Consider the following 122,646-nt stretch of genomic DNA (forward strand, 5'->3'; position numbering starts at 1 on the left):
CTGCAAGGCCCCTCGTGCATCCAAAAGCACTCTGCACTGAGCGTGGGGATGGAACATGGTGGTCTGCCTCCTATCTGGCCTGGATGAAGCAGCTACCTAGCCACTGAGTCTTGAGAGACGCGGCGAAATATGTCACACTGCATAATGTCACTTGTGATAGAAGGTGTTGCTTCTCAGCATATGGCTGGCAAGCACAACACAAGGAGCTTTGGAGGACACAGCAAGCTGCCCGTAGACGCTGTCTGGGTCTGTGCACAGCAGCTACGTTAGAAGGATGCAAGGAGGACATGATGAAAATACAATGACTGTGGGCACAGCCTGGCAACCTATTTATCCCTTGTGGTGGCAATTCAGAAGAGCAGATGGGAAATTTCCATATAACTAGTAAACTCTGTCCATGTTAGGGAACCTCATTTGGACTTGGAACCCAGGGTGTTTCTGGGCAACCAGTAGGAGATGAAGCAAAAGGTTGGGCCGAGTCCAGAGCATGAAAGCCTTTGTGCACATGGTGGCTCACTTGGTCACTCCTCAGTCTTCTCTTCTGTTTGTGCATGAATGTTTCCTGTGATCTGACCATCACATCTGTCATGGGTGTGGTCTCCGGCTCCTCCTTCTCTCAGGCCTGAATATCTTAGGTCAAGTAGAGAACCCACTGATCATCTGGTATGTGAACAGGAGCCCGTAAGACCAGATTTGGTTCCAGTTTTTCAAAACCCCCTCTATTAATCCCAGCAAGCCAGATGCCCCACTTCCGTGGGAGTTCGGGTGGGAAGCTCGTGACTGTGCTTCAGAGAAGGAGAACTTACAGGAAGCTTCACTCTGCCAACCTCCCCACCCTTTGACTTCCTGGGCTAGAGCCCTCCTCATCCCTCCCTGACCCACATAGACTTTGGGGTATGAATATGCATCATTATCATGTGATCAACCACTAAATTTTTCTCTTGTTCTAAGATTTTATTTATTTATTCGAGAGAGTGTGTGGGAGAAGGAAGAGAGGGAAAGGTAGAAGCAGACTCCATGTCAAGCACAGATCCCAGCACGGGGCCCGATCCCATGACCCCGAGATCTTGACCAGAGCCAAAACCGAGAGTCGGAGCTTCAGCCAACGGGGTTACCCAGGTGCACCGACTACTACCTTGCCCTCGATTCCAGTCCTGTTGTGGGAAATAAGATCACTGTTGTGATGGGAACCCTAATGTCTGCTTTTCCCTCCACTCGCCTCCGCCACTTTCCCTTCTGCGAATCTGAAGGTCCTACCACGATCGCGCTCATCTCAGCCCCCCCCAACTTACTACTGTTCATTCCACCAATGGTGCACACGCACGTCTAATTCAATAGGCTGGCTGTTGAACTTAGCGTTTCGCATTTTACTCTTCTCCAAATAGTCCTATTTTCTACTCCTCTCCAGTTTCACAGTGGAAAGAATTTCCTTAAAAATTCTCTTTCATTTTTTTACCAGTTGATTTTGGGATTTTTCTTTTAAAGTCTCTTCTGTCTGCATTTTGTTTCCATTTGCACCACCATATTCATTACTCATGCGTGGCCTTTCGCAATTATGTTCTGTCTGTGTCCTCTTTCTCCTCCAGTTCACTTCTTACACTACTGCAAAACTATTCATTATAAAACCCTGTTTCGAGCAAGTCACCCTCTGCCAAACAACCATGAACGACTGTTCTTTGCCTGTCAGATAATGTGTAATTCCTTACCATGAAGTCACAAGATATCACTTAGGACTCTCCCGTTTTATTACCTTCTCTTCATTATTCCTTCGTTTATTTCTTTAGTGCCTACTGTGTCTCAGGCACAGGACCATGTACCGGTCATTTATTATTTCACTGGATTATCACAACAAGCTCCCAATTTGGGTGCTAATGTTACATTTTGTAGATGAGGGTATGCGACCGGCAAAGCCAGGGGGCTGCTGCAGTCACATGCCTCGGAGCCTGTGGGAGTGGTCTCAGCCACAACACACGTCATCACCCACGCCATCAGTAGCTTCGTCCTGACAGGTAGCACGTGGCTCTCTGTACGTGGCTAAACAAGACTTTTAATAGATTTGGTATATTCGGATGAGCAGCGAACATCCACCCCAGTTCACATTGTCTTCTCAAAGATGCTCAGAGCTACAGCTTCACTACGCTCATTAAATCAAATGTCAAAATTTCCTTCTTTAAAATGCTAATTAAGCCTCTGCAAGTCCCCCGCTTCTATAATTAAAGGGACTATCTGGTAACAGACCATAATGAAAACTGTAGCCACAAAGTCCCCAAAGAGGCCTAGATGGGAAATAAACCTGAGAAGGTCCAGTAAAAGATGGGGAGGAAAATCCCCAGAGTCCACGCTCTGAAAACCAAGAACGAGATGATTGAATCAAGAAGGGGACACTGATTTCTCCAGCGCTACCGGGAGGCTGAAGCCAGTGAGAGTGGAGAGGAGGCCCACAGCTGCCATTTCTCCGAAGTCTGACCCAGCCCACACAGAACTTGAAACATTGTTTCTATAAAGAGAATATGTGTGAACAATATATAGGAGAACAATAAACAAATATAAAAATTTGGACTGAGAGTATTCTTCTCTAACCGTGAGAGACTAGAAAAATAAAAGCATGATGCATTGACTATCTCTGTGTCAAGAAATGCCTTTGGCCAGAGCAGGGCCTCTTACCCAGCCAAGGGGACCTGTTGAGTGAAAACAAACAAACAAACAGAAACAGGTGAGTGCTTTGGGATTCTATGCCTATTAGTTCTTTCCCCTCAGACTGAAAGCCGCTGGAGGATCCCGAAGGTGATGGGGTTTTTGCAGAGAACGTTTTATAAAATGCTTCTTACAAACTCATCGATTCTCTTGCCTTTGCCAACAGGTTGTTTCTTGTTCATGGGACCACAAATTAAGCATGTGATTATTTAGTCTAAGTGGAAAGGAGGGAAAATCTATTTTTACTTCACCATCTTCATTTAAGAGCTCTACCTGATGAGGTTTGAACCAACAGGGAGACTGATTTTGCTCGATTTCTGTCTGCGGCCCTGTTTCCTGCTCTCCTGCTTGCTGCCATGCCCACCCGCCCTATGAAGGCTGTCCTCTGTGGTCAGCTTACAGAACAACCATGAGTATCTCCAAACTTCAAGTGCCATTCAAATGTTGTTTTGGTTTTGTTTTTAATTAAAGAAATAGCCTTGAGCACCTTGAACACTGTGGACTGAATTCCATTTTAAGAAAAAAAAATGGTTACATCATCAGTAATTTATGTATCAGTGCTTTATGAATAATTTTAAAGGTGGTGTTAAGTATCTTTCCATTATTTGTCTTTCTGTATTGTTTGATGTCAACCATGAAGGAGCCACTGTCACTCGGCTAAGAATATCCACTACGTGGACCAGGCAGGATCCCGCTGCCTCCCTCCCAGACTGCCCGCCTTTGCCCCCTAGAAGCACCACGCCGCTGTCTGGAACTGCAGGGCTGATGGAAGGGCCCAGACCACTGAGTCTTGTGAACCCGTGGCCCCCATGACAGGACATAAACACGCGTGCTTAAAACGACCAGCAAGCGAGGAACTTAGGAACCAACCCATCTCCCAGCTCCCTGGTTGCGGCTGCCGACATGCCCAATCTGCTCCTTCTCCCGTCTTCAGGCTGGTGACGACACCGGACACAAATACCCGTCACACTTGGGCTATTTGTATATAAATATGTGAACAGTATTCTTTCACAATAAAGTTACGATCCTAAACCGCTGACTTTGGAATCTGATGTCAAGTTAATTTTAGTATTATATTTTAAACAATTCTTTCTAATGGAAAAATCAATATATATTTTCAGCATAGAAAAGTGGGAAACTATAGCAAGCAGAAAGATGACATTTGAAGTCACTTTTATTTCTTATATCTAAAGAGAACCAACCCCTGCTAACAGTGTCTTGGTGTATCTTCTAGCCCATAGATGGCATATGGTAGGTACACATTATACACATGTACATGTAGATGCATGTAGATACACACATGTAATACACAGTATGTAACAGTGCATACTGTACATGCGTGCATGTGTATACCTAAGTATGGGCACATAATACATAACATATACAATGTTACATATACGCACTACAAATGTACATACAGAGCTCATACAACAATAAATGTTACTGCTACTCTTTGTGTATGTATATAATACATATATTCATAGTATTTGTCTACAGATAAATGCTTATGAGGACATTTTATCGATGCCTTTGTGCACACCTGTAACTCTGTCTGAAAGTGGAATCATGTGTTACTTATGAAATTAAGGTGACCTCTTTCCACATAGACTGCGAGCAGGCTGTCATTCCACAAAGCCCTGCGTCACTTTGATGACTTCATCCCGCTTTGCTGGGCCACCTCCTCACAGCAATCCCGTCACAGTGGTAACAATATCTGGCTGCGGGAGGTCTCCTGAGGGCAGTCCTTGTTCCCAGCAATTCACAGGCAACAGTTCATTTAAAGCTCAAAGCAGCACCACAAAGCTGTAAGTGGGGAAACCAAGGCACCAGGTACACAGATAAAATGTGTCAGGCCGTTAAGAGGCTGTGCTCTAATCTGACATAAGTGCTGGTCTTCATCTCCAGTTCCTAAGAACCTGGTCATTTTCCGGATGTTAGGAGCATCTTTTGTTCTAATGCAGTGACTCTTGGAGGTCCCCAGGTAGTTTCTGCGTAGAGACGGGTCATCAGAGAGACCAAACTGTGATTGGAAGTTGGGAACTTTTAGCTCCGTCCACCCAGTTCAGGGAAGAAGCAGGGCTACATATTGGGTTAATAATAATTCATGCCTACAAGATGAAATCTCCTTTCCAAACATCCCTGAATGCCAGGCCTCTGAGAGCTTCTGGGTTGGGAGCAGGTCCCCACGCCTGGAGGGTACAGTGCTGCAGCCCCACGGAGACAGACCCTTCTGGACATGCATAGCTCCTCATCTGGCTGTTCATTTGTATCCTCAGTGACATCCTTTATAATGAACCCATAAAAATAAAGTGTTTCCCAGAGCTCTGGGGACCTTCATGGCAAATCGTCCAGCCTGAGACAAGGGGTGTGGGATGCTCTGCCTTATAGCCCGTTGGTCTGAGCCCAGGCAGTAAAATGAGACCGGCAGTTAGGGTCTGAAGTGGGCAGTCTCATGGGACCAAGCCCTTACCTGTGGGCTCTGGACTGATTCTGAGCAGATCGTGCCAGAACTGAATGAAATCGTAGGTTGCCATCCACAGAGAATTATGAAATTTCATGGTGTGGAAAACCTGCACAGTCAGTAGGTTTTGTATCAAAAATCATAAAATCATAGCTGTCTCCAATTTTATTACTAAAAATGCTTATAATGAATATCTTATGGCCAAATATTCATGTGTATCTGTGATTCTTTCTCTAGGGTAACAGTTTTACAAGCAAGACTGCTGAGCTTAAGTATTTGTTTATATTAAAGACTTGCCTCGTGCCTCTTCCTAAATTGGGCTCCATCCTGTTTCTTAATTTGTGGGCTGGTGAAGGAGATACAGTTATTTCTGCTTTTACCAATCTCATTGTGTGCAACAGCGAACTCTTCTCCAAGCAGGAGATCTGTCCCAGAGATGTGAGGCTCTTTCTCTTCCTGGGATTCTCTGGGCGGGCCGAGCTGATTCAGCATCGCTGCCGACGAACGGCACAGGGTGTGTTTGTGGAGCGGAGGCATTGCGCCCTGTGCAGTCTGGTACTGGACCTTTACCAGCATCGTGTGGAAACGCACAGGTTCATTGGAGGGACCTGCCATCCAGGTCTACCAAGAGAGCCCCTTGCCCCGAGTGGCTGCAGAGGGAAGCTATGGCTACAGATCGCTATGTGAACGGACATTGAGTCTCTTTTCAGTCAAGCTCCGGCATGGAGTCGGCTTTTCAATTTATGGTCCTGCTCAGCAACCCCTTTCTTTCATTCCTCGTTTACTAGAAGCTTCCAAGTATAATGTGCTCAGCACTGAATTCAATCAATATCCACATTAACATCCTTTCAGAGGCAGCAGCCCGTCAGACGAAGTCCTCCCTTCCTGTGACCTTGCTCTGCGTGCAGGCTGGGCTTGGGCTCGGCGCCTTCCTTACGACTCCCCCTGGCAGCGTGCGTGGGGCCTCGTCTCCCAGATAACACCAGTTAATTAACCTTTAGGTGAAAATGCGAGGATCCCTGTGATACTCCCTTCCTGCTCACTCATCACATGCAGCCCGAAAAGCAGCAAGGAGCTGCAATAAATGCATTAATTAGGAAAATGATTAAATGCAGTTGCCTTTATTACCTTGGCAGTTAATCTTCTCTGCAAGGGGCCTGAAAAGTCACCCTCATCGGGGGTGGGGGGGAGTCCATGCCGGGGAGAGGCAGCTGTGAGAAGCCGTGGAGCCGTGGAGCCTTCACTCTCTCACTAGAAGATGAACTCAAGACCTGCCAATTCCACAAAAGCCCAGCCCAACACCCAGAGAGAGCGTGGTCACCTGCTTGGCTCCCGAGCCCCCCTGCTGAGAATGTCTTGGAAGAAGGCGAGGACTTCCATCACCTTTGTCACCATCAGAAAGCACGAACCACACCCCCCGCAGGTGGGCACACTCACGGCGGGGCGGGCGGGGGGTGTCCGAGCGTCTCAGGATGCTTGATACAGACGTCCACGTGTGGCTTGAGTGGAAATTCATGTTAACAATGGGCAGGACAGGGCAGCATTTCCAAAGAGACAGTGATCACTTGGCAGATCTCCTTATCAAGGAGATGCGGTCAAAGCTACACAGCACTTCGGGATGATCGGGAAGATCGTGGCCTCCGACCCCAGAGGGGGTGCTGGAACCTGACCCCACCTTGTTCATCCAGGAACGCGCACTGGGGTGGAGTCAAGTTGCATCCAGGGGACGGGGTCCGGAGCACCACTTTCTCTCTCTGCCATGGATGCTGTTACTGCCTCCGGTGGGATGCTCTGTCTCTCCTTGTTCCCCTGCGAAACCCAAGCTTGGCGCTGCCGCCCTTCCCGACACCCCCCCCGCCCCGCCATGCAGACCTGGCTTCCCTTCCCGTCTACCGCCTGCTGAGCTTCCTATAAGTCAGACTCTGCCACACTTCCCAGTCCACTGGAGTCCACCCGCTCGGCTCACTCCCGTGCTGGCATCGTCCGTCCTCAGGAAGGCGCGTGCCATGTAGCAGGTGCTCAGGAAACGTTCACGGAACATGAATTAAAAGCGTAATCTATTATATCTTCTGTAAAGATTTAAGGAAAGAACATCCACCGTGCTGTGGACTCCGTGGGAAGGTAAAAACTAATGCGAGTGAAGCGGAGTCTAGGAGCTGAGGCGGAACGGGAGGCCGCAGCTGCCCCCCTGCCAAGGCAGGACACTCCTCGGGGGGAGCGCTGCGAGCGTCCGCTCAACGCTGGCAGACCTCCTCACAAAACCACCCTCTGTCCCTCTCTCCGCAGGGGCCCCTGGTGTCCTGCTGCTCCGTCCTGTCTCTGCCTTACTGAAAAAGAGGACTAAATCTCATTAAAGGTAAAGTCTGAGACTCAAGAGTTTTGACATTTACCACTTTCTATGGGGGAAAAATACCAAATTATTAAACATCAAAATTATTACAGCAATGACTGAAAACCTCTTCTCTGCTGTGAGTTCTAAGCATCTGCTGTTGACAGAAGCACCACAGCCGCGGTCCGTCCTGCTCACGCCCACCCCTCTTCCTGCACCTGAAGCCACCGCCAGGTTGGTCTGGGCTGTGTCCAGCGAACTGAAACTCCCCCATTCCTGTGGAGACCTATGCGGGAACTCCAGCTTCGTAACCTTCCCTCTAATCTGAATCAAGAAGCTATGGACTCACTTGACCATCTCCAGGGTGGTTGGCTACAGTATTTGGAGACAATAGCAAGGAACCCAAATCCTTGGAATGGCTCCTTAAAAATTACACTTACTTCACTGCCAGAAACCTTGTCCGCTTTGGGCCTCAATGTCATGGAAACTAAGAGTGAAGCCAGTTCTCTCCAGCAGGGCTAGGGTTCCCCGGTGCCTTGAGTGTTGGGAACGTGAGGCCCTCCGGGCCAGGCTTACCCCGTCTGCGTCAAACTAGCACTGGTGCGTTGCACAGCCTGGTCTGCAAAATTCACTGAGGTCCCAACCGCCAGGCCCCAAATGTGACCTTATTTGGAAACAGGGTCTTTTCAGGCGCAGGAAAACTGAGATGAGCCTGGAGTGCAGGACGGGGGACCCCTCATCCAGTGTGGCTTGTGTCGCTATGTAAAGGGGACTTTTGGACACACAGGCATGGACACGGAGAGAACACCTTGTGAACACGAAGGCAGAGATCAGGGAGATGCGTCTATAGGCCAAAGGACACAGGGGCTGGCCAGCAGAGCCTGGAATCCAGGGGCAAGGCCTGGCAGACTCCGACTCCTGCCTTTCAAGGAGCCCACCTGACCACGCGCCAAAGCGGGGTGCCCAGCCTCCAGCAGCAGGCGATCAGGAGCTGCTGTTCCAGCCCGCCCGTCCATAAGTGTCGTTCCAGTGGCCACAGCAAAGGACCTCGGGGCCCATGGGCTGCCCCTATACCCAGCTTCTCCTGCAGTGCCTAGCTTCCCAGAGCAGGTGGGAGCTGTTTCTGCAGCCACCTTGCCCATTGCTGGAGCAAGGCTGCGCTGTGAACAGGTCCTGGAGGGTTCCCGGGGTCACCCTGCCACCCTGGGGGCTTGAACACAGAGGGCCATGGGGGCCCCTAGGAGGGAGACTGCATGACCCTGGGAGGGATGAGAAGTCAGGCCTTCCCTGCTGCCTGTCCACAGACTGAGGATGGAAACCCAGGTCGGGGGGACCACCTTGTTCCGGGATGTGGAGCCGGCGAGGACTGAAGGTCCCTTTGTCTCCGGCACCGTCTGTACTAACGCTCGGTCATCCCAGGTCAGCCCGGTCCGGCCCATCTGCGCCCCCAGGGCTCGGGCCTGGTTGCAGTGAGGGTTCGAGGAACAGGCCGGGCAGCAGCTCAGCTCCGGACACCACCCACCCCCAGGCACCTCCAGGGCACTGTGTCTGAAAGACAGGAGGTGAGCAAGGCCCCTGGCCCGGCGTTGTCAGCACACGGCCACAGGGAGGGGGTTCAGAGGAGGGGGAGGACGGGGAGCCGAGGAGGGGACGGGGAGCCGAGGGGAGGACGGGGAGCCGAGGAGGGGACGGGGAGCCGATGGGAGGTCTCCCGCCCTGTCAGAGCAGCGGGGGGCTGCTGCTGGACCCCAGGCTGGGCTGGTGGGCCCCTCTTCCCTCTCAACAGTGGCCCCCTGCCCCCCTTTGAGGGGCTCTTCTCTTTCCCCCGGAGGCAGCCTCGGGACTGGGGCCTCTGAATTCCACTTGGAGGACGAGTGTGGACCGAAGCAGCAGGAGCCACGACACGGTGAGCGTGGGAGGAGAAGGGGGGAAGCCGGCAGGGCTCCGCCAGCTGGCAGATGTCCCCAGGCGGCCCTGTGCAGGGGCTCCAGCTCCCGCTCCGGTCCCCCAGCCCAGCCACGGCTGCCGCTGGTGACCTTCACGTTCCAGGGCCCCCGCTTAGAGCTCCTCGCAGGAAGTATTTCCCCTCTGGGGTGCACCACGGCAGGAACGTCCCAGGCACACCTCCCTTGGCCCTAGGCCAATGGAACGATTTGCAGAGTGTTCTTTTTTTAAAGCATCAACACATTCGCTGGGCACAGCTGCAGACGCTGAGCGCTGGGGCGACCAGCACCCGGCGCTGACGCAGAGCCCCACTGGACCACCGGGCAGTGATGCACTCAGCCCAGGGAGCGGCACGCAGACTTCTTGCCCCCACTCCAGAGCACTGGAGTCCCCCCTCCCCGTCTCTCCGGCCCCAGGGTGTCTCCCCAGCCTCGGCTGAGAGAGCAGCATAGGCTGTGGGGCACAGAAAGGAGCTCTTCATCACTCATCGGAACCCATGTCGGGGCACCGCAGCTCTGAGGTTCCCACACTGAGCTGACCTTGACATTGTGCCCTCTGTGCTCCAGTCACTTCCTGGCGTCCCTGTGCCTTCTGCATCAGGGAGTCTGTTTGCTGCAGACTCTGCCTGAAGCGAGCATTGCTTCTTCCCGGTATTCACACCTATGTGTTGTTGACATTCTAATGACACTTAAATATGCATATTCATTTTCAAGAAAGGCATTCCACGCTTTATAATCATTTGCATAAAACCAACCGATTTTGAGAGCTCGCCCCTGGAAAGGGGGCACAAGTGAGCTGTAAATTTAATTTGCTCTCACATCTGCTGTCGTTACGTGGGAGCCTCCTGGGCTCACGACTGTCCAGAACTCATATGTTCTGACGCCTGGTTTTTGTTGTGACTGTTTTTAATTAGAAGCGCTTCCACCAGAATGAATCACCGTTCAAAATTCCAGTGGGGCAAGTAATTTTTCTACTGAGCTAAACTGAACCAAAGCACATTCTGGCAAGAAATGCAGAAGCTCAAAGAATCCGGGACGGAGTGGCCCCTGCTTGCTGCTGTCGGACGGAGTGGCCCCTGCTTGCTGCTGTCGGACGGAGTGGCCCCTGCTTGCTGCTGTCAGCCTCTGCTCCCGCACGGGGAGCTGACCCAGCTCTGGGATTTCGACCAAGACTGTGCTGCCGAAATTCTCAGGGTGTCTGTCAAAGCTGGAGGAGCTCAAGGATCATGGCCATTTGGGGATCCAAACGCCCCCAACCTTACACGGGCCGCCTCGGCTCAGGGTCCATGCTTTTCCCTGTTTTTGTTCTGCAGCAACTTCATATCGACGAGCAGGGGTTCTTAAGATGGCGTGCCCGCTGGGAGCCATGCCCACCCCTTCCAGGACACAGAGACGAGATTCAGGGACACAGAATCCCCCAGCCACACAGCCACGAGCCCCGTCCAGCAGGCTCCCTGGCTTGGGGCACCGAGCTAGACTTCACCCACAGAGTGGGAGCCCTAGTGGGAGGATGCGGTGCGGGCAGAGGGAGCACAGCCCTTCCTGCGGGGTAGCTGACCACAGGTCCTGGGACTGTGGGGTGAGCCCGGAGCACCCCCTCTCTCTCCTGGGGGAGTCTGAGGATCTGTATTCAATCTGACCTTCCCCTAGGTCCTGAGAAAGACACAGTGGCCAAGACCGAATGAGAGAATGTGCTTTGTTCAGCAGCTATAACTGTAAATGCTCTGGCTTCTAACACATCCTGACTGTGAACCCCAGCAGTGGGCCTGTCTTGGCACTTTGCCAGGTGCCCAGAACCCCGCGGCAGCCTGGTCTAGCTTCCTCCAGCAAGGCCCTCTCACAGTGGTTGTGTGAAGCCTGCAAAGAAGCAAGAGCCCCAGATAGTAAATCCACAGTACTAAAAATAAATTCTTGTTTAAGGAAAAAAAAAAAAAAAAAGCACCAGAGTGACCCCAGTGTGTTTTATACAACTGAGGGGTGTCATCTTTTTCTTTTAGAACCCAACTTTGAGGGTTAGTAAGGAGAAAAGGTGCCGCTTGGCTTTTGAGGCCTAGTTTGAGGCTCCCACAGAGACGGCGTCCTGACAGGAAGTGGCAGTCCTGCTCTGCCTCCCCGCCTTTGAAAGTTATATTGTCATTCTTCTTTCCTGCACACTGCCTGGCAGCCCTCCCGGGCTCAGCCGGGGAGTGGGGGCAGGCAGAGAGCAATGGGTCCCTGGGGGCTTATGGGGAGGAGACGTGATGTGGCCGCAGGAGCAGCAGCAGTTGCTGTCAGCTAGATGGGCCATGAGGCATCTAGCAGAGGACAGAGTTGAAAGGCAGTTGGGGTGTATGGTTCCGTCGTGTGGATGGGTGGAAGGCTAGAAGCTTCCAGAGGCAGCTCCAGGTAATGAGGACTGAGAAGGAGGAACAGGCCATAAGTGACCACAGACAAGCATCTGATCCAGGACGTTGAGGATAAAAGACCTATGTCTGTAAGTGAGGATGGAGACAAATTGCGATGGATTTGGAGAGCCCACTGCGGAATTTGGACTCCATGAGGCTGGGGGTGAGGGCACAGCATGAGGGAGTGGGTACTTTCCATGGGAGGTGCCCTTGCTGTGATCACCTCTACGGAGCGCAGCTGACGAGGGACCAGAGCAAGGAGCTAAGGCTCAGAGCAGGGAAGGGAACGAGGCCTGTCGCCAAGGGAGGACCCAGTGTGGGCCAAGGCGGCCGCCTGACAGCCCAGCAAGCCTTGAGGCGGGGTGTCCCCTGTGGTCTCACAGCTCGGAAAGGATGTGATGCCCATTGGGAGACCCCACAGAGACTTAGAGAGGCCCAGTAATTCACCACACAAAACACAGGTGACACACCAGCATAACCCCGAAGACCATTACCACCCATTGTTTCACAGAGAGGTACCAGAAATCAAAAGCGCACGTCTAGACAGTCCTGTAAGACTTGGCGACGCAGAAGTCTGGGTGGTGGGAACAAAGAAGGAAAGTACACAGAACGGAGACTCGGTGAGTGAGCTGAGGCCCTAGGGCTCAGCGCCGCGGGGCCCCTTGCAGGGAACGCACCCTCCCCCCTCCTCGCCCCCCCCTGCGCACACCTCTTCCAGGTGTCTCCATTTCACTGAACGCAAGCGCAGGGGCTCCAGTGAAAGCGGATAATCGGAAAGTGAGGCCCGCTGCTGGAGGCGTCCTGACCCGAGGAGGGAGTGAAACCAAATAGCACTTGGCCAGACCCCCTGCTGCTGAGGAATCCCTGAGGATCCCCGGACACTCCCCCATCCCTGTCCCCTGCAGGGGTGCCCGAGAGCAATGGGAAGGGCCCAGCACCTCCCTCGCCTTCCTGTCTCTGGCTGTTTACGGAGACTGCGTTCAACTCTACCCAGTCCAGCCTCCCTTTCAAAAACAGCTCCAAACTGCCCAGCCACGGCTGAGCCCCATCCTGTTCCTCTGCCGGCTCCCTGTCACCCGAGTGCCCCGAAACTTGTTTTTCTCAGACCATTTCTCAGACCATTTCTTTTCTCAGAAAAGCCTGCTTTTCTCAGACCATTTGTCCTTGCCCAGGAGAGGGTCCTCACAGTGGCCTCCCCCGGGGTCAGTAAGCTGGAGGGAAGTCGGGCGGGCCCGTCAGGCGGAAGGCTGCGGGTGCGCGTGTGCTGGGTCTGCGCCCGAGAATGTCATCCTTGAACATGCCCCTCTCCAACGACACTTCCTCCCCATGGTGGGTTTAAATGTGTCATTTCATGTAAAACTTACAGCTTTGAGGCAGAAGGGAATAACCTTCCTGATCACAAAGCCAGGGAGTGACCAGACCACTCCAGACCCTTCGAGATCTGGCCCCAGCCCTGGGCTGCCGGTTTGCTCTCCACCTGTAGCCCCACCTCCCCGAGGAAGCCCCTGTTGGAGCTTTTATGAACAACACATCAAGCAGACGTTTCCCCCATATGTGTGTGTACATGCACACGCTTCTATCTTATTTTTTTTTAATTATGTTCAGTTAGCCACTGTGTAGTGGATCATTAGTTTTTGCTGTCGTGTTCCATGATTCATAGTTTGCATGTAAGACCCAGTGCTTATGGCCACACGTGCCCTCCTTAATACCCATCACCCCTTTGGAACCCCACCCTTGTTCCCCCATCCCCCAGCCTTTTGAAACCCTCAGTTTATTTCCTGGGGCCCACAGTCTCTCACGGTTCGTCTCGCTCTCTGATTTCTCGCCTTCGGATTTCCCTCCCTTCCCCTGCGGTCCTCCGCGCTATTCCTCATGTGCCACAGACGAGTGGAACCAGATGATAATTGTCTTTCTCTGCTTTGTTTACTTCACTTAGAATAATCCTCTCCAGCCCCATCCATGCCGATCTAAAAGGTGGGTGTTCATCCTTTCTGATGGCAGAGTAATAGCCCATTGTAGATATGGACCACATCTTCCTTACCCATTCACCTGCTGAAGGACATCTCAATAGCAGTTTGGTGACTGTGGACATTGCTGCTATGAACATTGGGGTGCATGTGCCCTTTCTTTTCAGTACATCTGCATCTTTGAGATAAATCCCCAGTAGTGCAATTTCTGGGTCATAGGGTAGCTCTAGTTTTAACTGTTTGAAGAACCTCCACACTGTTTTCCAGAGTGGCTGCACCAGCTTGCATTCCTTCCAACCGTGTAAAAGGGTTCCCCTTTCTCCACATCCTTGCCAACCTCTGACAAAAATACAATATTGCATAGATTGCATTTTAGAAAAATAATTTATCAAGGTGAAATTCACATAATACACAATTAGCCATTTTCCTGCGAAGAAATTGGTGGCGTTGAATACTTCCCTTGTTGTACGGCCACCACCTCCACCCAGTTCCAGAACGTCTTCATCCGCCAAAGGGACACCCAGTCCTCATTAAGCCTTCTTGCCATCCCGAACCTTCTGACAACTCATCTGCCTTCTGTCTCCGTGGATCTGTATATTCTGGACACTTCTTATGCATGGAATCATCCAAGATGTGACCTTTTACATCTGTCTGCCTGCAGCTGACACACGCTTTCGAACGTTCATCCACTTCAGAGCGTGGAACAGTCCCACACTCCATTTTATGGAGGAATCGGATCCCGTTGTGCGGTGTACTACCCTTTCTCCAGTCACTGGTGATGGACATTTGGGCTGTCCCCACCTTCTGGCTCTTACCGGAAGCTATAGACATGCACATGTTGAGTAGCTGTTTTCAAATTGTTGAGTCTATACCTATGCATGGAAGGAGGAGGTCATGGGATAATTCTGTGTGTAACTGTTTGAGGAACTGCTAAACTGTTTTGACAGAGGCCCAACCATTTTCTCCCCACTGACAATGTACATAGGCTCCAGTTTCTCCACACCCCTCCAGTGCATGTTATTGGCCTTTTTTTCTTTTTTTATAACTACTACACCACAGGGGAGGGCAGGACATGGTATCTCGTGATTTTCATTTTCATTTCACTGATAACTAATGATGAGTTTCTTCGTATGCTTGTTGGCCATTTGTATATCTTCTTTGGAGAAATATGTATCTGTCTTGTTTGCTCACTTTCTTCATTACACTGTTTGGCTTTATGTTGTTGAATTCTAAGTGCTTTTTACATATTTTGAAGTATATATATCAATGATCAATGTGTAATTTATAACCATTTTTTCCAGACTGTATGTTGCCTTTCTACTTCCCCGTAATGTCCTTTGATGCACAGAGATTTTTATTTTGATGAAGTCCAGTTGTTGTTGTTGTTGTTGTTGTGGTTCATGCTTTTGGTGTTGTAACCAAGAATCAATCCATTGCTAAACCTGAAGTCATGAAGATGTATCCCTAGGTTTTCTTCTATAAGTTTTATGATTTTAGCTCCTATATTTAGATCATTGATCCATTTTGTGTTAATACCTACGTATGGCATAGTGAGGAGTCCAAATTCACTGTTTTGCATGTGGAAATTGAGTCATCCCAACACCACCTCTCCAAGAGAAGATCCTTTCTCCCAGAAGGAGATGACTATAGAATAGCCTTGACACCTTTGTTGAAAATCAACTGACCATAAATGTATGGGTTCATTCTGCATTCTCATTTCTCTTCCATTGACCTATATGTCTACCTTGATGTCATTTTTATTACTGTAGCTGTGTATGCTGCTTTTTAAGCTTTTTGCCTTTACTTAATAAATAAAATAAGTTCTACAGTAAGAGAACTATAAATATTCTCCTATTATGTCAGCAGTCAACCTTTTCTGTGTAAGTTGTCCACATTCCTTTCTTATCAAGAGCAACATAATAAACATGCTTGTGGTTTCATAAAAGAGATAACCTGCAAAGATTCCTCGGAATAACTTCCTCGAAGTAGGATCACTGGGCCCAAGATTTTGCAAAATTCCCAGAGTTTGAATAGGTGTTGCTGAATTCCCTTCCCGAGAAGCTCTGCTAGCTTGTCCTCTCTCTCTGGACTGAAGCTGCCAGCACTGTCCTGCTTTCTCTTCTCCCCAGCTGGACCCCAAGGATAATTGACTCCTCTTTCCTTCTACTTCCAGCTGTGTTCTGTATCAGCTCTTCTTCTTTTCAGTTTTAGAAGCAACTGGCTATTGGAAAATGTAGCACTCCCTTCGGATTTCCTTATTCCAGAGACTAAAAGAGTCAGTTCCCTTGCAAAAGCCTGAAAGCCCCATTCTTAATGCGATAAACCCAGCAAGGACACTTGGCCGTTGTCAATCCACTGGTCACAATGACACGATGGGTCCTGGCATTCCTATCGAGCACTATCAGCTCCCAGTCATTGCCTTTTGAACAGAGCTGATGGACGAGTCACTGATCGTGGAAATGAGTCAGCGTAAGTTGTTAATTAGTCTGAGAGTGACGCTGGGAAACAGAGCCCTCCAGAGCCCACAGGCCGGGATGACACGACAGAGAGAAAGAGTGCTCCTTCACCCCCGGAGGTGGTCCCTGCTCTCTGCGCCCCTGAGAAAACAGGATTCCAGAAATCCTTGCTCCATGGCTGACACCTCATCAAAGCCACACAGACTGTGAAGGTTCACGGAGACGGACCTGTCCTTTGCCAGTGAACTCACAGCAGGGGATGCTGAAGGGCACCTGGGGACAGATGCATAGGTGAGACGCTCAAGTCCCTGTGCTCTGAACATGCAGGTGTCAGGTTCTCGCCGCAGCTCGGGGGCAGCCTGCAAAGCTGCCTCCCCAGTGACCCTTCGCCCGCTCCAAGCACTGAATACCCCCTCTCGTGAGCACCAAGGCACTGAAGGGAAACGTGCCGGCAAGCTAGCACATCGCTGAGTCATGGACAACCCCAAAGAAGAGAGGGACCACGGCCGGGCTGAGCAGGAAACCAGCCTCCCTGCCCGTGTGCCGCCTCTGCCCTCTGCACCTGCACAGACCTCCCCGCAGACAGGCCAGCACCTTCCTGCTGACCCTGTCTTCTCCACCGCACTCCAGGCAGCCACTGTGGCCACGGCCACGCCAATCCCACAGATGAAGGAGTCCCGGTAGTGCGTCCCGGCTAGACGCTGCCCTCCCCAGTTTGTACAGGGTCAAACCTCTCCTTTCTCCTTCTCCCTGTCTCTCTCTCCTTGCATCCGTCTGGATCCGTCTGGGGATGGCGGGGGAGGAGCTCCCGATCGTGGTGCGTGATCTGGGCCGGATGGTCGTGCTGGGGACAGAGGTGAGGACGAGCTAGCAGGCGTCTCTGAAGGGAAGCTTTCCATCCAGAAGAGGACAATCTGCTTGAGGCAAGTGGGCACTTCTGCCGGGAAGACATGGTTTCTAGGGGGGCCGTCAGGACCAGTGACCTTTCAGAGGGCAGCTGTTCTGGGGTTTGCATGTATTTCCAGGCTCTTTACAGACGAGTGCACAGAACAACTGAGAAACTGGAAATCAGGAGAGATGGAAAAGCGGCAGGAGTAAGTAGGGTGAGGGGAATGTGCTAGACAGCAGGAGAGAGGCGGCTGCGCTGGAAACAAGGTATATATAGACGCGGCTTTCCATTTATAGGTTCACTTCACAAAGCACGTTAAAAACTAGCATCTCATCAGCTCCTAACTACACCTCTGGGGCAGAACACATCAGCCTTCTTTCCAGAAGAGGCAGTGAGGGGAGACCCCCGCGGCCTGAGCAAGGTCACAGCGCTCGTTAGCGCCAGACGTTAGCTGCCCCCGGTCTCCCGACTCCTGTTAGTGTTATCAGCTAACGCCAAAAAGACAAAAGCACAAAGAAGAACACATTTAAGAGCCCTGATTTAAAACAGAGCAGAAGGGATTTCGCAGAATGACTCAGAGTGGGGGCAATGTTGAAACAAACCGGGAGAAGAGAAGCCGAGGGCGGGCGGGGAGAGGACTTGAGGACGCAGCCGTCCATGCGCACGGCTCCTGCGGTGGAGAGCGCAGAAGCCAAGTTGAAAGGAGAGCAGCCCACAGCAGGTGAAAAGAAACTTCCAGATGGCGCTAAGGAAGGACAGAGATCCACAGATGACCTTGCCAGGGTCCTGGACAGCTTCAACGTGGGAAACACCACAGGGCGGGGTGCAGGATGCGGGGTTCCCGAGGCAGAGGGAACTCCCATCTGAGGCTCTGATCACAGCTCCATGACACTTTGGGTCAAAGGAGTCTGCTGGTACACCTTATTGACCTATCTGACACTTTTCTTCCAAAGGTGCTTGAGAAAAGGACAGGAAAGTCCACCAAAGGATTTCCACTGGAACTCTCCGGCGGGGGCCCACCCGTCACGGCGAGTGTTTTCCTTTTAGGGCTTTGCTTTCAGAAAACAAGGTGATTTGTTTTCCTTGGAGAAAGATCAGAACAGAGTGGCTTTTAGTAGCCACTAATCCCTGAGACCTCATTCACTATTCTGTTCAAAGAGAGCAAAAACCAGAAACAGACTTCAAAGGAAGGCTCTTCTAATGAGCAGAGACAGACGGTAATCTGGGAGTAATGAGCCCGAGCCCGTAACCAGCCACCGTGTTAAAAAGTGTCCCCAGATCAGAAAACCCTCTAAATCTAAACAAACACAAGCACACTCTTACCTGGCATGGCTTCCTCTCTCCAGAGAATGCCTTCCACCTGTAATTTCTGACTGCTTTTTCTACCCATCCGTCCCTCTAAGACTCAGGCAAGAAGTTTTGGGAATAAGAAGTCTGTTTATGGGGCGCCTGGGTGGCTCAGTGGGTTACAGCTTCTGCCTTCGGCTCAGGTCATGATCTCAGGGTCCTGGGATCGAGTCCCGCGTCGGGCTCTCTGCTCAGCAGGGAGCCTGCTTCCTCCCTCTATCTCTCTGCCCACCTCTCTGCCTACTTGTGATCTCTGTCTGTCAAATGAATGAATAAATAAAATATTTAATAAAAAGAAAAAAAAATAGCTTAAAAAGGAAAAAAAAACAAAGAAGTCCGTTTATTTTATCTCTCCCAGCGGCTCTCAAGCATGGAGGACCTCCCACACATACGGCTCAGGGCATTTGTGGAGTGTCCAGAGATGTTTCTGATGGTCACGCCTGGGCGGAGGTGGAGTGGTTCTCTGAGATCTGCTGGCAGGAGGCATGGACGGGCTCCCCACTCTCCGACGCGCAGGACCGCCCCAGGACCATAATCTAGGCCAACATGTCCACAGAGCAGACGTGGAGAAACAAGGCTAACGGAGAGCCATGACCAATTCAGAGCTCTCCACTGCCACCTCCGGGGTCAGAACCGTTCATGCTCAGATCCTGGGGTCGGTCTTCTTCCTCCCAAGTACAGGATTACAACAGTCACACGTCGGAACAGGGGCACGTGTAGGGGCGTGTGATTGCGCTTCTTCCAGCCGAAGCATTGTCGTCCTGCTCACGGTGCCGCTGGCCGAGAAGGCAGCCCTTCACCACGCAGTGATCTGGGTGGGGAGAGTTCCAGAATGTGTAAATGCCCGGGGGAGGGATATGCCTGAGAGAACTAACTTCGGCAGGACCTGCGCATCAGTCTTGGGCGAGGGTTCTGGAGGCCGACATTCCTCCTTGCCTCCTTTGCTGCACTGCCTTGTGGGGGTCAGCGACCTTCCAGATGCCTTATCCTGTCCTGATTGGCAGCGGGATCCTAAGAGAACAAAGGCCCCTCTTTAACCCCAGACACAGGCTGCAGGGACTGTGGAGTCTAGCGTGCGTCTGCAAGGAGAAGGGGTTCTGTAGGTTTTTAAATTGTGGTGAAAACAACAAAGAAAAGTCCACTAAAAAAAACACATGTAAAAAAAGCCAAAATGTGGAACCACCCAAATATTCATCAGCGACGGCTGGTGAGCAAGAAAAGTCTGTCCCTGTCACTTAGGATAGAGAGGAAGAAAGATCTGACACACCGTGCAGTGTGAATGAACCTTGAAAATGGGACACTACGTGAAAGAAACCAGACGCCGAGGCCGTGTGTTTTACGATTCAACTAATCTGAAATGTCCAGAGTATGCAAAGCAGATGAGACGGAAAGTGATCAGCGATCCCCAGGGACGGGTGAGCAGGCAATGGGCAGTGAGCGCTAACGGGTTACGGCTTCCCTTTGGGGCAATGAAAATATTCCTCAACGAGGTAGAGGTGACAGTTGTATGCACCGTCCCTGTACTAAAAGCCACTAAAGTGTCGACTTTGAAGTTGTTGAATGGTAGATTTTATATTATACGAATTTATCCCAGTTTCAAAAAATAAAACATGTTTTGGGACCCTTCACTTGGGAAAATCCGGTGAAATGAGTTCTCTCGAACGGGAAGGACATTAAGCAGGAAACACCATCCAGAATCTATTGACTTGTGAAGAACAAAGCCAAGGAAACGGGAAAAAATGACCCCCATGCCAGGTGTTTGTGGATGGCAAATGACATCGTCCAGTCTCAGTGCTAGTTTTCCCAGTTCTGGGACAAGATCAAGGAACACATGTCAACAAACATGAGTCGGCCCCGATCAGCGGCCTGGCTCAGCGGCCCGGCTCAGCGGCCCGGCTCAGCGGCCCTGCCTGCTGTTCTGTCTCTTTCATTTGTCATTGCTCCCTGCAGCTTTTCTCACTGGGACTCTGAGGCCTGAGTGTAATCATGGTCATCCCACCTCTCCAAAGGTGACTGCCTGTCCACTGGGACCCTGAGGCCTCCCTCCCCAGCCCTGAATCCTCCACTGGTATCCATCAGTGCCCCACTCTGGAGCCGAAACCTTGTCTGCAGATGGTCCTGGAAGGAGACAGAGTGCCATGAGATGTCACCTGTGAAGTCGACACGACCTTCAGCAAAAAAAAAAAAAAAAAAAAGTGTATGGGACAGATGGCCAGCAACTGAGTTGCCTAAACCACATTGTGCTTCCTACCAAAGCCTGGGTCAGGCTGGAGACCCAAGAGCTGGCACAGGCAGAAGACAAGACGGAGGCAGCTTTCAACAGAAGAAAGTAGGGACTGACGGGGAGGAATTCCCAAAGGCAGGTGGTGGAGGCCTGAAGGTCAGCTTCATTTTCTCCACCTGTCTGCAGGCCCCACCTTGAGCTCAGTCTCCCGTCATCCTGGGGTTGGACCCGACTTTGTCTACACACGCTAGCACCTTCTTTCTTTTCTGATATTGCCAGGAAAGGTAGACTTCGGGGTTCCAGGGTGTTCCAGCAACTTAACAATACCACAATCAAATTCACAAGGTTAGTCACCGGAGAAATGTGGAACCCACTTCAAGCAGGACATTCTTTGCAAAGGAGGACAGTCAGGCTTCAGACATAGTTCCTCTTGCTCCTTGGTATCCCTCGATGGCACATGAATGTGTTTTTGGCATTTGGCAGTGTTAGAAAGTTAACTGAGGCCTATTAAAAATTTTAAGAATTTATTTGAGCCAAAATCCATTTAAATCGGCAACACCCTATCTAGCCAGCTAAACAGGAGATCCAAGGTCCTGTAAAAAATAAATAAATAAATAAATAAATAAATAAATAAATAAATAAATGTTTTTATAGGCAGAGTAAAGCATAAACAAAGAAGTTATACAACAAAAAATCCAAACAAACAAACAAACAAACAAAACCCAGGTTGGTTATTGCCAGGTCAATTTCCTTTAGGGGCTGGAAGGAGCCGTAGAAAAGGGAAAGAAATCTCTCTGCCCTCCGGAACTCTTCCAGCTGGTCTAGGAATTAGATTGACATGGCAAAGATTATCAGGAGAAAGAAAAAGACACATAGTTTATTTTTTTCTAATATTTTTTATTTATTTATTTGAGAGACAGAGATCACAAGTAGAGAGGCAGGCAGAGGGAGAGGGAGAAGCAGGCTCCCCGCTGAGCAGAGAGCCCGATGCGGGACTCGATCCCAGGACCCTGAGATCATGACCTGAGCCGAAGGCAGCGGCTTAACCTACTGAGCCACCCAGGGGCTCCAAGACATATAGTTTTGTTATATGCACTCAGAGACCCACTAATGAAACTGAGACCCAAAGAAATGACCAAGGCAGATGGTTTTTATACTTTTTAGACAGACAATAAATCTGTGAGGAACTGTTATGGCAAAAATAACTTAACTTTGGGAGCTTCAATTAGTAAGGAATTCTAAAGAGAATTTGGGTTTTTACTCTTAGTAAAAGGTAACAAGGTGCTTTTGTTTTCTTCTTTTTTTTATTTAAATTCGATTAGCCACTATATAGTACATCATTGGTTTTTGACACGATGTTCAATGACTCCTCAGTTGACACGATGTTCAATGACTCCTCAGTTGACACAATGTTCAATGACTCCTCAGTTGACACGATGTTCAATGACTCCTCAGTTGCGTGTGCGCCGGGGCTCATCACCACACGCACCCTCCTTCAGACCCATCCCCCGGTAACCCCATCCCCCAGCCCCTCAGTTTGGTTCCCGGAGTCCAGAGTCTCTCATGGTTTGTCTCCCTCTCTGATTTCTTCCCATTCCGTTTCCCCTCCCTGCCCTATGGTCCTCCGTGCTGTTCCTTATGTTCCACTGTGAGTGGCGCCATGTGACACTCGTCTTGCTCTGCTGGGCTGACTCAGCGTCGTCCCTCCAGTGCCATCTACATTGACGCAAATGGTGGGCGTCCATCCTTCCTGATGGCCGAGTCATGTTCCACTGGATCGATGGACCACATCGGCTTTGTCCACTTGTCTGCTGAAGGGCATCCTGGCTCCTTCCACAAGGGGTGTTTGTACGGCCTCCTGGACTCCAAGTTCCGTATCTCTGAAGGAAAGGGCATCTCTTTATGTTCCGGTATCTTTCACACGGGACATTTTTTCCTGCTTTCTGGAGAAAGATTGAGGGTTAGAGTATTCTTTTTGTATTGGCTGCTTTTTTTTTTTTTAAGATTTTATTTATTTATTTGGCAGACAGAGATCACAAGTAGGCAGAGAGGCAGGCAGAGAGAGGGGGAAGCAGGCTCCCTGCCGAGCAGAGAGCCCGATGCAGGACTCGATCCCAGGACCCTGAGATCATGACCTGAGCCAAAGGCAGAGGCTTTAACCCACTGAGCCACCCAGGCACCCTTCACTGGCTGTTATTAAGTATCTTTTAATTAAAAATAAATAATCACTATGTCAAAGTGGCAGTTTGGGGCAGGGCATTGGCCCCTATAGGGTGTGTCATGTCAGGCAGATCACCTGCCTCCTTCAGAAAAGAGGGCATCTGACTGACTCAGTTAAGCTTCCATTTCTGGAAGAGCCCGAACTCGGAGTCAGGTGGTCCTTGGTTCAGGAACGTAGGGCTGAGCGCAAGCAGCTCCACTGCGGGGTTGCTGTCTTGTGTTTAACCAGAGTCTGTTCTTTTTTCTGGCTTGGGGGAGGGCTTAGAAATTACCACAGCCCACTGGAAGCCATCCAGCCATTCGGAAAAGGTAGTTTCCATCTTAAGATGGTTTAAAATGTTAACATGGGTTTTGTTTTAAATATTCAAACAACAGCAGAAGGCCTTAATAAAACTGAAAAGAACAACAAACTGACTAAAATATAAAGTTTCAAAAATCATAAATCTCAGGTGTGTGCCCCATGCTTGTCTAAAAACACGCGGGGAGGGGCCACGGAGAGCCGCGTGTGCACCCGGCTGCCGCGGTGACAGGACGGTCACACACACACAGGCGGACAGCTTGCTCTGTGAAAGGCGCAGTCCCGTGTGCCCAGAGAACACAGCCGGGGGCACCCGCCCTGCACACCCGCGGCCTGCGTTCACGCGGACCTGGACCCTCCGTCTCCCTCACCTTCTCCTCGGCCGCCTGGTCTGTCGTTAAGCCCGGGACCGAGCACGCAGCTGCGTACTGGAACCGGGGTCAGAGCCGCCCCTCCAGGTCAGAGGACTGGACAGTGTCAGTGCCCGCGCCGGGCCCTGGCTGAGGGGGCGTCACCCCGCAGGGTCCCCCGCTGTGATGGGAGGACGCCTGCGGTGCCGGGACCCGAAGGGAAGGGCATTGGCTCCGCGTAGGCTGCGGTGGACTCGGCTCCCAGCTGCTCCTCCCTCTGAGCAAGCGGAAAGGAAGGGCAGCAGGGACTTTGGGCACAGGTGGGAGCATTTAAGGATTCCTTTATCCATTTGGAAGATGCGTTCAGTGTGTGTGTGTGTGTGTGTGTGTGTGTGTGTGTTACACACATTCCCGTGCATATACAAGCACACACAAAGACGGACATCTACGATAGAGTCGGCTACAGCTGCCACGCTAAGCACCACAGACCAGGCGGAATAACCAACAGAAATGTGTTTTGTCCCAGTTCTGGAGGCCGCACGTGCAAGATCAAAGTGCCAGCAGGGTTGGTACCTTCTGAGGTCTCAGGAAGAATCTGTTTCCCACCTGTCCCCTGACCTCTGGCTCATGGGTCATCTTTGGCTTTTGTTGGCTTGTGAGCGCGTCACCAGGCTCTGCCTTCATCTTCCCTGCGTGCTGCCTGTGTTCAAATTGCTCCCCCCGTTTTTTATAAAGACGCTAGTCCTGTTGGGTCAGGAGCCCACCTACTCCAAGATGTCTCATCTCAACTAAATACACCCTCAAGGACTCTAGTTTTCAATAAGGAAAATACACAATACACATTCTGAGGTAGTAGAGGTTACAATGTCAACATATGAATTTGGGGGAGGGGCACAATTCAACCCCTAACACCTCCCAACACAGTCACATTCGGGCGCACACACATACTCAGGCTTACACACTCCGGCCCTGTCTGCCGTTATTCTAAGAAGCATGTGCTCCCACCCTGGGCATATATCCCTTCTTGACCCTCTCCGGGTCCCTGCGCTGTGGGACTACAAGGAGCAAATGTCACAGAGAAAGACGAACATGGATTAATCCAGAATACGCAACTCCCTTCTCGCTTTCTTTCCCACTGCCGTACCTCAGTGTGTAACGGTGTGACGCCATCCGAGCACCAGCCCCGCGGAACCCAACGAGCCTGGATCCCATGGAGATGAGGATAAGGAGAGCCAAGTTCCGGTGTCAGGGCTCCTGAACTCATGCCCTTGCTCTGCTGTGAATTAATGTAAAGAGAGTCATGTTCTAACTTTGTGCTGTGGCTTCTTCTGAATCTCTATGCCTTGAATGGAATTCATTCATTCCTGCGTACATTTGAAAAGCTCTAACATGCTCCCTATCTTCCAGTCACCACGCGAAGAACTGGGCAAAGGGACCAAAGAGAAGCAGCCCTGGGGTCTTGGTCCTCCATCGGCCTTCTTTCTCTCAGACTCAGTAATTCTAAACTGGCTGACAACACGGGCTCACCATGTTTCTGGCCACGCTCCGTACAGTGGACCTGACCAGAGGCATCCATGCTTTAAAGCCTGCAGAGATTTCTTTCTGTGCAAAGGCTGACCCAACAAACCAGCCCACACCCACATACCGTGCCAAGTTTGGACTCACTGGGTTGCAGAGAGGCAGGACAAAAAGCCAAGCGTGCCACAGTCCAGCCTCCTGGGCTCACGCTGCCGGCTGTCCACCAGCTTCCCCACCAGGCCCGCTGGGCTGTTGCAGCAGAGCTCCCTGGTCAGCAGGCTTCCCTTCAGTCTCAGCCTGAGGAGGCACCAGCAGGCGACAAGAGGCAAGGAATCAGAGGCTGTGTCTCCTCCATTTCCTGTTCCAGACCATGTCTCTGGCAGTGACTGGGGTCCCTTCTTCACCGCTCCCACTCCTGCTGAGTTCTCATAAAATCCTTTCCTCCTTTTTAGTAAAGGGAAAAATTATTCATGACACTTGGTAAGATGGCAAGACAGACTTTATTCAGAGGGACTCTTCCAAGAGCTCCAGGAACCACCAGCCACAGCAGAGTTTGCAGTAGGAGAGGGAGGTTGGGCTCAACTCTGAATCCGAGAAGGAAACGTGGGAGTTTACAAGCGAGGAGGGATTCGGGCTCAGCCGGCCTCTCAGGACTCTCGGTGAAGCCAGGCCCGGGTCCAGCGTCACCAGGACAGCGCGGGCGAGGTACCAGACCAGATATTGAGGGTGACCCTACTGTGCAGGGTGGGCGATTCTGGCTAAACCAACTTAGTGGGACTTTTGCTAAAATTGTGTGATGCCGAGATGGACAGAGAAGTCCAGAAGTCAGGGTCCAGTTGGGAAGAGGGCTCAGAGAGTCCTGACTGGAGTGCGGTGGAGGCGGGATGCTTCGCCACCCGACCCTCCAGGGCTGGGAGTAAAGGTAATTTTGCCTCATTCTTCCCTTCAGAGAAGCCCACGTGTCTGAGAACAAACCTCTTGTCAAGGTCTCCTGAACCATCTCACTCAGATTTTATCTTCTGCTGGGCCTGACTGACCCATGCCTGTGGGCCAGTCCTGTCCGTGGGCCCCACTGAAGTTGTCCTGGAGCCTAACGTGAGTTGCTGTTTTGTTTCTTGTGTCCCCATTCAACAGAAATCAGAAGCTCTCCTAACAACAGACAAATCCCTCCTTCAAAATGGAGCGTGTGAATCAGGGTTGCTCCCCCGTGATTTCCCGTGTGCTCTCGATGCCTCCCTAATGAGCGACTTGTGAATAGGGAAGATTTGTCACTGTCATCCCTGCTATTGAAAACAAGTCTGCAGCTCACATCAGAGCACCCCGGCTGTAGAGAGCAAAGTCAGACAAAATCGGACCCTGAAGACAGCTGGAGAGAGGCCTCCCCACCAGAGCTGGGCTTGCACTCCTTCTTTCTCTCAGGAATGCTGATTGCCTTTAAAGCGAATCTGCTCTGCGCAGTGGTGTGCACACGTCCACTCTGAGCCTCTTTTGTCGCTGAGAACAATGCGAGCCATTAGCCCAGTGTGTGCAGTGACCCGTCTTGCCTTGCTGAGAAAAACCACCATGACACCAGGTTAGGTAAATCAGAATTGGATAAAATGTGGAGGTAGATGCTTGCTGCTTTTTCCACACTCGAAGAGTAAAATGATATCATTCTTCTGCTTATCTTCCTTCATTGACTCCAGAGACCAACAATAGCGGAACTAAGGTAAACACTTTGTATCATAGTTGTTCAAAAAGCAACCTTACAGGTGTGCCTGAGACAGACTCCACAGTCTGAGAGCTTGGTGGGGCTCCTTCTCCACCCAAACTTAAAGAATACTTTTCCAGAGGATGTGACAGGGACCAAGGGCTTTCTCCATCCTCTGGTCATTCCAGCTCCTCTTCCAGCCCCATCAGCCTTGTCCCCCGGGTGGCTAGTTTTGCTTCACTCTCTATAACTCTCTATAACTCAAAGCCCACCATCTCCCTGCTCTGTGATGACAGCCTCCCTGGTGTCCAGATGAGAAAGTTCTTAGCCCCCGTCCTTGAGCCCACAGAGTGAGACGATGGCCTGCAGAATCCATACTGAGCATCTGAAAGACACACCACCTTGAAAACAAAGACACTTGGAACCTCCTGAGGTTCCTCCATGTTCTAGAAATCCAACGCAAAGCTGAAAGATGTCTCCACTAATGGAAAAAAAAAAATGTGTTCAGTGGAAGGCTTACATGGATAAAAGCTTCTGGTTCTCAGCTGGAAGCACCGTGTTGGCTAGACGCTAATGCCCTCCCACACAGGCTGCCGGTGACCCAGCGCTCACACGTCCACAACGTCTGTGCACCAGACAACGTCAACCAGGTGACAGACCAGAGGCTGGCAAACTACAGCCCATAGTTGTCCCTTGAGTATTTCCATCTGTTTTAAACAATATCTGGTTTTGGTCTTTTGGAAAACTGGTCGAGCATATAGTAGCAGGTCCTGAGAACACGGTTTCTAGATGAAACCACGTTCCACTTACAGAACGTTTCCTCAGAACATAAACCCTATTAAATGTGAGGATGTCTACGGAAGCTTGGGATTCGCTCAGTAAACTACTTACAAATAAAATGTTTTTTGATATATGCTGTATTAGCTTCTCCAGAGAAACAGAATCATAGGATATGTATAGAGAGAGAAAGAGAGATTTATTTTAAGGAATTGGCTCATATAATTGTGAGACGTAGCTGGCCTGAAATCCTCAGGGAGCACTGTGGGCTGGAGACCCAGGGAACAGTTCACACTGCAGCTCAGGTCGGAAGGCCTTAGGCAGACCGCATTCCTTCTTCCTAAAATTCAGTCTTTCCTTCTAAGGCCTTCACCTGATTGGATGAGGCCCACCCATACGAAGTAAGAAAATTTGCTTTAATTAAATTTTACTATTCAAATGCTAACTAATTCTAAAAAAGTACCTTAATAGGGGCATCTAGACTGGCCTTTGACTAAACACTGGGTATGGCACAGCCCAGCTGACACATTAAATTGCCCAATGCACATTCACACATATACCGAGGGATGGTTAGTAGTAAGAATGTCCATGGAGCGAGCTAATTGTCTACCTGCGGGCAGCCATAGTTTTCTGGGCTAAAATCCTATGAAATAAAATAAAAGTCAATAGCATTAGACATTCTTCATTCCTAAGAATAAATACCTCGATGGACCTAAGTTGTCCTTTCTGGAAACTGAGGTGATTCCGTTTGTGCAGGGTGCTTTAACAAAGTGGTGTAGTGCAAGACCCAGGGCACAGGTTTTAGACTCAGTCCGATCTGAGTTCACACCTTGGCTCCTTTCTAGACTCCCTGCGTAACCTTGGACAACTGATGTAATCTCTTTGGGCTTGTTTCCCAACCTGTCCGGTGAGCACAGAAGCATGGAAGTCGTAGAGCAGCATGAAGAGGTGTGCGTGAGACCCCGAAGGGAGTGCTCGGAGGCACACGACTGTGGCTCAACAAAGCAGGGCTATGAGAGCGAGCCAGAAAGGGCTTCAAATTACTGTCTACCATGTGCAAGATAACAAAGGCAGACTCACCCGAAGGCCATAAGGTTACCTGAGCAGTAAAAATATCTGAGCTTCAAGACAGAAGGGGAATTGGCAGTGGCCAAGACTCTGCAGAGTTTCTAGGCAGGTGAGGACGTGGAAGATGCAGCCAGTTGGTCCAGGGCCAGGTGTAAGGGGATGACCGTCTCCATGCTGATTTCACAGGGCAATTAGTAGCAGAAAACACAATCAGGTTGGCAGGGTATCTGAGTGTCTTGAACATTCTAGAGCAAAAATATTTCCACACTGTCATGAGAGCTGTCTTTTTTAACATGATCATAGCTACATAGAAGAAGATTGGCAGGAAGGTTTAATTGCTTTCCCATGTATTATATGCAAAATTTTGATGAAATAGATTTACCTAATAAATGGTTAAGATACTGCTGTACATATGAGTTCAGCTCCACTAATACCAGACTAATCCTTCCCAATGAGAACAACCATAAAATCTGAGAAAATATTGTTGAAATGTATTTAAAATTGTCATAAAACTAATACAGCAATAAAAATAAATTACAGAACTGAGGTTTGAGAGAAAAATAAAACAGGTGAGTCTAACATTTGGGAACTTTTACCCCAGAAGCTTCTTCTCTCGCTGAAATGAGCAACAGAACACAAAGTGACGACCAGAGCCTTTGAGAGACTCCCAAGGATAGAGAAAAAACTGGATCTCAGGATACTCCAGGAACAGAGGGCCGCTCTATAAATATCTAGGCATCAAGTTGGAACATCAAAGAGGTAAAACTTAAGAATAAAGGGGGAGCACCTGGGGAGCACAGCCTGTTAAGCATCTGACTCTTGATTTTGGCTCAGATCATGATCTCAGGGTCATGGAGTTTGAGATCATTGAGATCTCAGGGATTGAGCCCCAAGTTGGGCTCCATGCTCAGTGGGGAGTCTGCCTGAGATTCCCTCCTTCTTCCTGTCTCCCTGCTTACATACCCTCTCTAAAATAAAAATAAATTAATCTTGAAAAAAAAAAAAACCTAGGAGGGGCGCCTGGGTGGCTCAGTGGGTTAAGCCGCTGCCTTTGGCTCAGGTCATGATCTCAGAGTCCTGGGATTGAGTCCCGCATCGGGCTCTCTGCTCAGCGGAGAGCCTGCTTCCCTCTCTCTCTCTCTGCCTGCCTCTCCATCTACTTGTGATTTCTCTCTGTCAAATAAATAAATAAAATCTTTTAAAAAAAAAACCTAGGAATAAGGGTAAACTAGAAATAAACTGGCTTTCAAAAATAGACAACAGTCAAGCATTGACCCACACCTGTCCCTAAGAGTCAAGGTAACCCCAACTTTGAATTCTTATGCCTAGTTAGGGTCGTCTATGTAGGAAGAGCGCATCACACTGAGCCTCAAATTATTTCTACAAGTTTTCAAATACAATGTCTGCACCAGTCAAAAATTATCATGCAAGAGGAGATAAGAAAACATTATTTAAAATACAGAAAAACCTCAACCCACAAGTGATCCAGACTATGGCATTGTCAGACACAGGCGGAAAGTAACAGGCTCAATGTGCTGAGAAATTTTGCACAGAACTAGAAACTATTTTTGTAGAGAGCTACAAAGTATTTATAAAAGCCCAAGCAGCTCTTCAAGGACCAAAAATATAATGACACCATGTTAAATGAATTTAATAGAAAATTATGAAGAGCTGAAAACAGAATTAGCAAGCTGACAGGTTGGTCAGTAGGAATTACCCAGATAACATGATGAAGATGACAGAAAGAACACAGGAGAGGCAGGAATGTGGCAAGAAGGTCTCTATTACCTGCAACTGAAGACCCAGACACAAGGAGAAAAATGAAGAAGCAGAGGAAATTATGATAATTTTCCAAAACTAATGAAAGAACTAAAGCCATATGTTCAATCAGCTCCACAAACCCAAACAGGATAATTACAAAAACCCCCACTTACACACAACATCGGAAAATGCAGAAAAACAAGTGAGAAATCAGGCAGAGAGAAAAGATGAGTGATTGCAGAGTGGTGTCAGTAAGAGTTATAGCTGACTGTTTTCTAGAAATGACAGAAGACAGGAGAGAACCAAGTTCTGACTTCAGAACTTTAGAACAGCAGCAACAAAACCAAGAATTTAAATTAAGATTCTAGGAAAAATATATATCAAGAATGAATGTAAAATTAAAAGATGTTGAGTCAAAAATGAACAGAATCCATCAGCATGAAGACCACTCTGAAGGAAAGGCTGAAGGAAGTCCTCCCAGGGGAAGAGAAATGAGTCCAGGTAAGACCTGAGACCAGAAAGAGAAGGGTAAACTTCAAACTTGCAAGCAAATCTACGTAGAAGTGTCCACATCGAGTACAAAAAATACACAAAGTAAATGACAATAACACAAGCAGTGAGACAAGGCTACACACAGTCAGAGCATCCTATTGTTTCTGTTGTAGCTGGAAACTATTGGTAGGTCAGGGTGCCTGTTGCTTTCTCGAGGGTAATCACTGGCTTAAAAAGAGTACAGAATGATGAAGATAATGAGAGTGGAGGATGGAACAAATCTTAACCAGTTTAATAAAAAAGGCAATTTTATAAAGAAAACCTATCTTCCAGATAACAGGGAAGTCATTCACCAAGGAACTGTCAAGCACTGATCATAGAGCAGGTGTGTAACTGGCCCAGAAACCAGTACCTGGTAAGAAGACCCCATATCCCTCATATAGTTGTACTCTGTCTCTTGACCTCTGCCACAGAAGGGTTGTGTTGAACTGTGATGATGGTGTCGGATAATGATATATATGTATTATCTGCAGTACTATAAAGGCAGGGCCCAGGAAGTAGACAAAAGAACATGGGCTTTGAAGTCACAACAAATACAGTTTAGACCCAGTGCAACCATTAAATTACATTGTTTTGTCAGATCTTTTGACAAGAAAGATCTGGAAGAGAAAATGCAGAGTATTTATCATTTTTAAAAGTAAAATGAAACATTATAGTTTTATGACCTTACTCATAATATAGACTGTAAGTGAAATGTAGGCGGTCATATAGTCAGAAATCCCATGGGGTTAGAAGTGGATGAACCCCAGTAAAACGAAGACCCGATAAGGAATCAGGTGGTCAAATTCTCCCCAAGAACCCATCCCACATGGTGAATTTCTGAGATATTGGGAGAGTGAGAGGGTCCTCAGAGAGACAATGTAAACAGCCCCAACACATCTTGGAGCTCTAAGCTTTGAGAATAAGTGTGTAAGGTTGGTCCTGCTGGTATCTAGTCAGGAATCACTGCCCTGAGCTTGTGCGTCCTTCACTCTGGTCTGTCAGAAAAAGCTCTCTCCAGTTCAGGAAAGAGCAAAATCATGATAATCAATGACATGGTGCCTTAACCCACACCTTCCTTGGGAACTCTGAGAGAGTCCATCTAACCGTGGATGGTGTAAGTGATATTCCTGGTGGAGCCTGGCCTATTAATCTTCCTTCATCTTCTCTCATCTTCCTCTGAGCACTTTGCCTCAGTTTCAACGTCTCACTTCATGGGGCCATCAGACAGGGATGGATGGCATCCTGATTTCAATACCACATGTGTGAGGATAGATCCATGAGAGGGCCCTTCTGTTATTCCTTATTATAATTTTTCCAAAAAAACTATCCCAAACAAGAGGCATAAAACTCCATTAAGGAGAGTTTCCAAATGTACTAACCAGGCTCATTATAATGACTAAATCCTGGGGCTTCAGGCTTAGATTAGATTTACTTAGAGGTAAGCACCTGAAACAGAGTAAGTTCTACAAACAATAGAATCACCATCATCATTATTGTCATCATCATCTCTCCCATCCTTGTTCTCCATCAACATCCACACCATCATCATACCATCTTCATTATCATCACCATCAACACCATCATTATCATCATCATCTTCACCACCATCATCACTATCACCATCACCATCATTATCACCATCATGATCATCATCACTATCACCATCACCGTCATCATCACTATCATGATCACTGCCATCATCACATCACCATCATTACCATCACCACCACTATCACCATCACCATCAACACCGTCATCACCACCACGATCATCACATCACCATCACCATCATCATCACCATCATGATCATCACCATCAACACCATCATCACCACCACCATCATCACATCACCATCATCGCTATCACCATCACCACCATCGTCACTATCACCATCACCACCATCATCACATCACCATCATTACCATCATCATCACATCATCATCCATGCCATCATCACCACCACCGTTATCTATCATCATCATTACTATCATCATTATTCTGGAGCTGGAATATTATTTCTTCCCTCTTTGCTTTTCCAGTCTCCCACACTCCTGAGTGCTCCTCAGACCTCTGGAATGAAGTGCACCCAGCTATGCCCATATCAGAGGCACTGGCAAAGTGGCGTGCTCCCCACTGACCACATGAAAATGGCAGGGATGCATGTCAACAGCCACCATGCACTGTGTGAACCAGGCACACCACAGACAAGCCTGGACACACGGCTTTGAGCTCAGTGGACACCGAGCAGGAGGACCCCAGTCCCAGGAAGTGGTATGACCAGATGGCTAAGAATAAAGATAGTGAGAAATTGGCTGCCTGTGATCTTGAGAGCACAACTGACTCATGGCCATGGGGAGCCTTTTTGGAGACTTTCACCTTGATGTTTTGAATAGAGCTCATTGTGATGCATGCCTGTTCTGCTTATTTATAGTGATGAGATAAAGCCCAGGTGAGTTCTTTGGCAGCAGGGAATGCTGCTGTTTTTAATCAAAGCAAATAAAAAGACAATCTCTTTATTGAAAAGATGTATCCTCAAGGCCTTTTACAGACTGCAGATGTGTGCACCTTAATCTTACATTCCTTTGAAAAATGAACGCTCTTGAAAAGCAATCTATATATTCCTAATTTCACAAGGAAATACTTGAATAGTTCTGCCTTTCTGAAACAGAAAAGAAAAGAAAGGGGTAAAAAGTAAGCCGGCTGTGATACAGGAACCATGCCATGTACCAGCTCGAAGGCCACATGCTAGGGGAAAACAAAGTTCAAGGCCACCCAGCCTCCGGCTGCTAAGAAGCAAATTCGATTTTGCAATATAAACACGACAAGTCAAGACAATGACTGAAATATGAGGTTGCAAAGGATGAGCACAGCAGCAGAACCCAGACTCTCCGGGGTGATAGCTGCAGACGTACGTACTGTCAGAAGACACGTCACACCCACAGTGAACGGTGAGGCTGCACGTCACCCAGTGTCCCCTACATAACAACCACAGCTAGTGGGGTGTGTGGATCATCATGCTAAAATGCAATAAAGGACACATCAACCTCTGTGTGGAGGGGTCAGAGTTTGGGGGAGACCAGCATGTGCATGGCCCTGTGTCTCCTGCACGTGGTTTGCATTTGTTTGTCTCCAGCTGAGGCAAAGCCAACTTTGGTCTTGATGGAAATTTTATAGTCAAAAGACTAAGAGAGCCATAGGCTTCCTAGTTTTAACATCATCCAATCTCTTTGTATCATGTAGAAGGAAACTGAGGTCCAGCAAGGTGAGCTAGAGGCTCATTCAGGTGATGGTTCAGGGTTTTTCTTCAGAGTCAAAGTGGGGGTTGTGATGTGCTCTTCTTGGGGAGGCCGATGGCCTGCTCAGTCACATCAGCCCAGAGGCCATGTCCACCCATTTGAACCAGCAGGTGTTTGGCATCTTGGAGTGCCGAAACCACACAGCCATTGGCATGAGAGTCCGCAGTCAGTCTGGCTGCCAGAGAGCAGCAGCTCCGGCTTTGGTCCCCTGCCTGCATCTGGCCATCCCATGGATCTGAGCCCGTCTACTGGTGCAGGTCTGGCCGCCTCAAAGAGGGTGGGCGGCCCTTGCTGGAGAGGCAAAGGGTCTGTAGCTGAAATGGAAGCTCTCCTAGTGGCTGGGCCAGATGCAGGCACGGGAGCATCCAGAGCTGCCCATTGCCTGGGGAGGCAGGCACAGAGCCATTGTGGCTACCAGTGCAGGACCAGAGGCTGTGCGCTTTGCCTCAGCTCTGCTCTTTATTCACTCACAGGAGCCTCAGCTCTGCTCTTCATTCACTCACGGGAGCCTGAGCAGGTCAATTTGCCTCCATCCCAGCTTCCTTACCAGATCAGAAGCCCACCTCTGGGCTCTAGTGAGATGTTCTAATGCAGTGCAGGCATGTGCTCAGGCCGTTCCAATGCTGCCTGCCATCACGAGTACTTCACAACTGGTGGCTACTTTTAGGTATTATTATTATGTGTCCGGTCTTGTTTCTCTCTTCTGTTTTTCTTTAGGGAATTCCCTATACACTGGAAATACCGAAGATACAGACACGGAGAAGCTGAAGGCAGAAGCCTTCCCTTACAGAGCACACAGAGGGCCTTCTGTGGCCTAACCTGGTCTGTAGTTTCTGACCCCAACCCCCACAGTGGGCCAAGCCCAGTTCCCAAAAGAGCAGCTCTGTGGGGACAGGGACTCTTTCCCTTGGCCACACACGCTCTGGCTAGGCAGGCAAAGTCAGGACACACAAGCTCCAGGACACCTCTCACCAAGAGAGGCCCTGGCTAGCGTCAGCATGTCCCCACTAGAAAGAGTTGGACTCTTTCCTCTGAGACTCACCCCATCAAAGGAGGAAACCTAGGCAGGGACCCTCATAATGGATGGGGGTGGGGGACAGGGAAGTGCTGATGCCCAGGCAGGGTAGGGCCTGGGTCAGCATGCTAGAACACAGCACTGGTGGTGTGCAGTGATGGGGGGCTTTGCACTCTGGGGTCCAGCAGGAGCCAGGGTGGGACCCTGTGCACACATAGCACAGTTCAGTCCTCAAATTTGCCAGCTACACCTGAGCCTTAAGATCTTTGCCTCTACTCTTTCCCCTGCCTGGGACACTCCCACCCCAGACAGCACCATGCCCAGCCTCTGGTCCCTCCCCTTCCTTCAGGGACAGGGGAGCTGGGCAGTCCTGGGGAGGTCTAGCTATCCTCGGGATATATGTTGAGGACACAACTCTCAAGATTTGCCGAGGGACGGGGATGTGGAAGATATGAGAAATCAGTGGCAATTACTCAGAGTTCCCTGGGCCCTCATAGTGGGCAGAATGGAGCTGCTGGGTTCCATGATATAGATAGCAGGGGACAGGTAGTAAGGGAACACTGAGGGATTACATCTGAACATGTCACATCTAGGACACCCCTTGGACTCACTTGATAGCCAGCCACTTAGAGTTGAAAGTCTGGAGTCAATACATGGGTCATGGCTGGAGGCACAAATTGGGAACCAAAAGTGCATGTATGACATTTAAAATCAGAAGAATGAAGTGACAGCAGAGAAGGGAAGAGGCATTAAAGCTTGGAAAGCAAGGAGGGGAAGAGAACCCACCTGCCCTAATGGAGGACTGGAGCTCCACCAACCACAGGAGGTGCAGAAAAACAAGCAAGTCCCCTCATTTCAACCACCCTGTGAAGTCTTATTCCTTTTCTAATTTGAGGAAATGGTTTGAGTAACTTGCCTGAGATCACTGAGCTGGAGAGATATTGATTTGGGATTCAAATCCAGGTCCTGCAGACCTGAGACACACTGGCTTTTCTACCACAGTAGAAACTTACTGCTCAATAAAGGATGGTGTATTCTGTATGGATATTATGCCATGTGTCATAGGCATGGGGTTCCCTTGGCCACTGTATCAGTCACACCACTTCCAACTGCACTGATTTTTGTGGGTTTTCTTTGTCTTTTCCAAAGTGCCTTGTTTACAGTTTTTTAAATTAAATATAAGAAAATGAGTCCAGATGTGTACAGTTAAACAAACATCATAAAGTGATAATCATCAATGAGCTTCTTGTATCTGTGAGTCAATATCCTTCATCAGGAGGACATTTGGGAAATTCTCAGCCATCACGTCTTTGAAGATATCTCTGATCCTCTCTTTTTCCACTGTATATTTTTTCCTGTTTTGTCAAAGATTATTTGCCCATAGAGTTGAGGGTCCATATCTGGGCTCCCTATGCTGTTCCACTGGTCTATGTGTCTGTTTTTATGCCAGTACCATGCTGTCTTGGTGATCACAGCTTTGTAGTAAAGCTTAAAATCAGGTAACGTGATGTCCCAAGTTTTATTTTTGTTTTTCAACATTTCCTTAGCAATTTGGGGTCTCTTCTGATTCCATACAAATTTTATGATTATTTGCTCCATCTCTTTGAAAAATATCAGTGGAATTTTTATTGGGATGGCATTAAAAGTATAGATTGCTCTAGAAAAAAGACAGTCTCTTCAATAAATGGTGCTGGGAAAACTGGACAGCTATACGTAGAAGAATGAAACTCAACCATTCTCTTACATTGTACACAAAGATAAACTCGAAATGGATAAAAGACCTCAACGTGAGACAGGAATCCATCAGAATCCTAGAGGAGAACATAGGCAGTAACCTCTTTCATATCAGCCACAGCAACTTCTTACAAGATATGTCTCCAAAGGCAAAGGAAACAAAAGTGAAAATGAACATTTGGGACTTCATCAAGATCAAAAGCTTCTGCACAGCGAAGGAAACAGTCAACAAAACAAAGAGGCAACCCACGGAATGGGAGAAGATATTTGCAAATGACAGTATAGACAAAAGGTTGATATCCAGGATCTATAAAGAACTCCTCAAACTCAACACACACAAAACAGATGATCATATCAAAAAATGGGCAGAAGATATTTACAGACACTTCTCCAATGAAGACATGCAAATGGCTATCAGACACATGAAGAAATGTTCACCATCACTAGCCATCAGGGAGATTCAAATTAAAACCACATTGAGATATCACCTTACACCAGTTAGAATGGCCAAAATTAGCAAGACAGGAAACAACATGTGTTGGAGGGGATGTGGAGAAAGGGGAACCCTTCTTACACTGTTGGTGGGAATGCAAGTTGGTACAGCCTCTTTGAAGAACAGTGTGGAGATTCCTCAAGAAATTAAAAATAGAGCTTCCCTATGACCCTGCCATTGCACTACTGGGTATTGCCCCAAAGATACAAATGTAGTGAACAGAAGGGCCATCTGTACCCCAATGTTTATAGCAGCAATGGCCACGGTCGCCAAACTGTGGAAAGAACCAAGATGCCCTTCAATGGACAAATGGATAAGGAAGATGTGGTCCATATACACTATGGAGTATGATGCCTCCATCAGAAAGGATGAATACCCAACTTTTGTTGCAACACGGACGGGACTGGAGGAGATGATGCTGAGTGAAATAAGTCAAGCAGAGAGAGTCAATTATCATATGGTTTCACTGATTTGTGGAGCATAACAAATAGCATGGAGGACAAGGGGAGATGGAGAAAGAAGTTGAGGGAAATTGGAAGGGGAGGTGAACCATGAGAGACTGTGGACTCTGAAAAACAATCTGAGGGGTTTGAAGGGGCGGGGGTGGGAGGTTGGGGGAACAAGGAGGTGGGTATTAGAGAGGGCATGATTGCATGGAGCACTGGGTGTGGTGCAAAAACAATAAATACTGTTACACTGAAAAGAAATAAAAAATTTAAAAAAATAAATAAAAGGAAAAAAAAGATATCTCTGATCCCTTCTCTGTTTTCTCACCTTTGGGCTGTCAATCCGATGAACATCCAACCTTTCATTCTGCTGCTCTGCCTGTTCTTTGCCATATTTCCCATCCCTTCCTCTTTCTGTGACTCAGTCTGGATATTTTCCTTCTCCTACCTCTGGTTCTCGGGAAAAACCTGACTTTTGATTCTTGAACATATTCATCACAATTATTTTAAGTCCGTGTCTGCTGATTCCAGTGTCTGGGTTTGGTTTGGTTCCTATTGTCTGGCTGATTTGTCTCACCCTGCTTGTTTCCATTTCACTAGCATTCTGTGGGGAAGGCTACCTCTCACCTTGGCCTAGTGGTCAGGGTTGGGAGAATGGGCAGTGCGGCTCCTTCCGAAGACCTAAATGGTTTCTGACTTAGTCCTTCTCTTACATACGATCTTGTAAGATTCTCACCTGAAAGTCTGGGATAATTCCAAGGACTTCTTCAGGAAGGTGTCTGAGATCCTGTTTCTGTCCTCTGAGGCCCAAGAGACTGTTGAGAGCTCAGCAACCCCTCCGAAGTTTGGTTACTACAGTATCTTCAGGGTAGAGTGGCACCTGACCTTAGGGTTTTTCAGCAGTTGTCATCCTGCCGGGGTCCTGGACCTCAAATCCTGTGGCCTTGAAACGGCCACGACCACAAACAAACTGGTCTCTTTCCTTTCTCCTGTGTTCAGTTTTTTTTACCGTTTTAGATGAAAAGGTTGGTCTGCATTATCTAGACTTCATCACCAGAAATAGAAGTCTTTTCTTAGTTGCTTATAACAGGTTCACAAGGGTCCTTTTAGCTTCATAGTCCATCAGCATGGCAGAGTCCTAGAAAGACACAGTTCACTGGGCTGTCCCCACAGGTACAAACACAAATGACTTTATATAGTGCATTAAGCACACTCATTCAAGTAACCTCCTTAATGAAGCTTCTTTTTTTTTCCCTGCCTCCTTTTGTGTCAGAAGGGGCTTAAAGAGTTCATTTTTTATGAAATTAGTAAATCTCTGTTGGGTTTCAGCATGTTGTGTTCTTAGAAACTGTCCACGTCTCATTAAAACATGTGGGTTATAAGTTTCTAAGTAGCAGTTGGGGCAGGATACAGTGTTTCAGGATGGACAACCTAACCTCAAACTTATTTTCAGGGGGAATAAGGAACTCTAATTAAGAAGAAAATGACAGATCAGAGAAAATAGCATCAGGCAAGTCTATCCTACATAGCCTAATTTATTATCCATTTCTTCTTCAGACACAGCCTGCAGGATGAGAGCCAGTAATTAGTTTGAGCTGAAGCCTTGCTCACAGTCTGCCTTTGTGTATCCCCCAGACTCTGGGCCTTGTTACACTTGGGACCCCATCTCAAAGCCTGAGGCACGAGGGCTGGGCAAGGACGCACAGAAGGGGGGCTCACTGTACAGCGTAGAGATGGGGTTGGGGGAGCTGCCCCCGTACAAATGGGCAAAGATGTCCTCCCAGATGCAGGTGGGAAAGGCGGGGAGAAGGGCCCACACACCCCTTGCCTTATCACTATTTTAGGTCACTTAGAAAACATACTCCCTAAAAACCTTTATCTCCTGTTCCAAAGCTTACCAATGACCACCGTGTTGAGAAACATTCTGAGGTGGAATCCAGGTCAATGACAAAGGACACTAAGTGTCAGGCTTGCAGGGCACAGGTGTTTCTGTATTTGCCACTTCTCCCATTAAAATGTGTGCAACGACCATTACTCCAGACTTGCTGTGGTATGTGAGGGTGCATCATTATTTTTTCTCTTGTTTCTAAATCAACCTCATGATATAGGTAAGGCAGGTATCATAAATCCTATTTACAAGTAAGAAAGCGGCAATATGGAATGTCCCAGGATTTGACCACATTACCCCCAGCTCCTTACTGACTGTTGCTCCCAGTTCTGTTCCACTTTCCCACCGTCGCAAGGAAGACAGCAGGTGCCTGATGACCAGGCATCACATTGGGGAAAAAAAAAAAAATGGATCAGGCAAAGATATTCACAACTTTGGTCGCAAAGAACACAGGAAATATTCTCTAAATAGCAAATGAGTCTATCCTTTCATTTTTTAAAAGGTTTATTTATTTATTTGAAAGAGAGCAAGGGGGGAGAGAGAGCACACGTGAGGGAGGGACAAAGGAAGAGGGAGAAGCAGACCCCCTGCCAAGCAGGAGCCCCACATGGGGCTGCATCTCACAACCCTGAGATGGTGACCTGAGCAGAAATCGGGAGTCAGAAGCTCCATCAGTGGAGTCGCCAGGCATCCCCTGCCTAGTCATGCCAACAAATGAAACACGTAATTCAGAATTTATTATAAAACATAATTAAAATATAAAATTATGAATGATCATGAATAGCGTCTTTTTTCTTATCACTGATGGAAGACCACACATGGTTAATGCTCCAAACATATAAGAAAATACAAAAAAATGCCTTTAGGATTTAAAACTTTAGGTGCTAGTCATTGTGAATACCCCAAAACAAGGCAGGAAAACCGCAGTTCAATTCATTAAAATAAATATTTAATTGGACCATATGTAAAATGCATAGAACATACTAGAATATAATCGAATATGGATTGGATAAGTACGTGTACAAATGACTATAATCTCAGACAAGATATGATACATGATGTTGGAGAGACACAGGGAAAATGCCAGGGAGGTCATCGAATCAGGAGATTTGGAAATAAGCCTTCGGAATGATGACTAAAGGAGCATGAATTTCATTTTTATAAATATTTTAAATTTACTTTCAAATTCAAGAAGGAAAGAGGGAGAGGAGTATTTCTTTCAATTCTGTGGATTTAGTCCTCTCCTATTTTTTTTTCCCTCTCCTGGAGTCCTTAGATGGATATGAACAAACCAGGCTGCTAATTATTCATGTTTATGCCCAGGAACCTTTGTAGGATTGTATATAATAAGCATCCGGTAATAAACCAATTTATCTCGGGACTCATGGCATGGCTTTCAATTTCTGCTTACAGATCTTCAAAGGTTAATAAAAGGGAAAACGGTGTCTATAACTGAACCATAGAAACCAAGAATTTGGTGTGATTCCTTCACCTTAAATAGAAATATCTTTAGACTATTCAACATGGACTATTATTACTTTATTTTGTAGCTCTCCTAGAAAGAAGATAGGAGAACCCCTAGCGTCTGGTGTTCTGACACTAAAGCCCCTTTGAGTTGTGAGCTGCTCTCTGAAGGCTGGGCACACTTGCACCAGACACATGGGGAGAGACCACAGAGCGGCATGACAGATCCACGGGCAGCATCTCTGTGCTGTTGTCTCCCCTCAGACTGTCCCCTCAAGTCAGGCAGGCCTGTGACTGCTTCAGTCAGTCGATACTGTGGAAGCAACACCGCCTGACTTTGGAAGGAAGGTCACAGAAGTCAGGCAGCCTCCACGTGGCCTCATGGAGAGCCACTTCGCCAGCCCTCTCCTCACTGTCCTGTCAGAGCCCAGCCTTCAAGCCACCGCAGTGCAGGCACAGGATGTCTCAGTGAAGAAGCTGCCAGATGCGTCCTGTCCCCAACTCAGGTCACCCCAGCCATTTGAGTCTTTCCAGATGAGACCCCAGACCTTCTACACCCTGTAGAGACTCCAGCCCCGTGGGATCTGTGAACATGATGGATGGCTGCTGCTTTAGGCCACTAAGCTGCGGGTTCTTTGTTACACAGCACTCGTAGCTCCTGCACCCGCCACGGTTCTGGCCACATCACTGCAACGTGTGCGGTGTCCGCGTCCCAGTCCTTCTCTTTCCTGAGCTCATGGTCTCTGTCTGTCCTTACGCCACTTTCCCATCTTACCACTTACCCAGTTGTCACTCTATTTCTCGCGGTCATATTTTGGTGCATTTACTTCCATTTTTTAAAGATTTTATGTATTTATTTATTTATGTGCTTACTTATTTACTTATTTTCTAGAGGGGAGAGAAAGCACATGAGAGCAGGGAGAGGGGCAGAGAGAGAAGCTCAAACAGACTCCACACCAAGTGTGGTACCCAACTCGGGGCTCAATCTCATGACCCTGAAAACATGACCTGAGCTGAAATCAAAAGTCAGTCGCTTAACCAACGGAGTCACTCAGGTACCCTTATTTCCATGTTTAAAACCAGCCCAATATTTCGTGTAGATTTTTTTTTTCCATTGTATGCACTAAGGGGTGATTCTATCATGAATAGCTTTGTGTGTGATTTTGTGCTTGAGTGTGGGATTGGTTTTATAAGACAGACTTTCAGAAGTCCAATTACTAGGTTAAAGAGGATTAATGACTTAAGGCTCTGGAGGCATCCTGTCAGATTTATTTTCAAAGAGTTGTAACGATTTAGGATGACACCAATAATATATGAGCATGTCCGTATGGCTGTCCCTTCACCAGCTAAATTAAGTTTTAAAATTAAGAAAAATATTCATCTGAAGCATCACATGCACTGATTAATTTCTCTCCCCAACGCTAGACCTGGAAGAACACGAGCAGCTAGAACAATAGGCACGTTGCCGTGTGGGCGGAAAACCAGATGAAGCAGGATTTGGAAGTGAGAAAATGAAACAAACAAACAGAAATCGTAGCTGTCAGACCTGAGGGAGCCCGGGAAGGCAAGAGGGAAAAATGCAGCAGGAGGGACACTCCGAGCCTGGCCAAACCTCGGGGCACAGAAAGGGAGAGACAGACAGAGAGAGCACTAAGCAGCTGGGGGCACCATGTGTCTGGTGGGTTTCTGAGGCTCCATGAAAGTCGCTGGGGCTGAGGGTCGGGGCATATGCTGGAGGGACTCCGTGCCGGTGGGGTTTTCAGGACTGCGGGCTCTGCGGAGCAGACCACGTATTGGAGACACCCAGACAAGGGTTCTTAAGAGAAGGAGGGAAAAAAGTGCTGACCCCTGGCGTCCCTAGAATGGAATTCCCTCCCTGTTTATCACCCTGTGGTTTCGTCCGAGGGCAACTAGACTTAGAACACAAGGTTGAGACAAATAGCATTAGGGAAAAAATTACAAGAAAAAAATAACAATTTGGAATGCGAGTGCCTTTGGCCCAAAATTTGATTCAAATACTCTTACCATTGTTTTCCAGCTAACAGCTCGCCTCCTTGCAGATAAGGGCTGCTCCTAGAATGAAGACGTTTATGAGATTATTCACAATGGCATTCTAAGGAGGGTGTTTCTTGAAATCCCACTGTTTCACGGTCAGCGTGCTATGCTGTCCTATTTTTTACCGGATACCAAGGGTTTGTGATTTAAAAAAAAAAATCTGGTCTATGGGAGCTGGGTTGTGGCAGTAGCACATTATGGAAATCAATACCTGCTTAAGATGCATCACGCCATTGCAGCTGATGCCGTAGCTACCCTGTTTTCCAAGAACAATGTGAAATAAACTGCCAATTAAGCCTCCTCAACAGGAGGGGAGCAACAGCACAGTCCCTTCTTCCGGGCTCTGCCTGGTGCTGCCGGCCAGCGCCCGGTAATTCGGGACTCCTGCACTTGCAGAAAGAAATGCATCTTCCCCCAGATCACATTCACCTGCGAGGCACAGACATCTCATGTATACAAAATAATCAAAAGTTGGTTTTCTGCATGGCCAGGAAATGGGTAAATTAAATATTCTAGTTTATGATGTGAGCTCTATTTATAGATCAGGTGTGTGTGGATGGTCCATGACCAAAGGTCACTTATATTTGTATACTGACCTGTGGTATGCATGGTAATTTCCCGTGTAGTATCCCATTTCGTTAGCATGATTTGACAAAAACAAAACAATGCTAAACTAAACTAAACTAAACTGTTAATGTCTCCACTTTTCAAAACTCTGGTCCTGGATGGGTCTTGCCTCCATGCGGACAGCCAGTGAAAAGGGCAGAAATCATACTAGCACCGAAGAATGTGCTTTCAAATATGCGTTCTCCTGTGTACTTGAGCCGTGAGGCCCTTCACCACACCTGGGCCCCCAGACTCCCACCACGCCTGGGCCCTGAGATTCTAGCCTCAGCACGGATTCTGGGCTCTGCCTGAAAGCCCACCTGGGTCCTGCAGCCCTCCCCCACTTCTCCATTATAATTATCAGGTGCCCCTATGGGCTCTACCACCTGTCGTTTTCACGGTGAACCTAACACGGGCCCATGATGAATAAAAGAACTTTTAAGGTCCCAGGGGGTCTGAGGACAACCTTCGACATCATTTTCTGGAGAACTCTCTGGTTTACATGGACACTCCTAATGGAACAGAAAGTCCTCTCTCTCAGTCCAGAGCTTTTTGCAGAGATGACTGGTGTTATCCAACCAGCTTCCTGCTCAGGTAGAGAGCATTCATTGTTGGGGAAGCATTGGTTGCCTTTGTGGGCCTTTGAAAAGAAGGGGAAACAACATAGTGGCTTTGAATGCTGTTTGGTAGGAACTCTGGGAGGTGCTGACTGGCGCCAGGCTCCCAGCTGGTCCTTCAAGGGGCCGTTAGAGCATCTCTCCCAGCACCTCAGCAGACTTGCACTGTAGGACCAGAAATGTGACCACATATGGAAGGGGCAGCAGGACAAAGGACAGAGCAGCAGGGTGGTTTCAATCCAGAGTCCCCTTCTTGGCGCTGGGCAGCCTTTGGTGATGTGTCCAATTGGGGTCTTGAAAAGCAGACCTAGACAAGGAAGGGTGTGCATGTGATAGGAGGAAGGCCATGTGCAAAACAGTGCCAGGGTCAAAGCTGGACAAGGACAAGAAGGAAGCCAAGCGAGGGGTGATGTCCGCAGCGTCCTTCAAGTGCAGTTCAGCTGACCCCACAGGGAGCTCTGGGCGTGAGCTCTGCCTTCTCAAAAAAGGCAGCCAGTGCCAGGCGCCCACACGCAGGGACACAGTCAGCAGTCACCTCTAAACTCTCAGCACTTCTGCTCTGTGCAGAAGGGAGGACAGGTCCAGCAGCCCAGGTCAGAGCCTCGAGGAAGAGCCCAGCTGCTCGCACTGAATGGGCAGGGAGAGGGGAGTAGACGGGCACCAAACAGACGGGTCCCTGACGACTCACTGCTGAGTTTCTGGGACTAATCCCACGGCTTCTCTGCATCCCTCCCACTCATCACCTGCCTTCCGCGGAGCCTCCTGCTGCCACCTCTCCAAACCGCCGAGCCCTTGACTTTGCCTGAGCCACAAGGCACCTCCAGATCCCCCTGGAGCCTTAGCAGACTGCCCAGAGCATGGCACTTCTCCAACACCATCACCACTGACCTCCTCCCACCTCTGGCACCACCACCACTTCCAAAACTGGTCAAGATACCAACACATGGGATCCGCACCCCAGCAGTTGCCCCGGGGACATGCAATCTCATCTACTTGGGGGATGTTTGCCAGTATGAGTCAGGATAAAAAAGACCACAACTTTCTCCTCTTTTCTCCTTCCTGTGGTGGTTTTTCCTGGAGCCATCCTGCAGAGCAGGTTCGCCTGTGCACACCTAACTGGCCGTGGCTCTCCCTGGCTCCACTTCCCACCTGCTGTGAACTGAATGTGTTCCCCCAATTCATACGCTGAAGCCTAAACCCAGTGAGATGGTATATGGAGATGGGCTCCTCAAGAGGTAACGAGGTCTCCACAAGGTGATAAAGGTGGAACAGGCAGGATGGGATTTGTGTCCTCATAAGAGAAGTCACTAGAGGGATCACTTCTTCTGTGCTCCTCTGACATGCAAGGATGCAGCAAGAAGACGGCAGTCTGCAGACTTGGAGCAGACCTCCCTGAGTTTCCCAGCATCTTGATCTCCAGACTGATAAGAAATAAATATGTGTCATTTAAGCGGTCCAGTCTGTGGTCGTTTGTCATGGCAGCCTGAGCAGATGAAAACAGCACCCCTGGTGCCTCACGCTCCTCCCTCACTCCCCAACACACATAATTCAGCAGCACATAATCCTTTCCCCAGGCTCTGCTTTCTGGAGAATGAAGGTTTGGTCTCAAGTATTTCGTTTGTTTGTTTATTTGTTTGTTTGTTTGTTTAAATAGAGACTGGAAGGCTTGCTGTGAGAATGGAATCAAACGTGAAGAAGCCATCATTTCACATGCATTAGCTGCCTCTTGATATGGTGCTAAACTTCCTACAAACAGGATTCTCAGTCCTCAAACAACCTGTGGAGGCAGTCCTGCTTCATGGAGGAGGAAAGTGATGCAGAGAAATTTGCAGAGATTTGGTCAAGGTCAAATTGAGGGGTCAGGGGCTCCCCAGGGCTCCACACTTGCCATTCCAGCCCTGCGACGACACTTTCTTTACCACTGTATGGGATCTGGAAAGCCAGGAGTGGTTAGTAGGTGATGACTTTCCTGCCCCTCCAGCTGTGTTTACCATTATGATGGAACACCAGCTTTCTTTAGTTCAACATCATTTTGTAACATGATCATCCCCAGACGTGTGTTTCTAGCTCTGGAGACCACCATCCGCATGACATCTCCTATAAGCACTGCTACAACATTGGGAATTGAGTCTCAGAAAAAGCAAAATGAATGGACTATTGAAAAGATGCCATAAAATTACTCTGCACAATCCGTAAACACGCACAAGTAGCCATTTAATAAATATGTATTCCCGGAAGCTGTGTTATTGCTGAAACTACTCTCGCAGCATATTGATTCTTATTGTAGTACTGAAAAGTTATTCAATTTTATTATATTTGGTTCTTTTTGACTTAATGATTTTACAAATAACTCTTTGATTCCAGGGAAACAGATGAATTAGAAGTCAACAATCAGAATCGAGTCATGCTTGAGTCCAGAGCCCCTTGTGTTCTTTCTCCGTATTCTCTGCCGTGCACAGCACAAGGGTCGCACATTGAGCCTCTCCTCTCACCTCTTTCCTTTCAGCCATAGACGGAATTTTTTATCCCTCATGGGAAGCCGGCATGGTATGCTACTTCCAGATAGTTGGAGAAATCGATGCCAGCTACTTTCCGTGTTCTTGTGCAGCTTTTAGGCACAAGCCTAGCCCCGGGGCCGGTGGAGAGTGGCAGACCGAAGAAGGAAGCGGCCAAGGGTCTTCGTGCCCGAGCGAAGGGCGAAGGGCAGAGTCTGGGCAGTGGGGGAACCTCCTCAGGAAGGCTGCAGGGGGTGAGGCTTCCGTTGTTGAAATGCATGGTACTTGTCCAAGAGTCTGAAGGGAAGGAAATCCCAGATACAGGTAACATGAGCCAAGCCATGGGGGACAGAAGTGTATCCAGCTGATGTTCACAGTGCACAGTGGTGTGTGAGAAGAGGCTGTGGAAGCAAGGGGCCAGTAATGCCGGTTCCCCATGGGCCCACCAAGTAGCCTGGGTGGCAGGTGAGTGGAGGCAGGTGCCCTGTCAACGCAGTGGAATTAGCGTCCTCACGACCAGCGGGGGAAAATGATTCAAGCCTGGAAGGAGTCTGAGGACTCCCTGTGTGTCATCTCCAAGGTGAGGGGTGCTAGGGGACGGACAGGCTTCCTGGCCTCACCCGAAAGGAGAGGACTGAGTGTACCAGGAATAGGACTGAGTGTACCGATCCGGAGAACGGCAAGGTCGCGTCCGTCATGGTCTGAAGCTGGGTGATTCCGTGTCCCTAAGAGGAACTGGGAGATCGGGTACTGTTGAACTGCTTCTTTCTAAGCTCCCAGGCCTTACCTTCCTTCTGCTCTGGAACTGGTGGCCTATCTCAGTTTGGAGGCAACTGTCTTCTTCAACTCTGTGCTGATGACATCCTGTGCCATGGGATACAGTGAGGGCCACAGGCTGCAGCTGGGCCCCCTCATGGGATTCTGCAGTCCACCTGAGCACCCCATGGGAGACAGAATATGGTGTGGCTCTCAAGGGGCAGTGGTGGGACTATGGAAAGGAGCTGCTGCTCCGGGATCAGAAGCAAAGGGCCTCATACACCCTAAGGGGAGGGGAGGCGGCGAGAGGCTGTGAGGGTGAGTGGGACTGCCTGCATGCCTTGTGTTGGCGTGGACCAGGGTGACAGGGTGCAGGCGGGGTCGACAAAGCTCCCATACCCATCCACTCCGTGGTTCCCGTCACAGTCAAGCACTTAAGCCTGTGACGAATGTGAGAACCGACGTTCTCCCACCCGGTGTACTCACCTAGGATAACCCACAATGCACTGCTCTCAGAAGAAAGGAGCACCTGGTGACTGAAACCCTTGCAGCCTCGAGACGGAGAGATTACAGTTCAACCAGTTTTCAGCCAACCTCCGCTTTTCACTGAGGAAATAATGCACAGGTGCATCGTGAAGGAGTTTGTGACCAGCAATTACGCACACTGTTTTAGGGAATCTGGATTCAGAAATATGAAGGCCCCTTTCTCCAAAAATGCCAGCCTGAAGATCCCCTTGTCAATCACTTCAAGAACGTTTCCTTCCAAATAAATCACTTTTCACACTAGGTGACCTGCTTCCTCCAAAATGGGATGCTGTGCTGGTGTGTTAGTGTGGGTTCTCCAAAGGCACAGACCAATAGGACATTAGTAATGAATACGTCATTTTCCTCTCTCTGGAGAACCCTGATATCACGGATGGATGGATAGATGATAGGTAGATAGATCTTTATAAATCCATAGATACATAGATAGATTCTCTCTATAATTCTACCTATCTACCTATTTATATAATATCAGTCCAGGTTCTTTAGAGACAGAGGACCAATAAGACATATATTAGGAATATGTAGTTCTGTGTCTCTGCAGAACCCTGACTAATGCACTGTAGGTAGATAAGAAAAAGACAGCAGATACATATTAGTTTCAGACATATATAGATATGCTATCTCTATATAGCTATACAGCTATTTATGTGAATAGATACGGAGAGATTCTGTCTACCTATATACATATCTAAACCTATATATCAGGATGCCTGGGTGGCTCAGTGGGTTAATCCTCTGCCTTTGGCTCAGGTCATGATCTCAGGGTCCTGGAATCGAGCCCCGCATCAGACTCTCTGCTCAGTGGGGAGCCTGCTTCCCCCTCTCTCTCTGCCTGCCTCTGTCAAATAAATAAATAAAATATTTTGGAAAAAAAAACTATATATCTATGGTAGATGTTAATCACATTTGGAAAGTTCCTTCACAGCAACATCTGTTGGACCAAACATCTGAGCGCCACAGCCCCGCCAAACCGTAGAGTAGAGAGCTAACCAACCGAGCTGGCATGGGGTTCCTTCCCTCCAGAACTTCCACGGGGCAGGAACAGCCATCCTTCCCCAGAGAGCACGCACGCCGCTGAGTCCATCAGCCCTGCATGAGGAAGCAAAGAGAGCTGAGGTGATAGGAAACCAGGGAGGGTGGAGGGTCTGGGGGAGGACAGGTAGAGCCAGCTCTTCTAGGGGTGTTCTCAAGATCTGCTCCTTTCTCCCCACAAGAAATCTCCCTGAAGTCCACTTCACATTTCAGCTTTGCTCTCTCAGCCTCAGGGGTAGCAATAGTACCCAATTTCACACCAGGAAAAACCATTTTTAATGGATTTTACACACACTGAAATGCTCAGATGTCAAGTGAACTATTCCATGAGGTGCTGTGAATATCCACTGAGGCACACAGCACTTCGCTGAGCAGAAAGTTGTCTTGCTCCTTCCCCAGACAATTCCTCAGTCTTTGAGGCAAGCACTGATCTGATTTCTACCACCACAGGTCTCTTTTGCTTATTCTGGCAATTTGTATCTATGGAATTACACAGGTTATATATTTTTGTGCTTTGTTTTTCACTCAGCCTATTATTTTTGAGACACATAGTGTGTGCATGTGTAGTTCATTTCTTCTCATTGCTGAATAATATTCAACTGTGTGAACAAAGCATGGCTTATCCATTCTGTGGATCAATAATTCAGGTGTGACTACTATAAATATCCTATTAAGGGCTTTTCTTGGACACACACGTTTATTTTGTACAAATACCTAAGAGTGGGATTACCGTGTCATAGGAACTGACAGTTTGAGAAAGTGGTTATATTCCTGCCAAAAACATGCGAGAGTTCTGGTGTCCTTTATCTCTTCCAGTCTCTGCTGTGGTCAACCCTATGCATGCAGACATTCTGGCACAGCATGTATATCATTAATACATCATATCATAGCCAATATTGCATTGGGTTTCTAATGTCTAATTTTCTTGATGATTAATAAAGCTGAATACTTTTTCATGTGCTTATTAACCATTGTGTGTGTGTGTGTGTGTGTGTGTGTGTGTGAAATGATTATTTGCCTTTAACACTTCGACACTGTGTTGACTTATTATTGAATTCAGGAGGTCTTTATATATTCTAGATACAAACACATTGTCTTGTGAATATATCCTCACAGTCTATGACTTGCTCGTTTATTTTCTTTTCTTTTAGTTTAGTTTATTGATAGTGTTTAACTTTTCTTTATTTTTTGGGGGGGGGGTGATTTTTTTTATTTAATTTCTTTTCAGTGTAACAGAAGTCATTGTTTATGCACCACACCCAGTGCTCCATGCAATACACGCCCTCCATAATACCCACCACCAGGCTCCCCCAACCTCCCACCCCCTGCCCCTTCAAAACCCTCAGATTGTTTTTCAGAGTCCATAGTCTCTCATGGTTCATCTCCCCCTCCAATTTCCCTCAACTTCCTTCTCCTCTCCATCACCCCGTGTCCTCCGTGTTATTCCTTATGTTCCACAAATAAGCGAAACCATATAATATTTGACTCTCTCTGCTTGACTTATTTCACTCAGCATAATCTCTTCCAGTCCCGTCCATGTTGCTACAAAAGTTGGGTATTCGTCCTTTCTGATGGAGGCATAATACTCCATAGTGTATATGGACCCCATCTTCCCTATCCATTCATCCGTTGAAGGGCATCTTGGCTCTTTCCACAGTTTGGTGACCATTGACATTGCTGCTATGAACACTGGGGTACAGATTGCCCTTCTGTTCACTACATCTGTATCTTTGGGGTAAATACCCAGTAGTGCAATTGCAGGGTCATAGGGAAGCTCTATTTTTAATTTCTTAATGAATCTCTACACTGTTCTCCAAATCGGCTGCACCAACTTGAATTCACACCAACAATGTAAGAGAGTTCCTCTTTCTCCACATCCTCCCCAACACATGTTGTTTCCTGTCTTGCTAATTTTGGCCATTCTAACTGGTGTAAGGAGGTATCTCAATGTGGCTTTAATTTGAATCTCCCTGATGGCTAGTGATGATGAACAGTTTTTCATGTGTCTGATAGCCATTTGTATGTCTTCATTGGAGAAGTGTCTGTTCATGTCTTCTGCCCATTTTTTGGCATGATTATCGGTTTTGTGTGTGTTGCGTTTGAGAAGTTCTTTATAGATCTTGGATACCAGCCCTTTGTCTGGAGTGTCATTTGTGATTATCGTGGGTTGCCTCTTTGTTTTGTTGACTGTTTCCTTTGCTGTGCAGAAGCGTTTGATCCTGATGAAGTCCCAAAAGTTCATTTTCGCTTTTGTTTCCTTTGCCTTTGGAGACATCTCTTGTAAGAAGTTGCTGTGGCTGATATGAAAGAGGTTACTGCCTATGTTTTCCTCTAGGATTCTGATGGATTCCTGTCTCACGTTGAGGTCTTTTATCCATTTCGAGTTTATCTTTGTATACGGTGTAAGAGAATGGTCGTGTTTCATTCTTCTACATACAGCTGTCCAGTTTTCCCAGCACCATTTATTGAAGAGACTGTCTTTTTTTTCAGTTTTATGAAGTTTAATTTACCAGTTTTCAAATTTTATGAACTCGCCTTTTGTCTTATAAGAAATCTTAGTTTATCCTAAGCTCAAAAATATGGCCTTCTATGTTTTCCTTTTTTCTTGTTTGAGCCTTTACATTTTACAAAATCTCAAATAGGATTTTGTTTGGAGTGAATTTGTGATTGAGGTTTCTTTTTTAAAAAATGTACCTCATGCAGTGGCACCTGGGTGGCTCAGTCAGTTGAGCATCTGACTCTTGATTTTGGCTCAGGTCATGATCTCAGGATGGTTAGATCTAGCCCCGCTTCAAGCTCTGTGCTGAGTGTGGAGCCTGCTTGGATTCTCTCTCTCCCCCTCTCCTTCTCCCTATCCCTCTGTGCTCTCGCTCTCTCTCTCTCTCAAAAATAAAATAAAATAAAATAAAATAAAATAAAAGGATCTTGTGCAAAGCACATTTAAAAAACTGAAATACAAGGTATTAATATAGAGCAATTAATATTCTCTTTCATCAATTTGGCAATTAGCAAAGATGTTGACAACTGGCTTTCATACGTCTGGGGGCATTAGATGGTCCACTGAAGTCTGCCTGCCCTTCTTGTCTGTCCAGCTTCTCTTGAGTGCCACTCAGACCTACCAACCACACTTGTTTATCACTGTCTGTCTCCTTGTCATCAAAAGAATGTTTTCTTCCATCCTTCCATTGTTTAGCACAGTGCACACAGACTGGCAGTCTCCAGATGATTCACCTCCCCTGATTTCTTCCTCCGTCTACTTGGAACACACATGCACACTTAAAACGTTTCCTATATTTATACAAATATGTACATTTTCTGGTGCTCTTCATTGCTTCCTACAGATTTGGAATTGGAGTTGACATATTTCTTTAGCCTGAAAAAATTATTTTAGTGTCTCTTAGGGAAATTTAATAGAAAGAAATATGCTTAGTTTTATCGTCTCAAAATGTATTTTGCTCCAATTTTTAAGTTTCTTTTTATTTTGAGAGAATATTTGCTCCACAGGTAATTTTAAGAAACAGGGAGATCCCATGTATGCTTTACTCAATTTCTTTCAACGATAACATCTTACCAAAGCTGTCTACACTACCACAGCCAGGATATTGATACTGGTTCGGTCAAGATACAGAATGTCCATCCTATAAGAATCTACTATGGCATTCTCTGTAGTAACACCTCACACTCTCAATCCCCTAAACCACTAATCTGTGTCCCATTTCTGTAATGTTGCCATTTCATGAATGAAACTATAGGATGTAACAATTTGAGATTGCCTTCGCTTCATTTTTTAAGCCTATTTTTCAGGATATAGAATTTCAGGATATAGAATTTTCAGGATATAGATACAGTTGATAGTCGTGTGTGTGTGTGTGTGTGTGTGTGTGTGTGTGTGTGTGTGTATCCTCTGTATTTTTCCTGATTGGTTTTTCTGAGATTTTTGGAATTTTTGGTTGATGTCTTTCATCAATTTTAGACCATTCAGAGCAAATATTTCATTAATTACTTATTGTTTCTTATTTTCTTTTCTCCTTAAATTTCAGTTACACACTTGCTGGACCATTTGATATTATCCCACAAATTAAAACACTCTTATCTAATCTGTTGTGTGTGTGTGTGTGTGTGTATAAATTTTTTTCCTCCTTATATTTTTGTTTGGATACTTCCAAGTGACCTGTCCTCAAGTTTACTGATTATTTCCTCTGCTGAGTCACTCTGTTATTAAACCCAATAAAATATTTATTTCTGATTTGCTATTTCTTATTTCTACTGGATTCGTTTTTATAGTTTCTATGTGTCTGCTAAAATTCACCATCTTTTCATAGCTATTGTATACTTTTCCTAGTAGACCATTTAGCATATTTCTAGTTATTTTAAAGTTTTTGTCAAATAATTCCAATATCTAGGCCACTTATGGGTCTACTTCTATTTACCATTTCTTTTCTTGATTATTATATATGAGAACAGTAGAGACTGAAGTAAGTAATATTCCCCTTTAGGCACTTCTCTTTTGGTTTAAAGCCACTGGCTTGGAGCAACCAAGTAAATGGTTCGTTTTACAGTTAAGCTACCTCTGAGCTTCTTGGCAAGTTTAGTTAATTCACCACTATCTTCAATTATTTTGAGACTGGGCTTAGGATTTTCTATTCTGCAGTGCTTGGGGTCTGGGCAGCAGCAAGACTTCCCAAATTTTTAATTTACCCAAAACACCAGTTTTCCACACCATGAGATCTTTCTGGTTTGTAAGTCAACTAATAGGTCTATACATCGTCAGGGTGCTCTCTTTGCTCTCTGGGGCAGCCGCAGGCCTTGGGGTATGGGCAGAGATCTTGTTCTGCCTGGAGTGGGTGGATGGATGGGTTCTTTCAGCTTTCCCATTCCACATGCAAAACATTCACGGACAGTCCCCCAGGTCTCTTGCTCATACCCTGCCTTCGGCAGCTGTGCATCCAGGGTGCCTCCGATTCACTTATATCTGTTCTCATGCTCTGCTTCTCCCCTCCTTGGTAGGTGGTTGTCTTGGACTTGGAGGAGGTGCCATGATTTGTCAGGGGACATTCTCCAGCTTTCCATGCAGCTCTGATCCTGAGCACTTGATTAAGGCATGTGGGAAAGACTTGCTCTGTGACTGGGGGGGGGGGGGTCCTCAGAATTCTAATCTGTTAGCCTTGTGTGACTGTTAAAAGATTGTTAAAATTCATGCCCACTTCTTATCCCCACCTAGGGCAGAATCCTTTTTTCTTATATCTACACCAGGAAGGAGAGTAGCTGTAGGTCTCTTCTCACCTCTGAATACCTTGCCATTTTCTGGAGTTCAGTTCCTGATGGGATTTTTTTTACATCCTAAACTCTGTGATTGGTTTAGAAAGACTAGGATTTTGCAGGTTATACATCTTGTTTGGATTACTGAGAGCGAGAGACTCTTGGGAGACATCTTCTGAGTCTCTTACCTTCTGTTTTCTACCATTTTTGTTTGGGTTGTCTTCTGTAATTATGTACAGAGCCATCTTAAACCAATATCTCATCATTTGTAATTAATATGCTTATATCATGCCTTCTATAAACCAATATCTCATCATTTGTAATTAATCTGCTTATATCCTGCCTTCTAGCTTTATATTTTGAAATATATGTGTATGTCTCTATCTTTGTTTTTAGAAGTTTTACTTTGTTCTTCATATCTGTTGACTGATGAATCTCCCTAATCTCTTCTCCTGTTATACTTTCATATTCCCATCCAATTTCTTTAAGATACAAAATACCATTATTGCATGTAGCCTAAATCTGAGAAATAAGACATATACAAACTCCATAAATCCAATTAAAAATCTACTTTGTTGTCTCTGGAAGTTCCCACTCATGGGATGGGTTTTATTTTCTCATCTGTTAAGTAATTTCATGAGTAAGAATTTGTTTTCCTTGGAAATTGATCTATGGAAATTCTTTAAAGACTGGGCTTAAAAATACCTTTCTTCTATGAGGATTGACATTTAACTCAGGTGCTTTAAGTTCCCAAATAACTAAATTGGGATCGCTGTGAATGAATCTGGAGGGCTAGGGGCCATACAAGTGGTGTACATTCCTGCCCATGTTCACTTGGGTGCAGGATTTGGGGTAGAAATTATCGTGCAAGATACTGGTGTGTGTGCGTGTGCGCACGTGCGTGTGTGTCTGTGTGTTTTCCTTGTTCCAGCCATAACTAGGATTAACCAGTAATTCCATCCCTACCTTCTCCTTCTGTGGGATTTTTTTCTTGGCTTGACCCAGAGTTTCATCTCTACCTGTGTCCTGGCTTCATGGGACATGGTTGGTTGTCACTGGTGGGTCTCCTGCTCTTCTGGCTCTAGGTCTGTCATGTTTACCCTTCTCTGCAGCCTGCAAACCTCAACCTGTTTGCCGTCTGAGCCTGGCTGACTGCATCCCTTTCTCCCGCAGGCAGATTCGGATCCCTCCCTTTGTGGATTTCAGCGTCCTTGTCCTCTCACCTTCAGGAGATTTTCTGATTTTCTGCCACCTCAAATGTGCACTAGGTTTTCATGTTTTATTCAGCATTTTTCAGTTGTGCTCCTTGTCTGCAATTCTGCAGGATTCCCTCCTTATCTTTCACTTCTACCGGGCTCACCTGACAACTAGTGTGCAAGTCTGTGGTTTCCAGGGGCACTCAGGAGCCATTTCATTCATTCATTCATTCACGCATGCATGCATGCATTCTAGAGAGAGCAGGGAGGGGCAGAGAGAGGAAGAGAATTTTAAGCAGATTCCACACCCATAGTGGAGACCACTGAGGCCTCAAACTTACGACCCTGAGATCAAGACGTGAGCTGAAACCAAGAGTCGGGCGCTTAGCCAACTGAGCCTCGCAGGAACCCTGGGAGCCGTATTTTTAAAGCACACATTGGGATTTGGGTAAGTGTGGGTAACTGTGTGTACTTGTCAGATAAGGCAGCCACACACTCATCCAGATACCCACCTTACAGAGCTTCTGAAGGGGAAAGCCTGCTTCTTTCTCAGTCCACCAGCCCATTTGGATTTTTAAAATATTGGGTTAAAGTGACTTTTATATTAGTTTAAAAGTAAGTCTAAGAGTATCACCACAAACTTACTTTTGGTCAAATTAAATTTCAAACAAGCCTTTATGATTTTTAAAAAATGCTTAACAATCATTTCTAATTTTAAATTAATCATTGGGCAGAAATACACACTTCTAAATGATGACTAGAAATTGTCTGGTATTAACTGCTCTTAGAGATTTTCTGGAGTGAAAGGTGAAGTAAGTCTGTGCAAGCTCAGTAAAAGGAAGTACATAACCAAATCTGGAACTACGGAGACATGCTGTGGGCCAGTCCAGGGTAACAGTGCAATCAGTCTTGGAATTCTTAATATGCCTTCCGTCCTGCAGAGAAGAAACACTTTACGTGTGGGCACAAGCTGGGGGCAGACACAGTGGGCATTAGAAACTGCAGGTTCTTGGGGCAGCTGGGGGTATCAGCCGTTTAAGCTTCTGCCTTAGGCTCAGGTCATGATCTCAGGGTCCTGGGATCGAGTCCTGCATTGGGCTCTCTGCTCAGAGGGAAGCCTGCTTTTCCCTCCCCCTCTGCTGCTCCCACTGCTTGTGCTCTCTCTCGCTCTCAGGAGGTTAAATGAAATCTAAGGAAAAAAGGAAGAAAGGAAGGAAAGGCAGGTTCTAGACTGAAGCCACAGAGACTCGACTCGGACGCCATTTCTGCCTCCCCATGGCTGGGTCTTGGGGCAATGGGGTTGACATTCATCTGCCTCGTGCAGTGCAGTGGCCATCCTGCCTTTTTGGTTGGGGCACATCTGCAGCTCCCTTCTTCCAAGAGACATCAAGAGACAATGGGAGGGTCACCTTGGTGGCTCAGTTGTTGGGCGCCTGCCTTTTGCTCAGGTCATGACCCCAGGATCCTGGGATCAAGCCCTGCATTGGGCTCCCTGCTCAACGGGAAGCTTGCTTCTCCCTCTCCCACTCACTGTGCTTGTGTTCCCTCTCTCATTGTGTCTCTGTCAAATGAATAACTAAAATCTTTAAAATTAAAAAAGAGAGAGAGAAAGAGAGAATGGGAAAGATCATAAACCAAGTCTGACCTTTCTGACCCCTTATGTTATGCTTTGCTCAGTCCACCTGGTGAAACCCAGGATCTGGGATGCAGGAAACACCTTAACCACGGACACGGACAATTCACAGACCAGCAACAAGTTCCTGCAATTCTGCCTAGGGCTAGCCCGTATCGTCACTAATGTCAAGGAGTCCTAGCCTGCCTGCCCTCAGCTCTGGGAGCAGCTACAGTGATGGCCGTAGCTGAGTTTTAAATGGCCTCAAAGGAAGAATGAGATATATAACATTCCTTTGTTTTAATAAAAGTAGCTTGCCTTGAAAAACTCCCTACCAAGCAAAAAATTCAAAAGTTTAATCAATTGAAATTAGTGGCACTTAATTACTTTAATAGCTAACAAAGAATATTGTGATATTTGGATATAAACTTGAACATTTAAAGCAAATCTCCCACCCCACCCCCCAAAAATCAGAATCAACAAGAAAACAATAAAGGTAAAAGAAAGCCATCAAAACAACTCCATTCCAATGGTACAAGATTACTAGCTGCAATCACCAGGCCACCAGGACCGTGGCAGAAGACTATCAGAGCTTTAGTGGGCTGTGCTAGTGAGAAGTGATGTCTCCTGAGCTCAGAGTCTCAAGATCTGAATGGACATTTTTGGGGAACACCGTGCTTTCTATAGAACAGTTTTGAGCCCCACCAAAATCTCTTGGGTGACTCTTAGAAGGATATGACTTAGAGTGTGCACCAGTGATGGCTGCACCAAGACAGAAGACCCATCCCAAGGATGCCAGGAGCCTCGAGAAGTCACCAAAGACTAAAGACATTGTCCCCTCCAACTCCGCCTGAGAAACAGCACGCATCCCTGGCCCTGCTTCCAGCCCCAGGGTTCCAGGGAAGCCGCCTTGGGATTGGGTTAATGGGGAAGAGCTTGGTCTCCAAAGCCCCTTGCTTGAAGCTCTTTTCCAGGCCCTTCAGGAGCCCCGCCGACACCAGCCCTTGCGTCTGTGCTTCTGCAGTAGGTCACCCCCGGAACACACCCGGGGGGCACACCTGGGCTCACCTGCGATATGCATGAGGTGTTTTTTTGTCTATGCCCTTCTGAGCCTGGGACCTTGAGGCTGGGCCCGACTGAGGGGTTCTGCAGGCTGCGGACCAGGTGCAGCGTGCCCCCACCCGGCAGAGCTGGCACCACGCCTGTCACAGACCCCGCCTGCCCCAGATGGTTTTGAAATCCTGTGCAGGAGAGTCCTCTTACTCTAAGATTTTTCTTCTCTCTCTCCTTTCTCCCCACTTGGCCACACTGTGGAACGTGAGTGAAAAGGAATTGCCAGGTAGAGGGCCACATGTAAAAACAAACCATGCTCCATAACCTCTCCCTGTCTCGGGTGCGCTGAGAAAACGGGGGTGGGCAGCTGGAGAAAGCCGAAGATAAAGCCACGTGAGCGGACAGTTGCCACTTGTATTTATCTTAATTCGTTTTTCTCAGCGCCAGTGTTTCTATTTAGAAATGAAAGTTATAGGTTTCACAGTTGCACCAGAATCCAGAGAACTCATTTCCTCATCACTAGACAAACAGGCTTAATGAACAAAGACATCTGAAGACATTCCTCTGGACGACCGCCACCAGGTCCGGAGCCTGTGTCAGGGCCTGTGTTGGTCCCCTCAAAAATACGAATTCGGAAAGGTCAGGAGTGAGCGCTTTCCAAACTACTTCCCATTCCAGTGCCAGGTAACACACAGATTGCCCAGCTGCAAACAAAGGCTGGCTCTTGGGTGTAGACAGAGGAGAGGTGGTCTGCACAGCCCCTGGGCCTGGGTCTCACCCCTGCTTCCACTGCAAGAGGGCTCCCCAGGGACTGTCCCTGGGGACCCAGCTGGAGACCGCCCAGCACAGGGACTCCTCCCACTTCGTAAAGCAGCTCTTTTGCATTTGAAGGTGGAGGCCAGGGTCCTGTTTGGTTTTCTCAATTGGTCTCTCCCTGGATTCTCCAGAAGAGACAGGACTCTTGAGTACTTGCTGCCACCATGAAGGACCCCAACTCTGCCTTTCTAGAAGTTTCCACACTCATAAGTCTCCAGAATTAGTAAACGCTCTGCAAGAGGCAGGTCCTCCGCATGTGGGGTGTCTCTCTCCCTCTTATCCCCCACACCTCCGGGGTGACGTGCTTGCAGAAGCTCCAGACGAAATCACAAGAACATTGGAGTCATTGATGGGGGCGCCCCCTGCTCTGGGCAGGGCAGCTATGGGGGCTGGCAGCGTTCCGTGGAACACAAGAAACCCCTGTAGGCTAAATGCCTTTTTTTTTTTTTTTTTTTTTAAAGACTACACTTTTTCTCCACAAACTCGTTTTTTTTTCCAGACGGAGAAGCATTGTTAAAAGACTACAGAGATATAGGTCAGGGGAGCTTTCTGCCTGCACTGGCACACTCAGCACTTACCCAGTCTTCCTGCCAAAGAAGTTTCTGCAGGTCAGATTCGGGTTGTCCAAACATTGGCAAACAGGACTGTTCATGATTAAAAGAAAACGCGTGCCGGATTATCTCTGCTCATGACTGATGGGCAGGTCGAGGTGGTTTCCAGGTCCCCGGGAACATATGGGAAAGGTGCAGGGACCAGGCAGAGTGCCTGACATGTGAGGCCTCGGCCATTCTGCCAATGGTTCACTAACCTCTTGTCCCCTTCCATTAGTCCATACGATTGAGGGACCTTAAATACAGCAGGGAACAAAGCAGGTGTAAACAGATGCTGACTTGGTTAACTCCGCATCATACAACATACTCCTTGCCTCTAGATTCCAACTCCCAAAACATTACTAGGTGTTCATTTTTGAATGATTGTCACAACAGCTTAAATACCATGCCTCAGAAGGCAGAATGGTTCCTTCACTTGGGGTTTGCTACCTATTTATTAGGTTGTTTGCAAGAATCTGACTGGTGTTGGCTTGGACATCAGGCGATCATAGAAGTCACCCACCCGAGACAAGGGTTCAGATGCATGAGCTGTCTGGGTGAAAGCTGGGTTCAGGCGGCCACACGCCCCTGCTCACCAGCCGTCCCTTCCGCCAGCGGGCTCCGCAGCGCTCCCCACCCTCCAGGGGAGCAAGAGCCCCAGTGGGAGCTCCGCATCCTGAGGCCGGAGCAAAGGGACAGCCCTCCAGACCCTCCGGCACCTTCCGCTTCAGAGCGTGCCCACTTCCAACAGCTCAACATGATTCAGTTCTCTTGGTCACCCCAGGCCCTCCCGGCCCCATGCCTTCCACCAAAGGGACAGCTTCCCCAGAGGACCCAGTTCCCCATGGGCAGGAGAATCTGCTCAGCTGTTGGTGACCTCTGGGGTCTGTGGCAGACAGGGAGGACAGGGCATGTGGCCCCTGACACTGGCCTCAGGACACCACCTGTGGATGTGGAAGGAAGCCCAGGAGCCCGGGCGGGGAGCTGTGGGCCCAGAAAGCAGGGCTGGAGGGACGGGGCTGGAGGGAGACTGACGGGCCAGTGTGTGACCTGCTTTCATTTTTAATTCATGACATGCACACAGTACGAAATCAACATGGAAATTAAATAAAAAATACACCGTATCCCAATTAGACGATTAAAATGGGTCTATAATAATACATATTTACAGGCAGCAACAGGACAATGGAGCGGAGCAGCTCCCGTGAATGCAAAGGCGCGCTGGGCTCAGGGCTTACATACTCGATCCCTAGCTTTCCTTCTCTGAGGCTGTACACTCTTGATTTAGGGCAGATTATCCCCGAGCAGCCAATTAATGACTGTTTGTTAAGAAAAAAATTAACACTCTTAGAGACTCCGCAAACAACTGAGAACAAAGAAGGATGGTTCTCGGGGGTGGGAAGAGAGTAACGGGCCCCTCCTCTTCCTCTCCCGTTGCCCCCACACTGAAGCAGGAGGGGTCAAGGGGGTGTCAGCCGAGTGGCCGGGAGGGCAGAGGTAGCGCCCAGGGACCCCCACTGCTGGAGCTGTGCACCTGGCCTGCAGGATCGTTCTGCACAACCTGGACAGCTCCACTCTGGGACTCTACGGGTGTGGGGGGAAGTCATGCCCTCTGAGAACCAGGATCTGGGGATTGGTCCGCCCGGCACCCCCCAGGGTCCCCTCCCTGGGCACAGCGCCCTTGGATGGGCTGGGCAAGACCAGCTTTCTGGTCCAGTAGGAGAGTCAGAGGTCCACCTGGGGGAGGCAAGGCTCCAAGTGTGGGCATGGACACGCGGGGGCACGTGTGCCAGGAAGCCCTGCTTGTAGCGTTGTTTGCAAACCCCCAAGGTCCTCCACAGAACGCAGACACTGTCGCTTCCCTGCAGCTGGAGCGCGCCACCTCCCGCTGGCACGTCACTCACAGCTCGGTCGTTGACCACTCCGCACGAACATACTGGCTCAGTACGGGACCGCTCTGGACCTGACACAAATGACCCCTGCGCACACAGACAACATGCGGCGCCGTACATGTAGGCCCCTCCTCGGGAGTCTTGAGGCAGGAACACGAATGGTCTGAAAACCATGCACTGAATTTCTCGGAGAAAGTGCCCGGCAAACAGAAGGATGAAAGGGAGGAAGGCTTTAAGTTAGTGGCTGTGTCTTCCTTCTGAAGCACTTCCCCTGTGTTTCCAGAACATTCCACACTGAAGCCTGTGTGGCTTCTTCAGTCGTCACGAGGCACGGTTAGACGTACACTTCTGGGCTCTCTGCACACTAGGTTCCTGACAATACCGTGCGACACGAGAGGACACATGAGGAATGTGACCTGGAGGAGCGGGGAACGCTCAGTATGGGCAGGCTGGCGTCACACGCCTGGCTAAGCGTGGGGGCGCTCACACAGCCTCCCCCCGACAGCGCCACCACTGACGCACCTGGCCGCCTCATTTACTCTTCGTTTTGTCAAAGCATTCGCTCTAAGATCATTAAAGAACATCCAGAAAAGAACCCAACAAACAGGCAAAATCTGCATTTGCAGTTGGCGGGAGGGGGAGGAGTGCTCCCCAACTCTGCGGTCTCCCACGTTACCTCCACGCGTCCCTCCCGTTCACTGCTGGGGAGAACGCACTCCGCTCAAGGCCCAACGCCCGCAGAAGGAGGTCTCCCTGGGTGACAGGCCGGGGAGGGTGACGCGCACTCGGCCTGCATCCCAGCGAAGGTGCCCTCTGTGTCCCGGAGGTGAGGTCCATGGGCGAGGCTGCAGCGCCCCCTAACGGCCACGGCGCGACTTTTTCCATTCCCAAGCTCACAGGCAGTCTCGGGCTCTCCACATCCAGGCTGAGCTCCACAGTCACTTCCTGTCTTGAGAGAGAGAAATGACAGCCTGAAGTATCACCCGCCAGTGGATTCTGTGTTTGGGATGAAAGGCTGGGGCTTTCTCAGGAAAGTTCACGGGCACAGGGCTCAGAAGTGAGCTCAGACCATGGGCCACACTGCTCACTGCCCCTCCTCTCCGGCGCCATCCCGGGGGCAGCTCCTCAGGGTCCTGCGCCCTTTGTGTCCAGCAGCCCAGCCTGGAGCGTGTGGCCCCATGTGAGCGTCATCGCAGGAGCAGAGGAGCAGATGGCCAGGCTTGTCCTGGCTGCTCAGCTTGGGCCACCCAGAGCCCGTGTGCTTCCCGGGCGCCCGGTGGACCCAGCGCTAGGCTAAGGCCTCCCCCATTCACTCCGGCTGCAAGTGCTCACTCACCTGTTGACACGCTCGTTTAAATCCTACACCCCACAGCCCAGGGGTCTGCTTGGATACCAGAAATTCAGTCCAGCCGTAGCTTAGAACTGCTTCACAGCCTGAGGGTGCCAGAGCGTTCCAGGGGACGTCGGGTCTGTCCAATAGGCCACAACACCAAACGGACACTGACAAGTGAGCTCCACACACCTGGTGACCAGAGCTCAACAACCAATGGAAAAAGTCTGGGGTTCCCTATCCTCTGCCAATTAAAAACACATAAGCCGTCTGAGCTTATAAAACTATGACCAACCCATTCACCAGAAATTCCCCTACAAGCCACCTGCAAACCTAATCTCTTTGCCTTAACATGCTGACCTTTGGGAAATGCTCCCCAAGGTCACTGCCACCCACTGAAGATAAAATGCACTCATCACCTCGCCTGACCCATGGCACAAGTGGCCGCCTGCCTGCCTCCCCACCTTCTTAGCTATGGCCAGGAAACAACCGTCAAGGGACCACACCACTGCCTCCGGCCCCTGCAACTTCAAGTCACAAGGAGGTACTTGTTGGCAAGGTCTTCTCCCTTGTGACTTCACATGTGCATGCACGCGCATACACACACACACACACACACACACATGCACACAGGTACACAGCTTTTAAATAGTCTCCCCACGATGTCAACTCCCCAACTTCTGCCCGATTTATTCTACCTCCATACTTTTGCCTATAAAAATTATGCTCGTGATTCCCACATCCTGAAAGCACACTTAGTATTTGTGATTCCAACCACCAAACCTGTGCCCATCCCCAACCCATGGTGCCTAACCCAGTAACCTCGGAGTCTCGACTTCTACCTGGCCCGTTCCCCAGTGCATGAATTTAGCAGGGAACCTCCAAGATAGATTTGAAACCCACGTACCCTTTGTCTTCTGCGGCCACCCTGGGCTCTCCCCAGACTTCCTAAGCGGTCTTGGTGCCCCTCTTGCCCTGCTCCCATCCTGTGGCCCCAGAACGGCCCTACTAAAATGTGATCTCGCATAGGAGACCTCTGCTCAAACCATCCAACCACCACCAAGCCTGGAGCTGCCCAGGTCCAAAGGATGGCAGTCACCTGCATGACGGACCAAACGCTCGCCTCCTTCAACAGCGTGTCCGGGCTATACCAGCCCCTTCCCGCATGTAACGGGCTCCTCCCCTTCAGAGCCAGTCACCGGTCCAGGACGGTCACTGGTCTCCTCTCGGGGCTGGCTCCCGCCTCCCAGACCCTAGCTCACCTGCTGCCTGCTCAGAGGGACCCTCCTTGCCCAATACACAGAAAGAGAGGAGTCACCCCTACTACTCCTGTGCACAGCTCCACGCTTCCTTCATGCCCTCACTACAATTTCTGACTGCTCATTCACTGGGGTGGGGGGTAGGATTTTCTCTCCCAGCAGGTCACAGGCCCTGGCTTTCTGCTCTCTGGCTCCTCCCAGCGAGGCCCCTAGCGCGAGCACATTCTCAGCAAACACTGGAAGAAAGAACAACACACCAACAAAGAGCTTCCAAAGGGCAATGAAGAGTTATTTATAAATCTCAATTATGTTTGTTATAATTACTTTAAAAACACGAGGCAGGAGTAGCAAAATAGTTGTCAAATGTAATTTTTAAAGGGCAGCAGTACTTGTAGGTAAACAAACCCAATCATGGGGGCCAATCAGTATGTAATCATCCGGTTTCCAATGTCACTAAGAGCATCTCGGAGAAACCCGCTAGACAATGGTAATGTAGCATGTTTCTACCACTTGGAATGGCCGTTTTATCTTTGGTTAGAGTGGAGAATTTTCCGTCTTTGGTTAGAGTAGAAGGAATGCCAAGTGTCACTCTTCACTGATCAGAACAATCATGTGCATGGCTTACTTTTAATTTTTTATTATAAAAAACACATACAAGAATTTTAAGAAATGATGAATATAAGACAAATCAGAACCACGGTGAGTTATTAAACCCATTTTCTATGTACAAATACTAAAATTCCGAAAGTGGAATATCATCAAATGTGAAGCACATCATAGCACGGTCCATATATACACGGCACACACAGAGACCTGCCTGTGCGTCTCTGAATTGTCTATGTACAGGTCGCTGACACAAAGCCTGCAAGTGAATGTCTACTCTTCAGCCCTCCTCGTCCTGATACAGTGACCGTTTGAAGGGCCCGCAGAGACAGGAAGATGACGCACTAGAGCGGGTCTCTAAGGCTCTCTTGGGTTCTCCTCTGACCAGTCGCGCACTATACCTTGAGAAACAATTTGAAGCCCATTTCCAGCTGAGACAGCCGAAGAGTCTTCTAGCTCTTTCTCAGCCAGCTTATTTTTCCCTAGTCAATCATTTCAGCGCAAAGTTCAAAATTAGCCTGGGAACCAAATCACTGCTTTTATATTAAATTCATTATAAAATGCCACTCAATTTTAAAAAGCGACTAAAGGACACTTTCTGCAGCAAAAAAGGGCTAAGTTCAAGTTTTTGTTGTTTGACCAAGACACAATAATACAACCCACATGTCATGGAATCACAACAGCCTTAAGTGAAATGTATGCGGGTTAGGGAAAGGCAGCCCTGCCACGGCTGGCTTCTGTCTCCTCACCACAGTGAGGAGAGCCTCTGGGCATTTTCTCTCTTCGATGTCTTTCCTTCTAAAACCTCAGTGTGTGCTCCGCGGGCTGACTCCTCTATTTGCACTCGAGATATGTAAAGGCACTTCTCTGGACACCGGGCGCGGGGCGGCTTAGCCGACTTCCTCCGCGCACAGCGAGCTCACTTCCTCCAGGCAGCTGAGCACCGCGGAGGGCACGCTGTGCGCGGTCTCTTGGCGCCAGGCCTCCAGGATCTTGGATATCTCGGCTGGGTTGCTGGGACTCAGATCACAGAGCGCGTACACAGCCGCCAGCTGGATGCCCCACGGGATATCTGCAAGGGATTTTCAGACCCGTCATTACACAAGAAGATGCCTGTGACTCAGAATGTTCATGCTGTCCTCCACTGAATCACTATTCACATGCAGGACACCCGCTGCCGGCATGAAAAATAGGAAAGAAAAGTCCTACAATGAAACAATGGGTGAAGCACACATCTGCAGATGGGAAGAAACAGAAGAGCAGCGGAGCAGGAGGGCTGTGGGCAGGCCCCAGTGCTGGCCTGGCCCCCAGCCCTGGCAGAGCCAGCACAGGCCATGCGGCCAAAAAGCTCCCAGCCTCGTGTGACCCGCGCCAAAGCTTCCCGGAGCAGCTCTGGAAGGATCACACTCCATTCCAGAGTCTCCACAAAATGGGGATCCCAAAGCATTTGGCAAAGTGGTGAGCCCACTGGCTATCCAGTGGGAGTTTTACACAGTTGCTCTGAACACGAGGAACGCAGCCCTGCGGGGAGCTTAGCCCGCCCCGCCCCGCCCACCACAGTGCACCACCGAAGCAGCAGCCAGGGCCACTGGGCCGCAGCCAGGCCCAAGACCCTGCCGCGAGGGCCTTCTCATTTCGCAGAAGGCTTTTCAGAAGTTATTTAACTAAAATCAGCTAAATTTTAGTTAAATTGTAATTCAAACCACACACCAGAAAACCCACAGCAGCTCCCACGCGGGGCGCACAGGCCGATCCCCGCAAGCGCGCGGCAGTGGGGGGCACCGAGCACTGCGCGCAGGAAAGATGCAGATGCGGTGTACGGGAGGAACGCGCGGCACTCAAAAACCACTTCAATCAACAAAGGTTTTACCTTCGTCCCGGGCGTGCTGGATGAACATGCCGATAACGGAGCTGATGTTCTTCACAGCGGACGGGAAGCCCTCCTTCAAGCCCAGCTGGCCTAGGCGACCTGAGGACACAAGGAAACCAAAACACGAGCCACCTTCAGTGAAGTGTGAACTTCTCGTAAAGCTCTAAAATTCTGGTTTCCTTCCTGTAACACCGTGTACGTGAAGGATCCTGAAGTTCAAATGGGAACATGTTTCTTACATGAAAACAGGTTAAAATGTGAGGCACCAGGACCCCACAGAGCGCCATGTATCTTACTGGGGGCGGTGGGGACCGAGGCGACCAACCACCCTGCTCTCACTCACACGCAGGACACAACAGCACCTGGCTGTCTCAGCAAAGGTATCACAAGGAGTGGAACTTGGGAGAAAGACTGGCTGCCGCAGGCTCACTGGGAAATGGTGGACTTCTATGAGTTCCAGGAAGCCCCGCACAGCTGCCCAGCAGGCCTGGCTTTGGTCTGACCCACAGCCGTTCTGACCCAGCCGAGAAGCACAGCGGCACTTGAGTGTGGTTTGCAGACCCCCAGAGTCCTCAGGGTCAAAACAATTTTCACACCACCAGCACTTTCACTCAGGAGTGACCTGCCTTCTTCCCAGGGCTCAGCCCAGACGGACGGCACGAAAGCCGGGGCCCCAGGGCCTGGGAGCTGCTGGCACGGGGAGGGAACCAGGACGCTCCCCAAGCAACACCCACATCTCCCGGAAAGAATGACTGACTGACTACAGCTCTTCAGACCAAGACAGACACTTTCTCAAAAATGAATAAAGTGAACCTAGTCACTGCAAGGAAATTTATCGCTGTTGTCCAAGATAAAATGTGAGCTCTTAAGCAAAACCAGAATTTTGGAAAACCTTCCATCAGCCACCCAGAGCTTGACAGCTTCAAAAATCTGATGAGATCAGTGACGACATTAATGCCTGTTTTCTCGATACTGTTGATATTTGGAAGACCTGTGCAAGTCAGTACTTTCCAAGTGCGCGGAGCAAGTCACAGAATCACGACTGGGCAGAAGGCCACCTCCACGCACTGCGAGAGCCCCAGGCCGCTCAGTGGAGACTCCCTGGGGAGGCTCAGACTTCAAGCTGCATCCAGCCTTCCGGGAGGTCCCCCTTGTGGAAGTTCACCACAGTGTCGAAGAACATCCACAATGATCTGAAGAGGCTATTAAAATACTCCTCTCTCTTTATCAGCTCCGCACAAAACTGTATTATCTTCACACACTTCAACCAAAACAACATCCTGCAAGAGCCTGAGTGCAGAGCAGAGAGGCCCCCGAGCCAGACAGTGAAGAGGTCTGCGACAGGATAAATGCCCGCGACAGGATAAATGTCTGTGACAGGATAAATGCCTGCGACAGGATAAATGTCCGCGACAGGATAAATGTCCGCTACAGGATAAATGTCTGTGACAGGATAAACGCCTGCGACAGGATAACTGTCCGCGACAGGATAAATGCAGTCCTCCTCACCGCTGTCGTCGCTGGGCAAATCCTGCCCACGGAGAATGAATGTCGTCTATGTTAACAATGGTTTATCGTTATTAATGTTAAATGAAGAGCTACATGTTATTTTCAATCCTGAACATGTTAACACCTGGTAGGTACGACCTGGAGTGACAGAAGCTCCGGCGTTTCTCGCTGGGGGCAGCGAACGCCAACTGGAGGCTAACGCAAACAAGAGGAGGCCACACAGCTAGTTCCCACTCACCCGGTCCTTCCTTCATTCCCAGGATCCGGGGACTTGAGCTTGCTTCAAAGCAGAGGCCCCATTCTCTGTCTCATGGGGAGAGGACTCTGGGACACACCCGGATGCACTCATACCACCTTTCTCCTGGGTTCTTACGACAGGCCCCTGCGATCTCTCAGTTCTGCACCCACGTGTTCTCGGTACCACACACATTCTCGGGTCTGTATGTGAACCCAGGCCCTCAGCTGCATCTCCTTCTCCAATATGGAGAAACAGGCCGAGGACACTACCCAGACCTTTACTACTTACTATCCCCAAGAAAAAACAACTTAGTGCTGGTTACATGCACCCTAAATGCTATGACAGAGAGCAAACGCTCCATAAATTCCCACTGATGGATGAATGCCTGGAAAATTTCAAATCCAGGATGAAACTATAAATATCTGGATAATTTCTGGTAAATCTTCCACTGAGGCTGAAAAGTATTGTACTTTAGGGATCAGGAACTTCACTTACTGATCACTCAATAGCAGATAATTATCTGCTTCCAATCGGATCAGACTGGTAATGGTATATCCCCAGATCTGTCCTGCAAGACAATCTACCAGGGGGGTTTCAACCCGTTAGTGACAGCAGAGATAGGAACGGGCGTGTGCCAAACACAGATGTGGGCTCATCCATAGGATGTGAGTATAATCTCAGGTAATAGAGAACTCTATGAAAATGGCTTCTGTTCTTTCAATTAAAAATGCCTAATGAATTGGATTTTGTAAGTGATTTAAATTAATGGAGCTATCAGGGTTATAGTAAGAGGAAGTCATAACTCAGAGGTAGGTGGCTTAAGGGAAAAAACTTACATACATGATGACAAAGATGATGGACAAATTTGCTCACTACATGGGAAGAAAAGTCCTCCTACAGAAGGAATGTGAGTCCAGGGTGGCCCAGCCACATTAAAACATAGCAAGTAAGAGATGTGGACTTAAGCTCCAAGTCTAAGGACTGCCCAGCACCCAGGGAAGCGTGAGGAGGGCAGCTCGGGGCCAGCTGGGAAGGTGCCTGTGTAGCCACCAGGGTTTTCATTCAAGAGTGCAGATACAGACATCCCGAGGGAAAAGTGTGCTGAGATAATTTCAGAAAGGGAACAAGCCCAAGAAGAGACTGGGTGCAAATCAACAATGGTTACACAGCTGGCCCCACAAAAAACTGCTGTGCGAAATGGCGTTCTCCTAGCTTCTAGGATCCAGTCAAGACCAGATGGGCCAGGGGTAGTTCACGAGCTCTCTGGGGGCAGAAAAGGTACCCCGTAGCCCTGCACTCAACGTGATCCAGCAGCATGCCAACTGCGGTCCCCGCTCTGCCACTCCCCACGGTGTGGCCCCAGAAACAAGGGCTGCGCCTTTCCAAGCTCATGTCTGCCCGACAGAGGTAGGTTCTTCCACTTCTCATGGCCCCCTGAACCCACAGCAATGCACTCTACAAAATGTGCTAACACGTCATCGTTGCAGATGTCAGACCCTGATCTCATAATCCTACACTGGCCAAGAGCAATCTTCACACCCCTGTCCAGCACCAGACAACACAGAACTGCTCTGACAGGAAGCGTCTTATTTCCCATGGAGTGAAACTCCAGTTAGGGTTTTGCAAATCTAGAAATAAAAATAAACATAACTCCTTTATTTTATGAATGATTAGTGATTTTGGTCATTATTAAATCACAGCCCAGCAATTTAATTACTTGCTAAATTCTTCAGTGTCAGCTTCAGAAACCACAAGAAGTTCTCCAACGGACTATCTTCTTAGAAACAGTTCCAACTCCCAAGTCTGACAGGTGTGCAGACGGGCCCACGCACATCCGACCCTGACATGACTCCTCAGAACTCTGCCAGCAGGCCTCGCCTGTCTCTGCCCCCCACCCTCGCCATCCACCCGCATCCCGCCCCATCACCCAGGAATATCGCTTCGGTGGACAGCCAGCCAGAGCAGGCAAAGCTGAGCCGCCACTGGCCAGCTCCAGCCCGCGGAACCATGGCCAGCCCGGCTGTCCCAGCGGCCCTCTCCTGTCTACAGAACTAACGAGGCTCCCCAGTCCTGCCTCTGCTCTCACTTTCACCATCGCCACCTCTTTGCTATCCACCCTCTGGATCACATTCGATATTTATATGTTAACATTTTATCCCACAATACTGGTAACTATGTATTGTCAATTATTCCTGTAATATACAACTATGTATGACTTTAATTATGTCAGTATCCACACACACACAGGCACTTTGGCCATCCAGCCAAATGTGGAAGACTCCTGAAAGCCCCCTGTAGGGGAGATTCATGCATGAGGCTGACGCTCTGCCACGGACGCCCAGGGACTGTGAGGAAGTTACCAGAAGTGACCAGCAGCCTTCCGCTCTCCCACACCCGTCCCCTCTCCTGTTAACGGCCAACACATATGTGTATGTAAACAACAGCAAAAATCACACCATATTTCCTAAGTGTGACTTCAAAAAGTTTATCATGTTCTTTTCAAGATTCCAAACATACTTTATCTAGATCAATAGATCTATTTAAGGATTTAACAACATCTCCCAATTTTTTTAATTTTCAAATAGGTTCTATAATTTAAAATGTCATTTCCAAGTATGAACATTTTTCTTGAATCCTGGAGAGAAGATGCTATTGAAAGCAGAGCGAGATGTCCAGATGCCAGTGCACTGCTGAGAACATGTCCCTAGCCCTGCTCCATCCGTACTGCTTCCGGGGTAGGGCTGAAATGGTTTCTCAGAGCTTCCTGAAATAAGGGACTCTGCACACTGTGTTTTGAGACAGTCCCCCAGGGAGCAGTTCATCCACTTCCACACCTCAAGCTGTCTTTGGAGGCATCTCTTCGAATTCCCCTACCGCCTCCAGCAATCACTTGGCCCACAGGCTCTCTTTCTGGTAACTTCCCCCCAGGTGTACTTCTGGCTCTATCCAGTGGAAGGAGATGTCTTCCCTAAGAGCAGGCTGCTGCTTGGACCATTTTGCACATTCACTTAGCACCACGTGCTTCAGAGCAGCAATGCCTGGTTACTGGGACGGCAACCTAACTAGCTGTTATATACACGTCACAGACGATCTAGTTATGGGACTTACTTAGGTAACTTAAATATTCGCAAACCTTACTTCAAGTGGTACTATCTTGAAGCTCTAACTAATTAAACTCCAAAGATCCTTAAAGGTCACGGTGAGTATGTTCTAGGATCTGAGGGGCTACAACACTGGTATCAGATGAGCCTTGATGGTGTGGCTCAGGGGGCAAGACTATGTGCTAGAGATGGAGAAGTCCGTTCAAAGTAAGAAGAGCCTTCCCAAAATTAATCGATCTCATCAGTGATAACTCTGCACGGTCTGGAGAGCAACTCGTCAAAGATGATGCAAGGAGGAAAAAATAAGTAAAAATAAAAAATAAAAAAGTATGGGCGACAGGGAGTAGAACCAAAAACCCCAGAGAGCCTGCTTACCCAAGATGGAAAAGCATCTATGTCCCATTTAAAATCTATTTAAGCAAGATTTTAATTTCTGGTATGGGCTTGGAGAACAAGGCTAGTAGTTCCTAGTCATGGAGTTGCATGATGTGACCCTGTCTGGGCCAGCAGAGAACGTGGTACACGAGCAGGACACAGCATGTTACAGACACGAATGAGTCCCGAGCATCACAGGCTGCAATTCCATGTGCTGCTGGGCACGTGGGCATGTGCGTGTCCCAGGAGGAACCAAGCAGCACACATTCAATCACATGTCCAGTGGACCGCGTGAAGACCTCATCTCTGACAAAGTCAGAGAAAACAGTGATTTATAAAGAAAGGGTCTGAGCGAGGAGAAGGAAGTGAGAATGCATCTGATGCGGTGGTGGCAGAAATCCGTCACTGCGGGAGGGTTTGGTCAGCGACCGCTATTACACTTATTCTCATTATTACACTTATTCTCCCACATATAATATGTGATCAGTAACAATAAACATTTTATTAAAACAGACAACTCACCGATCAGCCTCAGTATCGACGCTATAATAATGTCAGGAGTATATGCAATGTTCGCATGTCCTTTTCTGTATTTTATCCACTTATCCATTACAGGCCACAGCTCTTTACTAAAAAACAACAGAATATATATATACATACACATGCATATACATACACGAATGTGGAAAGCTTGCATGCTCACCGTCACTCAAAGATCAACAACTTCAAAATGGTCCATGAGAAACAGACAATTGATAAAGAAGGACTTTTCTTTTTAATTTACTTATTTTAAAGTAGGCTCCATGCCCAACGTGGAGCTCAAACTCACAACCGTGAGATCAGGAGTCGCAGGATCTACTAAGCCAGTCAGGCACCCCAGAACAAGGTCTTCTGAAGATGTAACCTTTTAGGTTAAAAAGAGACCAGACACAGGAAGCTCACACAGTCTCCAACCATTCAGATACTTGGGTCCACACTGACTAAAAAGAAGCTGCAAGTACCTATAGGCTTGGACCTTTATTCTGTTTCCACCCCTTCTACAAGGCTTTGAATAGGGACGCTAGACAATGTCCCCAAGTCACAGAACTGGAAGAGGTGGGAATCTGGATTTTCACTGGGGACATTACAGACGTGCATGTGGCACCTGAGTTCTAGAAGCCTCTGCCATGTCCTCGGAGGAGCGCGGAGCTCAGAGGCAACAATGAAACCACACCTTACAAACTGACTCTCTACTGACTGAAAACAGTGCCAGCTCCTCTTGCTTTCCCTTCCTTCCAAAGTCTATTTTCTTCTTATATAGTATTCATAGTATTAAAAAGTTAAATGCCAACACACAGAAAAAAAGGCAAATTAAAAGCACCTCAAATTAAGACATTTTCAGATAACATTACTCAACTAATTCTGGACCTTTCTTTCCCTGTACTTCTCTAGGCGCACAAGTATAAACCCAGTGAAGGGGAGCACAGCACTCGGGGCTCCGGGTGTGGCACTGGCTCAGGCACAGATCCCACTCTTCAACACTCTGTCCTCGCCCCCAGCAGGGGTGCCCACAACCACCTGTGGTGGACTTACTTGTCACGCTGCCTGCTGGGCTCCTCTGAGGCAGGAGACGAGGCCACAGGAGGCGCTCACATCTTCATACGGACAGCGCTAGACATGCCGCACCGTCACTCCCTTAGCCAGCAAAGCATGGGAGCTACTTCCATGTCAGTATGTTACACATCCACTTACAGCGATTCCTTTAATGTGGTAGTACCATAATTTAATTCCCTATCATTTGACATTTAGACATATAATCTGTCCCTAGTGTTAAGGAGGAACAGTTTTCCACAGAACACATTCAAGTACCTGCAGGATACGGACTATGAATCCTTTGCGAATCCTCTATAATGCCACAGACTCCTTTAAATCAGTCTTTCTCAATCAGGCTTCCAAGAAAATTAAGATCTATGGAACAATCACCTGAATGACGATTTTCTCCGCTCTCCCACCTCCTGTTCTTCCAGAGATAGTATATGGCTAGTGCCAGAATTCTCCATGCACAGAGAAGAGCAGATTCATTACATAAAACAGATGCCTGAGACTAAGCTCCCTCCAGAAAGCCAGGTGAGAAGAGCTGCTAACACGGCACTTTTCCTATGTCTGTTCACATGGGTTTCCCAAGTATCTGAATGTTAAGATCTGATCATGGCACGTTCCCCTACACCAGTCATGGAGGGCTGCCTTTCTGGGCACTGCTCTATGAGTTGGGGATGTTCCAGTGAACCCAAACCCCTCCTTCACAGGGGTCACCGCTCCTTGGGAGAGAGAAAGTAGTAACAGAATATAAGTAAGTTACAGCCACCACAAAAACAAAGCAAGGGGATGTAACAATAATACATGTCTTTTAACGAGAGTTTTACCAATTTTTAACCAAATCAAATGTTGCTTGTAAAATGTTTCAGCAACCTTCAAGAGCAAAACCAATTCAAACCACAATTCAAACCATGTGACAGCCTACCTTCCAATTCAAGAACCCAACTTTCAGTTAGCACAACAGCCTTGTACCTTATAATGTTATCATGTGTCCAAATCCACTTCTGATGGCAGCAGAGCAGGTCGATAGCAAATATATACTCCCAAGTGTTATCACTTAAGTCTTCCCCAAATTTTTCACTGGACTGAAACTCCGTTTTGGGACACAACTGTATGGTCAACAGCAGCTTAGAAACCATGAAACCCACATCCACAGGAGCATTCTAGCAAATGCAAAAGAAAAAAGAAAATTTAGAGTTTCAAATATAACACATCTTATATTAGTCATCTCATAAGTAAGAACGTAATAAGCATTAGGTGAATAATCATTTAATTTTAAAAAACATTTATTCAAAGTTGTATTTTAAAAGGAACTCTATTTATCGTAGTCCTATACTATTTGCCCTAAGATGATTATATAAGCACAGAGACTGCTAGGCCGGATAAGAAAACTCCAGGCAGGGGCACCTGGGTGGCTCAGTTGGTTACGCATGCCATCTCTTGGTTTTGGCTCTGGTCATGATCTCAAGGTCCTGCGGTCGAACCTGGGGGCTCCATGTTCCAGACTCTCCCTCTGGCCCTGCCCCAGGGAAGAGGCTTACTCACTTGTGCTTTCTAAAATAAATCAATAAAATATTAAAAAAAAAAAAGCCTCCAGGCAGAAAGCAGAATCTAATCAGGCAGGAAGGAGATAAGCAGCAATGCAGACAGAAATGCAGATTTATTTTACCTCAAATCAGGGAAGAAAAGTTGTAACTTTTTTAAACTTTGAAAAAGTTCTTCCAGTTCTATCATCCTCTGACCCTCAATATCAGTCTTTTTACAAAAATTCATAAACTCGAGTCAGCCAGCACCAGACTCCTCACCCGGCATCTTTCACACCTGTGCACATCTGATGCTATACGTCCCGGGAGCCCGAACAGTCGCTCCTGCAGCTGAATGTTATCCTTTATGTGAGGGACCAGTCTGCTTACGCACTCACCGCGGCACACAGCCACACTATCCAGCCCAGGTTACCCGTGAAATGCTATGAGCGTGCATATAACCTGTCTTTATGTGGACATTAATTTGACATCTCTTGGATAAATACCTAGCAATGGATTTGTAATTTTTTTCCTTTCTTATGCCTTTTTTTACTGGGTTCTGTTACTAAAAATAAACAGGGGGTGCCTGGGTGGCTCAGTCGGTTAAATGTCCGATTCTTAATCTCAGTTCAGGTCTTGATCTCAGGGTCATGAGTTCAAGCCCTGTGTTGGGCTCCACAATAGGCACGGAGTCTACATTAAAAAAAAATAATTCAATAAGTAAAAAACAAACTTGCAAAACATACTAGCAAAAGACTGGAATTACTGGGTTCTTCAGAAAACTAGCCAAAATTCAGTGGAATCTACACATGCTTTTTATACAGTAAACTATACATCAACATTTCCACCTCTTTTGTGACAACTGAAAACAACTGATTTATCAAGCGTTCCACCTCGAAAACCAAGTTTGGTCATTTTTATTTTGCTAAGAAAGCATCCTCAGCTTCCGGCCTGTCACTACAAAGCTGCAGGTGGTGGGCTTCTCAACCTCTCCCCCACATCTGGAGTCTGTTTTCTTTCTCATTTTTGAAATCCTCACTATTTTCTATTTTCTCTTTTTTCATTAATCTGATCTGGGAGCTCTATGTTTTGCTGCTATTTCTTAAAGGCAATGAGTTCTTTTCCTACGTGTTTGTCCTTCTCTGTTTCATTACTATCACCTTGAAACTCTATTCCTTTTTTCCTAGGTCCCTTCTAGGGTCGCAGATATTTGATTTCTAAGATGACAACCAGCCATTCTATTATCTGATATCAAAACATTAAACTACCTTAATGAGTATAAGTTTTATAACAACTAGAGCTCTTTGGTATGGAATGTTTTCCTTCTCAATGACTTTCACAACATTTGTCTTACTTTTGAGTTCCTGTTTATTCCCAGGTTGTCCAGGACCACGTATGCCAACTTTCAAGTAGTGTTTATGGAATCTCTGAATTACTTATAGAAGATTTCATGGAATTACTACCAAAGAATTTTGTCTATGGAATCTTTACTTTTTAGGAATTAAAGTTTTTATGTGGCCAAATTCATCACTGGTTTTATAAATGTGCCACAGACATGCAAAGAAATATATATTCTTTCCAGTTTACTTGTTGTATTACTGAATTCCACTGTTCTACTCATTTTTGTCTATCTGATCTGTTGAATTCTGTGAGAGAAAATCTCGAAGTCTTATAATGGTATTTTTATCTCAAGTATTACTCACTTTTTATACTTTTGATTTTATATTTTTATTTGATATGATACAGAACAAACACATTTGGTGAAAGTCTATTTTCTTTATAATGTCTTTGATCATCAAACTACCATGTCTGGTTTCACCCCGACCAGGCCACCAGGAGGCGCCGGTGCACGGCAGGAGGACCACGCAGGGGCTCCTGGGCGGCAGGAATCTGGGAGGACGCAGCATGACTGAGGCAGGCCAACGGCATGAGGTGGAAGGGCTCTTCTGACTAAGCTGCTGACCTGAGTCCGATGGTGTCTCCCAAGATGACACTCATTTCTCTAGACGAGTTGCTGGAAAGATGATTACAATCTTGCTTTTTAATGTTTCCTTAACTTCTGTTTACCAATATTCCTTTCCTCTATTTCTTACAAGAAAATAGAAGTCGGGGCACCTGGGTGGTTCAACCAGTTGGGTGTTGGGACTCTTGATTTCAGCTCAGGTTAGGATCTTCGGGTTGTGAGCTTGAGCCCGGCATCAGGCTCTCTGCTCAGCACGGAGTCGGCTTGGGACGCTCTCTCTCTCCCTCTCTCGTGTCCCTCCCGTGCTCTCGCTCTCTCTTTAAAAAAAGAGAAAAATTCTCTCTCCCCTTCCCTCTGCCCCCACTCATGCTCTTAAAAAAACAAAGAAAATAAAAAAGCCTAATGAATATTAATATCAAAAAGCACAAAAATGGGGGCGCCTGGGTGGCTCAGTGGCTTAAGCCACTGCCTTTGGCTCAGGTCATGATCGCAGGGTCCTGGGATCGAGCCCCACATCGGGCTCTCTGCTCTGCGGGGAGCCTGCTTCCTCCTCTCTCTCTCTCTGCCTGCCTCTCTGCCTACTTGTGATCTCTGTCTGTCAAATAAATAAATAAAATTTAAAAAAAAAAAAAAAAGCACAAAAATGGAAAGCAAAATGACATATAAAACTGCACTACACACATAAGCCAGGATAACTTCAAGAGGAAATTAATATACGGTCATTTAAAAACAAACCAAGGCTGGGACTCCGGGGTGGCTCAATTAAGTGTCCAACCCTTGATTTAGGCTCAGGTCATGATCTCAGTTTCATGAGTTCAAGCCCTGAATTAGGCTCTCTGCTCAGCACAGAATCTGCTTGGGATTTTCTCTCTCCCTCTCCCCTGTGCCCCTCCTGCACTCTCTCTCTCTTAAAAACAAACAAACAAACAAAAAAAACCCCAAAAAACAGAGAGATTCTCTCCCTCTGCCACTCCTCCCACGCACATGTGCACACTTTCTCTAAATAAATAAAAAATAAAAAACAAAGATCAACCTCTCACTGAATTCTACATTGCTTCTTAGAGTTTACCACTGTCAATTCAGCCTCCAGAGATTCTCACTAGCCCACAGCTGTAACATAAAAGAACACTAATCTAGATGGTATATTAGCACTCAGTTAGCAAAGAAAATCAAAAAAAGAGGAAAAGAACACGTAAGAACTAAGTATTTAAATAAAAATTCCATCAATCAAAAAGAAAAACACAATATTTAGATTTTAAAAAGTCAAGACAGGAACGAGTTGCAATGCCATTTTTCAGTTCTCCAAGTGCCCATCACAGAAGCCAACGCTATGCAGCTCCTATGAACCACCCCCTACATACACATTCCACATGATCATCAGTCATAAATTAGTGAATGAAAGAAAATTTTTGGAAATTACCAAAACGCCTACAGCTCCAATCCTTCCCAAAGTGCCTCATGCGCATTTCCTAAACTAAATGCATAAGCTTAGGCTAAAATGGTATTTTAAAGGATTCAATAGGAAGAGTCCTGTCCCTGAAATGCCTATGAACTAATTCAACAGGAAACACAAAACTGAGTAAGGACATTCATAGGAGATCTACAAGTAAGGTCTGACAATTGAGAAATAAAAACAAACCTTACCTTTTCCCAGTTGAGAAAGGCTCTCAAACAGTTCCGGACCTCTCCTTTAGCACGTTGCCTGGCAACCAACTGCATTGCCTTATTAATCACCGATTGGGAAATAAATATATCATGCCACATATTTGCAATGAACAAAGTCAGTTTCTCTGACTCTGGAAAATCTATGAGGAAAAAACAAAACAAAACAAAAAAACCTTTATGTCTAATCAAGTGAATAAATTACAAGCTAAGAACCAATTTTAATCATTTCACTTGTGCCTTGCAGGGTCTCCTACCACTGAAGGCGGGTGCCCGAGGAGGCCCTGCTTTGTGCAAATCTGCTTGTTTCTCCCCCAACCTTTTCCCTTTGGCAAACCTTCCTTAACTAGATCTGAAACAGAATACCTGGACAATATACAGCAATGTCTCATGAAAAGAGCCATCAAATCCAGACACGAAGCAAAGGCAAGCCTCTCTCTTCAGACTTCTGAAACCCCAGAACCTCCCCATTTGAGAAGTGTCATGTCAGGCTATTTCTTATGCACGGGGAAGACAGAACTCACCTGTGCAACACATGAAAGGCTTCGGATATGGAGATGTTTTTATACATCGCGGATGAAAAGCTTCTACTGTGCATGCTTCCCCACAGTTGGCTTTGTTTCCTCAACCTAACCCACACGCCGCTCACACACAACGAAACACACTCTTAAGCACCGTCTGATGGGTTCTGATGAGTGAACATGTACGTATAACCCCCACCACAGCCAACACAAAGAACATTTCCACCCTCCCAAACCCCATGGCCTGCACCCTTCCGGTGCCTCCCTTCGTCCCCGACACAGACGGCCCCGACCCGCTCCCCGACACTGCAGGTTAGCTCTTCCCTCCGCTGTCCGTCGGCGCGCTCGGCCAGCGCGACTCTTTTCTGCCCGGCTCCCTGACTCAGCAGAATGCTTCCGCGACCCACTGTGCTGCCACCACCTCAGCAGCCCCTCACTTTGTGTGGCCAAGCCGTACTGAGCTGCTTGACAGCACACACCCGTCCTTCCTGCAGCTACCAGACGTCCGCGTCCGGCTCCGGGAGCACCAGTCTAGGGGAGGTGTGGCTCCACGTCGGCTAGATAAGGACCTGCGAGTGGGATTTCTGGGTCATCCGACCAATGAAGATTTTGATCTTGTGAGAAACCGTCCGGGTTTTGCAACTTGGTTGAACCAGTCGACACAGATTTTTACCGTTTGGCAGGAAGCCACATCTTGCGTTTCCAGAGCAAGTAAGTCAAAGCAGACGCTCACAGTCTATTCTGACCTGCTGTTTCGGAGACGGAAAATCCTCCCACCCCAGGACCCCTCTCCACATGCGGCGCCATCTGACCGCCATCTTCTCCCTCGTTTTTTAGTTTTGTTTTTTTTTTTAAGATTTTATTTATTTATTAGAGAGACACAGCCAGAGAGGGAACACAGCAGTGGGAGAGGGAGAGGGAGAGGGAGAAGCAGGCTTCCCACTGAGCAGGGAGCCCGATGCGGGGCTTGATCCCAGGACCCTGGGGTCATGACCTGAGCCCAAGGCAGACGTTAACCGACTGCAGCCCTCAGGCGCCCCCTCCCTCACATTTCTTAGAGGCACTCGCTGGTGTCTTCACACCTCCAGTTCGGAAGCTGCTCTGACAAGGAGAGCTTCTGTGACCCCTCAGTCTCACAAATCCCCCTCCACGGCACAGCCCCTCAAGCAACAGATCCTCAATGGCTGCGTACAATGCATCCTTGAGGGGTAGGGGGACGTAGGGACAAGACAGAATCCCGGCCCTGACAGAGCACACAATGTGGTAAGCGGAGACAGCAAACAGAAGCGTTCGGGATACAAGGCCGGGGGGTAAGCACCGTGAAGAAAAAGCCAGGAGCCTGCAGGAGGAAGGCCATGGGAGTCCCGACAACAGGGGGGGTCGCTTCTGAGGGAGAGACCTGCTCCCCATGAGCCTGACAGAAAGGGGGCTGGCGGTGTTTGACAAGAACAGAACCTCGCGGGGGCCCAGCAGAGTCCACGCCGCTCGCCTCGCTAGTACCCGCCACTGCGGGAGCCCCACGCGCGCCGGGGCCACGTGACCAGCAAACACGGGCCTCACCACTCGGGCGGGTCTGCGTCTGGTGCCAGTCACCGTCCGCGCCCTGACACCTAGCGAGCACACCGGGAACTACTGCGGACCCACCAGCGACTGCAAGAGGAAACCAAGAAAGGCAGAGGGCCGCAGCCGGCAGCCTCGCTCACAGATGTACACACGCCGCGCACCTTCCATCCCCGGCTTCACAAGCCCTGTGAACGCCCTAAGAAGGATGAAAAAGCCTGTCGAGCTCGGACTTTCTGACAGGAAACTGAGCTGCGTTTGTTTATCGTTACTCTGTTTACAAATGTGCCCACTGAGCACGTCCTATTACAGAGGCGGACTCCTGACCCGCCCCGGGAGTGGGGAGGAAGGCAGGGAACGAACGGAAAAGCGGCTCCAGAGAGCCCGCCTTCCCGCCCTCTGCCCCCTTCCTGCTCCGGGCTCGCCGCGCCGCTGGAGAGTTCGGCCTTCCCCAGCTTCCGATGCAGCACGGGGGTCTGTCCCTGACTTTACAGTCATGCCCTTACCTCGTGTTGCCAGCATCTGACTCTTCAGTAACTACACCAGGAGACAAACACGCAGCGATGAGAGACCCTGAATTATGTGCCAGTGCACATGTGTGTGTTGAGAGAAGCACGTGTATGTCACGTCAACTCTCCCACTGAAAACCAGGCAGGGCTGGGACAGCTCAGGCTCTTCATGGCCTCTGATAAACGCCCAAACATTAACACTATTTTGAAAGATACACCGCAAACACTTAGCTGCAAACACAGATCCAAGCCTAACAATGAGGTAAAAAGGCAGAAGTGGGCTTCCAAAACAGAATTGTCACTACCTAAACGTACCTTCCTTAAGTAGGCTGTAGCAAAACAAACGAGCTCTTTCCAAGTCCCCAAGTTGTCGACAGATGCCCACATACACTCTGCAGAGGGCGTGAATGTAATTGCGCTCCATGGAGATCTTCTGAATTTTCAGTTCTGAGAGGATAGAGTGCAGCAAGCACTCTGCTAAATGCTGGGTTTGAGAAAAAGAAGAAAAAAGAGAAGGTAATGTACACGTGAATTGCTTCTGTCTACTAAATAGCTCAAGTTACAAAACTGAAATAGGGCCATAAATCTCGCACTCGATCAGCCAGCAGAAAAGAGCGGTCACTGTGGCAAACCACCTGCTTTTACTCAGCCCAGTGACCCACCTCCCGTCCCCCCGCCGGTGTGGGGGGCAAGAGGTCCAAACCTGCAGGCTGCCTGCAGGGGCCAGGGGCCCTGGCCGAGCACATTCGTCTGCCTGCGGCCGCGCCAAACAAATATTCTTCCTTGTTTGGGCTAAAATAATTTAGTGTGTGTGCACTGCACTCGCTCTACATTCTTTTCCCATTCCTGTTTTCTGAATTCTGATGTGCCCTACACATTTATCCTGTTTAGGTCTTAAAAATACTGGGCAACCATTTTCCTACATAAGAAGAAGGGCATTAAATAATTTGATCCATTTGTTCACTTGAAAATAAAATTATCTTTTCAAAGTGACATGTATTACTTTCTCTACTTTCTGAAAGTAAGCAATCAACAGAAGACACATCCGTACTGTTCCCACCATGGCTCTCAGGGTGTGCAGAAACCAACACGGCGCCATCCAGGAGACACTGGAAAGAATCCACACAAGGTGTCGACATGGAAACTGGGAAAATTCGACCCTAGAGAAGTCCTAAAACACCAGTTGTGTGAATCTGCACAGTATTCCCACTTTAACTGTCCCTATCTTGAAACCAAGATCGGTTCCTGTTTCATAGGTGACAGATACTAAAAAGGAGGCACAGGGGAACCCCTTGCTCTCTTTCTGGAAGGTGCTCAGACTCAAATGTGTGCGTACTGTTCACAGAAAAGAGAGGCTCCATTACAGGAAAATAATTTGATATTTTGGAGCAAATCATTTTGAGCTTTTAATCATGCCAGAATTGATGGGAAATATGCAACTATAGTCCTGACAATCACTTTTATTTCTTTAAAATTTTAAGGTATTTGATGAATACAAATGATCAGATCCCCAGTGTCTTTTTCCATCTCAAGTACACAAAATGCTGACTAGAAACAAAGTGTAGGTCACAATGTTTATATGGATATCTGTCTATCTCTGAAATCAAGTTTCTGTTCAGGGTCATCTACCACTTTGCTGAGAGCAGAGAGCCTGTCTCTGAGGACATGCAATTCCTAGCGCTCCTACAGAAGAGCAACCACGTACCTTTTTGGTTGTGCTAAATTCATGAACAACTTCCTTCTCTTGATCTCTCATGACAGGCTTTTTGGAGATATTTCCTACATACACGTGACTTCGAATGACAGGTAAGAGATCAAAAGACGACTCTGCGATCTTCTTCAGCGCATCGGCTATGGCTTTGTCATGGGACTCTACAGTTTCTTTTGGGTTTGGAGGCAACTGTGAAACGGCACTGATGGTCAGAGGAGAACTTTCTTCCTCTGCCGCCACAGCTTCAGCTTGAGGGAGGCTCCTCCGGAGGGCCTTGCTGACTCCTTCTGTAGTGGCGCCCCCAGTTTCTGGTTCTGGGGACCCGCTGTCCAGCCGCAGTCTTTTGGCACTCCTCAGTGTAGATGCAGACAATGTCCTTTTCCCCCCTGCATCCTGGCGAGTCCCCCCGTCTCTGGACTTCTCCTGACTACAGTCACTCCCTGAGCTGCCCCCTGTCTTAACAAAGGCGGTGGATGTTGAGGTGATTGCCTTGAAGCCTGTGATAGCACTGACAGGCCCCGCTAAGCTCTTCCGGTCTGCAGGAGGACCGCGAGTGAGCTGAATGTTCCCTTTGAGAATGTTGAGGGTACGGGCCCTGGCAGACAGTTCTGGGTACATGGTGTCGAGGATTTTAACGGAATTCTCTTGGGGTCCAGCCACAGCTGTGTGGGCTGATGCCAGAGGCGGGAGGCGGCCAGGCACAGGGAGGGCATGCTTTGGGGTGGCAGCACAAAATTGCAAGGGTGAGGACAATATCCTCTCGCCGGCCGGTGCAGCAGATGGGGACGGAGATGTGCATGGGGGAGAGAGGCCTCCCGGCCCTTCCGGCAAAGGAGACATCACAGGAGGCACAGGGAGTTCACACAAGGGAGAAATCTGGCCAAGAGGAGAGGTAGGTGAGGAGGGAGAAGAAGTTGCCAGCAGCGGAGAAACCGGCTGCGAAGTCCTTGGAGGTGTAGCGACCAGAGGAGCAAGCAAGGGCGGCAGAGGGGGCCCCACCTCCCGCCGGATTTTACTCAGCGTGTCAGAACCATCTGTAGGGGTTGATGTGTCAGCATTGGCTAGGATGGTCTGAGTTTGAGTTCTCTGAGTTTTTGTGTTCTCTCTTTCCCCTGAAAATGACTGAGAACCTTCATTCTGATTAGTGTCAACTCGGCTTGATGCCAAAGCCTTTGCCGACTTGTTCGATTGATCTTTGTTTGAAATCTTTGATCGATTCTTATTTTTGCTGAACGGCTCTAGTTTCGAGTTAAAGTACGTGTGATCAGATGCAATGGTCTGAGACTCAAAGTTCTGATCATAGATCTCAGAACTAATCCTTACGCTAGGTTTGACAGGCCTGTTACGCAGACGGCTTTTATCAAAGTTGGTGCTCTGGCTACTGCTGGAAATTTCCTCTTGCGCACAGGATAGGTTGCTGCCGCACTGGGGCTCTGGAAACGGAGGGTCAGGGTGACCGGTCTCTGGAGACTTCTCCATGGAAGTAAGGGAAATGAAGCCAGCTCCCAGGCCTCCTCCATCTGGGGAAACAGGGGTGTCTTCAGGAGTGTCACACAGTATGACCTGGTCCACATCTGGCATGAGAGCTACCCCATTTATGATGGTCCAGTGGTCCCCCTTTTCAATGACGAGATTTTGATCCTTATTGATGAGCACGTTTATGACTTCGGAGGTCACTGTGGATATCTGGCACTGAAACGTTGTCTCTGCTCCCTCCTCAGCACTGCCTTCTATGGTCTGCCCCGCCACGGAGTCCGAGCGCTGGGGGGAGGGCCCTGCCCCACCGCCGATCGGGCTGCTCACACTGGGAACACCCTCAGGACTGCCAGGAGTGATGTCGTGACTCGACGAGCCGCTAGCAGAAGGGCCCTTGCCAGTCATGCTGGCTACTGGAGGGGAGGAACCTGAAGGGTGTGGCGGGAAGCCACTCGCCCCCTGAGGGGGGACGTGCTCTCTGCCAGGCTCACCGGTCACGCCACCGTGCGTATTTGAGAGCACTAAGGCAGCAGCGTCTTTTCCAGGAGAGCTCTCGCAGCCGGCCTGAAGCTCCCGTCCAAACCTGGTGAGCACCTCGGACAGCGCTTCCAAGGAGCGCCGAGTGAGCCGCCCTGTGCTCCTCAGAGCACCGTCCTCGTCCTCCGATTCAATCCACTCTTCGGAGGTTTCCAGGGTTTCTTCCTCACAGAGCTGCTTTCTGTACTTTCCTCCTGAGAGGTCACCTGGCTTTGAGTCTTTGTTCATTTCTTTACGCAGGGTTCCTTTGCTAGAACATTCTGAAACAGAGTCCCCTGAACTGTAATCTCTTAACTGACAACTTTCAAGAAACATCACGACCTCTGACGTAGAGAGCCCGTCGATCTCCGAAAGAGTACTGATGTTGAAGTCCTGCAGCGCGGAGGTCAGACGGCCCACCTCGACGGAAGGCCGGGTCTCGGCTGCGCCAGCACCTGGGGCTCCTAAACCTCTTCTGGAGGCACAGGCAGCCCCCTGCAGTCTGTCCCCCAGCGCGGCTTCGGGCTCACTCTCCCACTCGCTGCCGCTCGGCGCCTCACTCTCCTCCACCTCCGTGTCACCACCTCCTCCCTCCCGAATGCCCGAGTAACAACACAGAGGCCCAGCGAGAGCACTCGCGGGGACAGCCCGCGTCTCTTCATCTTTTCGGAGAATCGCCGACGGGAGAGCCGTCCCTGTGGTGCCTGCACCTTCAGGAGAAGCCCCGCCAGGAGTCTGAGACGGCAGCTCTGGGGACTCCTGCAGGCTCGGGCGGACACGGGGAGAGCCCTCCGGGATGGCCAGAGCCTCGCTGCCAGACCTGCCCGTGCCCCCATAGGGCACTCTGTCAACAGCGAAACTTCTCGACACTGGCCCTTCTGGAGCGGGACGGAGTCGGTCCCCATCCAGCCCAGGGGAGTCCAGACTCGCGGCATGAAGGAGCAGACTTTGCTTTGGCACTGCCTCCTGGGCTGAGGCTTCGGTTGTGACGCCTTGGTTTGGGACAGGGATGTTTTTAGGAGAGAAAGACGGTTTGCTATTTGTGGAACTAGGAGAACTTCCGACTGGTGAAGAACCACTTGGAAAACTGAAACTTAATTTTCTCCACGAGGCAGAAACTTGTGGCGAGGTCCCTTCCTTAGCAGCCGCTCCCTGGGCAGCCCACGCCGTGTCCTCTCTTTCTCCGCCACATCTGGCTACCGAGGACGTGGCAAGAGCCCCAGGACCGGCGTGTGCTGCCGCGAACGGAGGCTCGGTCCTCTGCTGCCTCCAGGGCGCCGGTCTAGCGCTCTGCACTCTGTCGGGCCGGGCCTGCTTAGTGATCACGGACACTTGGTTAGGCAACAGTGACGTAGCAACCCTGAGCCCCAGGGGGTTATTTTCTGAGGCAAGTTCAGGCTTCGATGTGGACCGTCTACTTTCTAAGGAGGATGCGGCCTGTTGTACCTGGTGGTTAGTCTTCTGTTCGGGCTCCGACTTGGCCCTCAGCCTTTCTTCCCCACCTCTCCGCAACACATCACTATGGTGCCACGAAGGGCTTTTCAAAACAAACCCACCCTTGGTCAAGCTACGCTGAGACGCTAGCAATGGTGTAGAATCCGCCCTAGTCCCGGGGAGCTCAGCGCTAGGACCCTGGCTTCTGCACTGTGCCTCTTTCATAGCTTGTATAAATACTGACTGTGCAAGTGAACAGACTTTGGGAATGCCTTTCAAAACGTCTCTGGACTTGACCTCCCTGTCGCTCTCATTATTAAAATGTGATGCTCCCAACTCAGGGCTCAAAGCACACAAGCTCTTCTCCAGATGGTTCTCTCCGGCAGGACACTCTGGGGGCGCAGGCTGCAGATCTAGCACATTCAAGGTTTCAGCTTGTAGCTTCTTTTCTGAGTGGTGCAGTTCCATCGCGGTAACTTTAGCAGGAATGTGTGGGTCATGAGCGTACTTTAATCCAGAGGAAGATGGGGAGTCACTGCAGACAGACGATGCTCCCGAGGTAGAAGAGGAAGAAAGGCTGGCATCACCACGGAGCCCTGGGGCACCCGCTGCGTCACCTGCATCGTCCTCTGGCTCAGGCGATGCTCCTAAAATGAAGCCTTGAACATCTCGCTTCTTTCCCAATATGCTACACATTCCCTGCAAGTGGTCAGAGATTGACAGACGATCTGATTCAAGAGGGATTTCATTAGTTAATGTCCACTTAGTAAACTGTGATTTGGGGGATCCTATCATTTTGGATAGTAGGGTTTTTCCTTCAGATTCCATGAGTTCACTGAATGGCCTCTTGCCGAGGGGAGAGGAACCTACGTCAGACTTCCGGAGGGCCACTCCATTGCCCTGTGCCTGGCTGCCAGACGACATCTCAGCACACACATTTCTGATGGGCTCATGAAGTGTGTTCTCGGTCTGCACCGACTTATCCGCCTCCCTGACTGCTCTCTGTCCTTGTGCCTCATCCGAAACGGCTCTTCTCCCGTCCCTCGCGGACTCACGTGACACCATCCAGTGTTTCTCGCGAGCTCCGGGGTACGCAGCTGAAGGCTCTCTCAGCGTCGCTGTGAACGTCCCAAACCCAACAGCTGTCACTTCATTTACTTCCAATGTAGTCAGAGCCTGGGTGGCTTCATGTGATTTGAGCTTTTCCTCCCAGGTACCAACACTTCCTTTACTTTTTCTGGATGAACCAAAGTACTGTGATTCAGATGTCTCATCTTCTGAAACAGACTCAGCAGAATTTCTATGTTGAGACAATTCATTATCACTGGAATCTGTATACTCTCCGAAGTACGTTTCCTTAAAAACGAATGAGTTATTCTTATTAGTTAAATGTTAACTAAAACGACTAAACATACCCAACAATTAAATGCCTTAAAAAGCGATTCTTAAGAAATACTAATTGGACCGACTGCGTCTAACTATCAATCAAATGCATTCCTGAAGAATCCTTTCAGACACAGCCTAGGAAAGGGGGAGGAAAGGGTAGCCCCATCCGGAAGCTGCCAGCAGGGAGCCGAGCTTAGGCAGAGCAGCCCCTGCCACCATTCCGGACCGCCTCCCAGAGCCCCCCACCCCCACACTCCCAAGGCATGCTCCTCCCACAACAGACAGGGCCAGCGTTAGTCTCTCCTCCAAAGGGCCAAACATTCCTACTCTCTGGCTCTTCCTCCCCGTTTCCGGGCACAGAACATGTCCAACTCCAGCTGCACAGCCTTCCACCCCCCGCTTCCAGGTCACTCTTCTGCAGGCGTCCAGCTCCAGCAGAGCGGAACTGGCCACCACTCCGGGAAGCGACCTCCACGTACCTCCTGCGGACATGTCCTCCTGCCTGGGCTGCATCTGGGCTGCTGTTACCAAGTGAAGGAGCTCTACCTCTTTCAACAGTATGCACACCGACACTGCTCCTTCCCACTCAGCCCCCTCCCCATCTCTGCTCCAGAAACCCCCCACACCCCAGGGCAGCCCCTGCTGTTTTGGCTGAACTGCCCCCATCACAAGGCGCAGCAGGAGAGCTGGCTCCTCCATCGCCACCACGTTCCACCATGCTCCTGGCTCTAAAATCCTAGTGCCCATGTCCCCTGCAAGCCCGTGCGCGCCCTGCACCCCTGGCTGACACTGACGCGCGCCCCTCCCCTCCCCAGAGCAGGGCCACTGCTTTCCTTCGCTATTTTGCAGCATCCCCACCTCCTCCACCTCCGCAACCACCACACTAAAAACCTCACCAAATGCTGCTCATCAGCCTCCTAACGTTTCTCAAACCAGCCCCACCTCTTGGACCCCAGTGCTGCTGCGGGGAAGAGGTGTGGAGAACGCTGGAAGCTGCTGATTCAGGCCGGGATACCCCCCTACGCTCTTACCTCTGTCCAGATCATCCCCAGTCCCTACACCATCACACAGAGGCTAAAGGGAAACTTGCAACTGAACGTCTAGCTTTAAATCCACTTCCCAGATCCACCAAGGACTTCCTACTGCCCTCACGATAAAATGGAAAGTCCTAAGGACAGACGGCCTCTGCTGACCTGGTACGCGTGAACGTTCTCTGGCACAAGCTCGCCTTCGGTCCCATGACCCTGTGTAAGAGGTCCTCCACCGGAAGCACCCCACCCTCTCGAACACTCAGCTGGGTCCTGTCTTCCCAGAGCATCCCTGCCCTCCTTGGCCTCCCTCAGGAGCCTGGGTCCTCTCCAGCTGGTGTGCCCCCAGCCCGGCAGTCTCTATCACAGCTGTGCGATCACCTGCTCCCTCCCCCGCCCAACTGCCACAGAAGATCCAGCCAAGTGGTAACCGCGGACTAAGTCACATCCGCGTTCCCAGGCCAAGCGTGGCCCTGGAACAGAAGAGATGTACACTGCTTCCTGAAGAAAGGGAGTGACTCAAAGCAATGCATTTATCCGCTCCTTAAGCCAAAAAGCATACAAATCTGCTTCATCAAGACTTAACTCCCTAAGAATTTACAATAGACCATTCTGCAAAACATGAAAAGGTGATGAAGTCATCAAATGGAAGCAGGGAATCTGGCAAACAGAGGTTAATGGGCATGTGCGTTACGTACATGGATTCCCCATCTCTGAAAAGCTCCAGGCCTGCAACCATACCTTAATGCATTCACTGCACTAGGTTCCAGGCAGCAGAGAGAACAACAACTAGAACACGGTCCTCCCACAGGGGAATGTGAATTAGGGTGAGGATAAAGACACACAGAATGCAACCTTAAGTGAACATGTCATGGGCTCCACGTTCTTGTAAAGAGCATGGGCATGCCCTCGTCAATGCGCACATCTGCCCCAAGAAAGTCTGGTTTGAATATCACTGAGCAGCACCCCCTGAACATAGCCAGCGTGCCCGCAGGAGCAGCGCGCCCACAGGAGAACTCAAATGCCAAGTACAGACTCACAGGCGCCAGTGCAGACGGTAACGTGCTCAGGGGTGGTAGGGACACCAAAGGGGGTGACGGCACCGGAGACAACAGAGGAGGAGGACGTCTGAAGAAGTCAACTGCAGCCTGGAGGTCTTCATCGAAACAGTGATCACGATCAGAGAAGTCAGCACTGTCCTCGTCAGTCCCTGGCGTCTCACGCTCAGGACGCAGGCCCTCGTCAGCTACGTGGTCACTGCAGGGCGCGGCTCCACCCTCCTCGCGTCTCCCCACGTGTCTACATGCAGAGAAGTCGCCCTCTATTTCCATGGATAGTTCTGCCAGGCACGTCTGCACAGCTGTGGCTTGGAGTGGCCTGCCTCCTGCTGGAGGGGGCACACCATCGTCCCTGGACTCTGTGGGCCCGGGGTTTTCTTTGGCAGGTTTCTCTGTGGGAGAAAAAAAGTAAGTATCAAACATATGTAACATTAAGAAAACTTTAAAAATTACCCTAAGTATTCAAAATGCCTGCTTTATTGAAGAAACCCAAAAAACAAGAACATTTTTTAAAAAACGCCCATTCCCTTTCTAGTGAATAATCACTCTGTAAGACCTAAAGACATTTCCTGTAGGTACACTTCCCTCCCTATACGCAGGACCAGGAGAAGGGCAGGTGGGTGGAGGTGATGCCCTAGGGCCCACAGGCCTCAGCGCGCACAGGTGGAAAGGCATCACGGCGGCGGGAACGGGCCTCGCTGGCACACTCCCCTTTTCAGTAACTGTCTTTCCACACAACCAGCAGCATTCGGAGACACATCTTTGTGCAGAGAGACTGACAGGGAACACAATTTCCTCTGTCTGCAAAACAATAAAAAATCAGCCAACGATCAAGTCTACCCAATAACCACGTTCATACAATGCTATAATGAAGAACCTCAACTAGGTCACATACATATATCGCATTACGGTGCAATGGGAAAGTTACTATAAAAAGCCAGTGATTTGGGGGTCTTGATTTTGATGAACTGCTGTGGTCCCAATTATCAGTGAAGATATTTGTGTCCTGGGAAATAACCACAAATAACCATTTTTCATACTTGAAAGCTGTACATAAGGACTCACGGCTCCCTGGAGAAGTGACTGACTATAGGGCTGGGGAGTGGGAAATACAAACAGGGCCTGAAACATCTTGCCGAGCCAGAAAGAAGTTCTCAAAACAGGCTGGGGTATGCCTCAAGGGCCCAGGAGTCAACCCAAAAACAGTCCCAACAACCAAAGCTGGAGCAATATGAATGATGAAATAAACACAAGTTATGGAGCACAGGCAGAGAATAGAGTTCCAGTTAGTGGAGGTAGAAGGAACAGAGAACTATAGAATCACTAGCAGACCAGGCAGTAGTGGTAGCACGCAGGCTTCATCGACAGATGCTAGACTCAGCGGGCCAGAGCGGGGAGAAAATGACTGACTGCAGAGCATCCACGTGTCTCTCTCAAGATAATTCACAGTAACTTAACACTGGAGAAGCCCGGCAGATACCACCTTAAACAAGCACTTCCGCTGTCACCCCAAGTCATCCATTCCTCCAATCCCTCGCCGGTACAATGTCCCGGGCAGAGCACAAGGAAACCACGGCAGAGTTCTTGCTGGAAAGAGTCGAACTTCACTTAATATGAGAAAACAGCACACGAGACAAAACTGACAGGTTTCCTATGAAATGATGCTTCCTCTCTGAAAGTAGGAAGACAGGAGACAAAGAGACACGGATGAACCGCCAGACCTGGGGGCCGAAAGGCAGAAGGCTGCTAGGTGCAAGGTGGGCTCCGGGGACCAACACGCGCCCACACATCCATGTGAGCTTTCACTGAGCTTAACCGTCTTGCACCAAGGGTTAAATTTAGGGGAATTTGGATTTGGAGTCTAAGAGAATTCCCTGCACTATTTTTGTAAACCCTCTCATATAAAAACAAAAAATTACAAAGAGAGTATGTTTTAAGACTGAAGATTCCAGGGCACCAAAAAAAAAAAAAAAAAAAAAAAAAGATTCCAGGGCGCCTGGGTGGCTCAGCGGGTTAAATCTCTGCCTTCAGCTCAGATCATGGTCTCAGGATCCTGGCATTGAGCCCCACGCCAGGCTCTCCGCTCAGCAGGGAGGCTGCTTCCCCTCCCTCTGCCTGCCTGTAGTATCTATCTGTGACAAATAAAATCTTAAAAAAAAAAAAAAGATTAAATAGGGAGCCCTTTTAATAACATCTTAAACAACATAAAATCAAGTGTTTAGAATAAAACACGGCAACTAGCTGATGAAGCTGACTGAGAAAAGGCCCAGGCTACTTCTGCCCAAGCAGATGAGGACTTGGACCATGAGCCTCGGAGGCTGGCTCAGGAGACCCAGGTGCCACCTGCTTGTATCAGCAGGGTCCCCACACCGCGCGTGACAACTGACTGAACAGCGCCCCATCCAACAGGCCTCTCTCCAACTCACAAAACCTCACGGAGTCAAGCACAAATGAGAATCAGCAACTTGCCTGGTAACACTTTTCTGAGGGAACTCTGCCTTCTGGAGCCTGAGAGAGAAAACTAGGTACACACCTCTACAGACTCAGATCCTCAGCAATCTGTGAACTCATAAGAAACCAGTATAATGGCGGGGGGGAGTGTTAAGTAAGGAGCATTTTAATCTTATGCATGACAGCTAACTTCTCCCCATCCACTCTGGGATAACTAATACCTCTATCCAAAGCTTAAATCCTAAGTAGGGTGTAACTGAGAACGTGGCAGAAGGCCTCCACAGTTTTGCCTGCAGATCAAGACAGCCCACAGATGAAGCCACACCTGAAAATGAGCGGACAGCACTGCAGAGTGCTAATCTGATATGACAGCAAGAAAGGAAACCACTGCTTATCGGACACCACCAGTATTCTAAAGGACACAGTGAATGTACAGCAGACAGTTCAACCAAAGGAACTGCTTACAAAAGTAAATCCAATGAGGCTGCTACTGGACAGAGGACACCGAGAAATGATTCGGAAAGCACCAGGCCTCCCCAGTACTCTGCATGTTCCCGCCACACGCACTCCACTAGGTGCCCTTCCGGCTTCCCTGCACGCCCTCTGACGGAAGCCACCATTGGAAGAGTACAAGCCAAATGCACTTACTGAGACAAGAAGCCACGCTGAAGGGGAAGGAGCTCTGTAACTGAAAGTACCCATTCCAATTTATCTTATTCTTTCAATGTCAGATTCAGGAGGCAGCAAAGGCTGAAAGCATATAATGCCCACGGTAAACATTTCTACTTCCGTGCATGAAATGTACTTCTGGAAGCTTCTCTCTCACCTGTGATGCATCGGCTGCCTTCACCAGGTAGTCTGTGTGTTGTGTTTATGCAGAGCCAGAGCTCCTTCAGAAGTAGCTTTACTTTTCCTGCACAAAAGAGCAGAGTATTAAAGACATGTCATATGGCTCAATCCACAAAAGGCCGACACACACTCCTGGGAAATCAGGATTTCTTAGGGGCTGGGGAAACAGCTAGGGACCAAGACTTCTTCCCCAAATCCAACCCCTGTGCATAAACAGCTAAGCTGCTGATGGGAAGGCCTGCAGCACTCCAGCTGAACGATGAGGGCAGGCTTGTTTTTTCCCCAGGGGTGAGGGGAATGGGGGGGCATAAGACTCCTAAGACCAAATCTACTTGCTGGTAAAAGTCTTTATCACCTATTTGTATGAATGGACCATACACATTTTTGGCACTTTCTATAGAAAGTGGTGAGAGATGAGGGACAGAAGCACAGATGTAATGTCTGATACAGGAAACGCTGGCTCTACGTTTACTGCAAACAATAGCAGAAAACACCCCTCAGTGACATGAGGGGGTCAGAAAACTCATCAGAACTGACCATGCTGGGTAGAGTGTCCAATTCATGACCTCAAGGTTGTGAGTTCAAGCCCCACGGTGATGTAGAGATTACTTTAAAAATCTTAAAAGACAAAAATCAAAAGACAAAAAAACTGACCATGTTGTAACTAACCTGGGGGCTTTGTGGAGAATAGGACTCATTAACAGTCTTAAGGGGTTAACAGGGTGGAAGACAGAAACATGTGTGTAATAAACACGTGGAAAGGAAGAGATTATTGCACAAACAGGCAGACTCACAGAGAAACATAAGCTTTTAAAAGGGAAGTGAAAGCCTTGGAATTTTTATACATTTTCAAAAGGATTAGGATTCCTAGAATAGTTAAGAACCATTGGTTCAGGTTGAGTACACATTTCTACAGATTTAGATCCTCGATCATCTGTGAATTCAGATCGTTTTAAACACAGCAAGCCTAATGAAATTCATATAACTAAGTGACACTATGGTTTTATAGTGAGTTTAACATTAATATGTATATACATTCCCAAAAAACTCCCAGAACAAAAAATATTCATAAAAATTTAAGTATGACTAGCTTGTGGCCAAATATGCATAAAAGACCAACCGTGCTAATAAAAACTCAACTAAAAAAAAGCTTTAAGTATTAGATAATTTCAGGCCTCCTCAAGTTCTATTATAATTTCCCTTAAGTTCTTAAATCGGCCTGAAGCATTTATTGAAAATACTGAAATCTTTAATCCAGTTCTAGAGAAGATAAAGACCAACCTTTTAACCCAAAATATCTGCAAGAACTCACATATTTTGAAACAGGCCAGCCCTATTTAAGCTGCCCAGCTGCATCACTCCACAAAGAGCGCTGTCCCCAGAAGAGCGGGCTAGGCTAAGTGGTGAGGACACAGTAACAAGGCAAGCTTAAAAGTTTCCCATTTCCAACCTCTCTGAAGCCCAATCGACTTCTGACTGTCACCGTGTATGAGGCACACCCATTCTCGAGTTTGAAAATTCCGTGATCAGGTAACTTATCCACATTGTGATTTAACCTACCCAGAAGCCTGCTTCCAAATACTGTAATCCCCTTTGCTTAAATGACCTGACCAGGAGCCCTGCTTATTACGTATACCCAAAGCAGCAAACAAGGAACCTTAAAAAAAAAGAGAAAAAGTTACTTTTCTATTCCTATGGAAGCTATTAAGCAGAGCTATGCCTTTTCTGAGCACTCGTTCACTACCTCTAATCTCACAAAACAGAACTATCCTTTCCCAATAAAGCAGGAAAACACAAACACACACCCCTCCAAAAAAACCGCACACTGTGGCTTCATTACTTAGCTGTGAAGAGAAAAGCTCATTATGTTGAAACGCACACCTTCCACCAACCCCCAGATCAAACCTAAGTATCAACCTGCCCGTATCAAAACCTAAGGCGTCCATGTGTGTCTCTGTACTTGTCTGCTCCGCTGACCTGTCCGGCGTCACGCGAACGCCACGCTCTCACAGTGACACCGTCACAATTGTGTGTTCCAAGCTGGGTACGCATGAGCCTCACTCAGGTTTTTCCTTTTCAAAAACCTGATTATTCCAAACATCTATTATTCTACCCTGAGAAGCCTAAATTTACCATCTGCTTGCCCTTTCCCATCTGAAACTCAGTGGGATTTGAGTAAGGCTGGATCCTTAGAAATACGCCTGGGGGAACTTCCCATCTTTATGCTGTGAGCCTCTGACCCAGTAACAACGTCTGCTCCCGTGTCTGGGCTTTCACACTCTTCCGCAGCTTTACAGGCTTCTTCACAGAGGCCTTGCACACTGCTTGTCGATTTTTCTCTTCCTAGACACGTTGGTCCCACTGCCTTAACAGGTGGTTCTCACTCCGTCCTGATTCCGATAGGCTGAGGGCAGTGCATTCGATGTGCCCGAAGCTTATGTCACCACTCTGCCAAACTCGGATACTTGTTTTCCAACTGAGTCTACTGAGACGGTCTCGTCATTTGAAACCATGACAATTCTGCCGTGACAACTTACAGCCCCCCTCTTCCGTGAGGGCTCTGCTGCACAGCTCAGCGGGGCCCCCAGTGCATACTAAAGAATGGATGTAACCAGAAGCGCCCGTGCCCGCTTCTGACAGGCTCTTCAGCTTCCACCTTTCTCAGTTTCCAAACGTGTTTTTCGACCATTACCTCACCAAATATATTTTTTATGAAAAACGGGTGCTGAATTGAGATGATCGTATCATTTTTCTCTTAGCCAGTGGTCGTGGTCTTCCTGAGATAAACCCTTAAATCATAATGAGTCCATATATTCTACTACCCCGAGAATGGAGTTCTCAGAATTTCATTTGATATTTCTGCAGCTGTATTCCCAACTGACAGCACGTGTGTGAGTGTGTGCGTGCGTGCGTGCATGCGTGCGTGCGTGTGTGTGACTCTTAGCTGGTTCTGGTACAGGCCTATTTGAGTCTAAGACAATGACATGGAAAGAAGTCTATATTTTTCTAAGTTCTCAGACACAAAGAAGACATTAGTTTTACTCACTGAAGCCTTTATAGAACTCACTTGCAAGTCATTTGGATCTTGTATGGTATTAGATCTTTAACTAATTTTTTAAATTATTTTTGCATTATTTTCCTGTTCAGGTTTCCAACAACCATCCCAAGTCAATCTGAGCATGCTTCCCTTGAAAATGGTTCATTTCACAAACAAGATTCAATCGGAATATAAATGTGTGAATTTGGAAATTCTCTCATTGTGGCTTTTTTGTAGCTTTCCCAGCCGTGAGGGCATTGTGTTTCTGTTCCTTCCTTTCTTGATCAGACTTGCCGACAAACTGTCGGTTTCAACAGCCCTACGAGGTTCCAGCTGTTTGCTCTAATGGGCCCAAATCAACAACTTCTCCTTCTTTCCATTTTCCTCATTTCTGTTGCATTTTCCTACTTTCCTGTCATTCTTGCTTTCTAAAACAATCACGTAAGATCACTCAGTCCAGTGAATACCACACTGACAATATCTCAGAGACTTTAATACTGCCCTACAGTTGTTTCAGTTTTTATGTTCTCTGCTACCCAAAAGGAGTTGCTTTATGTTAACGCATGCTCACTTATCAGACAGACATGGAAAGTTGTGGGGTTCTGGGGGGTTCGGGGGGAGGGAGAGATTTTTATTAATATCTTATTAAATTTCAGTATCATAATAGTATCTCATATTAGGATGGAGTTTCTGCTGTCTAGCAAACAGATTTCATATATGTCTGAAAGGATTTTAAAGAATCCTAGGTTTGTGGTTTAAGAGTTAGATGTAAATCATCAATCCTGAAATTACAAATCCAATTCCACCCATTCTGTCTGCTTTTACAGACGACAGCATCTGAGAAACACACTAAAGGCTCTCACAGAAACAGCATTTCCAGGCATTTTACCACAGAGTCTCACATTCCTAGTCTATGACAGCACCATCTCCTTGGTGAACTGCACCTAACCTGGATATTTCCTTTCAATCCGTGTAAACTCATTTGTAGGCTTGAATTACTTTTTGCCTGGTTACTACTTTCAAGTCAGCATTGGCTCCAAATTTCGCTATCCATCTCCCTACATTCGATCTTTCCACTTCAGTTGATTTTAAAAATACTTCCTACTAACATGCCAGAAATAAAGACCATACACAAAAGTCATGCTCAACACCTGACAGGCCTTTCTAGCAGAAATACTGCATGTGCGTCCTGCTCTGAGATGTGTCCTCCAATCACTTCTTGCTGACCTCTTCCGCAGGGCTCTGGCCTCCCCTTGGACAGGTCCTGATAGGTGACCAGTGCAACGTGTATGATCCTGTTTTCCCACTGGCTCAATTTCACTGCAGCAAGAGATTCTCTAAGGGCTCTAACTCTGTTTTTAATATTTTCTTCCCTCCCGTCGTGATTTAATACCATCTCCTCAGGGTTTTTTCCTTGGTACGTTTCTTCCCCGTGACTGCTGCTTCTAGATGAAAGCTGAGGCCGGCCATCTCTGAGAGCCAGCGTGCACTTCTTCAGCCTACAGTCCTTTGGCAATACATGAAGGTGCTCACTTCATGGACCTATGGGGCCCTGCCTTCGGGGGGAAGGGATGCAGACTGAAGCAGATATGAGGATTTATACGGAGAACCTAAGTATCTCATCTTCTGCGAACAGGAGTGGCTATCCTTCAAAGCTGGTGTAATTTCCCAATTTTCTGATTTTCTTATATCCTCACCCACTCAGAGTGCCTCCTATGTCGCAAATGACACTTCACAGAACTAAACTTCAGGCCACAACGTGTGGATAAATGCCAGCAACTGTTTCTGAAACCAGAAGGCTATACATGTATTTTTCAACCTGAATCCATTACGTGACAAACCACTAATGTCCTGCTCCGTCTCCCACGCCCTGCACCTCTGATCTTAAGAAATGCAGGACTTCTACAATCAAATTTGTTTTTTGCAGCCTGCTATTTTTGCTGTAATTTGGGGTTTCATCACCAACTGATACCATCTGCTCTATATTTTCCTCCACTGGTAGTAGACTTTTTAACTCTAAACAAGAGTTTTTTGTTGTTGTTGTTGTTTGGTTTTTTTTCTTTTTTTGTATTGTTTATTTTCTGACATCTCTGATGGATTGAGAAAGAAGGCAAATGTGGCATTCAGGTGGCCTTTCAAAAAGTGAAGTCAACCCAATATATTTTCTCACTTGTGAATCTCTTTCAAAAGTACAGATGAGCCTTGAACATGGAGGTTAGAGGCGCTGACCCCTGCAGAACTGAAAATCCATCTGTAACTCTGACTCCCCTAAAACCTAACTACTAATAGCTCAGTGTGAACCAGAACCTTTCCTGATAACACAAAATGCAGTATGTATTTTATACACCATGTGCATCATATACTATATTTTTACAGTGAATAAGCTAGAAGAAAGAAACCTGTTAAAAAACCGTAAGAGAGAGAAAATACATTCACATGAGAAAATACATGCACTGTATTTATAGGAGAATACCCGCACAGAAGTGGATATGCATGCGGTTCAACTCAGCGCTGGTGAAGGGTCAACTATATGGGAGAAAAGTATTAAAAATATACTTAGTAATTAGGAATTAAATCTCCCAATGTCCACAGGTAAATAATTAACAGATACTTAAAGCCTTCGTGTATTTACCTGGAAGAAGTAAAATGTACAGCAGACAACACTCACCCTCTGGTGAGGGCAGAGAACACAGAATGCAGGGACAGAGAGCAACTCTGAGGACACAGTGCGAGGGTCCATTTTAAATAGCAAGGATTGAGAACAGTCAAATCCTAAAACAAACCCGTCAGCCCAAAAGAGAAGATGACAAAAGCAGCTGACCACTGGCTGGGACAACCGAGCCCCGCGAGCCCTGCGCTTCCCTGGGCAGCACTTAGAACTCAAGAGACTAGCCTTCCACAGGGAGGGCGAGGAAAGAGGGTTGAAGCGCGTCCCAAGAAGCAGCGACTGTGGCAAACAGCAAACAGTGCCCAGGCAACGGAAGGTGTTAACTACTAAAGCCTTTAGTCCAAGAAAAGGTGATCTTGTGTTCTGAATTAAAAACAAAAGGACAGGATGAAGAGAGAGGGTAAAGGAGGCTTGTAGAGAGACGCTATATCCTTGTAGGAACAAGGGAAGTGGTTTCAGTCATCTCCACTTAGAGGAAAAATAACACACTGGTGACAGAAAAATACCATTATTTCCTTATTTATCATTTGAATTTTATCTCTACCAAGAAAGTAAGACAGGTAGAGCAGAAATCCATCTCTCCTTTTTAAAAATGGAGAATGAAATGCAGAGAAGTAAATGGCCAAGGGTCACACAACTAATAAAGAGAAATATTAGAGCAAACGCTTCGACTTCTCAGCACCCAGTGCTGTATCTTCTCGCCTGCAAGAAAACACACTGCATGACAAAACAAAGACCGAAGCGTCTGTGACTCCCCATTCCACAACTACTGTCTTACGTCCCCAGAACACTTGGCCTTCCCTCCAAAAATACACTGGAGGGCTTTGATTCCAGTTTTCCTGCTTGACTTTAACAATTTTTATATACTTGGCACCCACGAAATTTTATAAATTAAACTGGCAAACTGTAACCTAATAAAAAAAACTATACTTACTTATTGAAAAGTATGGAGATTATACCACAGACTGGTTTCCCTTTCCCAAGCAATATTGCTTGTTGACTCTCATTCATCTGATTATTTGACCAGAAAACACGGTGATATCATACATACAACAGATCACACAAAGATGCAAAATGGGTTATGACTTCTCTAACACAAACATCTGCTAAACCCTAGAAGTTCTGCAATCACAGGTAAGAGCAACAAGCAACCTCCCAGCCCACAAGTAAGGCACAGAAATTCGTAAGAAATCTGTAATATACTTACTTTTATCTATGCTTCCGTAAGAATCACTTGAAATTTGTGTTCCAATATGCCTCAACTCTAAAATCATGGTAAGAAATACAGTTAATAAAGAATACTGCATATCAAAACAGAATTTTCAAGCAGTATGTGAACACTCACCCTTTTCATTTTTCTGTTTAGAAAATTCATCGAGCTGTTCCTGTGGAAACAAAGCGCTGACAGGGTTTGAAAGGGGCAGGGAGTGCAGGCATCACATACCCGATGTAATGGGGGGGGTCGCTTCCACCAGGCGGCCCAGTTCCTGACTCCCACATGACAAGGGACGCTATGGTCCCTTGTCACTTGGGTGCACACTATTATCTCTTACCTGTGTCTTCTTAAATTCCTTTTCAAGTATTTTCTTCTCGTTCCTCAGTTGCTTGAAGTCCTGTGTTTGCTTGACAGCAGCCTCTTTAAAGACACAGTGAACAAGAGACACAGCAATAATTTACCGACTTCACAGCTACCACTAAGAAAATACTCAAAATATCATCTACTGAGAGCTTTTCTCTTTTCATAAAACTTTGAAACAAATTTTGTAAAAAGTTACTGTCCCTTTAGCACTTCCTCAGTCAGGGATAAATGAAGGAACACAGTTTGTTTAAATTATTAACCATAAAACCACTGACTTGGCAGAGGCCCCAAGACGCCTTTGCAATCCCAGCAGAAGCCAGCCCAAGCCTTCTGGTCAAACAAGAACCCAACACACATGACCTCTCTAGGAGGGCACTGTTCCCTCCTGCTCTTCAGCAATAAGCAACATTCATGTTTCAGAGATTTTAGAGCTGTGGTTTCATCTCAGAATACAGTCAATACTTCCCTCTGTACTGGGGAAGTGGACAATCTTCTCCATGCTTCTTATATTGGAATTCCCATCAACAAGCTGATAGTTCCAGCTGCTAATACCTTTGCTCTAGATCTACTTTTAAGGTATTGTTTTAGTTCTTCTCTGGATCTTCAGCAAATTCTTCAGTCTGGTTTTTGACTCTGAAGCTCATGGTCCAAATACATTAGTAAGAATCTAACCAGTATTAACTTTGCCCAGTACATTCAGACACAAGTGCCATGAAAACTAAAATCCCATAAAATGCCACAGTAACAGTTCTTGCCTGACTCCTCTACTGAGCTGGACTGTTTCTTTACCTGATTATTACGCCACATCACTCGCTAGGGAGAAATATTTTTGTCACATGAGAAGTAAAGGCTGTACTTCTCTTCAAAGGAAATCTGTCCTGAATGTCGCAGAGTCTGAAACACACAGGCACCTCAGATCTCTTTTAAAACACTTCCTCAGACACTTATCTCCACACACCAGCAAGAGAAAGCCATATTCAAAAAGAACACAGTGATGCCACATTTACTGCCGTATTGTGCTTGTGCAAACACCAAATCAGAGGAAAAATTGTTAACAAAGTATCTGTACAGTTTAAATCTAAAAACCTGGGCTCAATCTAGGTAAATTCAAGCCTGGAAGCATTTTCAGCAAGTTCTTGCCCATATGCCCCACCTAGCTAAATTTAAACTTGCACCAATGATCTGTGCAAAGACCAGTGGCTTCCATAGCTAGATAACAACAGTGCCAGTTACCTTCCAGCTTCTTCACCTTGGCTTCTAGTTTCTTCTTCCTGAGAAAACAATTTTATAAATAGTAAAAACACATATATGTTATATATATACACACATACATTAACATGTATATGTGGGTGTATATACAGTATATACACACAATGTGTGGTACATTTTTTAAAATTAAATTTTTTTTAATTAGTAAAATTGATATAACAACGAAATGTTGGTCATGGTGGGCACGGTGCATCAACCACTGAAATCGTCAGCAGCTGTTCTGAGGTAGAGTCAACTAAGAGAGAACAGTACACCATTTAGTTTATAACATTTCTAGAAAGAAATCTGTATCTTTCTGTCATGCCACATCTGGGAGTCTCCCTGAGCCACAATGGCCTCATGTCCAGGCTAAGCTGATGCCCCCCCACTGGCCTACAACCAGTCCAGCATGGCCACTGTCACTCTTGGGGAGCATGCGTGGTGGCAGAGATCACAATTCCATCTTATGGGAAGAAGAGGCTGGAGAGCTGCACCAGTTTTCAGACAGAGTTTTGGGTCAAAGAAGGCAGGTAACTCTGAGAAACTCTCTGAGGTACCATGACATCACGTCTACATCAGACTACTATGTGTGTAGCTCACAAGCTCTGTGAATTATGTGACTATCATCACTTGGATGCTTGCAAACAGCTTTTTATTAATGGTAACAAAGGCACCCATTCCACAGCACACCTGCTGAAGTCCCGGTACAGAGGACGGAGCTGGCGATCATGTTTGAAAACACACAGACATGTACACATGCGTGCATACGTACAGACATAAAACACTTCCTATGGAGTTCTTCCTTTGTGCAGCTTTTTAACTTATCAAGACTTATCAATCCTCCTTGTAATCCTCCAGGGGAGTTCTAATTTCCACTTGACAGACCTCTAGACTAATGCTGCATGCCTAACTAGTTTAAGCTCCCAGTTACAGCCCATAACCCAAAGACAGAGAGGAGAGCGCAATGATCTAAGAACAGGCATTTTAGAACTTACTGAGCATCAGTTTTCAAGCATTCTTCTTTTACACGTGCATATTCCTGGTGAGTATCTTGGTACAACTTGAGAGAACTCTAAGAAAAAGATAGTTGTTGTCAATTTGAAAGTCATTGACCATCGGTGAGAATCTACTTGGAACTTTGACCTTGATAAGTGAAATTATTACCATTTTTACCAGTAAGAAAATCAACCAAATGAGTACATTATTATTAGACAGGAAACCAAAGCATATTCTTTGAACATTTTAATAGAGATAATCAGATGCTTAACAGATGTAATATGATTAACAGTCTCATCAAACAAAGCTACGCCAGTTAAAATGTACTAATTTTAGGGCAACTCCAAATCTTCCTAAGACTGAATAGCCAGTATTTTCCTTAACCAGTTAAAATTCAACAAAATCTAAAAAAATTCTAGAGCTCAACAAATATAAGCTATCATTACTTGTACACAAAAATATAAAACAAATCATTATATTTAACGATCACTAAGGAAAATGTGCTACCGTCACTCAGCAGGTACCTCCTGATAGCCACCACGGGACAGGAAAGAGTCTGTTGCCAAGCACTGTATCCTACTACAATGTGCATATGATAGGTCTTTAACGGCCACCGACCAGATGGACTTTATGACCCCCTTTTATAGATGAGATATCTGAGGATCCAGAAGCTGACTTATTTTTCCAAAGTCACAGAGAACGAGTGACTAATCAGCATTTCACATTGAGTCTGACTCCAGTGTTCATGCTTCCTCTCAGACAGAGCTGACAATACTGTTATATATTGGAAGCAGACAAAATTCAATGTTGTGGTTGTTTCTGTTTAATCTTCTTCAAGTAGTTACATATACAATGAAGACTTTCTACAGAAGGAGGAAAGCCAATCGCTGCTCAGGTACTCCGTAAGACCTCAGCCCGGTGCACAGCATTACACAAACAGCACCTGTCGATGACTGAGAGCCAGACTCCACCATGAAAAGTGCTCACTGAACAGGCTGAGAGGCAGGCATCATTCCAGCTTAGATAGGATATGTCTCATGACCAACTAACTTCATTGGCCTTTGAATTATGTTATCTGTAAAAGCTATGAATTCTCTCCTAAGACTCCTGAAAAGAGTAAACCAAAACTTATAACAAGCAAGTTTATAGCATTTTTTTTGTACTGCCCCAAGCATAGCATTTTAAATAACTGTGTCACTGCAACTTGCTTTTGAAACAGAGAACACGATCTCTCCATCTTTAAGTTTAAATTTTTGCAGATTCTTTCACACTTACAGCAAGACCAATGTGAAAAGGCAACCAACACAGGACACACAGAGCCCTAAAAATTCCCAGCCAGAAGGTTCCTCTGCAGAATCTCAAAGGCCACATAAGCAACTAACACAGCATCAGAGAGCTAGTAATTACTGTGAGGACCAAGCCATTAATTAACAAGTTCGATGTTCTCTAAATAGAGGCATACACTTAGTGATTCTTGAGTACCCCTTGTTTCTTCTGTTAAGACATAAAATACCCCCTCATACCAATGACAGTGAATAAACAGATGTTAATTTATGGAAGATAAACCTTTGTAGGAAAATTCCTCTCAGTACCTTCTTCTCTTCCAGCTCTGCTTTTAAAGACCCCAATTCTTCCTGACATTTCTGCAGAGGAGAAATTTTTTGAAGCATCTGTTCCACTTGGTGATGCAGGGTACTATTCTCTCTAAAAATGGACAAGATATTAGCATTATTATACAGAAGCACCTACAACGATTTATTAAATATGTTGACTGCTGCTATTCTATTTTTTCTAACTTGGAAGAAAAAAGGAATAAAAGAATCTCTCTTTTTAATGCCTTCCTTTTATACCAACATGATTTTCACACTGCTCTTTATTCTTTGACATTATAATCTGCTTCTAATAAAAATACATGAAAACCTCCTTGAGAAGCAGATTCTCAGTCTGATAGACAATATATGAAAGGACAATACGCCAAAAAGTAGTATTAATAATAATTATGTTTTTCCAACCTTAAACTCAATCCCCATTTATCCAAATTAAATGACAGGCAATTTGTGATCTGGTTTATAACAATGTTTTGCTTTTTTCTAGGAGATGAATGTATTCAGAATATGAAACACCACTAAATTTTCATTCCATTTTAAATTGTTTAAAATACACATGATAACCACCTTATTAATCCAATTCACGCAGACAACAATAAGCTACATTTCAATGGCCACACCATCAGTAAAACTAACAACTTAAATACCAGGCTGTAATTTAAGACCTTGGTAAGAAATTCATTTGGGTAATTTAATAGTAAGGAAAATATAAATCTTTTATGATGACCATCTAAGCAACATTCTATATGATGGGTCAATCCTATGCAGCGCTTTGACTATTTATAAATCTAGTCTGATCAGGGTCCACCCCCCAACCCACCATGCAGACATGTACTTACCTTCTTGCAAACTGCAGCTGTAAAACTTGTTAAAGAAAACTCTTAGTTTTATCTGATACTTGTCAGAAGATTAATCTCACTTAAAAACACCTGTAAAAATCTCTGTTCAATGTGTATACCAGGCAAGTTCACAATTCCTAAAAAACAATTTTCCAAGGTCCATTTATAAAACAGTGTTAAAAATTTTTACTAAGTTACTCTATTTACCATAATATATACCTAAAGTTAAAATATCTACTTCTCTAAATTAAAAGGCATTCAATTACATCAATGATTAACACTGAGTTCGGAGAATAAATACAAAGCAACATTCAACTAATGGAACACTACTTTGGATCCTATAAATAACAAAATCCCCAAAAACCCTAACCTGAATTTCTCAAATAGTCCAGAGCATAATTCCAACAAACAAGAGTCAGATACTAAGGAGAACCATATATCACTACACTCAATGAGTAAAGAAAAAAGAAACAGGGGCGCCTGGGTGGCTCAGGGGGTTAAAGCCTCTGCCTTCGGCTCAGGTCGTGATCTCAGGGTCCTGGGATCAAGCCCCACATCGGGCTCTCTGCTCGGCGGGGAGCCTGCTTCCTCCTCTCTCTCTGCCTGCCTCTCTGCCTACTTGTAATCTCTGTCAAATAAATAAATAAAATCTTAAAAAAAAAAAAGAAAGAAAAAAGAAACACATAAAACCTAGATAACCTCTCACTTTCACAATTTACACAATATGGTAACTTCATTTCTTATCTCATGCTGCCAGTGAAAACAATTATCCTTTTAAATTTCACCTCCTCCAAGTTTCTATGCATATACCATGAGGTGGCAAATGTCTGTAACAACATGTCTCTGTAACAACATGCCTCAGAATACAAATACAGACTTCTCCAGATTAGGGATTATACTCACCCTGAATGACCAGTCCTTGCAAAAAAGAGAAGTTCAAAAATACCTGATGAAATAAAATGTATCCTCTCCTTCCGAAAAAGGAAATAATAAACTTAACAGAACAGTCAGAATTACACAAAAAGGTAAGAAATCAAGGGGTGCCTGGGTTGCTTCGTCACTTAAGCATCTATCTGACTCCTGGTTTTGGCTCAGCTATGATCTCAGGATCATGAGCTGGAGCCCCTCGTGGGGCTCACTGCTCAGCAGGATGTCTGCTGGAGAGTCTCCCTCTCCCTCTGCTCCTCCCTCTGCTCGCTCTCTCTCTCCAATAAAATCTCTAAAAAAAAAAAAAGGGTAAAAAATCAAGTTACATAACAAACCCATTTAAACCGGCACCTTTAGCACCTTCGGTTGGAAGAGCAAACTACTACACACCTAAGGTACAAAAAATACATATTTGGGGTAAACACCAAATGTGTTAAAAAAAAAAAAAAGAATCAATATTTACTTATACCCAAGGCTGAAGATCACCATATCACCGAATGGGTATCCCACCATAATTCCAAGGTTTATCAATTTTTAATAAACTATTTTAATGGTTTTGATTTAAAAATTTTATAAATTTTTAAAAGTAAACCAATTTCCCTGCTAGATTACATGTGTAATTACCTCATAAAGTTTATGCTATGCTAAAAAGGATATAATGAAAGTACGCTGTCCTGATACTGGAATTAATTGGCTACCTATCTCCTATTTAGCTAATTAAAATACTTATAATAACTGTTTCTGTACGGGTTTCATAATCAGAGATATTATCCTTGTGATAATATATGTTTATAGTTTAACAGATTGAGAATTTAAACAAATGAAATACAAATGTTCACTGACCTAAATTTTTTAATGTAAAAATTCAGTACTAAAAATAAATCTAAGTCTTAGGCCTTGATTTTATTACTGTAATCAGACAAGTCAGACATGATGGCACCAACACAAACAAGTAATCAGTGACCACGCATAAGTTCTAGGAGGCCAGAACTCCTATCACAGCAGGCCTGGGGTTCCTGCCGAAGTGCAAGAGCAGCATCTGTCCCAGGACCTAGGCTGAAGCGGCACTTCAGTGAATGCCTGAAAATACATCCATGCTCATTTTCATGGGAGATTTCATTCACGGTGTTTTCACCAAGAAATGCAGAAAAGTCAGTTACACACACTGTTTTCACCCTATCAATAACATATCTCCCAGAGGCCAACTACACTACAGGTGCACTGAATGGTTACTGAACAAATGCTCACCAGACTTGTCTTGTAAATACAAAATCACCCTGTGATTATGGAGATCAATCTATCCATCCATCCATCTACTACCCACACTCATTCTCTACAAACCACAAAGCGAATTAACGGAAGCCCTTTTGCCACTACTCCGAATATTCCTACACTGCAGGCTTTACAAAAATCCTGGGAAATTCTCACCATACACGATTCAGCTTCCCTTATTCCTGAGCCTGAAGAACCTGTCATGTCTTGAGTACAAATGAAAAAGACCTACCCACTAAAAAGTTAGAAGACCTGAAGAAAATGAAAATCGGTGACAAAAACAGAACATTCTAAAACAGAGACCATCACGAATCATGTGCTCACAGGAAAAAACTCCTGTTCACTGTGCTGCTCAGAAGGGTTCCCTCCTTAGAGGCTGTAAACACTACCTTCAACTGACAATTCCCATGGTTCTTCTAAGAAACTACAAATAAGTAAATTTAAAAACTCAAAGGAAAAAGCTAATAAAAGGATATCATCACATTTCTTCTGATATTCTGTTAATAAATTACTGCAACAAAGAAAAGAATTATGTTACTTTTTTGATCTAGAAAATACTGTCGACATCACTTTCAAAATATGCCAGGCCCCTTTCTTCCCAGGCCTCCTGCAACAAAACATGTTTAATTAATTAAATATGTATACACACACACACACACACACCACCTTCAATTCTTTTAAAGCATTGCAATGATATATGAACTTTAAAAAAATAATAAATCTCCTACCGTGGCTATGAAATACTGTGAGGAAATCTGAGCTCCAGTCCTAAAGCTAAGGAGGCTTTAAAGATAGAAAACAGCTCTAAAATAATTGCCACCTTAGGAAAAATCACTTCCTGACCCGCAGGCCTGCTGTAAAGGGCTTTGGACCAACAACACAGGCTTCAGCCTGCGGACAAAGCCCACCAGGGTTCCACCATGACCCACAGCCCAGTGGCCCAGGTGAGAGACTGAAGGCCTAATACACCACCCGCTCTGGCTTATCTGTGAGGTTCACAAAGTTCAACAAAGCACAGGAAAACATACTCACTCTGTATTAATAATTTTCTGCTTCAAGGTAATTAATGCTTCAACATACTCATTTAAATTCTGAAAGAAAAAAAAAAAAAAGCCACAGTCAGCTACTTATTTCTGTAATATGAATGATTATAAGTATACTTTCCATACCATGTGACTTACTGTAAAACGTGAACATATTTACTCTCACATAAACATACTAATACATACAGGTATTATTTACGTTGCAGAAGAACACAGACCAACTGTTTGATCTTGAACCCATGCTGTACCTCTCTGAATCTTGCTTTAGGTGAACGGCGCGCTCTCTGACAGTAAGGGGGTGTGCAGACTCTCTCTCTGACTGTGTGCTCTTAGTGGGAATCTGGTATGTATTTACTATTTTTAGTTCACCAATTACCAGTAATCATCAGTCTACAACTCACTCTGCACTGTCTCTGAAAGGATTTAAGACACCAAAAAGTCACATAAATCATTAAAAAAAAAATAACATGGGAAGAACAAATAAAAAACTTAAAATAGGGAGGAAATTCAATGAAAAATTCATTTTAAAAGGTTCTATATATATTTTAGAGACCAACCACAAATCTGGCTCTAAGTTACTATCAATTCAACAGGGAAAAGATCATTAGTAACACCCCTTAAAACGTTACTAAGATTTAAAAACCTATTTTTTTTCTTTCAAGGCACGATGAAGAAATATCTTCATATTTCTTTAGTAAATACTTCAGAAGAACTTATTTTTCACTGATTATCCTAAAGCATCTTTTTCTATATAATCCAAATGATTTTGAGAATTACAGAAATATTTCCCTTTATAGTAGTCTGGGCCTATCCTTTGCAGTCAGACATGTAACGTAGCAGTTAAAAGTAAAAAAGGTCCACACAGAAATACGTAAATGAGAAGTCTTAGTTTGGGGTGCGTACGTGGCTCAGTCAATTGGGCAACTCGGGTTTCAAAAACCTCCTGGTCTCAGCTCGGGTCCTGATCAGGGCGGACGCCCGCTGGGACGCCCGCTGATGCTCAGCTCTGAGTCTCTGGGTCCCTTTCTTTTTTCTCCATTCCCTGCCCCCTGCCCCAGGGCAAGCGTGCAAGCGCGCGCTCGCGCGCACACGCTCGCGCACACACGCTCGCGCGCACACACACGCGCACACACACACACACACAGGCTCTCTTATAGACAAATAAAATCTTAAAAACAAACAAATAAACAAACACTTGTCTTCTTTTACTGCCACCAGCAATGAAAAATCTCTATTCCTCCTCGCGGCTCTCCTCTCAGAAGTGTTCCTGCACACCTAAAGGGCAGCTGCGCGTGCTCAGTCGGCCGCTCACCACGGAGGGCCGCTCGGGTCCTTCTGTCCCCACCAACCGCATACCACCATCACTGTCCCTGCCCGCTCCTGTGAGACACTTACTTCCCTAGGAGCAAGTCCAAATAGGCTTCCTGAGTAGTCATGCGCTTTGAAAATCTTAGAGCCATATTTTGCCACTTATATTTCTGTAGGAGTGTGACTGAGAAATCTCTTGCCGTTCAGTTTCTCTCTACTAATAGTTCCTTAACTCTGCTCCCTGGTATGGCTGCACTTTCCTAGGAGCTGCGATATTTCAATAGCAACATTTCATTAAATGTTACAAATATACACATAATGTCTGTCACTTGCTCACTAAAATACAACCACATAGGTAGGCATGAAGAAATTCTAAATATTCAGAGCTGAGGGATGCCTGGTGGGCCGAGTCCCTTAAGCGTCTGCCTTCGGCTCAGGTCATGATTCCAGAGCCCTGGGGTGGAGCCCCACATCAGGCTTCCTGCTCCGTGGGGAGCCTGCTTCTCCCTCTCCCTCTGCCCCTCCTCCTGCTCGTGTTCTCTCCCGCACCCTCGCTCTCTCAAATAAGTAAATAACATTTAAAAAAATATATGTATTCAGGGTCACCTGGGTGGATCAGTGGGTTAAAGCCTCTGCCTTTGGCTCAGGTCCTGATCCCAGGATCCTGGGATCAAGCCCTCCATCGGGCTCTCTGGTCAGCAGGGAGCCTGATTCCCTCTCTCTCTGCCTGCCTCTCTGCCTAATTATGTTCTGCCTGTCAAATAAATAAATAAAATCTTTATATATACACACACACACACACACACACACACACATATTTCAGAGCCAAATCTTTCACTTTTTAAATGTTTTGGTTTCCTGATATATTTAGAAAATTCTATTGCACCCAAGATGCTAAGGTAAAAGGATTCTTCTCTATGTTATTCTACTACTTCTGTGCGTTTGTTTTGTGTTTTCGTATCTTTAACCATTCTAATATTCGATACAGAAAACTCTAAACATAGTAAGTCAAAAGGACAATTAGTGGACCATACCATATTTGTATTTAATGTATATTCTGCTTTCCACATTCAAAAACAACCTTTCATTATATACAAAATAAATTTCACGTAACAAGAGATTGCTGGGCCCTCTGACTCCCTCCCTAAAAGGCAGCTAAAACTGAAGCCAGGAAACTTTTTCCCCAAAGGCAAAACCCACAAAGATGAAAGCCGACTAAAACACAAATGGAAACTGGAAAGCAGATTCAAGATATTGACTTCACAGGCTACAGAAAGTGGGAGAGGTGGGAAGAGGGGAGAGTCTGTGACCCTGGGCTGCTCTGAGACAGGAGGCAGGGGCAGCACTAACAGGACTGGTGGCAAGCTCCCTTAGAGGAGTTAAATCCTCAAATTCCCACTTCTCTGCTACCCCACCATCCAGCAAAAGGTCTGCTGTTTAAAGAATTCTCTGCCTGGGATACTGTGACCACTGTGCCAAAAACAAAGGGACGAGGCAACCCTGTGCACGCTAACCTGACCCTGACCACCTGCTTGTCCCCATTTCGCTCCCAGACAGGGGCAGTGGCAGCCAATCCTTTGCCCTCTAGGCACGAGACAGAAAGTGCTTTCTCTGAGGACATCTAACCAACACTGCCGGGATACCCTTCCACTAAACGGCCCACCGGACCTTCTGCAACGAAGCTCAGACTTCAGAAGCCCCACACGCTCAGCATTTCCAGTCAACATATTAGCCAACAGTTTTAACAGGAACAATCATGGACTTCCACGTATCAGAGAAAAACCTAACACCAAAGTGAGACCAGAACAAGAGAAAGTAACTTGGAGTAAACAAAAACCGAGAAGAAAACTTCAAAAAGTAATATGGTTAGAGATAAATGTTATATTCACAAAGCAACAATATTTCTGAAAGGGATATACAGAGTTCCTAGAAATTTTTTTTAAAAGCTCTTAAAAACTAAAAATATCCACACCCCGAGGATGGCGGAAACCAAAATGGCAGATGACAAGCATCCGTGAAGACGTGGAGAAGTGGGCCTTGGATTCTGTGCCCGACCGAGGCTGGCGTGGACTGGCCGCAGCGCACAGCAGTCTGGTAACTTCTTCGAATGTCCGACACAGTTCACCACGTCATCCAGCAATTCCACTCCAAGGACCCTGCCCAGGAGAACCGAAAACACACATCCATGCCGAACCTGAACTCTGTGACTCAGAGCATTAGCCACACTGGCCAAAAAGCAGAAATACGCTAAAGGTGCACCAAATGATGAAGGAGTAAATGAGATATCACACAGCCATACCACGTGATCACTTGGCAATGGAAACTAACGAATGACCCCTGCAACGACAGGGATGGACCTGGACAACGCCGCGCTACATGCAAGGGGCCGGTCACAAGAGGCTACATGCCACACGAGTCCATTCATATGAACTGTCCGCACCAGGCAAATCCAAAGACAGAAGTAGACTAGTGGCTGCCAGAGACTGGGAGTGAGGGAGACAGGGAATGGCTCCGACTGCCTCAGAGGGCTCCCGGCAGGGGCACCGTGAGGGCGATGGAGAGGAACGTGTCTGACAATTACAAAATGGGGACAGAGTTGCATAACTGTGACTGCACTAAAACCCACGGAATTGTACACATAAAAAGGATGAATTTTATGTGAATTATATCTAAAACTGCAGACCTAAATTAAAGACAAGGAAGAAAAATAAAAGCCTCAAGAGATTTGATGTTTAAAAAAAAACAAAGTTCCTCCAAATAACGCAAAAGACAGACATGAGAAAGAACAAGGACAAATAAAAACAGGTGTACTGGTGTGAGATCCTCACATGCCCAACAATATGAGTTCCAAAAAGAAAGTAAGAGAAAAGATAGTCAAAGAAACTGTGATATTCTTCAAATCTCAGAACTGAAGCCAGAAGTTTCCAAACCGAAAGGTCCCAGCACATAAACAGAAATAGCATCCAAACCATGGAACATCAGCACCAAATTTCAGAGCATCAGAGACAGGCAAAGACCCTACAGAAATCCCAAGAGAAAAATAAAACCAAAACATCCTATACAAAGAATCTGGGAATCAGAGGGGTTCAGGCCTTCAGCAACCATCTAGGACCTAGAAAACGAGTCTTTATGATTTGAAGGAAAGTGAATTCCAGGATAAAATCTGTACAAGCTACAATCAATTGCGAGGGTAAAACGGACATTTTTAAATCTGCAGAATTCCTACAAATTGACTTTCCCAGACATCCTTACTTAGGGAGGTACTAAAGGATGCAAACACGATCCACCAAAAGCATGGAAGTCGACCCAGAGAAGATGACGCAGCATCCAAGAGAGGTAAGGGGATCCAGGAAGGGCGCTGCGCCCCCGAATTCAGCAGATACAAAGGCTCAGGAGGGAATTTTTTTCCCTTAAGAAAGCGCTAGAATATCTGGTGGCATGAAAGCAGTAAGAGGGCATTTCTACCTAACTGGCAGAGAATTCCAAGTAAAACTGACCATGCACTTAAATCATGATTGTGTAAGTACAAGTGATCCCTCCCCCCCCATCCTTCTTCCAGTGGCTAGTTGGCCTCCTTTTCTCCACCCTGCCTCCAGATGCCGGTCCGCACCGTAAAGTGCTATGCAAGAAACATTCCAGAAACCGGACTCCAGAGTCACACACAGCGGGATGCAAATTCCTGTCCCACCTCTTTCTGGCTGAGGAAACCTTGGGCAAATTTGTTTAGCCTCCCCTGCCTCAGGACCCTTTCCAAGTCTATAGATAAGTGGACTGAAACGCTGGGAGGGGCCGAGTGGGCCAGCTCTAGGGAGTACACAGGATAAGCCCCAGAAAGGGTTTAACCCAGTTCCTAGCATATGGTAAATAGTCCTTAACATTATGGAGATAAGCAATTGAATCAAGGATATCATCATACATCAGGGGAAACAAGAAAACACAGGGGAAAGGAAAAATAATCACAATTTACTCCAGAGTATAGCTCTGAATAACACACAGTGATAACATCCACTCTGAGTAATAACTTAAGCAAAACCCTATGCAGGCTAAGAAGACAGGGGTGGGGGTGGGGGGTAACAGGAGGGATGCTCAGGTGGGTGGGGTACAGAGTGGAAGGGGAGTTCAGTCTGCACCTTCCAAAGGCAGAAATCGAATATGCCCTACACTAAAAAACAAGAAGTAGCAATACAAGGCTATTATTTCACGATACTAGAGCTCATCACAGAACACACAGTGCAGGTCAAAGCGGAAGGGGAGAGGTGTGGCAGGGAACTGACGGCTGGCTTCACACGTCTTGCACATCTAGCTACCTCTCTGAACTGTGTTCCCGTATATTCGATAAAGAGAGGAATTTAAGACCACAAAGCATGGCACAGGAAAAACCGGAGACGGAGGACAGACGGAGTCTCAGCTTCCTACAGAATTCCAGGTCCTGACTTTTTCCTCAGAGCTCACATTCGGGCAGATACCACAGCACCCTAACGACACAGTGTCTTGTTCTTCTCCATTCTGGTCCAAATGCTATTTACCAGGGCTGCAACCATTTCTAACGTATCTCGGAAGCGTCAGAGTGCAGCAGGCTGGGTCTCAGCAGCCTCTGTCCGTTTATGGGGATACCCTGCACCCCACTGCCGTCCAGCCTCTGGGAGGAAGCAAGGTGCAGGGTGCACCCCCCCGGGAGAGCTCAAAGCGATGTGCTTCCCCTGACTGCTGTTTCTCCCCCCGTGGTCGTGCTCTTCTGGAACGCCTCCTCCAATGCTCAGGCTTCCTCCCAGTCGTCTTCCCTAACCACCATCTATCTTTCTTCTTTCTCTGGCTTCTGGCTTGGTCCCTCAAGCTGCACTTTATGCAGCTAATACAATTCCCAGAGCAGCACGTTCTATGACTTCCCATTCCCCATTTGCTCCTTTTCTAAAGCATACTCTTTTAATTTTATCCACACAATATCCTCCAGAATGTCGCTGTGAACATTTTAGCACTTGGGGAAAAGAAATCCAGGCTATGTTTCTGTTCCCTCCCTTCTCAGAGAAGTGGAATCCACACAGTGGCTGAGCACACAGGGCGAGGAGGGGGCAGCAGGATGACCCTGGCCAAGGGGCAAGCCAGGTTTCATGGGGCAGAGGTGGGGAGAGGGGACGCCAGCGCGCTTGGGGAAACGGCAGTACTAAAGGAGTCAGCACAGTGTGCAGATACGCAGCTGATAAATGCAGGTGGTAACAGGACAAGCACACTGCCAAAGTCAACCTCAACACTAACATCATAGGCTGGAGGATTCTTATTTGTGGTGGCTCTCCTGTGCCCCGTGCAAACGTTCGGCAGCATCTCTGGCCTCTACTAACCAGGTGGCCAGAGCACTCCCTCAACCACTAAGGTAGGTGTACATGCAGAGTTAACACAGCAGGTCTGAGATACTGTCCCTGGAAAGGCCTGCTAGGAAGGTGGGCCCTTGGTGGTGTCTGGGAACTTGGATTTCTAGAGGTTTCCCACCATTCTTCTAATGCTAAGAGATGTTCCCTGTGCTTAACTACATGATGTGCTTTATGCTGAAACTTGCTTTCCTTCTGGGAGCCTGGAATTTGGGTAAGTTCTAGGTAGGCATATGGGACCAGTGCCCAAGAGACACTGCGCCATGTCACAGCGCACTACTGGAGAACTTCAGTGAGTCCACTCAACCTCACTGGGCTTCCTCAGGGTCCCAGCCCATGGCCTTTTCTCCTGGCGGATGTAGCTTTGTACGCTCTCACTATAATCAGCCATTTGGAGAGCAGGACGACACTGAAACTGGGAGTGGGTCTGGGAACACCTGATACAGCGTGACCTCCCAGAGTCTCCACACCTCCCCAAGGAGAATACAAGAATGTGCTCTTCAAGCTTTCAGGTACGTGAAAAGCAGAGAAAGTCTTCGTTGGAGGCGGCTGAACAGACGCGACAGTGCTCTACGACACACATGCCCAACCAGACCTGGAACCAGCAAGGCAGGCGGGATTCCTGGGCCCACAAGCAATGCCCGCAGGGCCGGGGGGATGGCACGGAGCGGCACCGACGTTCATGTCCAGACTGAAGGACTGAAGGCTCATCCCGTCGGAAGGTGTTCAGATTGCGGGAAACACACCCTGCGGCGTGTGGGGCAAAGCAAGCATGTGTGTGCCTATCAATGACACCGCAAAGGAGGAGACATCTGAACACCTGGTGAATGGGGTGAAGAGAATACCAGAGTGTTTGGTACTATTCTGTGATTTCCTTGTAAGTTCTTAGTTATTTCAAAAGAAATTATTTTTAAAAATCACACCAATGCCATTAATTGCTCTGCTGGGGGCGATCCGGCTCCCTGTTCAGCTTGAATCCTCTCTGATACCGACATGTCCTCCTCCTACTTGTTAACTTGTTACTCACTGCTCTTAGGTAAAGCCTACACCGATCTGCATCAGAGCTGAGTGTATCTCTGTATCTCCCGAGCTGTGCTCAAGGACCCCCATGGGACATCCTCTGCAGAGTGGACTGGAACAAGGCAGGAGGTTGCGAACCCCTCCTCCCCCACCACCAACTCCATTCTGGGAACTTTTCCACCAAACCAGGTGAGAGGCTCCGCCTCCTGGGAAGGCAGGCCCCAGGCTCACATGCATGGTCTTCAGCTGCCCTGACCGCATACATCATGCCTCCTCCAGCACAAACTACCTTCTCCCACCCTGGTCTCTGCACGTGGCGCCCCTCTGTCCACAACACATTTCTTCCATCTCTTCCTCTTACTCAACTAAGGACCATCCTTCAGACAGACCTCAATTCAGATTCACCTCCTCCAGAGCCTTCCTTTGTCCCTGCTAGATGCTCCCAGGCTCCCTTGGGTGCCCCCCAGCATGGTACTTATTTCATATACTCCTTCTGGGGTAGTTTTCTCACCATCTGTCACCTGACTAGATCTCGAGCCCCAAGCCTCTAGTTCATGACCGTATTCCAAAACAAGTCATGGCATCCTAGACCCAGAGATGCCCAAGAAATGTTTACTCACTGAATGAATTACAATTCTGTGAGCCTTCTTTGTCATATAATCATTTACAAATCAGTGCATCTAAGAAAAATCATGATTTAGGTTCCAGATGATCAAGTTCAAACCACTGGCAATATCACTGGGAGTCCAACACAAGTTCAAATAAGTAACAGGCTCAAATCTGCACCGAGGGCAGCCGAATCTACTGCAGTGGTATGAGCTCCGCAGTAGAACCACGCGCTCTCTCACCAGGGTTCCCAAGCGCTAAACTGTTTAGCTCTGCAGTGGAGGATGCTTGTGAAGAGGGGGCTCTCCTCCACCAGAACAGCCTGTGCCGCTGGACTGAAAGCAACTCAGCTTTAGAAGTGTGTAAGTGCACACGGCCCCTGCAGGAAGGACCCGCGCTGCTCCGACGGGACTGCTCAAGTCCAGCAACACATAGGGACCTTGGACTGGAGCTCAGGGACTGACCATCCCCATCACTCAGAGGCCACAGACAGGAGGTGAACTGAGGGGCTACAGAGCAAAGGCTACCAAACAGGTGTTAACCCACAAGCCTTCGAACGGAGCGACCCATCGCAGACATGGCGCCCCTTTGTCAACACGGATGCACAGACGGCAGGGACAAAGTTCCAGCAAGAAGACGAGACGGCTCCACTCAAGAGAGACAACTTCCTGCTGCGGTTCCGAACCAGCCCAGTGCGGCCGCCACCACCTCCAGCGGGGAGACACCCGCAGCCTGCCTGCCCATCTCCGGTAGGTGCGAAGTGCCCATGTGAAACCCCCCAGCCGGCCACCTCCGTGCAGGGCACCCGCCAGGCTCGCGGACACAAGTGTCTGTCAGGGAGGGAAGCCGGCAGCCTGTCCTAAGGTGATGTGCCGCGACGGACAGCTGCTCCGCCCTCCATCTTCCCCACCCTCATTCCTGAGAGCGGGCTTCCCGATTTCCTCTTCTCACCACTCCTCGGCCGCCTGCCCTCAGGAGCCCGCATTCCCCTCAATGACGCCTGAGGACGGCACCTCGTCTCAGCATGTGCCACAAAGGCTCTCAGTCTCTCTAAAGGACAGAACGTGCTCACCCGTGCTCCTACCACCATCTCTCCCCCTAAAACTTCTCCCAAGGAACTCCGCGCCAACCCACCCAGGCCTCTGCTCCGTCTCAGCGGGCCGTCAGACGCTCTGGGGGCCCAGGTCCCACCAACGGCAAATGTGAAAGCAGCGGGAAATGCCAACTCTGACCTCATTCCAGAACTTCAATCCCATGTTTCCAACACCTCTTGTCTTGGTTTCCACTTCTCTTCCCTCTAACGGCTCTCGGTCACTCTGGCTTTAATCTCTGTATCCTTTCGTCCCCAGATCTGAAATCCATCTCCCCTTGGTAGTTTCTCACACCGAAACCCTTTCGCTTTCTAGTCCCACTCCTGGGAAGCTTCCCACCCAGGCCACTGTCCCCAGCAGTGCGCACTCGGAAAATACCATTCCGAGCTAGCTGCACCTCCTCCGACCCAACCTGTATTCCACCACCTGCTATTTTTACCCAAAACACAGCTCTTATGTGCTAATGTGCAAAATCTGTCTCTACACCATAACCCTGGAAAAATAAGCATAAAACTTAAATGTGGTTAGCATTCAAGATCTTCGATGATCTGCCACGAACCTATTTTTTCAGCCTGCCTTTGCAAAATTTAAGATTCATTTGAGACTCTACATGTAACAAATCATCCTCTTCCCCTAAAAAGATGTTCAAGCAGAAACCCAAATGCAAGTATTCTGACCTAGGAGAGATCTGAAAAAGGCAGGGTCTGCTTTTGTAAATCCAGTTCCCCTGGAGCCCGGCTAGGCCCACCCGCTGACTGCTGCCTGCTCTGTTTGTTCCCTGTCCAAGCAGGAAGACGACCTATGAACAACGGGCACACCACAAGCCCTACATCTTGAGGATCTTGCCCCTCGCAGAACAAGTCTGCAGACCCTGGACTGCAGGACTTAACGGGATTCCTCCCACTGCTGCTCTGGGAACAGGAGGAATGCGGCAAGGGTGGAAGAGGAGGCGTCCTCAGGAGACTGGAGCCACAACCTCCAGGCCAGAGAGCACACTGGTTCCAGGCCTGGAACGGGCAGCAACCAGTGAGGAGGGACGGAGTCATGGAGGTGGTCAGGATGTTAGAGAAAGACAGGAACCAAGGAAGACACCTATAGTTTCCCGCCAGGTGCCACCTTTAGCGAAGATGAGGACTGCCATGGGCAGATCAGGCTTTTGGAGAAAGACCAGATCCACAACTGAAAAGCATCACTGACGCCAGCTGTTCTCCTGCAGAGGCACCTCCAACAACTCACTAGCCTTTCGGAGTAAAAGCCCAAATCCCTGCAATGGTGTCTGAGGGCCCACACAATCCCACCCTTCTTTTACCGATGTCATCGGACTTCCTGACTGCTATACCTGTTTTTCTGCCCCCCCCCCAATTCGTATGGGAAGTGATCAGGTCATAAGAGCAGAGCCCCCATGAATGGAATTAGTGCCCTTTAAAAAAGACCTCACAAAGCTTGGCTTTCCCGTGAGATGATCCACCAGGTGACAGGGCAAGTAAACAGCGGAATCAGGCCCTCTCAGACACCAAATCTGCTCAGGCCTCATTGATCTAGGACTTGCTGGTGAACAGAACTCTAAGGAATAAAGTCCTATTGCTCAGAAGCCACCAGTCTATGCCCTTTTGTTAGAGCAGCCCAGAATAGAGCCAGAGCTCTACATTCACTCGCCCCAGCTACAGTGGCCGCCTCCCCTTCCCAAGCACATCAAGCACGCCCGCATCAGGCCTGCACACCTGACCTTCTCGCTGTATGGGACGCTCTCCTCCTCAAGTATGTCCAGAGCTGCTTCTCTCTCCACCTTGGCTCAAATATAACCTTCTCAGAAAGGCTTTTCGAGGACTTCCCACATGAATCCCACCGGCCAGTACCCCTTCCTGGCCCATCTGCCCTTTCCACCCTCTTTGCTTAATTTTTCTCTCCCGTATTATCTTCTCATGTAACTTGCTTAATCTGTCTGCTCCCCCACCTTGAAGCTCCAAGAGATCAAGGATGTTTGCCTTTTTTCCTGCTGCTACAATCACATTGCCTACAACACAGCATGTGACCTATAAATACTTTTAGGATGAAACTGGCACAAAGAATAAATACAATTTATTAAAAATCCAAGAGAACTTCACTCATGCTCCTGGGGTTTTAAGGGGAAAATAAAAATGCAGGTACACACGCCTCCACAGTACTGCTCAACTCAAACAATGATTTAACTGTTTCCCTTCCATCCAGAATGCAGTGCACAACCCCTTCCTCTCTCCCCTGTTCTCAACACTTAAAACATCTGGGATCACTACGCAGATAATGCACTTAAAAAAAAAAAAAGGCAGCTTATCTCGATAGCCTGTAGCCTACATTCCTTTCTGGTCTCCTCACCACAGCCACTCTGCCCTCTGCACCGAGCTCATGTCAACCAGACACTGGTCCGCTTTTTAAAGGCACCCTGCTCCTTCCCCCTCCTATCCTTCCCACCTGTTAGTCCCTCCACCGAGCAAGTTCCTCCCACATCTCTGCTGCTCGACATTCAGATCGCCCCATCTCACCTCCCCAAAAACGTCCTGCCAAGAGACAAGACCACCATTCCAATTCCTCCTTTATTTTCGGAATATTTAAAATACTCTACGGTCGTACTTGGACACGTGTCTTACTTTCACGAGCAGATCATCTATTTTGCTCACCACTGTGACCCTGGTGTCTAGAACACTAGGAAGGAAGGGTGATCATTTCATTCAATCTAGGAGGGGGGGCGTGTCCTACTTTGCCATTGGAGGCACTGACCCTAGAAGCTAAGAAACTCTCGGTATCGGACAACGAAGAGGATCTGCTCGGAAATAAGTGCCCGGGACTATTTCCACGACCTCACAGGGCTCGGGAGTCGGACCCCAGGAACGCCTCTTCTGTCACCGCAGAGAACAGGCCATTGTGCTGCTCGAAACGTCCAGTAACTGCAAGCCTTTAACGGACCAACGACCCTCCCAGCCAGCCCGCACGACGCGCCTCCAGGCAAAGATGCCTCAGGGCGGACCAGAGCGTCGAAAACCTCACCCCTCCCGGAGGGAGCGTCCCTCCGCACTTCGCCCATCACTCGTCGCGCGAAGGCGGCCCCGGGGAGCCCTGGGGCGGGGACGTGAAGGAAGGGGCCCCCCAGATCTCGCCCCCCCCCCCGCCCCGCATCCCCGCAAACGAGTCCTGCTGGGCTGCAAGCCTAAATCCAGCCAGGGAGGCGGCTCCCCCACACCACTGCGGCAGGAGGGAGCGGGCAGGGGAGGAGGGGAGCTTCCGCCGCGCGCGGGCGCCGCCTGCGCCGCCAGACCCCCGGCCCCGCGCCCTGGCCGGCCGGCTGGGCCGCTCCGTGCCCGCGGCCCGGGAAGGCGCCGCACCTGCTGCAGGGAGGCGCAGCCCTGACACCGCGAGAGGTCCGCCGCCGTCCCGGGCGCCGCCGAGTGGGTCTCGCCCGGCATCATGGTGCCAAGGCCGGGCCGTGTGGGCCCGCGCGCCTCAGGGACCCGCGGCCTCGGCCCTGTCCTCCCTCTGCTGACGCCGCCGGGGCCGCCGCCTGCCAGGCCGCTTCCCGCCGGGCCCGGGCGGGTCCATCCGTGCACAGAGGTCGCCGTGGAGCTGGCGAAAGGCTCTCCCGAAAGGAGCCGCCTCGGGCACTGGAGAGAAACGCGACCCGGCGCGGCCCCCGAACGCGACGCCGCTCAGCCAGGACCCCGCCCCGCCCTTGGCCGCCCCGCCCCTGGCCGCGGCGTGGGGCTGCCCGCAGTGGCGCCTGAGCAACGTGGGGACGGGGCTCGGGCCGAGGCGACGGCAGAGGCGCCCGCCAAAGAAGAGTCAGGTCGATCCGAGGCGCCGGAGTGCGCTCCTTGTGCCGTGTAGCGGGTTCAACTTTTATTGCCAGCTTGCTGTGGGACAGACTTTCCATAGACACCTCCAGCCCTCAGCGAGGGGGCGGTGACCCCCGTGAGGACGTCACGCAGGCGCCTGCTAGACTGGAAGGACCCGCCCCCGGACGGGCAGGTGTGCGGTTTGCGACCGGAGGGAACCGCTCCGTGCGAGTCCGGCCGCTGCCCCGAGGAGCTGCCGGACTACGGCTCCCGACGCCCCGCGCGGCGGACGCCCCGGGCGACCCTGAGGCCGCGCCGGGTGCCCTTGAGCGCCTCGCCGCGGCCTCCGCCACGGCGGCCCGTCCTTCCCGCGCGCTCGCGGCGGCGGCCCGTTCGTGGGCTCGGAGGCCCGGCCGCGGCCCGAAGCGCCGCCGCATCCCGGCTCCCGCCTCTTCGGAGGGAACGTGCGGCGTCCGGGCCGCGGCTGCTGGTCCGGCCGGGCTCCGACGCGCTCCTCCAGCGGGCTCTTCCCCCTCGCCGCCGCCACGATGCGCTTCTCCGCGGTCGCTGCGTCGCGGCGTCAGGAGACCGAGTCCCAGTTCGTGGCGCGGGGTCCGCGCGACGTCGGCGGGGAGGGACGTGCGGGCCGCGCCGGCTCCTGCCCCGAGCGCCCTGCCCGAGCGCAGCCCCTGCGGCGGCCCCTGCTGCGGCCCGAGGACCCGCGTCCCGGACCCGACCGCGCCGCTCCTCGCCCCTGACGCCTCCGACGGCGCCTGGCAGAGCCGCTTTCCTGGGTCCCTTCCCCCGAGAGCGCGGGCGAAGCCGGGCCCCGCGGGAAGCGGACGCGCCTGGGGAGACCCGCAGCCCGCCGCGGGCCCGGAGGGAACGGGGAGGGCACCGTGCGCGGTGGTGTCCGCTGCGGGCGGCGCGTCCCGGACAAACGGGCTTCACAGTAACTTCC

General features: G+C 48.0%; 1 protein-coding gene across 2 annotated transcripts; it reads right to left on the reverse strand.

The window, feature by feature from the left end:
- Positions 1-64,973: 64,973 nt before the first annotated feature.
- ICE1 (interactor of little elongation complex ELL subunit 1) lies at positions 64,974-121,562 on the reverse strand. 2 transcript variants are annotated; one of them, XM_082724553.1, is made up of 19 exons: positions 121,239-121,562; positions 108,484-108,542; positions 107,934-107,962; positions 105,253-105,277; positions 104,399-104,510; positions 102,806-102,882; positions 101,796-101,833; positions 100,537-100,619; positions 100,329-100,368; positions 100,191-100,247; positions 93,256-93,342; positions 89,961-90,370; positions 83,075-87,862; positions 81,685-81,853; positions 78,762-78,922; positions 74,604-74,794; positions 72,579-72,685; positions 66,834-66,932; positions 64,974-66,035 (listed from the first exon to the last, which is right to left on the reverse strand). In XM_082724553.1, the coding sequence occupies exons 1-19, from the start codon at positions 121,320-121,322 to the stop codon at positions 65,854-65,856; spliced, it is 6,798 nt and encodes a 2,265-aa protein (XP_082580679.1). In that variant the 5' UTR covers positions 121,323-121,562; the 3' UTR covers positions 64,974-65,853. The 2 variants fall into 2 exon arrangements, with proteins under 2 accessions (XP_082580679.1, XP_082580680.1); XM_082724554.1 differs by lacking the exon at positions 83,075-87,862.
- Positions 121,563-122,646: the final 1,084 nt, after the last annotated feature.

The sequence above is a fragment of the Mustela nivalis genome (genome assembly GCF_964662115.1).
Source record: "Mustela nivalis genome assembly, chromosome: 3".
In the NCBI taxonomy this organism is placed as follows: Eukaryota; Metazoa; Chordata; class Mammalia; order Carnivora; family Mustelidae; genus Mustela; species Mustela nivalis.

What these genes read in the sequence shown, in the direction of transcription:
- ICE1 (XM_082724553.1), bottom strand. Translation starts at nt 121,322, where the DNA reads ATGATGCCGGGCGAGACCCACTCGGCGGCGCCCGGGACGGCGGCGGAC. An exon ending in TGCTTGAAAACTGATGCTCA is followed by an intron (nt 101,834 to 102,805) that starts GTAAGTTCTAAA and finishes TTGTTTTCTCAG; the next exon opens with GAAGAAGAAACTAGAAGCCA. An exon ending in AATTTAGCACAACCAAAAAG is followed by an intron (nt 81,854 to 83,074) that starts GTACGTGGTTGC and finishes TCTCAAACCCAG; the next exon opens with CATTTAGCAGAGTGCTTGCT.